Source organism: Caretta caretta, chromosome 1, assembly GCF_965140235.1.
Source record: "Caretta caretta isolate rCarCar2 chromosome 1, rCarCar1.hap1, whole genome shotgun sequence".
NCBI lineage: Eukaryota > Metazoa > Chordata > Testudines > Cheloniidae > Caretta > Caretta caretta.
This window is the reverse complement of record NC_134206.1, coordinates 259,314,229-259,438,769: the sequence shown is the minus strand read 5'-3', so window position 1 is coordinate 259,438,769 and position 124,541 is coordinate 259,314,229. Positions and strand designations below refer to the sequence as shown.

Below are 124,541 nucleotides of genomic sequence, written 5' to 3'. Positions count from 1 at the left end.
TATCATGCACTCTGCAGAGAGGAAAGCAATGCTGTTTGACCACGACTGGTCTGAGAGCAAGCATTGGTGTGCAGCAGGAGGGGAGAAAACTTGGTAAAATCATCAGTTTGCCAAATGAAAAATGCGACCATGGGCTGGGGCTCAGACTGGCATTGGCTAGATTCTAAAAATTACAGGGGAAAGAGCATCTCACAAGTGAGACAGAAGGGACCATTAAAATAGCTAAGGAAAGAGCAGCTAGGGTTGTCTAATGCCAGAGTTGCTGTCGGTGATGCTTGTATTGAAGCTAGAACAGACTGCGGTTTGCCTTTGTTGCAGTTTACATCTGAGATCAGAGCCCTTTTGACTAGGAGCAGGAGAAGTTGCTGCACGCAGCGTGTCATGGCCCCACTGTGTGAGGTTAGCTGCTGAGCTTCTACACCACCTCCTCCCTAAACAGGATTGGAGTCATAAAGGGTGTTGTCTGGGTGTGGGTGATGGTGGTTGCCTGCTCTGAGCCCTTGCAACCACTCACTAATGTCTGCCTCTCTTAGAGGGCAGCTTTTTATGTTTCTCCCTCAAGAACCCACTAGCTGGGCCATCAGCTGTATGTCATCTGAAGGATGATGGGTTTTTTGGGAAAATTGCCACTGCTGCTGGTTAGTAAGAGCACTTGGTTGCAGATAAAATGCCTTAGGGGGGTTAGATCCTTTTTAAATGGCGAGCAGACCCATCACATGGTACAAGTTGCCCTTTGCAGTTCTGCTTTTCTACTGCCAGTCTAATGGGATGAGACATACCCACAGACCAAGCTGGCACCAGGGCTCACTGTGACATTCTAAAGGGCTGTTTCCCTCTGGCCTGAGAGCAGCACTTATCACATTTCTGTCATCCAGTCATGCACAATCCTGGGCTGGAAACAGTCAAACCTACCATCCTGCTCAGTTTGGCAGTCCTCATCGGAAGCAGATCACTCTTCTAGTAAACTAGAGCAATTAGGAGAAGGGGTGGCTCTGAATGTAGAAATTGTATCTTCATCATGCTTCGCTGTGTCTGCAGTACCTGATTTCCTTTAGCTGTCCTGCCTACATTGCCTGTTACGCATCATCTAATAGGATCCCAGAGCTTTCCCTTGGTGGAAGGCCCCATGTGCTCTACAGCAGGGTCCCTGGCTTTTGTAGCACTCTTCAATAGCAGCTCCCGGTACATTTTACAAATGTAGGTTTTTACTGAATTAAAGATTAACATGAATAATCCAGTCAATACAATCTCCCCTGTGCTGTTTATTTTGATATTGAATGGAGCTTCATGTTGTTCTCACACAAATTGTCATCAGCAGGTTTCAGAATTAACTCATTAACGATTGGCACAGTTGACACCACTCAGAGCGATCGGACCAGGCTGGCTGCACACTCGGGCCAGCAGCATGTTACATACCATTCCCATTTTCAAGTTTTTCCTTGTAACCATGAGACCTAAGACATTTTTCAGATTCTGCAGTAAGGAGTGAATTCCACACTGACTGAACACGCAGCACCCAGCCTCGGGGACTGGCTTGGCCCTGAAGGCCATGCCAGTGTGCATGGGACACAAGCCATATGACCTCATGGATAGTGCCAGCCAGTTTGAGGGATGGGTTTGTCAAGGCACATCCAGTGTACAGGGCCAATATGTGGCTGCATTGCACTGAGGCACTGGAGCACATCCAGACCGTGTCTACCTATAAATACTATGGTATGTATAATGTATGGTATGGTATGGAGAAATTATATAGATGCCAAAGAACAAAAGGACTTACTCCAAAGCAGCTGCTCCCCATGTATGATTACAAATGAATGGAACACATACACTCCAGCATGTGCAGGCACATACCCACGCGGAAATACCTCTCACTCTTCAGCTGCTGAAGTAATTAAACTCTAGGGCATCAAGACAACTCACTCTTCAGGAAAGAAAACTCTATTACTCCCATCTCCCTTTACTAGCTTCCTAGTGATCTCCAAATCCTAGTAATTATTCTTGTTGCCAAAAAGCCCCATGAAACATCTCCAGCTGCCCCTACCCCTTCATTTAGCTCTGTCTGCTCATTCAGTATGTGCCTCTGATCTTTTATCCTCCTTGCTACCGAAAGATCCCTGCAGAACAAGCATCATTTTCCTTCATAGAGCCAGGCCAGCATGGGAGAGCAGCCCTGGCAGCTCTGAGCCCACTGGTGAATCAGTGAGGAGCCAGAGTTTGATTAGCATGCAGATAAAGGAGAACGGGCAGATAGAAGCTTTCAGACAAATCCAAATAAACTGAAAGTGTCCCTAACAGGAGGTTATTAAAAAATAAAGTAGGCAACTGAGATACAAAGCATGATCATGGATCAGGAACTGGTTAAGAGACGGAAAATAAAGGCTAGGAATTTAGGCCAATTTTCGTTGTGGCTTACGGTTAACAATAGGGTGTCCCAAAGCTTCAGTATTTAAATATGGTTGCCCTTTCAGCCCAAGCAGTTAACCAGTATTCAGGCCCTTGCAGAATTGTTTCTGTTAGGATGGGAAATTCATTATGAGTCAAGTATATTCTTGGTTACAAAAATATGTACACAAAGTCCTGTTTGCCGGAACATAGTAGAAGCAAACAACAACAGACAATTTCATTGTTCAGAAATCCCCAGATCTAACCCTCCAACAGGCTCTGTGCCCAAGAAGCCTGGTCTTCCTGCTTCCTCTCAGGATCATGCTCAAATCAGCTTCTCCCAGCATTTTGCCTCCAGCACATGCAGCCTGCAACCCATATTCTAGTCCCTGCGTTTGCAACCAGGGCCACCCCTCAGGCCACGCACTTAGCTCTGACTTGCCATGCAGTCTAGTTCCCTAGGTTGTAGCCCCAAAGCCTCCAGCTGTTTTTACTACATAAAAGGGCTTTGTTGCTGCTTCTGTTGAAAGAGTGCTTGACACTGGCTTAAGGAGGCCTATGAATGGGTCTTGGATCCCAGTACCCACCTGCTGGCAGCCATTAGCACCTTTCAGCAGTGATCCCAAAAGAGGTGAAGGGTGAGGAGGGGGCAACATTTGCAGAGGACACAAAATTAATTAGGTTAGGCCAGGCTAGAGAAGACAGAGGAACGCCACCACAAGGACTTGACAGAGCTAGGCGACAGCAGGTAATAACGTAGCCAAGTGCAAAGCCATGCAGACTGCGTAGAGCAATTGGGACTACTCGTACACATTGCCGGGGTCTAAAATAATTTGAACCAAGCAGGAAATAGAACTAGGGTTGGGAACAGCTATACAAAAACCTGGTGGGTGTGCGAGCACACATGTGCGCAGGGTGGTACAGAACTGAGGTGCATCAGCAGAGAGTAGCAGAGTTAAGCTTGCATTATTCCTGGTTCTAGTCCGTAGCTATTGGACTTTCCTTTCATGAACATTAAAATCCACCCCACACAAACCTTTGTGACTCCCCTGCCCTTGACGGAGCAGGCAGTGCAGCTATCCTTTCCCCTGCAGAGGCTGGGTTACTCTTGAACTTCTCCCAGAATAAATACAAGTCCCTCTCTTCCTTGGTGTGCTTGTTCTTTTTGACTAGATGCAGACATTTATGCCATCCCCCCACCAGACACTCTGCTGGCTCCCCCTTGGACATGTCCTGAGGCCTGAAATTTATTCAAATGACTGAGCACTTGTACAATAGCAAGGTGGGGCTGGCAAGGCATATTTCTGTACAATCACACTGTCCCTGGCAACAACCAGCATGATTCCTGTGATCAATTGGAGCGGAGATTGTTGTCTCCCTCCCACTGAGTGGGCAGCAGCTGTGGTGCTGTAGTCCATTTATTAATATGGCGGGTCCGCTTCATTACAGCCTGTCAGGGTTCCTTCCCCACTCTGAACTCTGGGGTACAGATGTGGGGACCCGCATGAAAGACCCCCTAAGCTTATTCTTACCAGCTTAGGTTAAAACTTCCCCATGGCACAGATTCCCTTCTTGCCTTGGGATCACTGCCACCACCAAGTGATTTAACAAACAATCAGGGAAAGGACCACTTGGAGTCCTAGTCCCTCAAGCCTATACACCCCCTCTCCTGGGGAGGCTTGCGAATAATATCCTAACCAATTGGTTACAAAATAATCAAAGACCCAAACCCCTGGGTCTTGGAACAATGGAAAAATCAGTCAAGTTCTTAAAAAGAAGGATTTTATTTAAAGAGAAAAAGGTAAAGGAATCACCTCTGTGAACGTAGGTTGGTAGTTAACCTTACAGAGTAGCAGAAAATTAAGAGAGCGCAGAGGAACCCCCTCTAGCCTTAGTTGTAACTTTGAAACAAATCAGGGACAAATCTCCCTCTAGCAAAGGGAAAATTCACAAGTTGAGAAAACAAAGGTAAACTAATAGGCTTTGCCTGGTTGTTACTTACAAGTTTGAAATATGAGAGACTTGTTCAGGAAGATTTGGAGAACATGGATTGATGTCTGGTCCCTCTTAGTCCCAAGAGCGAACGGCCACAGAAAAACAAAGAACCCAAAACAAAACCTCTCCCCACCCCCAGATTTGAAAGTATCTTTTGTCCCCATTGGTTCCTTTGGTCAGGTGCCAACCAGGTTACTTGAGCTTCTTAACCCCTTACAGGTAAGGAGGAATTTAGGCTACCCCTATGGTTATGACACAGCCCAACAAGAAATCCCAACTTTGCTCCGCCAAGAGGCTAGAGAAGGGGGAATCCCTAAGTTTTAGGCTGATAGTCAAAAAAGGCACTCATGTTGGACTGAGTGTTCCCATCAGGAGTGATACTGGTATAACGACCTAGGTTTATATCCACCCCTTCGCTTATGTGGTATAACTTTCTCATGTAGACAACGCTCAACCTCTGCGCAAACCAGTACTTTATAGTACTTTCCATCCAGGGACCTCAAAGCAAAGCACTTTACAGTCAGTGCCTCTCAAACACACATGGTAGGGCAATGCTACCCCCATTTATAGACAGTAAGCGGAGGCAGAGAGAGCGTGGCTTGCCCATGGTCACAGTACGTCAGTAGAAGAGAGGAAGCGATATTAGAAAGGTTGGTCTTGTGGTTACAATGCTGAACTAGGCCACAGAAGATCCGAGTTCAGCTCGCAGACTGCTGGTATAGCCCGGGGCAAGGCGCTGCCATTCTGTGTCCTGGCTCCCCAGCTGTAAAATGGGGATCTTTCTTCATCTTGTCTATTTCGATTGTAAGCAGTTTGGGGTCAGGGCTCTTACCAAGGGCCCTGCAGTACAAACTAGTGGGATGCGGCTCTCATCTGGGGCTCTAGGTCAGGAGCTTTCAACCTTTCCAGATGACTGTACCCCTTTAAGGAGTCTGATTTGTCTTGCATACCCCAAGTTTCACCTCACTTAAAATCTACTTGCTTACTAATATCAGACAAAAATACAAAAAAGTGTCACAGCCACTATTGCTGAAAAATTGCTCACTCTCTCATGTTTACCATATAATTATAAAATAAATCAACTGGAATATAAATATTGTACTTACATTCAGAGCTGTCCCTAGGGTATGGCAAATCAGAGCAACTGCCCTGGGTCCCACACTTTGGGGGGCCCCGCACTTCGTGAGGAGGCAGGTGGAGAGGTGAGGCAGGAGACAGGTGTGGGGGCAGAGGAGGAGCCCCCCTACCAACCTCCCCCACTCCTCAGTGCCTCCTGCCCACCAGCGGGCCCCACCGATCAGCACCTCTCCTTCCCTCCCAGCGCCTACCGCCAATCAGCTGTTTCGCGGTGTCTGGAGGCGCTGGGGGGAGGGAAGAGGAGTGAGGGCAGAGAGCACTCGGGGGGAGGGGGGCAGAACTGGGTGGGGGTGGGAAGAGGTGGGGTGGGGCCTTGGGGAAGGGGTGGAGTGAGGGCAGGGCCTGAGCAGAGCTGGTGGGGAGCAATCCCCCTATGTCCCAGGCCAGGCACCCCGCTAGGGACGGCCCTGCTTACATTTCAGTGTATAGCAGATAGAGAAGTATAAACAAGTCATTGTCTGTATGAAATTTTAGTTTGTACTGACTTTGCTAGTGCTTTTTATGTAGCCTGTTGTAAAAGTAGGCAACTATCTAGATGAGCTGATGTACCCCCTGGAAGACCTCTAATTACCCCCAGGGTACTCGTACTCCTGGGAGAGAACCACTGCTCTAGGTGTTACCATCATACAGATAATAAGATGGTAGAGCTGGGAATAAAACCTAGGAAACCACCTCCCAGTTGCCTGCCGTGATCACTAGCCTGTACTTCCACCAGCTAGGTGTCTGGTTTTAGACCGAACACTCAGTCAAAAAGGGACCCTGGTAGCTCCAGACAGCACCATTGACCGGGCACCTAAAAGTCTGGTCCGTGGCGCAGCAGGGCTAAGGCAGGCTCTCTGCCTGCCCTGGCTCTGCGTGGCTCCCAAAAGCGTCCGGCACATCCGGCTCCAAGGTGCAGGGGTGGCAATGGGGGCTCCACGTCCTGCCCCTGCCCCAAGCGCCAGCTCCACTGCAGCCAATGGGAGCTGCGGAGGTGGTGCCTGTGGGCGAGGGCAGCGCACAGAGTTCCCTGGCCTTTCAACCTATAAGGGGGACATGCTGGCCGCTTCCAGGAGCCATCTGAAATAAGCGCTGCCTGGAGCCCGCACCCCAAACTCCTCCTGCACACCAACCCCTTACCCCAACCCTGAGCCCCCTCCCACACCCAAACTCCCTCCTGCATCCCACCCCCCTGCCCCAGCTTGGAACCCCCTCCTGGAGCCCACACCCTTCATCCCCGGTCCCACACCAGAGCCCGGATCCCCAGCTGGATCCCTCACCCCAACCCCCTGCCTGGAGCCGCATCCCCCAGCCCCTTCCCTCACTCCAAAACCCTCATCCCTGACCCCACCCCAGAGCCTGCACCCTCACGTCCCCCCCCCCACTCCAACCACCAGCGCTGAACCCTTTCCCGCACTCCAAATCCCTCATCCCCAGCCCCACCCCAAAGCCTGTACCCCCAGCCAGAGCCCCTATCTCCTCCTGTACCCCAACCCCCTACCCCAGCCTGAAGCCCCCTCCTGCACTCCAAACACCTGCCAAGAGTCCCCTCCCAAACTCCAAACCCATTAGCCCCACCCCACAGCTCCCTCCCACACCCCCAACCTCTTATCCCTTGCCCCACCCCAGAGCCTGCACCCCCAGCTGGAGCCCTCACCCCCTACTGCACCCCAACCCACAGCCCCAGCCCAGAGCCCCCTCCTGCACCCCAAAACTCCTCTTCCCCAGCTCCACCCCAGGGCCCACACCCCCTCCGGTACCTCAACCCCAAGCCCTGCCCCAACACAGTGAAAATGAGCGAGTGTGGGGGAGAGCAAGCGATGGAGGGAGGGGGGATGGCGTGAGCAGGGGCGGGGCCTTGGAGAAGGAGCAGGGCAGGGGATGCAGCAAGGGTGTTTGGTTTTCTGCAATTAGAAAGTTGGTAGCCCTACCAGTTGTGGGGTGAGAGAGGTCCCAGTCTACTTCCTACATGACGTGCTCATCTAATACAAACTTTGTTACTGTGGTGCTAACACCCTTCTCCCCGCTTGATGGCAGTACCAGCAAAGGTGGCAAGGAAGAAGTGGGTCATGGAGGTTTAACTCCCCTCTTCCCACTCCCTGAGCTGGGCAGAGGCACCTTCTTGCAGGGTGTGAGAGAGCTTGTGAAGTTGCCACCTGTGCACGACCCCTTCTGGGAACACGCAGGGGACTTCGGCACCTTTCACCAACAGGAAGATTGGGGGTGGGTGGGGGGAGAGTTTCTCTCTCTGCCTGCCCACACAGACTCCAGACCATCAAATGATATTGGCTGAATTTTCAGGGCTTGTTCAAACTCTGCAAAACCAGCGACTGCCCCTTTAATTCTTGGAACATGCCAGCTGACTACATCGCCCTCCCCTTAAATGCACTGCAGCCAAGTCTATGTGAACTGTATCCACCCCTCACAGCGGCCTAACCCTCCTCCCCACCCAAACAAGTCAGCAGCTGCATAATTCCCCGGCCAAGTGTCCCATCCCCACTTCCTGTGTTAACCCACCTGTAACCACCTCCACCCCCTCTCAGAGCCAGCCCAGTCTGGATTCCTCAGCAACACAACCCTGACATGCCCTCCCCAGCCCAGCTTCTGATCTTGCCTGCAAAACCTATTCTAGCTCCCCTCTTAAAAAAAAGAGCAGGAGGACTTGTGGCACCTTAGAGACTAACACATTGAAGTGAGCATAAACTTTCGTGGACTACAGCTCACTTCATCGGCTGCAGGCAGTGGAAAATACAGAGCTCCCCTCTGTACCTGATGCCAAAGTCACCCAGTCAAGTCAGCTTTCCAAGGGGTAATCAGAACAAATGCAAGGGAGTGACCAAAGGGAAAGAGCAAGCTGATTTTTAATTACAATGAGCAGATGGGAGCAGAGATATAAGAACATTACACCTGTTTGTAGCGGAGGCTGGGCTTTGCAGAGAGACTGCACCAAATATATTGGAAAGTTGGTTTTGTGGCAATCAGTCTCACTCTACTCAAGTGAAACCCTGCTGTGTCTCAGTGACATGGTCTCCCCTGTCCAGCTCCAGTGTTTTCTTGTTTCACCAAGCTGATCTTTTATTATTGCTGTTCCTAGGAGTGTATGAATTTTCCATGCTGCTCAGAAACTAGTTGCAGATGCACAACCATTTTGTATCCCCCAGATTTGGGGCACCTGTTGCTTTCTACAGGGATGTAACATCCAACTTCCCTGCTTTTCTTAATCAAGTGTTCATGAAAGCAAGGAGCTGTTAGGGCAGAGTACAGCTGGCCAGAGCTAGAGGACAGGACCAGGGGTGGGTGGAACCTTCCAATCTTCAGCACCCCCTGCCACTCCAGTCCTGGTTTCTCCTTGTCCCCCACAGCTTTCCCTGTTGACCTGCAGCACTGCTTTGTAATCCAAACCTGGGGGTCTCCTAACACAAACAGCTCTGCCTGTGCATTTCACTTGTCTTTCCGTGAGGCTGCAAAGGACTGCTAGAAAACCCACCCCTGCACTCCAAGTTAAAAACAGGGATTTAGCCAAACAAGAATACAGTCACTTTACAAAAAGAAAAGGAGTACTTGTGGCACCTTAGAGACTAACCAATTTATTTGAGCATGAGCTTTCGTGAGCTACAGCTCACTTCATCGGATGCATACCGTGGAAACTGCAGCAGACTTTATATATACACAGAGAATATGAAACAATATCTCCTCCCACCCCACTGTCCTGCTGGTAATAGCTTATCTAAAGTGATCATCAGGTTGGGCCATTTCCAGCACAAATCCAGGTTTTCTCACCCTCCACCCCCCCACACAAATTCACTCTCCTGATGGTGATAGCCCATCCAAAGTGACAACTCTTTACACAATGTGCATGATAATCAAGTTGGGCCATTTCCTGCACAAATCCAGGTTCTCTCACCCCCCTCCCAAAAACCACACACACAAACTCACTGTCCTGCTGGTAATAGCTCATCCAAAGTGACCATTCTCCCTACAATGTGCATGATAATTAAGGTGGGCCATTTCCAGCACAAATCCAGGTTTTCTCACATCCCCCCCACCCCCATACACACACAAACTCACTCTCCTGCTGGTAATAGCTCATCCAAACTGACCACTCTCCAAGTTTAAATCCAAGTTAAACCAGAACATCTGGGGGGGGGGGGTGTAGGAAAAAACAAGAGGAAATAGGCTACCTTGCATAATGACGTAGCCACTCCCAGTCTCTATTTAAGCCTAAATTAATAGTATCCAATTTGCAAATGAATTCCAATTCAGCAGTTTCTCGCTGGAGTCTGGATTTGAAGTTTTTTTGTTTTAAGATAGCGACCTTCATGTCTGTGATTGCGTGACCAGAGAGATTGAAGTGTTCTCCGACTGGTTTATGAATGTTATAATTCTTGACATCTGATTTGTGTCCATTTATTCTTTTACGTAGAGACTGTCCAGTTTGACCAATGTACATGGCAGAGGGGCATTGTTGGCACATGATGGCATATATCACATTGGTGGATGTGCAGGTGAACGAGCCTCTGATAGTGTGGCTGATGTTATTAGGCCCTGTGATGGTGTCCCCTGAATAGATATGTGGGCACAATTGGCAACGGGCTTTGTTGCAAGGATAAGTTCCTGGGTTAGTGGTTCTGTTGTGTGGTATGTGGTTGCTGGTGAGTATTTGCTTCAGGTTGCGGGGCTGTCTGTAGGCAAGGACTGGCCTGTCTCCCAAGATTTGTGAGAGTGTTGGGTCATCCTTTAGGATAGGTTGTAGATCCTTAATAATGCGTTGGAGGGGTTCATAGAATCATAGAATATAAGGTTTGGAAGGGACCCCAGAAGGTCATCTAGTCCAACCCCCTGCTCGAAGCAGGACCAATTCCCAGTTAAATCATCCCAGCCAGGGCTTTGTCAAGCCTGACCTTAAAAACCTCTAAGGAAGGAGATTCTACCACCTCCCTAGGTAACACATTCCAGTGTTTCACCACCCTCTTAGTGAAAAAGTTTTTCCTAATATCCAATCTAAACCTCCCCCACTGCAGCTTGAGACCATTACTCCTCGTTCTGTCATCTGATACCATTGAGAACAGTCTAGAGCCATCCTCTTTGGAACCCCCTTTCAGGTAGTTGAAAGCAGCTATCAAATCCCCCCTCATTCTTCTCTTCTGCAGGCTAAACAATCCCAGCTCCCTCAGCCTCTCCTCATAACTCATGTGTTCCAGACCCCTAATCATTTTTGTTGCCCTTCGCTGGACTCTCTCCAATTTATCCACATCCTTCTTGAAGTGTGGGGCCCAAAACTGGACACAGTACTCCAGATGAGGCCTCACCAATGTCGAATAGAGGGGAACGATCACGTCCCTCGATCTGCTCGCTATGCCCCTACTTATACATCCCAAAATGCCATTGGCCTTCTTGGCAACAAGGGCACACTGCTGACTCATATCCAGCTTCTCGTCCACTGTCACCCCTAGGTCCTTTTCCGCAGAACTGCTGCCTAGCCATTCGGTCCCTAGTCTGTAGCTGTGCATTGGGTTCTTCCGTCCTAAGTGCAGGACCCTGCACTTATCCTTATTGAACCTCATCAGATTTCTTTTGGCTCAATCCTCCAATTTGTCTAGGTCCTTCTGTATCCTATCCCTCCCCTCCAGCGTATCTACCACTCCTCCCAGTTTAGTATCATCCGCAAATTTGCTGAGAGTGCAATCCACACCATCCTCCAGATCATTTATGAAGATATTGAACAAAACCGGCCCCAGGACCAACCCTTGGGGCACTCCACTTGATACTGGCTGCCAACTAGACATGGAGCCATTGATAACTACCCGTTGAGCCCGACAATCTAGCCAGCTTTCTACCCACCTTGTAGTGCATTCATCCAGCCCATACTTCCTTAACTTGCTGACAAGAATACTGTGGGAGACCGTGTCAAAAGCTTTGCTAAAGTCAAGAAACAATACATCCACTGCTTTCCCTTCATCCACAGAACCAGTAATCTCATCATAGAAGGCGATTAGATTAGTCAGGCATGACCTTCCCTTGGTGAATCCATGCTGGCTGTTCCTGATCACTTTCCTCTCATGCAAGTGCTTCAGGATTGATTCTTTGAGGACCTGCTCCATGATTTTTCCAGGGACTGAAGTGAGGCTGACTGGCCTGTAGTTCCCAGGATCCTCCTTCTTCCCTTTTTTAAAGATTGGCACTACATTAGCCTTTTTCCAGTCATCCGGGACTTCCCCGGTTCGCCACGAGTTTTCAAAGATAATGGCCAATGGCTCTGCAATCACAGCCGCCAGTTCCTTCAGCACTCTCGGATGCAACTCGTCCGGCCCCATGGACTTGTGCACGTCCAGCTTTTCTAAATAGTCCCTAACCACCTCTATCTCCACAGAGGGCTGTCCATCTCTTCCCCATTTTGTGATGCCCAGCGTAGCAGTCTGGGAGCTGACCTTGTTAGTGAAAACAGAGGCAAAAAAAGCATTGAGTACATTAGCTTTTTCCACATCCTCTGTCACTAGTTTGCCTCCCTCATTCAGTAAGGGGCCCACACATTCCTTGGCTTTCTTCTTGTTGCCAACATACCTGAAGAAACCCTTCTTGTTACTCTTGACATCTCTGGCTAGCTGCAGCTCCAGGTGCGATTTGGCCCTCCTGATAACATTCCTACATGCCCTAGCAATATTTTTATTGGGTTTTAGTTGGGGGCTGAAGGTGACGGCTGGTGGCGTTCTGTTATTTTCTTTGTTAGGCCTGTCCTGTAGAAGGTAACTTCTGGGAACTCTTCTGGCTCTATCAATCTGTTTCTTTACTTCTGCAGGTGGGTATTGTAGTTGTAAGAAAGCTTGACAGAGATCTTGTAGGTGTTTGTCTCTGTCTGAGGGGTTGGAGCAAATGCGGTTGTATCGCAGAGCTTGGCTGTAGACGATGGATCGTGTGGTGTGGTCACGGTGAAAGCTGGAGGCATGCAGGTAGGAATAGCGGTCAGTAGGTTTCCGGTATAGGGTGGTGTTTATGTGACCATTGTTTATTAGCACTGTAGTGTCCAGGAAGTGGATCTCTTGTGTGGACTGGACCAGGCTGAGGTTGGTGGTGGGATGGAAATTGTTGAAATCATGGTGGAATTCCTCAAGGGCTTCTTTTCCATGGGTCCAGATGATGAAGATGTCATCAATATAGCGCAAGTAGAGTAGGGGCTTTAGGGGACGAGAGCTGAGGAAGCGTTGTTCTAAATCAGCCATAAAAATGTTGGCATACTGTGGGGCCATGCGGGTACCCATAGCAGTGCCGCTGATCTGAAGGTATACATTGTATATTCTCTGTGTATATATAACGTCTGCTGCAGTTTCCACGGTATGCATCCGATGAAGTGAGCTGTAGCTCACGAAAGCTCATGCTCAAATAAATTGGTTAGTCTCTAAGGTGCCACAAGTCCTCCTTTTCTTTTTGCGAATACAGACTAACACGGCTGTTACTCTGAAACCAGTCACTTTACAGTAATCTTTGCAGGTTTGTATCACAGATCAGAAACATGGTTAAAACACAGGCTGGCCTTGTACACACAAGCAAGAATGAACAAGCCACTGGGCTGGAACTCAGGAGACCTGAGTTCTATTCCCAGCTCTGCCACTGACCTGCTGGGTCATGTTGGGAAAGTCACATTGCCTCTGTGCCTCAGTTTCCCTATTTGTAAAACGGGGATGATGATTCTGAACGCCTTTGTAAAATGCTGTGAGATCTAGGTGCTATATAAGTAGAGCCCTGAGCGGATACAAAGTTTGGATCCACATCCGATCCACAAAAATGGTTTTGAAGGGCTCTACGTATTAGAGCTAGGTATTATTATGCTATAATATAGTTAGGACATTATAACTTGATCCCACACATGGCCATCAGGTCCTTACTCAGAATTCATTCACATTACTTTGGAGATCACCGTGACTACATGCACTGATGACTGTTTAAGGAGCCCTGAACAAAGGATAATGGGAATAAATCGCAAACTGGATGGAGTTTGAGACTGCATCCCATCTCTGTTAGTGAGCAGAGGGAGGGTGTAAGCAGTGTGTTAATGACATTTACAGAGGTTACTCAATTCAGAAGAGCTGCAGACTTTAGTGAGGACAGAGGAATAATACCAAGATACCTCCAGAGATCAGAAACAGAGGCATAAGGTCAGGAGAAAAGTGCACGACAAAACATCCAAGTGAAAAAATAATCCCAAACACAGCCATTCGTTTGGTTGGCTGGAAATGAGGGGGAGAGCTTTCTAAGACAGTTCTACTAGGCTGTGGAAGAGCCCGCAAGGGGTTATGAACACCTCATCATTTGGGAGTTTTAAGATCAGGCAGGAAAAAGCATGAGCAAACATGCAGTCAGGACAACAATGCACAGGTCAGAGATGAGGGATGGACTGCATAGTTTCCTTTTTAGCTTTGTCCTGCCAGTTCTGTTAGTTGTTAATAGAGACTAGGCCAGTCCTTCTCTCCCGGGTAACTACTGGACTGACTATATGCTCTTCAGAGCCCCTTCATTAACTTACTTGTGAATAGCTGGAATGGCAGGCAGGCCACGAACTCTCCTTCTTTCTCCTGGAAAGTACCACAGCATATTTCAATCACCAAAGATAACTTCCCCCCACTTTTCTGAATTTAATGGGCAGTTTCACCTTGATAAGGGGGAACCATAGACCACCTCTGGTCCCTCAGCTCAGCTGGGATTGGAGAGGCAGCAGGAAAGTGTTCCCGGCCCTCTACTAGCTGTTGAGCTCTTCCCTGCATGTTAAGCTGTTTGTCCAGGAAGAGGACGGTGGGGGTGGTAGGGTGTCTTTAACTCTACACAGCTGGGTGGGTCTGGGATTTGGGAGGAGCAAGCCAGGCACTTTATCATAAGGAAGTCCCAGTCACAGCTCTAGTGGGAGAGGACAGAGGATTGGAGATCAGGACCATCAGTGCTCATGTGGTCTTTTCTACCCCAGCGTCATGATCTAGCATCACGGTTGTGTCTGTTGTAGCTTAGAAAAAATGGATGCTTCTTCAGAGTGAAGCCCAGCAGGAAAGGTCCAAGCTATTTTTGTGCCCTCCTCAAAGGGTAAGTCATGTGGTTCAATGGACTGACCACAGTGTTAGTAACCACGAGGACCCATGTTTTAGTCCCATTGCTGCCCTTCCTTCTTTCAGTGGGCTTGGATAAGGGCTTTGTGCCTTAGTCCCTATCTGTGCAATGGAGATAACAATCCTTACCCCATCCCAGAGAGGCACCCAAGAGGTTAATATTGCAGCACACTCTGAAGCTATTCTCATTTACTGTTGCAGAGATGGAGCCGGATCTCTGTGCCCCTATAAGGGAAGCTGGCTGCAACCTCTGGGAAGAGCCAGCCCTGGATTTCCATGACTACTGTGAACTGGCTCAGCCTGCAGCCCATCCTCACCAGAGCTAGCATCTAAACACACCCCATCTAGGATGTGGCTTGATGTTGGTAACTCAAAGCAACACAAACCTCAGCATAGCTACCCCCAGTGAGCCACTCCTATTTCCCATCCCCCTTAGATCCTGCATCTAGCACAGTGGGAGTGATTTGCTGGGACAACACAAGAGTTACACCCCTCTGTGACACCCAGACTGTGAGAGCTTATCCCAGACCCACCCTGGTTCCTTTTTGGCCAGCCGCTGATGATTCTCTTACAGATCCTTGTAGATGGCAATCTGCCTGGGGAGCTGCTCACTCCAGCTTCCCCAGGGAATCTCTTTCCAATTGCCCCTTTTGCTTGTTCACACGGACCCACGATGATGAGGTGAGGTGGAATGATCCCCAAACCGGTGGTGCCCATGCATCATTAACCAATTTCCCTCATTTGCTTTTCTCGCTCTAACGTTGTTCATCTCTGTGTCTGTCTGGCTCCTGCTCACTCCCAGCCACAATTGCTACTAATAATATTCAGCATTTGCAAATTGCTTCTCTTCCAAAGATCTTAAAGGGCTTTATGCAGGTGGGGAGGTATCAGTGTTTCCCTTTTATAGGCGGGGAATTCGAAGCACAGAAAGCTCAAGCGGATCAGTGCAGGGCTTGGAATAGAAGCGGTCTCCTGAGTGCCAGTCCAGTGCTCTGTTCCCCCGACGTCTGCTTCTGCAGGATCCAGTCCAGCATGCTTGATGCTAATGCTTTTTTCCTCTGAAAGGTGCTTATCAGAGTTAACTAACTAACCCATTAGTGTTTTGTTTAGGTGTTGTCTACATAGAGGGTTTCAACTGCGTTAATTTGAATTAGTATGTAGTCAAATGACCTCCATCCCCATGATGCATCATGCCATGCTTCAGAGTATACTAACTGGCCAGGTAACACCTATTCCATAATTACTTTGACAGCATATTAAGCTCATCACGTATTGAGTTTGTGTGGACTAATACTCATGTGAACACGCTGCCCCTTCCCACTAGATTGGCAGTCTGCCAGCTGCCATCCCACACTGCTTTGCATGACACCAGGACCAGCCTGTTTGTTTACCTGTGCTCCGGAGTCACGTTGACCAAATGAGACAAGACAGTCTATACTCTGCAATTCTGCAGCTGTGGAATTCACTGCAGAATCCACCGCTTGCTCCGGAATTTAAGCCTTTGTTTCAAATAGATTCAGTCTCCAGGCCTTATGGGAGGAAAGAAAACCAGCCAAATATGCACTGAGTGTAAAGCAGGGTAGTGCGTGCTGCGTACAGCCTGGAACAATAACAATCAATAGATCATTTTAGCAGAAACATCTAGCTGATATCTTTATCCCACAGTATCCAACTGCTCCCCATGACTTCCAGGGAGCCTACAGTCCTCCTAACTGCCCCCTGCCAAGCTGCCAAAACCTCCTGCTTCCAACCTGAGAACATCTAGAATTCATTTATGCATTGCCAGTGCAAAAAATCTGCAGCCTGCTAAAAAATTAAACATTTTAGGGCAGTGTAAAACTAATTAAGTTCAATAGCTAATTAAACAAGAGGGAGACTATCATGCTGAGTGCAATAACCATTTTCAGATTAACTTTAATGCAAACATGTATCTGAACCTGCAGCAGAATCAGCTGTGCTGGATTGCCACAGAATCCAGGGGTCTGGCTACAGAATATAGGAGAAGTTTGTCAGGGAGCATACGGAGTCTGTTCTGGATCAGACAAAGGGGTATGTCATAGGGGGGTTGCAGGACAAGTTGGAAGAGTTTGAAAAACAATTATGGGGCCTGATCACATCTCTGTGCACACAGCTCCCCCTTGATGCAGGTGCACATGAATCTCTGAGTGGACAACTGGGCCAGTTGGGTTTTTGTTTTAATTTTTATTATAATAATGCCCGGAGGCCCCAACTGAGATCAGGGCCCCATTGTACAAGGCTCTATCTACATCCATGAGTCCCAAAGAGTCCCAATCCTGAAAAATATGTGCTGATCTTTACACACATGAGTAATCACATTGATCTCCGTGAAATTGAGCACCTGCTTCGCAGGTCACAGGATTGGGGCCTAAACAGACAAGACAGAGAGTGGGAGAAAGGAAGTATTATCACCCCCCCACACACACACACACGGGGAACGGAGGCACATGGGGGAATGACGTGCCCTGCTCAAAGTCACTAGGAAGTGCGTGGGAGAGCTGGAACCAAACCCAGATTTTAAATTGATGATTTGTTAGAGTTCTGCACCTTTGCTCTTATACAAACTCACTTTCCCCTTCTTTCTACAATATCCTTTACTTCTTAGTGCTCTCTGCCTGGGACAAATTCAGCCCTGGTGCAGCTCCATTGAAGTCAAAGGGATTTCACACACTGCACAGAGCACTGAGTTTTCATTTTTTCTCTTGAGGGCTGTGTTTCCCTCTAAAGTAGCCACGGGATCCTTGCTTTTAAATGAGCTCTATAAAGCGTTTTTGGGGAAGACAGCAGTGTGGAGTGGGGCTGGGGGTGCAGGGCCAGCTCTCTGCTAAATCCCTGCAGCCTGATGCTTTGCAGCCCTTTTGCTGTGAGACTGCAACTGTTGCGGCCGTTTCCCTGTTGTTGGTTAGTTTAGCCCTCCAGCTAAACCAAAATGCACATACCCCCATGTGGACAAATGAAAGGCCAAACAAGAGGTCCAACCTAAAGCCAAAACCTTAACTTAGTCTTTTCCCTGGCTCAAAATGCTCCTGTGAGAGCCTGACAAACCGTGCCTGGCTACAGTACTAAGCCCTGCAATTAGGCACCTGCGCCTGGCCCGTGCCAGCTGACTCAAATTATGCTGCTGTTTAATTGCAGTGTAGACATTCCAGCTCAGACCGCAGTGTGAGCTCTGGGACCCTCCCACCTCACAGGGGCCTAGAACCCAGGCTGCAGGCCAAGCCCGGACATCTATGCTACAATTAAACAGCCCCCCATCCCCCGGCTGGACCAGGTCAGCCGCAGGTTTTTAATTGCAGTCAGAGGGAAGCTCAAAGGCACTAGCCCTGGGAAGGTGTCAAGCCTAGCCAAAGACTCTCCCAACTCCTCCTACCACAACGCTACCATCACTGCTTCCCCACGGGCCCTTAATTTCCCTCCTCAGGCCTTGCATCTCCAGGGAAAGCACAATCCCCTCCTTAGGGTTCGTTGGCTGGGTGGCTTTTTTTATGGTTTCTTCCTGGACCCAGTCCACTGTTTCTTCAAAAGCTCCCTCAGGGTCTCCCAGGGCCTTGCACTCTGAGAGTCAGACGCTTTCCATGTGTGTGTCTGTCTATCTGTCTGTTTTCATAGAGATGCCCAGCAAGTCTTGCCCCTTTCCCAGTTTTGAGGGCAGGGCTGCTCCCCTAGCATGTGTACCCTGCAGCCCTTGCTATCTCGGGGATTCCTAAACAAGTTTAAAACACCACCACTCTCTCCCCCTTCTTCTTGAGCTACCCATCTCTTTCCCTGGCTTTTTCAGCCGCTACCTGCTAGACTCCTTGCTAGGCCAACAGATCCTAAGCCTCCCTGCCCAGACCTTCTTTTTCTGGCCAAAGAAACCCGCCAGTTGCCCCTGCCTAGGAGCAGGAGAAAGTCACAACCATTTCCCCTCACTGGACTGGGGAAAGAGTGCTTCTATTCAGGTGGCCCACTTCCCAGCATGCCCCCATGTCCCTCTGGCCCACCAGGGAGTTAGCCCCAGTGTTCTCTAGCCTAATTTCAATTCTGCTCATTACATTCTGTCCATAACGTTTCATTTTCAATTGAGTATGGGATTCCCCTCTTCCTGCTCTGTTGTGTAATGTTCCTGTATACTCTGGAACAGCCTTCACCCCAGAAATGGCTGCATTTCTGAGTTACAAAGCGTTCGCTACAGATCAGTACTCTGTAAAGTCAGCAGGGTGCTTTGGGAGCCTCAGAGAGCAGGCATTGTAGAAATCACTCAGTATTGTGGAGTGAGTATTGTGTGTAACCTCTGTTAGAATTCCTTCGCTGTGCTCTCCTGCTGTGCCCCAGGGACAGGTGCTCTCTGCGGGAAAAGACCCCTGCTGTTAGCTGAGAGTGTTCACTGATCTCACTTGCAGGCCTTTGATCAAAGGCTCTCTCACTCTGGGAAATTTTCTGGCCTCAGAGATCTCTGCTGTGCTGATCAAAAATGCCAGTTCTGCTGATCTGGGGCTGAAACATCACAGAAAGCTGGCTTAGGGCAGGGTGCTCCTGGGGCCTTAGCCATTCAAAAGGCCTTTGCAAGAGCATGACCCCATGTGAAGGGGTGCGGGTGGGACTAAGACTCCTGTCAGATGTACAGCTTTCTGTGTGCAGGGTTTCTCCTAACTCTGATTTTCTCCTCCACTCCCTAGCCGGCTCTGCTTCCTCTCTCAGTGCATCCCGTCGCTTGTCAGTGTGAATTAAAGCAAACTCCCCCATCTTCTAGTCTCTTTGTTGATTTGCGTAGGAACTGCATCAAATGATTTATTTCACCTTCCCTCACCTCTCCTTTTCTCCTCTTGCATCTGGGCACAAGCAAACAAGAAGTATTTTAATATGGCTAAATGTATACAACTAGGAACAAAGAATGCAGGCCACACTTACAGGATGGGGGGTTCTAGCCTGGGAAGAAGTGACTGAAAAAGAGTTGGGGATTTTGCTGGATAAACAGCTGAACATGAGCTCCCCATGTGATGCTGTGGCCAAGAGGGCTAATGCGAACCTGGGATGTGTAAACAGTGGATTTTTGAGTTAGAGTAGAGAGGTTATTTTACCTCTGTATTTGACACATATGTGACTGCTGCTGGAATACTGCATCCAGTTCTGGTGCCCACAATTCAAGAAGGATGTTGATCATTGGAGAGGGTTCAGAAAAGAGCCACAAGAATAATGAAAAAAGAAAAGGAGTACTTGTGGCACCTTAGAGACTAACCAATTTATTTGAGCATGAGCTTTCGTGAGCTACAGCTCACTTCATCTGAAGTGAGCTGTAGCTCACGAAAGCTCATGCTCAAATAAATTGGTTAGTCTCTAAGGTGCCACAAGTACTCCTTTTCTTTTTGCGAATACAGACTAACACGGCTGTTCCTCTAAAGAATAATGAAAGGATTAGAAAACATGCCTTATAGTGATAGACTCAAGGAGCTCAATCTATTTAGCTTAACAAAGAGAAGGTTAAGGAAAAGGAGTACTTGTGGCACCTTAGAGACTAACCAATTTATTTGAGCATGAGCTTTCGTGAGCTACAGCTCACTTCATCGGATGCATACCGTGGAAACTGCAGCAGACTTTATATACACACAGAGAATATGAAACAATACCTCCTCCCACCCCACTGTCCTGCTGGTAATAGCTTATCTAAAGTGATCATCAAGTTGGGCCATTTCCAGCACAAATCCAGGTTTTCTCGCCCTCCACCCCCCCACAAAAATTCACTCTCCTGCTCGTGATAGCCCATCCAAAGTGATTTGATGTCAGTCTCTATATATCTACCTGGGGAATAAATATTTGATAATGGGCTCTTCAGTCAAGCAGAGAAAGGTGTAACATGATCCAATGGCTGGAGGTTGAAGCTAGCCAAATTCAGACTGGAAATAAGGTATAATTTTTTAATGGTGAGAGTAATTAATCATTGGCACAATTTACCTCATGGAGGATTCTCCATCAGTGACAATTTTTAAGTGGCTGTTTTTTCTAAAAGATCTGCTCTAGAGGAATTATTCTGGGGAAGTTCTGTGGACTGCATGATAGAGGAGATCAACTAGATGATTACAATGGTCCCCTCTGGCCTTGGAATCTATGACTCTATCTTTCCCATGACTCTCTATTGAATTCCAATGATGCTTTCAGCTCCTTCCTGAAATTTTCGGACCTGTCCCCTACATATAATTATGCAGGATGTGTTGGGTCAATTTTTTAGTAGTTAGTAATCAAGTCTCATCAGAAAGCAGGTCAGGGAGCTCACAGAATCCCTGATTGCTCCTTTCCCCAGTCCCAAATAGGGAAATAATCCCCACTGTGTTAAGTGAGTGTGGCTGGAGCACGGAGAGTAAAGAAGAACACAGACTAGGCAAAGAAATTCACCAAGGTTTATTAATCTCACACGGGAGAGAAATCCCAGCAGTTCCTCATAAGCAATAATCCCCTTTGCCCCAAACCCTGCAGGTTACATACCACCCCACTGTGTTCTCCCCCATTGGGTCAGCACTGGGGGATGTCAGCCACTCTCTTGTCAGGGGCTAGGCGGTGTTGTATAAATCTGAGTGGTCCAGCTGCCTTAACAATGAAACATTCCAGTGGGACTGCAGGGCCAGGTGGGAATGCAGGGGAACAGCTGCAGGAACAAGGGAGGGTTCCAATGTGACTGCACTGAGGCCAGGGGGCTCATCCAAAGGAACAGCTCTTTAACTTTGGATACAGTGTCAGTGGTTATCAAACAGAGGGGCCCATTTCTTAAGCCAGATCTTCCCCATGATTCCACTCCACTAACCAATCCTGTTCCCATACCTGCCTTGCAGCCATTCGAGATTTCCATGAAGACTGAGCCCTGGTCTACACTAGGAGTTTAGGTTGAATTTAGCAGCGTTAAATCGATGTAAACCTGTACCCCTCCACACGATGAAGCCCTTTTTTTCGACTTAAAGGGCTCTTAAAATCGATTTCCTTACTCCACCCCCGACAAGGGGATTACCACTTAAATCGGCCTTGCCGGGTCGAATTTGGGGTACTCTGGACGCAATTAGACGGTATTGGCCTCCGGGAGCTATCCCAGAGTGTTCTATTGTGACCGCTCTGGACAGCACTCTCAACTCAGATGCACTGGCCAGGTAGACAGGAAAAGGCCCGCAAACTTTTGAATTTAAATTTCCTGTTTGCATGGTCAACTGCAGCTTGCCACACTGGCCAGAGCTCATCAGCAGAGGTGACCATGATGGAGTCCCAGAATTGCAAAAGAGCTCCAGCATGGACCGAATGGGAGGTACGGGATCTGATCGCTGTATGGGGAGAGGAATCCGTGCTATCAGAACTCTGTTCCAGTTTTTGAAATGCCAAAACATTTGTCAAAATCTCCCAGGGCACGAAGGACAGAGGCCATAACAGGGACCCGAAGCAATGCCGTGTGAAACTTAAGGAGCTGAGGCAAGCCTACCAGAAAACCAGAGAGGCAAACGGCCGCTCTGGGTCAGAGCCCCAAACATGCCGCCTCTATGATGAGCTGCATGCCATTTTAGGGGGTTCAGCCACCACTACCCCAGCCGTGTTGTTTGACTCCTTCAATGGAGATGGAGGCAACATAGAAGCAGATTTTGGGGATGAGGAAGATGACGATGATGAAGTTGTAGATAGCTCACAGCAAGCAAGCAGAGAAACCGGTTTTCCCGACAGCCAGGAACTTTCTCTCACCCTGGACCTGGAGGCAGTCCCCCCCCCGAACCCACCCAAGGCTGCCTCCCAGACCCGCCAGGTGGAGAAGGGACCTCTGGTGAGTGTACCTTTTAAAATACTATACATGGTTTAAAAGCAAGCATGTTTAATGATTAATTTGCCCTGACATTTGCGGCTCTCCTGGATGTACTCCCAAAGCCTTTGCAAAAGGTTTCTGGGGAGGGCAGCCTTATTCCACCCGCCATGGTAGGACACTTTACCACACCAGGCCAGTAGCACGTACTCGGGAATCACTGTAGAACAAAACATTGCAGTGTATGTTTGCTGGCATTCAAACAACATCCGTTCTTTATCTCTCTGTGTTATCCTCAGGAGAGTGATATCATTCATGGTCACCTGGTTGAAATAGGGTGCTTTTCTTAAGGGGTCATTCAGAGGTGCCCATTCCTGCTGGGCTGTTTGCCTGTGGCTGAACAGAAATGTTCCCCGCTGTTAGCCATGGGGGAGGGGGGGTGAGGGGCTAGCCACGTGGTGGGGGGAGGCAAAATGCAACCTTGGAATGAAAGCACGTGCTGTGTATGTAATGTTAACAGCAAGGTTTACCGTGAAAGAGTGTAGCCATTGTTCTAGAAAATGTGTCTTTTTCAATACCACTGCCTCTTTTTTTTTTCTCTCCACCAGCTGCATGTGTTTCAAGGATCACAGGATCTTCTCCTTCCCAGAGGCTAGTGAACATTAGAAGGCGAAAAAAACACACTTGTGATGAAATGTTCTCTGAGCTCATGCTGTCCTCCCACACTGACATAGCACAGACGAATGCGTGGAGGCAGACAATGTCAGAGTGCAGGAAAGCACAATATGACCGGGAGGAGAGGTGGTGGGCTGAAGAGATTAAGTGGCAGGCTGAAGAGAGGCTGAAGCTGAAAGGTAGCGGCAGCGTGATGAGAGGAGGCAGGATTCAATGCTGAGGCTGCTGGAGGATCAAACCAACATGCTCCAGCGTATGGTTGAGCTGCAGGAAAGGCAGCAGGAGCACAGACCGCCGCTACAGCCCCTGTGTAACCAACCACCCTCCTCCCCAAGTTCCATAGCCTCCTCACCCAGACGCCCAAGAATGCGGTGGGAGGGCCTCTGGCCACCCGGCCACTCCACCCCAGAGGATTGCCCAAGCAACAGAAAGCTGGCATTCAATAAGTTTTAAAGTTTTAAACTTTTAAAGTGCTGTGTGGCCTTGTCCTTCCCTCCTCCACCACCCCTCCTGGTACTTCTCTCCTCCACCACCCCTCCTGGGCTACCTTGGTAGTTATCCCCCTATTTGTGTGATGAATTAATAAAGAATGCATGAATGTGAAGCAACAATGACTTTATTGCCTCTGCAAGCGGTGATCGAAGGGAGGAGGAGAGAGTGGTTAGCTTACAGGGAAGTAGAGTGAACCAAGGGGCGGCGGGTTTCATCAAGGAGAAACAAACAGAACTTTCACACCGTTGCCTGTCCAGTCATGAAACCGGTTTTCAAAGCTTCTCTGATGCGCACCGCGCTCTCCTGTGCTCTTCTAACCGCTCTGGTGTCTGGCTGTGCGAAACCAGCAGCCAGGTGATTTTCCTCAACCTCCCACCCTGCCATAAACGTCTCCCCCTTACTCTCACAGATATTGTGGAGCGTACAGCAAGCAGAAATAACAGTGGGAATATTGGTTTTGCTGAGGTCTAACTGAGTCAGTAAACTGCGCCAGCATGCTTTTAAACGTCAAAATGCGCATTCTATCACCATTCTGCACTTGCTCAGCCTGTAGTTGAACAGCTCCTGACTTCTGTCCAGGCTGCCTGTGTATGGCTTCATGAGCTATGGCATTAAGGGGTAGGCTGGGTCCCCAAGGATACATATAGGCATTTCAATGTCCCCAACGGTTATTTTCTGGTCTGGGAATAAAGTCCCTTCTTTCAGCTTTTGAAACAGACCAGAGTTCCTGAAGATGCGAGCGTCATGTACCTTTCCCGGCTATCTCACGTTGATGTTGGTGAAACATCCCTTGTGATCCACCAGTGCTTTCAGCACTATTGAAAAGTACCCCTTGCGGTTTATGTACTTGCCGTCTTGGTGCTCCGGTGCCAAGATAGGGATATGGGTTCCGTCTATGGCCCCACCACAGTTAGGGAATCCCATTGCAGCAAAGCCAACCACTATGACCAGCACATTTCCCAGGGTCACTACCCTTGATATCAGCAGATCTTTGATTGCATTGGCTACTTGCATCACAGCAGCCCCCACAGTAGATTTGCCCACTCCAAATTGATTCCCAACAGACTGGTAGTTGTCTGGCGTTGCAAGCTTCCACAGGGCTATTGCCACTCGCTTCTCAACTGTGAGGGCTGCTCTCATCTTGGTATTCTTGCGCCTCAGGGCAGGGAAAAGCAAGTCACAAAGTTCCATGAAAGTGTCCTTACACATGCAAAAGTTTCGCAACCACTGGGAATCGTCCCAGACCTGCAACACTATGCGGTCCCACCAGTCTGTGCTTGTTTCCCGAGCCCAGAATCAGCGTTCCACTGCATGAACCTGCCCCATTAGCACCATGATGCCCATATTGCCAGGGCCCCTGCTTTGAGAGAAGTCTGTGTCGATGTCCTCATTACTCACGTCACCGCGCTGACGTCACCTACTCGCCCGGTATCGCTGTGCCAGGTTCTGGTGCTGCATATACTGCTGGATAATGCGCGTGGTGTTTAACGTGCTCCTAATTGCCAAAGTGATCTGAGCGGGGTCCATGCTTGCTGTGGTATGGCGTCTGCACAGAAAAAAGGCGCGGAACGATTGTCTGCCGTTGCCCTGACGGAGGGAGGGGCGACTGACGACACGGCTTACAGGGTTGACTTACAGGGAATTAAACTCAACAAAGGGGGTGGCTTTGCGAGAAACTGAATGGCCCCCTCAAGGATAGAACTCAAAACTGGGTTTAGCAGGCCGTTGATTTCACAGAGGGAGGGAGGAGAAAATGAATACAAAACAAATCTGGTCTATTTCTTGTTTTGAGCCACTTCATCTATCTTTATACATCTTGCTGGCAGCAGACTGTGAAGTACGATCGCTAGCCATCATTATCTCCTGGGTGCTCGGCCGAAGATGGAGCAGTATGACGACTAGCCATCATCTTTTGCTGGCTGGAGGTTAAAAGGCAGCGCACTGCCGGTAGAACTGAATCGCCACGAGACGAAACAAGGGAAATGACCTGGCTGAGTCACTCCCATGTTTGCCCAGGCGCCCGATTAAAAGAGCACCCAGGACTACGTCGACGACAGCTACCAGTCATGCTGTACTGTCTGCTGCCAAAAGGCAATGGGTTGCTGCTGCTGTGTAGCAATGCAGTACCACGTCTGCCAGCACCCAGGAGACATACGGTGACGGTTAGCTGAGCAGGCTCCATGCTTGCCGTGGTATGGTGTCTGCACAGGTAACTCAAGAAAAAAGGCGCAAAACAATTGTCTGCCCTTGCTTTCACGGAGGGAGGGAGGGAACGGGGGCCTGACGATATGTACCCAGAACCACCCGCGACAATGTTTTAGCCCCATAAGGCACTGGGATTTCTATCCAGAATTCAAATGGGTGGCAGAGACTGCGGGAACTGTGGGATAGCCACCCACAGTGCAACGCTCCGGAAGCCGACGGTTGCCTCGGTACTGTGGACACACTCCGCCGACTACATGCACTTAGAGCATTTGTGTGGGGACACACACAATCGACTGTATAAAACCGCTTTCTACAAAACCGACTTCTATAAATTCGATCTAATTTCGTAGTGTAGACATACCCAAAGGAGCATTAGGACAGTAGTGAGGACATATAAAGCTAGAGTGGACAAAACACTAGGAAGTGTTCTGTAGGGAATCATCCTGCTTTGCCAGGGTGGAGGGAAGAGACCGACTTAATAAACTAACAGAGCTTTTCCATCTCAAGCTTCTATGAGTCTATCAGCATGCATGGGAGGGGACACTAAGATGTAATAATACCAGGTTTTCCATTTTTTACTTGCTATATAATAAATCATTTTAATAACAGTGATGGTGGTAGAATTAGTATAAGAAGATATTGATATGAGCTGCTGACTTCCTTGCAATTGGGGTTTTCAGCTAGAATTGCAAACAAGGCCCTCTGTGATACAGAGTGGAGTAGCTGGGGGAGGAGGATTCGCATTGGAGAACGGCCTAAACCTGCTGGGAATTACTAGAGAGGAGAAGACACCCAGTCAGGGAACAGAATTCCACTGCTTGGGATAAAGAAAAGGAGTACTTATGGCACCTTAGAGACTAACCAATTTATTTGAGCATGAGATGTTAGACACATTGCCCCAGTTTTTCCAGTGACAGAGGTTTTGAACTGCCCCGTTTTCACAGACACACATAGAGATCCTATTCCCATCCCTAGCCCAAACAAAATGACTAACTCTCTTCACACATAGCCACACACACACATTCTTCCAACCACGCCCCCCAGCATTCTGATACCCACACCACAGCATGTGGTTTCAAACAGGGTACGTTAATTTTGCTAGTCGCAATTTTCCAGTACCCAAGATGCCATGCAAAATTAGTGGGCACTGTTGAAAATGTGTAGGGGGAATACCCCCTGGGTGACTGTGAGCAACAGACACCCACACAGGGTTTATCGAGGGGCTAATTAATCTCAAGAGGGAAGTTCAAATCTTTGAACCCCAATATGTGGGCAGTGCCTTACACTGGATCACACCGTTAATTGTGTGGTGTCATATCGCACATGGTGGTAAAACTCCTTCCCCTTCTCCTCGCCACATATTTTCAATATCGTGCCTAGGGCAATGGGAGTCCAGTCCTTTCCCCAGGGATCATGCTGTGTCTAGTTCTCCATGTCTCTTGTTTTTATGTTAGCATGCTCCTGCTTTCTGAATTTCCATTGATGGATTCCACTGCTCCCACAAGAATGGTACAGGGAAGTGGATAAGAGTGGAACGATCATAAAAAAGCCACAGCTGACACTGTTAAGATTAGCCATCACTGCAGTGCAATTTCCCAATGGCTACATCCTTCAATCTGCTTGCATACACAGGGGTGGAAGGGTGACTCCCCCACTGGATTATGCATTTCTCCTCTTGGTTTATATTATCAGTGGAGGGTCAGCAGGCCCTGAGATCTTCCTGGTGAGGTCACAGCCAGTGGGTTGCCAGTTGTTACAGAACTTTCTTCAGCCAGCAGTCCTCTCTGAGCAGAGGCAGTGGTGTCCTGTAGCTGATGAGTCCATGCCTCAGGGAGATGGGTGTCTTCAGCATCTTTCCGCAGCAGGCCCTGGCAGCACCTGGCATTCTCCTCCTGGATCTGTGAGACCTCGGTGTTCCCTCCATACGCACCTACAGCATTGTTGGCCACATTGGTCACGTGGACTTTATTGCCAGCTCTCTTCTTCTTCCTGTTCTTGTTCTGGAAGAGGAGGCAAGTGAAGACCAGCTTGAACTTCTTGCGGAAATGCTTAGAGATGAGGGCATAGACAATGGGGTTGAGACAGGAGTTGGCATATGACAGGCAGTGAGAGGCCAGGCGGCAGGCATAAGTGACTCGGTTGAAGGGGAAGTAGCCAAACCAAAAGCATAGGATGACCAGGTGGTGGGGCAGCCAGCAGAGGCAGAAGAGTATGGCCACAGCCACAATCATCTTGGTGACCTTGCACTTGGCCTTACGGGACTCTGAGATTCTCTCGACAGGGTCTACTGAGGTCCACAGGAACTTGATGGTCCTGGCATAAGCCAAGCTCACGACAGCCACAGGCAGGAGGTACCCAAACACAAAGGTGAGGATGTCCAGGATCTTCCGGTGCTGGTCCTCCCAGATGGGGACACAGATGGGTACCCCGTGGTAGTGGACAATCTGGTAGTAGCTGAGGTAGGGCCCTGCGAAGAGCAGTGACAGGGTCCAGATCACTATGATGGCAACCACTGCATTCCGGGAGATCCGGAGATCCCGGGATTTCAGCGGGTAGCGAATGGCCAGGTACCTGCAGCGTGGGATGGGGTGAGGTGGGGTTTAAACAGCAAAACAAATGAGTCAGCAAAGGAACTTCACGGTCACTGTCCTGCTGTTCCATGCAGCCCCCTCCCAGGTGCTGTCTCCAGTGGGGCCTCTCATCTTCCCTCCTCCATCCCTTGGAAGGGAGGATTAAGCAGAACCCCCTGGTCAATTTGATCTTTCTTTCTTTCTTTCTTTCTTTCTTTCTTTCTTTCTTTCTTTCTTTCTTTCTTTCTTTCTTTCTTTCTTTCTTTCTTTCTTTCTTTCTTTCTTTCTTTCTTTCTTTCTTTCTTTCTTTCTTTCTTTCTTTCTTTCTTTCTTTCTTTCTTTCTTTCTTTCTTTCTTTCTTTCTTTCTTTCTTTCTTTCTTTCTTTCTTTCTTTCTTTCTTTCTTTCTTTCTTTCTTTCTTTCTTTCTTCCACCACCCAAGCATTCTTCCCCCAATCCCTCCTCCACTCAATGGACTCTTTGATCCTCCTCAGTCAGCCATGGGAGAGATTCTAGTTTCCTCACTAGCACCCTGCTGCATTGGGCCTGGGGGACTGATGGGTTTGGAGAGCAGAAATCCAGCCTCAGTCCACTCCTGTCTGGAAGAACAAACCAACCTCTCCCCAGCAAGGAAGAGAAAGGGCTGGGTAAGCAGACTGTGGGAGAGCTTGTTTTGGGTGCTGAGAGAGAGGAGGAGCAGGAGGTGAGGAGCGACAGAGAAGGCAGGAGAGAGGAAAGGGAAATGGGGGAGAGGGATAACGAGAGAGGTTTACGAGGGGAAGGGAGAATGGAGAGAGCTGGGAGGAGAAATCTGTGGGTTGGCAGAGAAGGGAGACTTGTGGAATGAGTCAAGGGAGGGGATGGAGGTGGAAGGTGAGGGAGCTCTGTGGAATGGGTCAGGGTAGATCTGCTAGGATTGTGGTTGAGGGTAAGAGCACATGCATGGCCCTGTGCAACGGCCTGCCACTGGGTCAGAAATGGACAGCAGTGACAAGTGGCCACTGGGGATCAAACCCCAGACACAGTGAGTGACCCTGTCCTGGGTGGGTTGTGCCCGCTCCTGACAGACGTGGGTGGGGTCTGCTTTTCTCCTACACTTACCTCGCCATGCCAATCCAGTCTCTTGAACTGAAGCAAGAGACCCAAAGCGTGACTGGGGAAGGGTGGAGGAGGCTCACCTGCACTGTACCCTCTAAGCTGTGCGGGCGCACACAGATCGTAAACCCCGCGCACACGGCAAAACACCGCGCGCACAAAAATTTGCACAGAAGCACAACAATTTGCACAGAAGAAATTTTTTGCGCACATGGCCTGTCAGAAATTAGAGGGAACATTGCTCACCTGTCGACAGAGACGGCTGCCAGGGTGAAGCTGCTGGCATACATGGTGAGGTAGATGAGGAAGTGCACAGCCTTGCAGGCGAAGGGGCCGAAGAGCCACCCGTCCAGTGTGTAGATGGTGGCTTGGAAGGGGACGCAGCAGATGATGAAGCAGAGGTCCGCCATGGCCAGGTTGAGGATGAACAGGTTGGTGGTGTTGTACTTCACCTGGCCATTACGCAGCAGCACAGCCAGCACCAGCCCATTCCCCACTGTGCCCAGGAGGAAGATGAGGGAGAAGGCCACTGGCACGATGATGCCTGCGGCTCGCACCTCCAGGCTGTTGGAGGAGGCATTCCAGCTCTCTGGCATCTCCCCATCAGACAGTGGGCCTGGCAAGGGAGGGAAGAGAGAAAAACAGCAGGTCCACTGTGCATCTCCAGCGTCCGCTGGGTACCAGCAGCACAAGAACACCTCTCAGTGGAGAACACAGCAGCTACTGTCAGCCCTGCTCCTATTGACTCCGCCTAGCTGGAGCGAACACCCCTCTGGGGTGTCTCAGCAAGGCGAACCCATGAGCCTCCCAGTGAGAGGCCCTAGTGTGCATTTTGGCTATGCTACTGTAAAGGAGCGGTGGTGCCTTTAGGCCCATGCAGCTGCATAGATCCCTGCCCTTCCAGGGTCTCACTTCACACTCCCACCGACCCATCATACTGGGCCCCATCCCTGGGCCCCTGTCCATGGTCCCGTTTGAGTCTGGCGCCCAAGGGCAGTGGCAGGGGGTGAATTTCATAACAGCTCTTCCTACCCCCGCTTAGAAAACTGCACTTTGGCGCCATCTCCTGGCCCGTATGAGGAAGGGTCCCCAGGAGCCACAGAGCCTCACTCAGAGCTGAGAGGGATTTGCTACAGCCTGAGGGGGTCACAGGCAGGGAGGAGGAGACTGGCAGAGTTGCGGATACAGGGAGGTGAGGCTTGAACCTGAGTGGGGCAGGAGTTGTCACTTCACACAGAGCTTCACAAAACCAAGGGCCAGTTCTGGCCAGAGCAAACACATGCACAGGGACACCCCAGTGAGGTGACTGAGGTGCAGTGGCGTTTGGGGTGAGACTGCAGTGTGTTTGCTGGTCACTATGAGTCGAACCCTGGCCTGCTGTCACATCAGAGCACAGCGGAGGGTCATAGCCTTTGACATCCTGCTAAACTAAGAACAAGGCCTTTCGCTCCCTTGTGGCCCCTGAGGTCCCATCTCCCATTAGACGTCAGCATCCAATAAGCTGATTTAATGATGACATCAAGAGATGCCAAGTCCTTTCATCCACTGTGACGTAATTGGCTGGACTTCTACTGGGATCAGCCAGTCAGGATTTGCTTGGCTTTAGGTCACCACAGGGACCCTAGCTGTGCTGAATCCAAGACCTCCTCCTGCACCAGCCAAAACTGCAAGGGTGCAAGTACCAACGGTGACACCGGCCGCTGGTGGGGGGAGCCTCTGCCAGGCACCACTTGACCCCCTTTACTCCATCACATTCCCAAAGCCGTTAAACCTCTTGGGATTTCTTGTTTTAGTGAGTTTTAATCTCAGCTTTCCTTTGACAGGGGCTCAGCAGAGGCCCCCAGGGAAGGAGGAGGCAGCCCTTGGGGGAGGGGAAAGGGACGCTGCACCTTCTATCCCCACAGCATCACCTAACCAGCTCTGATAGCAGGGAGGTCTCCTAGGCTGAGGGGTTCTACCATCTAAGTTAGGAGGGACACAATCAGCCCTTCCTTACCAGAGCAAACCACCATGCATGACCCCAGCACCCTCCAGCCCGGCTCCCTCTGCTCTGTCCCACACCAAAGAGGGCTTAGCGCTCTCTCTTTCAACCCAGCGTCCCCACTGTTCTATACAGGGGAGGGGCCAGCATCTAGAGATCACTCGGTGTCCCACACCAGGGGATGGCTGCCTCTTGCCATGTTTGAAGTAATCAGAGATCCAGGGATGAATTAGAAAAATGACCAGTTTTGTATGAGCAGAGGCAGTTTTGTTCAGTGGACACAGCCCAGGCCCGGGCATCAGGAGACCTGGGTTCTACTCCTGTCTCTGTGACCTCGAGCAAGTCACTGTCCCACTTTGTACCCATTTCCCTTCCTCCCACCCTTCATCTGGCCTGTCAATTTAGATTGTGAGCTCTCTGAGGCAGGGACTATCTCTCTCTATGTATTTATATAGCACCTAGCAGAATGGTCCCGGCTGGCTCCTCTAGGCACTACCGTAAGACAAAGTAATAATCATTAAGAAGCTAAGTTCAATTACATGAGCAGGAAACTGGAGTAGTCTGGTTAATTCCAGGACTTCGCGCACACAACGGCCTCAAGCAGAGCATTGCGTGACAGTGCACGTCACCAATGAGGCACAAGCATCGTACCCTATATCAGATGATCTTCTTCTTCTTCTTCTTCTTATTACCGCAGCAGAATAAATTGTCATTGGTTGATCAGTAATTATGAGGGAACGACACTGTTACCAAGCAACATCTGATCAACTTTTTATGGGTGCCACGAGTCCCCAGAGTTTCTTCTGTGTTACTCCAGCCAGGACCAGGGCTTTCCCTCTCATTTGTAAAACCCTTTCTATCACTCCAGTAGGTTGTCTCTGCGCTCCTGGCTCTCGAGGGGCTGACTCTGTACCTCTGGCCCACACTGGGGGAGACCCGTTCCCACAGCTCTCCCGCCCAGCGTCCTCTCTTCCCCCCACACCTCTCACCCCCCAGAATCCCCTCTGCTCCACACAGGGGGGAGGCCTGTCCCCAGAGCTCTCATCCCTGAGTAAACTTTGCACCACATGGAGAGACTTGTCCCCATACATCTCCCCCACCCCAGCATCTTCTCTCCCCCGCACAGAGAGATCTGTCCCCATAGCTTTTCAGAATCCCCTCTATCCCCTATGCCCATAGATCCCTGCCCCCGACCCCAGAGTCCCCTCTGCCCCACATGGAGTGAGCATCTCCCCAGAGGTCTTCCTCCCCGGAATCCCCTCTGCCCCAAACAGAGAGACCAGTCCCCCACAGCTCTCAGAATCCCCTCTGCCCCACATGCAGAAACCTGTCTCCACAGCTTTCCCTCCCAGAATCCCCTCTGCCCCACACAGAGAGACCTGTCCCTGTAGATCTTCCCCCCAGCATCCTCTCTGCCCCATAAGGAGAGACCTGTCCTCACAGATTCCCGGCCCACCCCGGGTCCCCTGTGCTCAACATTGAGAGACCCGTCCCCATAGCTCTCACTCCAGAGCCTGCTCTGCCTCACACAGCCATAGGTGCTGGAACTATGGGGGCTGCTGCACCCCCTGCTGTAAAGCAGTTTCCATCCTATCCAGGCTTTACAGTTTGGTTCAATGGCTCTCAGCAACCCCCCCCCCCCACAAATTGTTCCAGCACCCCTGCTCACAGAGACCTGTTTCCATAGCTCCCCCCCAGCATCCCCTCTGCCCCACACGGACACCTGTCCCCCCAGCTCTCCCCCAGCATCCCCTCTGCCCCACACGGACACCTGTCCCCCCAGCTCTCCCCCTCCCCCAGCATCCCCTCTGCCCCACACAGACTCCTGTCCCCCCAGCTCTCCCCCTCCCCCAGCATCCCCCCTGCCCCACACGGACCCCTGTCCCCCCAGCTCTCCCCCTCCCCCAGCATCCCCTCTGCCCCACACGGACTCCTGTCCCCCCAGCTCTCCCCCTCCCCCAGCATCCCCTCTGCCCCACACAGACTCCTGTCCCCCCAGCTCTCCCCCTCCCCCAGCATCCCCCCTGCCCCACATGGACCCCTGTCCCCCCAGCTCTCCCCCTCCCCCAGCATCCCCTCTGCCCCACACGGACTCCTGTCCCCCCAGCTCTCCCCCTCCCCCAGCATCCCCCCTGCCCCACACGGACCCCTGTCCCCCCAGCTCTCCCCCTCCCCCAACATCCCCTCTGCCCCACACGGACCCCTGTCCCCCCAGCTCTCCCCCTCCCCCAGCATCCCCTCTGCCCCACACGGACCCCTGTCCCCCCAGCTCTCCCCCTCCCCCAGCATCCCCCCTGCCCCACACAGACCCCTGTCCCCCCAGCTCTCCCCCTCCCCCAACATCCCCTCTGCCCCACACAGACCCCTGTCCCCCCCAGCTCTCTCCCTCCCCCAGCATCCCCTCTGCCCCACACGGACCCCTGTCCCCCCAGCTCTCCCCCTCCCCCAGCATCCCCTCTGCCCCACACGGACCCCTGTCCCCCCAGCTCTCCCCCTCCCCCAGCATCCCCTCTGCCCCACACGGACTCCTGTCCCCCCAGCTCTCCCCCTCCCCCAGCATCCCCCCTGCCCCACACGGACCCCTGTCCCCCCAGCTCTCCCCCTCCCCCAACATCCCCTCTGCCCCACACGGACCCCTGTCCCCCCAGCTCTCCCCCTCCCCCAGCATCCCCTCTGCCCCACACGGACCCCTGTCCCCCCAGCTCTCCCCCTCCCCCAGCATCCCCCCTGCCCCACACAGACCCCTGTCCCCCCAGCTCTCCCCCTCCCCCAACATCCCCTCTGCCCCACACAGACCCCTGTCCCCCCCAGCTCTCCCCCTCCCCCAGCATCCCCTCTGCCCCACACGGACCCCTGTCCCCCCAGCTCTCCCCCTCCCCCAGCATCCCCTCTGCCCCACACGGACCCCTGTCCCCCCAGCTCTCCCCCTCCCCCAGCATCCCCTCTGCCCCACACGGACTCCTGTCCCCCCAGCTCTCCCCCTCCCCCAGCATCCCCCCTGCCCCACACGGACCCCTGTCCCCCCAGCTCTCCCCCTCCCCCAACATCCCCTCTGCCCCACACGGACCCCTGTCCCCCCAGCTCTCCCCCTCCCCCAGCATCCCCTCTGCCCCACACAGACTCCTGTCCCCCCAGCTCTCCCCCTCCCCCAACATCCCCTCTGCCCCACACGGACCCCTGTCCCCCCAGCTCTCCCCCTCCCCCAACATCCCCCCTGCCCCACACGGACTCCTGTCCCCCCAGCTCTCCCCCTCCCCCAGCATCCCCTCTGCCCCACACGGACCCCTGTCCCCCCAGCTCTCCCCCTCCCCCAGCATCCCCTCTGCCCCACACGGACCCCTGTCCCCCCAGCTCTCCCCCTCCCCCAGCATCCCCTCTGCCCCACACAGACCCCTGTCCCCCCAGCTCTCCCCCTCCCCCAACATCCCCTCTGCCCCACACAGACCCCTGTCCCCCCCAGCTCTCTCCCTCCCCCAGCATCCCCTCTGCCCCACACGGACCCCTGTCCCCCCAGCTCTCCCCCTCCCCCAGCATCCCCTCTGCCCCACACGGACCCCTGTCCCCCCAGCTCTCCCCCTCCCCCAACATCCCCTCTGCCCCACACGGACCCCTGTCCCCCCAGCTCTCCCCCTCCCCCAGCATCCCCTCTGCCCCACACAGACTCCTGTCCCCCCAGCTCTCCCCCTCCCCCAACATCCCCTCTGCCCCACACGGACCCCTGTCCCCCCAGCTCTCCCCCTCCCCCAGCATCCCCTCTGCCCCACACGGACCCCTGTCCCCCCAGCTCTCCCCCTCCCCCAGCATCCCCTCTGCCCCACACGGACCCCTGTCCCCCCAGCTCTCCCCCTCCCCCAGCATCCCCCCTGCCCCACACGGACCCCTGTCCCCCCAGCTCTCCCCCTCCCCCAACATCCCCCCTGCCCCACACAGGCCCCTGTCCCCCCAGCTCTCCCCCTCCCCCAACATCCCCTCTGCCCCACACGGACCCCTGTCCCCCCAGCTCTCCCCCTCCCCCAGCATCCCCCCTGCCCCACACGGACCCCTGTCCCCCCAGCTCTCCCCCTCCCCCAACATCCCCCCTGCCCCACACAGGCCCCTGTCCCCCCAGCTCTCCCCCTCCCCCAACATCCCCTCTGCCCCACACGGACCCCTGTCCCCCCAGCTCTCCCCCTCCCCCAACATCCCCTCTGCCCCACACGGACCCCTGTCCCCCCAGCTCTCCCCCTCCCCCAACATCCCCTCTGCCCCACACGGACCCCTGCCCCCCCAGCCCGGAGCCGCACGGCAGCAGCGGGCGGGCTCTGTCGCTCTCCCCGTCGAGTGGCGGGCGCTGGCAGCGGGGCGCTCGCTCCCCCCGGGCCCCGGGGACGGGGCAGGACTCGGAGCAAGGGACGAGCGAACGCGCCGCCTCCGCCAGCCCGGCCCGGCCCCGCCCACTCACCTGCGCCTCGCGCCGGGGGAGCCCCGCGGGGCCGGGGCGCTGCGATCCCGCTCCCTCCGCACGGGCCAGCGGGGACCCGGAGTTTGCCTGAGCTGCGTCTCCCGCACGTGGCGCGGGCCCCCCCTGGCTCCCTCCTTCCCGGCGCCGCCCGCCGGCCGCGCTGCTCCCCGCTCCGGGAGGCCGGCGCCGGCGTTCACTCCCCCGCGCCCGGCGTCCAGCGCCCCCTTCCCCCGCGGCACAGCAGGCTGGTGGCTCACACGGGCAGAAACTCCCCCAGAGCCCGCAGCGACCCGCTGGCCTGGCCTGGCCCGGCCCAGCCGATCTGCCGCCGGGCCCTGCCCCCCGCCCGCTGGGGTACAGAGCCTCAGCGCCCCCAGGCTCGTCATGAGCCTGGCCGGCACCGAGGGGAGGACAGAGCTGCCGCACGTGTCCCCCCAGCGGCTCAGCTCCCGCAGCAGAGGGTGCCGGGGGTCCCCTGGGGGCATGGGGTAACGGGGCGGGGGGACACCCTGCAGGCAGCCAGACACACAGGGGCTAGAGTGGCTTGTTGGAGGAGGGGTGGCACCTTCCCCGGCAGGAGTTGCTGGGACGCCTGGGGAGGGGAGGTGTGTGGGGTGGGACTCGAGGGGTCGCAGGCAGAGCCGCTTGTGGGCCCTGCGGTGACACTAACACACAGGCCAGAGCGCCAAGGGCATCATGAGCCCAGCTCAGCCATGGCAGTAACCCCTCAGAGAGCATGGGGTGTGCAAGGACTCCAGCCCCCCTCCCGGGGCCCGTGGCTGGGTAGGCTAGTTAAACACACAGGGTTAAACTCTGAAGCAGCCAGGGAGGGCAATGAAGGGCCCCAGAGGCTGTGTGTCTGCCTGGCCCCAGTACTCGTGTGGCTATGAGAACAGGCGGCTTGGAGGCATGTGGCCTTGTCAAGGCGCAGGTCAAGAAGGGAGTTCCTGTCTCCTCTCATTCCCCTGCTCCCCAAGGGAGTTTAGATGAGACGGCTCCCAAGTCTCTCAATCGTGGCTTCTCCCCACTGCTCTGGGGAACACACAATCGCTGCTGGGAGAGGCACGCGCTGGGGAGGGTGAGCAACTAACCCTTCCGCCCCTGCCATCCACTTCTCTCCCTTCTCCAAGGGCCCAGTCCCATGTTGGGTTAATGGATGCAGCACCGCTTCATACAGGAGGGAGCTTTCCCAGGTGGCCGGGATGCAGTGCTTTATTTGGGCTTACCACGTCACTTATTAAAATTTAAAAAGTGCTTGATCCCCAGCACCTAATTGCTTAAGCCCCGGCACCTCTTTCATTACAAATTAAGCGCTGCTGGGATGCACCGAGGCAAGCAGCCATTCAAATTCACTCTGTATGGCGAGTGGTCTCACACTCACACTCCCCTGGGTGCTGCCTGCTCTGGCAACTCTGCTCAACAGGGCTTAGCTGTGAGATTTCCCCCAACACCCAGCAACGGATGGTGCTTCCAGCAGCACCTCCAGCATCAACTGCTGGACCTACAGCCTCAGCAGCACCCATCACACCTCGACAACCAGCAGCACATCTTCAACCTCAGCCATACCCTGCCATAGCCCCACTTCCCCAGCAACACCCACCGTCCCTCCTTGCCAAGCAGGACCTGTTGCACCCCAACACGCAGGAACATCTTTACATCCCCACTTACCCCCCCTCCACCAAGCAGCTTCCCTACACCGCCAGCAGCACCTGTGGGACCCAGCAGCACCCACAATACCCCAGCAGCACTTACTGTAGCTCTACAGTCAGCAAAACTCACTCTAATCCTACCACTCAGCACCACCCATACTCCTGTAGCTGCACCTGCTGCACTTGGCATCACCCACTGCCTCTACACCCAGCCAGCCGGGGGGTGGGGGGGAAGTGTCCCTGTGATTCGCTGGTTGTGTCTCTGTGAGCTGCAGCAGTGTCTGGTATCAGACTCTGTAATGAGGGGAAAGGGGACGGATTTCTCTCAGCCAAAGGGATCCACTGATAACCAGAGAGGTAGCGGGAGGGAACTCGGAGTGCCAGCCTGCAGCAAGACACACGCAAGGGGAGCCTCGAAAGAGCTGCACCCATCATGGAGGTGGCCAGAGCAGGTCTCATTTGCCTGCTGCTGCTGGGGAGCTGGGGCCAGGGGCCTCTTCCCTCTGGAGCCTCTCTCCTCTCCCAGGAGGGAGACCTTCCCCTAAGTGAGGACCTTCTGCAGCCTGAGAAGATCAGTGAGACCACCCCACCCAATCCTGATGTCCACCTCATCCGGAGCAAGTCATCTGCCCACGTGAGGCCGTATAGCCTGTCCCGCTCTCCCAATGACTACCACTACGCCCCCAAGCCCAAGCATCTCAGGGCCCCTCGGTTGTTGAAGCTGCTGGGCCCCTCATACGACCCCTTCTGGATGTCCTCGCAGGATCCACGAAGCCGCAACACCAGCCTGGAGCAGCTGGGCACCCTGAGCCAGGACCTGGCCGATGGCACCAGCCGTTACCGGAAGAAGCTGCTGCAAGAGGCTGAAAACGTGGAGCTTCCTATCCTGCTGCCCCCGGAGGAGAGGACGGCCAGCAACCTAAGCCAAGCTGTTGCCCACCGCCTCCGTCGGTGGCTGGTGGACAGCGCCACCTGCCACCTGACCTCATCCTGGGTGGATCTGGGGCCTGTCTTCTGGCCACGTTGGGTCCGCCACACAGAGTGTGACACCTCCCACACTGGCTGCTCCTGGCCTCCTGGCATGACCTGCCGTCCTGCCCAGTTCACCCACATCAAGCTCCTGGTCTGGCACTGCTGGATGAGCAAGGACCCAGCCATAGACACGGGCAGGACTCTCCAGCAATGCACCTGGAGGCAGATTCCCTACCCAGTAGTGTCTGCTTGCAAGTGCTCCTGTCGGTAATAGGACAGTGAGGGGCAGGGGGCTCTTACCCCACTGGAGGGGTGAGGTCATGGGTGCATTGGCACCTTGGTGCTCCTTCAGGGGCTTGCTATCATGTTGCAGCAGTTTGAAATCGCCTGCGGAGCCAGGGCGTGAGAGGCTGAGCGAAGGATGGCATAACCCCACCCACGTTCCTTACTGCAGATAGAGCTGGGAGTCCTCTCCAGATGTTCTCATCTCCACCTGGACCAGCAAGAAATCACAGAGAGATACTCCTCTAATCTCTCCATCCACTACAGCTGGGATCCAGCATCCTCCTGGAGGAAATTCTGAGGCTGTGGAAAGCTGGGGATCCCTAGAAATTTACAGAAGAGGGGGAAGCCAGAACTTGGGCTCCCCACCCATATCCAAGGGAGTGAAGCCAGGAACAGAGTACCATGGGAACTGGAGGCATCAATAGTCATCTCAGGTTTAGATTCATAATACTAAGGCTTTGGGATCCATGGGGGTAAGGTACTACAGAAATGCTGGCTACGATTACTACCAAAAGGAAGCCCTGCTGTGTGTGTGGAGCAATAAAGATACAGAATAAGAACTTGTAGGAGTCTGTGGCATTTAATACATAACTGGAGCCAAACTGATCCCTTTGCTATCCACAGCTGCTTGGCTAAGTGGCACAGCCTGCTAAGCCTTTGCTTATGGGTCATAAGCCTTTGCTTATGAATCCCCACTTCAGGACATCGGCTTGTCCCCAGTGCTACCACAGCAAGGCTAATCCCAAAGGGAAGTGGGTGCTGTGCTGCTCGGTTAAACTGGAGGGTTCCCTGTGGTGGCAGAGCAGGGCAGGGCTGCATTGGGAGGAGGTGGGTTCTGTACTATGGGCCTGAACCAGAGCCCACTGCACTCATGGGAACCAATCATGGGAGCCTTCCCATGAAGGTTACCGGGCACTGGCATGGACTCTCGGAAGTGGGGTCACTTCTGCTCCCTCTGTCCCCTATTCCTTACCTGGGAGCAAGAAGAGAGACAGCCAGAAGCAGGAAGGGCAGTGGTTAGCTGTTTACACAGGGAGTCCTTGTGCTTGCCTGTTGTTTGAGCGATTTATCTGCTGTGAAGGACTTGGGACAGGGTCGGCTCCGTTTCCCGCCACAGCCCAAACAAATGAACCCAAAGCAGCCCTGTGCCTCTCATCTCTGGGCCTGCAGCAGCCTCTGTGGCTACCTTGATTCAAGCCCTGCTCTCCCCATGGGCTTGGTCTGTGTCTCTGTCCTGACCTATACCAATTACAGTGAAATACTTGCCCGCAGCTGAGGTCTTCTCTGCGTAGAGCAGAGTTAATGGGGCTCTGGAGGACTGGGTTCAACTGCTGCCTTGGCATCAGTAATGAAATGAGCTCAGTGGATCTCAGCCCAGTGCAGAGCACCAACGCACTACTAACAGACGTCTTTTCCTCTGCGCAGAATTGGATGAGGGGGAGCTGCAGATTCGGCTTGAGATAGGGCTGTGCGCATTGCAACCAGTGGCAGGTCAGGCATACAGTCGCTGCAGGTCAGGCTCAAGATGTACCGGTGTCGCTGCGTGGGTTGCAAGGGGCTGGACTGCCTAGGAGGCAGAGAGCGGCAGATCAGGACTGAGGTGCATCAGCAGAGCTGGGGAGAGCCCTAGACTAGAATAGCAGGGGATGCATGGCCTTGGCCTTGTGTAGTCTGCCGAGCAGCAAGCACCCTCTGATTTCCGTGGGGCACACTGTGAGAAGCTGTGTCATCTGCAGCACTGTGACATACACCAGGAAATGGTGAGAACCAGAGAGCTTTGGAGTGAATTAAATGTTAACACAAACCCCACAATCGACGGGGCATTATTTGTTTGCAATATTTCATTTCTCCAAACCCTTGCTTGCTCAAGATCTCCCCATTTTGCTCACGCTGTTGCAGAAACTGCACAGCTGGGTCTTGAACCACAGCTGCTGTTGGGGGAAGACCTGGATGAAGACAAAGGGTTTGGCAGCTAAAGGGGAGCGGGAGGATGGAGGGGACAGAGGAGGCAGCTGTGGCAGAGGGAGTGGGGAGGTTTGGGCAGGTCTGGCAGCTGGGTGGTGTGGGGCTGGGGGAGCTGGCCCCTTGGGGAGGGATTTGGCAGTTGAGGGGGAAGAGGCTAAACTGGGCCACTTGAGGAAGGAGGCACAGGGATCTCGTTACTAGGGGAGAGTTTGGCAGCAGCAAAAGGGGCACTGCCTTTCTCCTCTCCCATCTGCTTCCTCTTTCTACCATCAACCTGTGTGCGCTGGCTCAGCAATACTCCTGGCTGACATGGGTGCTGGATTAGGATAGCAGGGACAGCTGCAGACCAGGACTGAGGGGCACTGGGAGAGCAGGTCTGGAGCAGCAGGGGGCTGCAAACCAAGAATGGGGCACATTAGCATTTGGTAGAGCTGTGTGGGAACCCAGGACTGGAACAGAAGAGTTGCTGCAGGTTCGCTACAGTGCGCCAGATGCAGGGGCAAGGCCAGGGCTAGGTGTACCTACCCCTACTGCGGAGAAAAGGGCACAAGTAAATACAGGCCGCGAGAAGATAAAAGTGGCTTAGATAACTAAAACGGTGGAAGCTTTGCTCGGGGGCTCAAAGCACCTCCCCCACCTTGAGGCTTAGCCCCTCCCTGCTGGTTTCATGGTACAATGGGGCCCCTGAGTGGCAGGCAGCTTCCCATAATTTTCTGTGGCCATGAGACAGAGCTGACTTGTTCTGCATATGCTGGCCCTGACACGGCTATCCCCCTCTCAGCTAGGGGTGCCCCTGGGCAGGGGTTTTGCTCTGAGTCGGTTAGCACCGGTGCCAGCAGGCTCTGATGACTGGAGAGTTTTCACAAGGCTGGAGCTTACCAGATGGGAAGCACGCACACAGGAGCCCTTTGGGAACCGGAGCAAACGTTCTCCTGATCCTTTAGCCCCCTGTCATTTTAAAACAGGGCAATTCCCATTTGTTTTCGTGGTGGAGACCAAGTCTGAACAGAGATTGCCTCCTGGTAGCTCCCTTCCCAGGCTCCCAATCACCTCTCATCCCACCACCACCCCCCCCCCCCCGAGTGCCCAGTGGCCATGTGGCAACTGCGGTGATTGCTTATGTGGAAAAGTAACAGGAAAGAAATGACTACCTGGCCCTGCGGTGGCTCTGCTGCCCAGGTGCTTTCTCCTGGTGCCTCTTGTGGGCCAGCAGCTACCAGGGGAGACCAACCAGGCTAGTTCTGCCTCCCTGTTCCAGCCGCTTTTTACAGGTGTCTTGGTGGCAGTTCGACAAGCAGAGCCAACTCATTTTCAAGCCGCATCACTGGATAAAGAACTACCAAGAGATGCCCGAGCTCTCACTTGTAAAAAAAGACCATCTAGAAGCTTCAGAGGGGACAAAATACAGCTGCTCATCTCCTAAGCGAGGTGGGCTGCCTTGAGCGTGCACCATCTGGCCTCAGATATCTCCGTTTGCTACTGGATACAGTTCAAGGGGCTGGGGCAAATCTTACAGGCCTTGTGTAGGCCAGCACCTCCTTAACTTGGGGGCTACCTCTTGCTCTCTAGAGGGGCAGTAACACTTCCCACCACTGCTCCCAGGGACGCAGGGAGGATTAGCTACCAGCTAACGTTAGTGCTGCCTTGCCCTGCAGAGCGGTGCCAACACAGGGCGCCCGCATGCATGCACACACGCGGGAGGTTTCTGATTTAGAGCAAAGACGATGCCAAAAATTCTCCTGCATGGTGTCTTGGCTTCACTTCTGGCTCCTGCAAAATGAATTGCTCACAAAGAGCTTGAACGAACAAGTCCCAGCGCCCGACGTCGCTCCATGTTTTCTGGCATGTTATAATTGCAACAAATGGATCCAAATTATAGGTTACTGTCATCAAATGCGATCATCTCCTCAACCCCTGGAGACAACACAGCCTCTGTGAACTCCCCTCCCTCCCCAGCCTTCTTCTATGAAGAGACGTTGGGCAGCAGCGCCCTCTACTGGATGGTGATTGTTGTTTGTAGACTGCGTAAGAACGGTACCGAGAACCAACCCAGCCCATTTTACCGGTGGCCTAGTCCTGACGAGACCCCAGAAGGCCACGGGGTACAATGCTGCTGGTCTACCTACTGAGCTGCATTTCCTCTGCCTCCTACAGACGGAGCAGGCGAGACAGACACGGGAGGTGAAGTGTTCTGAGACCAGGACAGCAACTTAAGCATAAGGGCTTGAAATGGCCAATGCGGCATGGAAACTATTACCAGAGAGGGGAGAGTGGCCCCAAGCCCCTAGCTACAGTGGCACCAACATCCCAGGCAGGGCTAATGGGCCCTTTACAGCAGTTAGTGAGGTGATGTGCCAACGGGCATGGCATAGCGCTGTTATGCCAGCTCCCCTCTGCACTGGGGGAATTCCCTGGGGGCCAGATCTGCCGGCTTTCCAGCCCCTTTATGCCACTGGAGCTGTTTAGAGGGGCTAAGATGAACCATGCCCTTTAAGTGTACAGCAGGCTCTAACCCCCCACAACTGTCCTCAGGGGACAACACCATTTCCCCCCCTCCAAGCTCCCCACCATGGCCCGCAGCAGCCGGAAGGAGGGGAAGAACAGACTGCAGGCCTGGGATGGGAGAATCACACCAAGATGCTTGATTGTGCGGATTTTATGTCTTGGTTGAATCTTTAATGTGTGTTGTAACATGAAGAGCCACCCCCAAACCATCGCCCCCCACCACTGTGAACGCTATGGTAGCTAATGCCTCCTAGAGGCCAGGATCCATTTATCTTCAACATTCTACTATCTTCTGGGCATCACTCTGGTTATGGTTCTTCCCCAGGTTAGGCATAGTCTTGCTTGTGGAAAGGCTGGAAAAGGCCTCATCACATCCCCTGTGCCTGCTGGCTATTCAGGGCAATGCTCCATGTTTACGCCCCACCTCTGTGAAAGCCTCCACGCAGCGGTCGATGTCGTCCTCGCTGTGGACGGCTGAGATCTGCACCCGGATCCGTGCCTTCCCCTTGGGGACCACAGGGTAGCTGAAGCCGATGACATAAATGCCTGGTGATGAGAGTCATGTACAAGGGGGAGGCAAACATTAATACTGGGGCTCCTTTACTGGTGGGAGGGGGTCTTCAGGGGTTTTAGCTCCTTTTCTCACTCCCCCCCGTCCCCCCGTAAGCAGGGATCAGATACTGCAGCACACAACTCCATGCTGGTACTGGAGAGGCACCCCCTACAGAGTTGCGAGGGAAGCAATGGGAAGGGCCAATGGTGTATGTGCTGCCCAGCAGAGTGGCAGGGTGGGGAAAATTTCTTCTCCAAAGCCCCATAGCAAAGCAGAGGCAATGTGGCAGGGAATAACTAGAGCGGGGCACTTCCCCATTGCTGGAGGGGCTGAGGAGGTACAGAAAATCCCATACGGCTACCAGACATGGAGTAAGATAGCTACAGGGAAAGAGGATCAGAGGCCATCCCTTCATCTGCACATGACGCCACCACCTGACAGCCCCAGCCCCCTCCAGGTTTACCTCTCTCCAGCATGTCATCAGCCATCACCGATGCTAGCCGGGCCTCGCCCAGCATCACAGGGCAGATGGGGTGATCATTCCCTGAGATGCTAAATCCAGCTGCAGCCATCTTGCTTCGGAACCTGCAGGGGGGGCAGGGGAGGGAAGAGGAGCACATCATCCCTGCTCGGGGAAGCCCTTCCCCTCAGCCATCAGCCCACTGCTCTGGCAGCTGTGTGGCTCTGCACCGTCCTGGCTCCTCCATGGCCAGGATCAAACGCCGCACCACCCAACCTGCGTGAGGAAGGGGCCGTTCCTCTGAGATCCCCTCCTATTTTCTGCCCACCTCAAAGGGCCCTGTGGCAGGCTCCGCTGTGCCACTCTGGCTATCATGGCGCCTTCTGCATCCAGACAGGCACCTGGCATGTGGGGTCATGCTGGAGCTCGCACTAGGTAATCCCACGGCTGTGATATCACAGCCATCTCCATGGAAACCACAGGTGGTGCTATCAGCAGAGGACGGATAAAGAACCAGAAACAACTCACTCCTGAGCAGAAAGGAGTCTACTGGCCAAGGGGGTGAGATGGGCAGGGAAGTGACTGCATGGAGAAGGGGCTTGTTGGGGCTCTCCCCCTGAGACAGGATCCCAGGTCCTCAGCCCTCACCGCCTGGTCTTGGCCACCATGGACTGCGCAATAGCATTGCTCTCCATGAGCAGGTCCAGGGCCTTGGAGGCGCAGCCCACGACGGCGGGAGGCAGGCTGTTGGAGAAGAGGTATGGGCGGGAGCGCTGGCGCAGCAGGTCGATAAGGGCCTTGGGACCAGTCGTGTAGCCACCTGCAGGGGGAGGAGACAGAAACAGAGCGTCATTAGGGACAGGGGGAGGAAGAGCCAACAACAGGACCCTGGGAAATTCCCGCCCCCCCCCAGTAACACAGGCAGCAGAGCCTAGGACCCCAGCTGGTTAGTTTCACTAATGGGTTCCCTCTTGGGTGCCCAGGTGTGATGTCTCCAAAGGAAGGTCAGAAGAGGGTGCACATGGCAGGGCTTGCTAGGCCCCCTTCACCCTTGCTGTAGTGACCCTCGTTGGGTCCAGGTCCTTCGGCTCCTGTCCACATCTTGGTGCTTTCCATCAGTTTTGTACTGTTAAAGGGAGGGGGGCAGAAGGGTTTCGGGGAGCTCCCGGGTACAGGGCCACGTAGAAAAGCCAAGGCCCCAGAAAGGGGAATATCTGAACCTGCTGCTCCTCCAAGTGCCTTCCCCAGCGTTGAGTTGACGATGTCCACTTGGTCCATTACTCCCAGCAGTTCATCAGTACCCCTGCAAGGAGAGAACACGACCCCATCAGCCCTGGCTGCTCCGACCCGGGGGACTGGGCCGTGGCGGCTGTGGCCTGGCACCAGTTCATTGCCATTTTCTCTCCAGCGTGGCTCTGGTGTTTCCTAGTCCTGATGGAGTAGCCACGCCACCAGTGGCAGGTTAACCCAATGGGCATCACTACCTATTTGGATCCCCACTGCCAGCTTTGTGCTAAAACAAAGGATACGCAGAACCAGGACGGTAGCTATGGGTGCAGGCTGTGAAATCCCAATGTGCTGTGCTGTGGGAGGCCTTGTCCATCCAGCAGTAGCATAAAGCAGCAGGGTGCAGGCCAGGGAAGCATGCTGAGCCAGCCTGGCTGGCCTCCTCAGGGGAGTTCTCTCTCCAGATGGGGTGAGGTCACCTCCTGCAGGAGGGAGCCAGCCCTGTTAGCAAAGGCAGCACTGGGGGCTTGGAGCGTAGGATCCTCATCTCTCCCCAGGGCAGGCTGCTCTTACTTCCTGCACCCGGCAAACCAGGGGTTTCATAAGTCAGAGCAGAGACGCGGCCCCTGAGTATGCTCCAAACAAATCCCCGCCCACCTACACCCCAAGACTGAGAACGCTACCCCCAAAATCTGAGCCCACCCTGGTTATGCCACTCCCTGACACAAAGACAGGTGGAGAAAGGAAGGTGCTACCATCTCATAAGGCTGGGGAGGGTCAGTGGCCAGGTGGGGATCCCTTCAAGGACTAGTGTCTCTAAGAATCCACAGCCCCACAAGGAAGAAACCCCATATTCACACCAGTGGCTGGTCTAGCCCCTGAGAGTAAGACATGGGACTAGCAGGAAGGCCTGGTCTCGTACCGCCCATTGGGCCCAAGGAAGCCAGTGGCATGGCATTCATCGATGAAGACGAGGGCCTGGTATTTCTGGGCCAGGCTGCAGATCTCCTTCAATGGAGCGATGTCACCATCCATGGAAAAGGCACCATCGGTAGCCACCAGCCTCAGGCGGTGTTTCTGTGGAAGAGTGTGTGGCAGGAGTGTGTTGCAAGGGATCGTGGGTAAAGACAACTGCTTGAGCAAATCTCTTTGGGAAGTGGGAGGAAATGGAGACTGGGGTCTAGTACTCCCGGTACATGAATATATGGCCCCCATCCACCATCTCCCCTCCATCCATTCTTGAGCTCACATTGTGGCAGGCTTCCTCCCGCCAATGAGCAAAGGATTGGATTCTTGCTAGAGTCTAGCAAGGCTGCTTCGAGTGCTGGCCAAAGGGGGTTACTTCTCTAGAAGATGCAAGGTTATTCTCTGGGGGATGGACACCTTGCTCCTAGACTGGAAGTGGGTCACAGACTGAGTGTACTCCCAGGGCAGAGCACGTCTTTGTACCTGTGCGGCCTGCAGCTTGGCCTCTAGGTCCTGCATGTCCATGTGCTTGTAGCGGTATTTATTGGCCTTGCACAGGCGGATCCCGTCAATTATGGAGGCGTGATTCAGCTCATCCGACAGCACCGCGTCTTCTGGGGTCAGCAGTGCCTGCGGACAGCAAAACAATGGGCTGCGGTGGGTTACGGGGGGAGCATCCTTGCTGGATACATGGGCAAAATTCTGTGTCATCACAGAACTCCTGGCTTGGCAGCATCACTAGCCGACCACCAGAATCCTCTGCACCCTATTGGTGGTCAGGCCACTCATGGAGTAGTGCCAGGGCACCATGTCTCTCCTCATGTCATGCGATACACCACTAAGACTTCTATCTCTCAGCTCCTTTTCCCTGCCATGGGGTTCCTCTCCCTTTGCATTCTTTGTGTGGTTTGTTCCATAAGCCACATCTCCACCAACCCTGCAGGATGTGCTGACTTCCTCTTCCAGGGCTGGGCCTAAGCTAGGGACAGTTGTCCCTTGCCCCACACTTTTGGGATCCTCGCCATCACCATACGTCCACAAGGGGCTACCCATCCTCCCCTGCAGGCCTCACCCACCCTTGCCAGTATGCATGAACTGCTTCCCCTACTTTTTAGGTGGAGTGGCTGCATCCGTTTTGAATTCTCATATGAGCGGGTGCAGAGAGCTCAGGTTGGGGATGTTGGGGTCTTGCAGAAGGTGACCAACAGTGATGGGTCCCTCTGAGGAGACAGCTGGATGGGTTCCACTGCAGAGGCCTACCCAAAACCTAGGATTTGTTGTGATGGTCACCCCTACTAGGAAGGAGGAGATGAAGACTGACTAGAAAGCTCCATGGCACCTCCATGCCACCCCTTCCCTATCTGAGAGCACTACCTCCATAATGCACTCAGCCCCCTGCCCCAGCAGCACACAGAGCCATTAGGCCTCCTCTCTGTCCCTGTCTCATCTCCCTTAACTTCAGCCTGCAACCCGCTGAGGGAAATTAGATCATCAGCAGAAGCAACCGCTTTGGGAGCTTGACTTGTTGCCTATGTGGTCCTTGCCCTTGCTGCCCCCTAAACAAAGCACAACACATGCGCTATGAACCTCAAAGATACCAGCATTGGCATCAAAGCAGCTGGCATAGAGGATGGCGTCTTCTCTCTGGTGGAAACGAGAGATCTTCTCCTCCAGGTTCTTGTGTATATTCTAGAGAGAGCCAAGACAGAGAGTGAGGGGTTTCAATTAACATGACCATTGCTCCAGCTAGAGTTCCCTGCTTGCCATGGTTTTCTGTCTGGGGTGCCTATTTTTCCCCAGATGAGTTTTCTCACCAAGGAACCTACATTGTGGTTATAATTTTTGGTCCCCCAAACCAATCACTGCAACCACAAGATTCCAAACCAACACGGACAGGTGACGTGCGCTGAGGCACTTCCCCATTTTTAACTGGGGCGTTGCCCCAAGATGTTTAAGTGCTACACAAAGGGCCCAGATCCTCAGCGGATGTAAACTGGGCTCGCTTCACTGATGCCATGGAAGCTACCTCAAGTTATTGTAGCTGCAGGTCTGGCCCTGGGAAATTTGGGGTGTTTATTTTAACACTAGAGATCCTCAGGGTTTGTTTTTTGTTTTTTTTGTTTGTTTGTTTGTTTTTTAAACACAACCTTGGGGGTTTTTACTGGTTTAACGCAAAAGCCTACTCTATACCCTTACACTGAGTGCATGTAGGGGCGTGTCTGTGTGACCATGTGTATGGATAAGCATGCAGAGCTGTGTCTGTGTGGACATGCACGTGCCGATAAGTGTTTAGAGAAAGGGAAGCACATGAGCACCTGCCTGCACTGTTGTTATAGGTAACTATGGAGGCAAAGCTAAAGGTTTCTTTCCTCAGTGGTGGATATAGGATTGGTTTGGGGGAAAATCAAGATCCTGGGAAGAGATCGTGGAGAATGGTAGCTAACTAATATGCAAGAGAGAGTGGGATGAGGGCTTTGCCTTCTCCCAGGAGCTCATGTGGAGACCTGGTTATTTGTGGAAGGGTCAGGCTCACACGACAGAGGCGGGGTGGGAGGGGCAGAGTGAGGAATAAAGGGAAGGGGGGGGGACAGTACATTCATGGGGAGTAGGACAGGAGGAGAGAGAGATCAGATGGAGGAGGAAAGGAGAAACAAGTAGGGGAGAAGGGAAGGAAGAGGAGAGAAAAAGAGGGGCTAGAACAGAGAAGCCAGCCACCCAGCCAGCCAGGAGAGGCCAGCCCACACGACAGACCTAAAGCACCCTACTTGGTTCCACCTGGGAGCAGAGCAACTTGGTGGCAGGCAGCACAACAGATGTTTGGGTTTTAGCCCAAGGAAAAGGTGACTACTCCACTCCGGATCACGGCCCCACCCATACCTGCGTCCCACAGATGAAACGGACAGAGCTGAGGCCAGCTCCAAACTTCTCCAGGGCCTCTAGTCCAGAGCGGATCACCTCAGGGTGGCTGGAGAGCCCTAGGTAGTTATTGGCACAGAAATTCAGGATCCCTGCAAAGAGGAGGAGGGCAGGAAGGAGTGAGCAATTCCTACCCACCCCCTGAAGCAGCAAGACAATAGGTTTCAGAGTAGCAGCCGTGTTAGTCTGTATCCGCAAAAAGAACAGGAGGACTTGTGGCACCTTAGAGACTACACAATTTATTTGAGCATAAGCTTTCATGAGCTACAGCTCACTTCATTGGATGCATGCAGTGGACTGAATAGACAATAGAGAAAACCTCAGCCAATAGCAGGAGTGAAGCGAACACACCAAAAGCAGCCAGGTATGTGCCCGGAACCATGGAAACATTCCTGTGTCACACATTCCCAGCCTGCCCCCCTAGGCCGATTACTGGGCAAAAGTAGATAAGTCCAATTGCTTCACAATGACCCATCACTAAGACAGCTTAGTCGGTTTCCCCTCTCTCTCTCCTCACATAAGCACAGGCATGGCAAGGAGGATCCTTCTATCTGGGATCTCCATCCAGTGGGAGACTGGATGCCTGTTGCTTCAGAAGATGTTCAGGTAAATAGGCAGGCCAAGTTTCCGGTTGTTAAATTCAGGTTCCCAAAAAGGGTGATTCAAGGACAGTGCTAAAACCCTGGCTTTTTCTGGTCACTTTGTTTTTTGAATATAGGATGAAAATCTGAAAATGCCGATAAAAATAGGCAAACCAATTCTCAGATGACAACGTGAGCAAGTATCACCTCTTCCAGGCCCTAAATAGAAAACCAATGTCACAACCGAGTCCTGCTCTCTGAACAGACTCCAGTCAGTTGTGACTGGCTCCCAACCACAAATCCCATGTGCTGCTAAGCTCCCTGGCCCTGGGGAGTGACCGGTCACTCAATATTCCTACCACTAGGTCTTTAAGACATACTCCCGGGTGCAGGCCCTACATCTGACACCCTTCGTGGGCACTGAGATTCCACAGTCCAGCTGCCTCAGAGCCGGGAACTAGTGCCCCAGCCCCAGAGCCCCCAGTAGCTTAGACACAGTCCCCAGAGTCCATCTGGCTGTGGGATCACTGGTTTTTTCTAGTTAACCCCTCCCGGGACAACAGGGCAGCAAAGCAAGGACACACAGGCTTAGCAAAGGAATTTCTCACACACACTTTATTCTTAAAAAGCTCAAGAGCGTTACAGATCTATGGAAAACAACAAACTTCGGACACAGCCTCCTCAGTGTCCTCTCCCCCTGGTGAGTCCTGGGTTTGGTTCAAGTCCTTTAGGGGAAGCCAAGCTCCTCCTGTCTCCACTCCTTCCCGCTGTTCCTGGCAATGACTCAGACGGCATGTCTTAAGACAACCTCTGACACCTTTTCTGTGCCTGCTCTTCCTCTGGGGACTTGTCCAACACCCACCACCAGCTTTCAGGCAGGGAGTCAGTCAACAGTATTGGACTTGCCAGTAGAACCCCTGTTGCTCCAGGAGTGCATTGCTGTGCTCTGTCCCAGCTTTTCAGACAGTTTCTGGACGGACATGGGGTCAAAGTCCTGCTAGAGGCTGACTGCTCCAAGCCATACTGAAGATTACATTTGAAATGAAGGTTGAAATACAACAGGTGTTCACAAAACCAAAATGGGATTCTGAAACCGACACTGACAACTCCCCTTCAACCGTCACCATCAGGGAGCTCCCAGCCACAAAGGACCGGGAACTGATAAGGACCAATGCTTATTATTTCCGTTTAACATTTATACCATGGTAGAAGCCAAGGGCCTCAGTCAGTATCAGAATCCTATCGTGCTGGGTAGGTGCTGTGTACACACACACACACAGAAACAGTCCTGGCCCAAAGAGCTTTCCATCCAAATAAACCATAATTATGGCCAGTCAATGCAGACGGGATCAAACCATCTTTAAAAAACAAAAACAAAAAACACCTTTCATGTTCATTAAATTACAAAAAAGGGTGTTTGTTTGTTTGAAATCTGTAGAAATCTAGCAAAATTAGGCCCTGACCACACTGGCTTGCCAAACCATGACCCCATATCCTGCAAATACTTATGCACATGCTTATCCTTACTCACATGAGTAATCCCATTGAACCCAATGAGATCACTCGCATGCTTAAATTAAAGCATCTGCATATGTTTGCAGGATCAGGGTCATCCTAGGCCCTTAAAAAACAGATTAGCAACAAGCATGTTTAAACACAGTTTCTTAATTCTGTTTGAAGAACAGAGTCACAGCCTAAGGGCCTAAAATACACTACAAGCGCCTCAGTGTCAGAGGACTGAGCTGCAATACGCTATCTCAAGACACAGTAAAAAGTTGGTTCTCTCTTGTAGACAGGTCCTTACCTATGCATTAACCATATCGGGGGCATCAGGAAGTCAGCTTCCCCAGTTCTGTTTGTTTGGTTTTTCTGTTGTGATTTAGTATAAATGGGCCGAAATATTGCCAGAGATCGGTACTTGTCTAGACAGTGATATGCAGTCACAGACACAAATCATCAACAGCCAGGTGTGGGTTAAGCTTTTTATAGAATAGGAATATTACATTTCTAGAATATATCTCAGAGTGATACAACCAAACAGCTCATGGAAGGTGGTGGTTGGCCATGTGAGTGGCTTAGGTTTTTTAAGTGGGTTTTGAAATTTATATATGGTGGGGTAGAAATTCTGTGTTTTCTCCATGGGTTTTGTCAAAAAACTAAAGCTCTTACTCTCAATGTACAGGGCCAATTTTTATTATTTGTATTACAATAGTGACCCAACTGTGACTGGGGCTCCATTGGGCTGGGCATCATAACAAAACATAGCAAGAGACAGAGAAAGCATGGGAGAAAGGCAACATTATTCCCATTTGACAGATGGGGAAACTGAGGTAGAGATTCACAATGCTGAGGCCAGAAGGGACCACTGTGATCGTCTATCTGACCTCCTGCATAACACAGGACTTCCCTAAATTAATTCCTATTTAGATTAGAGCATGTCTTATAGAAAAAAAAAATCCAATCTTGATTTTAAAGTTTCCTGTGATGAAGAATCCACCATTACCTTTGGTAATTTGTTCCCATTATTAATTACCCCCACTGTTAAAAAGGTGCACCACACACTGGAAGGAAAAAACAAACAAACAGAAAGTTACTTGGAAATGATGCAAGAAATCCAAAACAACTATCAAAAAAAAAAAACCCTGAGGACAGCCACCCAACACAAAAACAAAAAGTGGAACCAACTACAGCTACCCCACAACCCACAGAACAACAGTGACCCAGAACACCTCCGGGAGAAACCATGGCACCAGTACCTACCACATGGACATTACACGACACCCAAATGTCATCAATTTATCAAGACTACTCCTCACTGGAGATGAATTATCTGTACGCTCCAAGGAGCTAAGCTTCTGTCCCACCACAGAACCTGATGCCGTACTAACATGTGGAAAACTAGAACAATTCCTCCACTGCCTCCGCCCCAAAGAATTATTTCACAATGACACCACTCACAATTACCACGTCCCCACCAGCAATCATAAGAAAAAAGAATCCTCAGATTGGATACCACAGAGTGGATGAAACCACACCCATGATTACATTGATTGCTTCAGGGGAAAATATTGACTGAGAAATCCTTAACAAACATCACATCCACCATAATCTATCCACCACCGAGAGGACAGCCATAGAGTCCTGAAATCTAACCACCAGATAGTTATCAAACCAAAGTCAAAGGGAGTGCCACTGTAGTCCTCAACTATGATGACTATGTTAATGAGGCCAACTGACAACTCTCTGACACCACCTACTATAAAGAACTCAAAAAAGACCCCACACCACAATTTACCCAGCAATTTAGGAATATCATCAAATCCTTCTCCAAACAACTCCAAGAGAAACTCTATAAACTCATCCCCCATGAACCCATGCCAGGCACCTTCTACATGCTTCCCAAGCTACACAAACAAAGGAACCCAGGTCAACCCATCATATCTGACCACAGCACTCTTACTGAAGGAATATTGGGACTCATAGAAACCATCGTCAAACCACTCACCGCACAAAGGCCCAATTTCCTCCAGGACACAACCGATTTCCTCCACAAGCTCTGTAACATTAACAACCTCCCTTGGAACACCATCCTCACCACCATGCATGTCACTTCCCCATACAACAACATCCCTAACAATGACGACATGGCTGCCTGCCTCAAATATTTACAAGACAACGGACAAACCTCAGATATCCACCCCAAACGCTCTCCCAACTCATCCATTACATCCTCACCCAAAACAATTTTACATTCAACAAAAACCTTGTCTAAACCATGGGAACAGCCCTGGTTACTAGGATGGCTCCCCAATATGCCAAACTCTTTGTTGGCTACCTTGAAGAATTTCTGGACAAGTGCACCACAAAACCAATTATATATCTGAGATACATTGATATTTTCATCCTCTGGACAGAAGGCTTAAACTCCCTCACAGATTTCCACCACAACTTCAGAAACCACTATCTGTCCATTAAACTCTCTCTGGAACACTCCCACAGTAGCATCAACTTCCTGGACACCCAATCAGCTTCAGCAATGGAACCCTACAGACAACTATATACAAGAAACCGACGGATCGCCACACCTACCTTCACAGATCCAATAACCACCCCTAACACACCAAGAAATCTGTTATCTATAGGCAGGCACTCAGGTACCACAGAATATGGTCAGAGGAGAAAATCTGAGATATACACATTAACACACTCAAAACCAACTTCACCAAACAAGGACACTCCAGAGAAGTAGATCGCTTCATGGAACAGGCCACCGAAATACCCCAAGAGAACCTGCTTTGATACAGAAATAAATCCCCTTCACCCCACGCTGGAACCCATATGGGGTTTCATCAAACAACTACAATCCATACGGAGTGGAGACCTCATCCTGAAAAAAAAAAAATCTTTTCTGATGCCTCACTTCTGGCCTTCAAACAGCCTCCCCAAGCTCATCATCAGAAGCAAGCTTCCCACAAATCAAAACACACCAACTCAAAGCAGCACTGGACCGTGCCAGAACAACAAATGCAAACCTGCAGACATATCTCCACTACTATAATGATCAACATCCCCTACAACACACCTTTCGAAAACCATACATCCTACACATGCCTATCACATGTGGCGTACCGCAATCAGTGCACTAAATTCCCCAGTAACAACGATGTGTGTGAAACCAGACAACCATTACGATTTCAAATGAACTCACACAGGAAAATGATAAAAGACAAAAATAGCCTATCGCCTGTGGGTGAACACTTTTCACTCTCTCCCAGTGCCGCGCCACGACCACACAAGCGCTGCGTTGCCAGTGTAGACTAGCCCTTAGAGCGTCTTCACCCTACAGCAGGGCAGCTGCTTCTCTGCAGGTTTAGGCCTGCCCTTAGCTGTGACGCTCAGAGTACCTTTCCCAGCCCTGAAGAGCTCTGTGGGACTTGAAAGCTTGTCTCTCCCCAACAGAAGTTGGTCCAATAAAAGCTATGACCTCACCCACCTGGTCTCCACCTTATTTCAAGTCTGAAGAGACAGAGAGTCAGGCTATGTCTACACTAGTACTTTTGTTGGAAAAACTTTTGTCTGTCAGGGGTGTGAAAAAAAAACCCCAACGTCTTTGAGTGAGATAAGTTACACTGACAGAAGCGCGAGTGTAGACAGTCCTACGTCAGCAGAAGACATAGCTACTGCCGCTTGCGGGGAGGTGGTTTAATTATGCCGACAGGAGAGCTGTGCCACTGTAAGGTCTCTAGCGTAGACATAGCCTTAGGCTTTTAACGACATGGCTTTTAACAACATGGCTGTGTCGCTACAGCCATGCCACTAAAAGTCGCACAGCGTAGCCGCTGTTTGTTGTCTCTCCTGCCAACAAAAAACTTCCACCCCCAATGAGCGGCATTTGCGTTGTTGGCAGGAGCGCACTGTTCACACTGGCGCTTGTCGTTGGCAAAACTTTTGTCTTTTGGGGGGATTGAGGGGGTGTGGTAACACCTCTGAAAGACAAAAGTTTTGTCGTTCAATTGCCAGTGTAGACATAGCACAAGTGACTTGCCTGAGGTCATGCAAGAAATCTGCTGAAGAGTGAAGAACTCATCTTCCAAGTCCCAGTCCAGTGCTCATAAATACTACTGCCTTGCATTTGTCACCCAAAAAACCTTAAAAAGTGCCAGCAATGCCCCTCTGCCATGTACATTGGTCAAACTGGACAGTCTCTACGTAAAAGAATAAATGGACACAAATCAGATGTCAAGAATTATAACATTCATAAACCAGTCGGAGAACACTTCAATCTCTCTGGTCACGCAATCACAGACATGAAGGTCGCTATCTTAAAACAAAAAAACTTCAAATCCAGACTCCAGCGAGAAACTGCTGAATTGGAATTCATTTGCAAATTGGATACTATTAATTTAGGCTTAAATAGAGACTGGGAGTGGCTACGTCATTATGCAAGGTAGCCTATTTCCTCTTGTTTTTTCCTTACCCCCCCCCCCCCAGATGTTCTGGTTTAACTTGGATTTAAACTTGGAGAGTGGTCAGTTTGGATGAGCTATTACCAGCAGGAGAGTGAGTTTGTGTGTGTATGGGGGTGGGGGGGATGTGAGAAAACCTGGATCTATGCAGGAAATAGCCCGACTTGATTATGTAAAGAGTTGTCACTTTGGATGGGCTAGCACCAGCAGGAGAGTGAATTTGTGTGGGGGGGTGGAGGGTGAGAAAACCTGGATTTGTGCTGGAAATGGCCCACCTGTTGATCACTTTAGATAAGCTATTACCAGCAGGACAGTGGGGTGGGAGGAGGTATTGTTTCATATTCTCTGTGTGTATATAAAGTCTGCTGCAGTTTCCACGGTATACATCTGATGAAGTGAGCTGTAGCTCACGAAAGCTCATGCTCAAATAAATTGGTTAGTCTCTAAGGTGCCACAAGTACTCCTTTTCTTTTTTCTTAAAAAGAAGGAACAAATTCATTCCTAAGCGCTGCAGTGATCACTCTGCTTCTTGAAGTGAGAGTTTTGATTGCCTTATTTTAACTGGCATAAACACAAACATTATTATTGGTCATAAAATCATCCAGCTCTTTTTTAAATACTCCAGTTGCAGTATTTGACTCCGTGACTTCCTGTAGCAAGGATTCCACAGGCTGGATTACACACAGCAAGAAGCAGTATTTCCTTTGACTGGCTTTAAATTTACTTGCCATTAACTTAATCAAGTGATCCCTTGTTCTCATATTATGGGACTGCATAAGAGGGAAGGATCTGACCATCTTTCACTATAGTCCTCATAATAATAAATCTGTCCGTTATAGGCACCGAGGCAGGTCAAATTAGGCCCAAAATGTATTTTTTACGAACAAACAAAAATAAAATGATGTTTTAGAAAAACGGACACCCACAGAATTGGGTTTTGTTTTTTAATTAAAAGAGAAAGTTTTCAAATAAAAAGACAAAAACAAATGAAAAGCCCCATACTATCTTCACAAACTGCCTTGCCACATTGTGCTTGTACAGAACCCAAAAGATATATTGACTAGAAACAAAACTGAAATTGGCTAATATAACATCATTGTCCAAGGTGAGAGAAATACAAAAAATAAACAGTGTATAAACAATGTCCATTAAACTGGATGTTCAATAGTCTTTGTTTTACATTTTAAAAAAATATTAGTTTAGCCTGACAATGCTTAAATCTTCTCGAACACTTCTCCCACCTAAATTAAACAATCCTTCGTTCTGTAATCTTTTGGTGTATGCAATTTCTACCCAGGACCTATCGATCTTCTCAGCTACCCCTTTTGTAATCTGAAAACACATTGCTCTAAAGCGGGGGTTTCCTGAAATAATACTGTATTTTCCATGTCTTTTATAAAACACAATAATCATGTTCATGTTTTTACTGCGTGTGCGTACACGGTTCTCTCTCCAGTTCTCTCCCCCCTTCCCGATCATTAGCACATGGGTGAGTCAGGCTGTTTTGGTTTATATTCATTATCTGATGAATATCAAAGCTGAATTTCGTCGGCCACAGTGCTGCACTCTCCCCTATATAGTCTTAAATTCGTCTGGAGTTTCTTATAATCCTCTGCCCTGTGGGTCTCTCCTCTCCCACTGCCTAGCCAGCACCGGAGACGCGTGACATTTCGTTGATGCAATACCTACCTCCTCTGCTGCCTTCTACGTGGATATGTGGCCCTTGTTTTGATGTTATAACCCTCTCACTCTTCCAGGTACCAGCGCCTCGGATGCTCTCCAGCTCAGCCTCCAGGACGTGGCTGAGTTGGGCCAGGGCAGCCCTCGCCCTGTAGGCCCTGCACCGCCCCGGGGAGAGGGGGGAGCTGAGGAGACGGCGGCCCCACATTCCCCCAGCGCCGCGACACCGAGACAAGGCAAGCGGCAAAGAGCCTGGGGAGGAAACATACGGCGGAGGCGGAACCCGAACCAGCCAATCAGAAGGCGCACCAGCCAGCGACGGCGTTTATTTAAGGGGCCAGGGCTAACAGCCTAGACTAGGGGTGTGGGGGAAGCCGGAGCCAGCGCCTGAAACGTGCCCAGCTCTGGTCAGCGACCCCGGCCCTAGGGTTGAGGGGCACTGACCCAGCCCTGCCTGGGTCTCGTAAGTGTAAGAACAAGTGGGTACTACAGAGGAGGATTGAGGTACATGGGGGACCCCAGGACTGGAACAGGGCAGTTGGGACCACAGGCCAAGAGCAGAACGTAGGGACAGAGGGATGGGGTTGTCCAAGGGGAATGGGAAAGCCGGAGCTGCTCCAGGTCATGACTGAATCCAGGCAGGGGCAGGTTTAAGGGTCAGAGTTTGGTCAGCAAATCCGCTGCCTGGGGTTCAATGGTCACGTCGCCTTAAGCTTATTTAAACATGAAGAGGAAAAAAACAAAACACACACAAACACCCCAATCAAAAATCACAGGCCTAAACAAAAGTGGACTCTAACTGTGTTGGCTTGCATTTCCATGTATTGGAACCTCCCACCACAGCAACATGTTTCCTTGGCAAAGTGCTCTATGATTCTGTCCAGCTCCAACCTTGCGATCTCATCTTTCTCTGTTTTAAGGAGAGCAAGGTCACGCCACTGTGTCTGTAATAGTGTTGAACACATAGTTTTTGACACATCCTAATGTGCTTTTTGCACATTCATCACCAGCCACTTGGTAGGGTGAGAAAGATTCAACACATTTCCATTTCTGGTAAGGTAAAACATCATCAAGAGAACTTGACACTATGAAATTCAAGTAGCTCTGGACTCCAACTGACAAATTGAACACCTCTGTGTCTTTTGTAAAATAATACCTCTTGAAAGACATAATCTTGTGAATTCCTCTGAGTTTAAGAACTTCCTCCTTTGACTTTTCTAAAGTTATTCTGAAGTTGTCTGGGATGGAGGAAACCAGATAGAATAACGACCTCTTCATACCTCTCACACTGAGATTTTAGTTCCCCAATCATATTGTCTAAGATGTCAAATATTTCCTTTGATAGTTATCTTTTGCTTCTAACACAGAATCATGTGCAAATTCATCATCCCGGCGGTGTACATGTCTCTTCCTGTGACTTGAATAGTTTGCACTTTCAAAACCTATTGCTTCTTACCTGTTGTGAGATTCTTTTATAATTTCCTCACACTTTTCTTCAGATCTGAATTTGCATAGCTCATTCACTGTGCTCTCAAATATCCAGAGCACTTGAAACAGATCAATTTTCTTTGACCAAAGGACTCCAGAGACTGCAGCCACCGTGACTAAGATCCTAGGCCACTATAACAGGTTGAGGTAGAACATCCAACCCATCAAAGACAGGTTGCTTTTTGCTCAACATATGTCTCACAACTCTTGCATTCAATAACAATTCCATCTTCTAGGCATTCAATTATACTCTGAAAATTTACTATCATTGCCTCAGTGGCTTTCATTCACACTGCCCATCTAATCTTGCAGAATACCTTTAAATTTAAAGGACTCCTTTGTTCTTCAGAAGCCTGTCCAATTTCATCTGTTGCATCAATCCTTCCAACTTCTTCAGTGCACCATCAAGTTCCTCTTCTCTTTGCAAAACTGTACTCTCTCAAGTAAGATTTGAAGATACAGATTATTTTTAGACTTAATCTTTAGTTTTTCCAATTAATGATTAGAGTTCGCAAAACATTTATATATTTCCTGCAAAGTTGTGAAAACCTTCAGGGCCAGACAGGCCTTAACTTCAGCAGCATGCACCAAAACTAGGTTAATCTGATGTGCTGGACAATGGATGTATGGTGCATACACGTTGTCTCCCTTTCCTGAAAGCTATTCTCTCAATTTTGCTTGCAAACTTCCATGATCCCCAGCCATAACATTGGTCCCATCATATCACTATCCAGACATATATTTGGGTTGTAATCCATAACTGCAGAATAAAACATTAGTTAACTGGTCATACAAGGATGCAGCATCTGTCTCATTGCCACAAAACTAACAAAGTGATATTTTATAGCTACTTTTCCTTTGGTATGCTCAATACCAACACAACGAAGCAAAATGGCTATTTGATCAACATGGCTAATATCTGTGGTTGCATCTGCAGTGACAGTAACAAAAACTTAGCTTATTTGTAGCTATTAAACATGCACCTCCTGGTTTCTGATGCCAAAAGACTCATAAGTTCATCAGTAATTGTCTTGCTCAAGTACTGTATTTGGTTCTCTTGGTGTCACTGATATGTTGGGCAAAAGCTGTATTATGTCTGGCAAGTAGCTTGATTATGCTCAAGTACATATCACAACTGTTGCTCTCCAACACTTCACAGTGGCTGTGGAAGGAGAGATGTAAACTAGCTAAAATTTTGACCGTGTCAAGCAATATTTTTAGTATTTCTTGCCATTTCCTAATATTTTCAGCTGCTTGTTTATGAAAACAAGCATTGATACTATGACCCTTTGTGAACTGTAGAGCTGCTATATGACTGCTTATGTTGTTTGCTCCTCCCATTAAGAGACGTTGATGTTAACATATTCTTCCCGTCATTTGAAAATCTATTACCCACATTGATTTGTGAGTGTCTGTATCCCTGGACAACCAACAAATGTGACAGTATGCATAATCGGAAAGATATGGGTATGTTAGGCAGTTGGCATGCAAATCTACATGCAGTGCATTTTTCATTCTGTAAAATGAAAAGGAAAAATGGTAGTTCGTCGGGAAAAATGGAAACTGTCCAGTTGGTATATCACTTCCAGTGGACTGGCAAGAATCAATACATGAAGCATACGCAATAGGGCAGGTAATAATACTGAATCTGGAAAGTGACTTTTATCAGATGGGAACTTCAAACCTATTTCAGCAGGAAGACAGCTTTGACCTGCTTCATTGCTGACATGCTCATCTACATGATCTTTGGTTTGGTTTTTTTGTTTTAAGATAATCTGTGGTATCTTTGGCTTTATTGGTTTGTAGCTCATCGTACAGGATCTTCAGTTGCGCTGGTTCCAAGCAGAGTATCTCTGGAAATATCATCAGCTCCTTACCACTAGAGGTGCAGCTTCCGTGGTACCGCACTACTCGTTTTCCTGACTTAAACCTTGCCACAATGACAGGTTCATACTTGCTGAATTGATATGCAGTTCCTGACTTTCTACTTCAGACTGCGGGGGTTGATCAGGAAGCGTATAAAAACGCAGTTACCTGCCTTTCATATCCGTTGTTCTTCTAGATGTGCTGCTCATGTCCATTCCATGTTAGGTGTGCGTGTGCCGCATGCACCGCTGCCGGAGATTTTGCCCCTAGTGGTATTCGTAGGGCTGGTGCTAGTCTTCCCTAAAGCCCTGCGCTCATGCGCCTGTATAAGGGGCGCCGCTGGCCCCGCACCATAGGCGCCGACTCCGTGGGTGCTCCGGGGCTGGGTGCTCTGCACCCACCAGCAGCCAAGTTCCCCTCCCCGCCCCGCCTCACCTCCTCCTCCGCCTCCTCCTCTGAGCGCGCCGCGTCCCTGCTCCTCCACCTACCTCCCCGCGCTTGCCACCACCAAACAGCTGTAGCAAGCTCCGGGAGGGAGGGGGGAGGAGCAGGAATGTGGCCCGCTCAAGGGAGGAGGCGGGGAAGAGGTGGGGCCAGGGAGGGAATTTGGGAAAGGAGTCGGTATAGGGGCAAGGAGGGGGCGGAGTTGGGGCGGGGACTTTGGGGAAGGGGCTGGAATGGGGGCGGGAGGGGGCGGGGCAGGGTGGAGTCGGGGCGGGGCCAGGCAGAAGGGAGTCGAGCACCCACCGGCGCCAGTAGAAGTCAGCGCCTATGCCCCACACCCCTCCAGTTTCTTCTTGCTGTCCACTCAGACAGTGGGGAAGGAGAGTGGGTCATGGAATTGACATGAGCAACACATCTCGAAGAACAGTTACGAAAGATAGGTAGCCATTTTTTCTTCTTCAAGTGCTTGCTCATGTCAATTCCCTGTTAGGTGACTCACCAGCAGCATCTCTGGAGGTGGGCTAGGAGTCCAGGGACACAGCTCTTCTGAAACTTGCATTGTCTCTGGCCTGTTGGGTAGTGGCGTAGTGAGACGCAAATATGTGCACGGATGACCATGTCACGGCCCTGATAATGTCCTGTATTGGTATTTGTGGCAGGAAAGCCGCTGAAGATGCTTGTGCCCTTGTTGAGTGGGCCCTTATGATGGCCGGAGGCGGGGTTCCCACTTGCTCACAGCAGACCCAGGTACAGGCCGTGATCCAGGACAAGTTCCTCTGGGCTGACACCTGGAGCCCTTTCATTCTGTCTGCTACCACAACAAAAAGCTGCATCGATTTGCACAAGGGTCTTGTCCTATCAATATAAAAGGCTATGGCCCTTCTAATGTCCAGAGAATGCAGATGCTGTTCTTCTTCTGTCTTGTGAGGTTTGGGGAAGAAGACCAGCAGAAAGATGTCTTGACTGATGTGAAATTGCAACACTATGTTGGATAGAAAGGCTGGGTGGGGAAGCAGCCAGTCCTTATCTTTGAAGAAAACCATATTTTTGGGTATGTGGCCAGAAGCAAAAAGGGGAAGCAAAAGTGGATGGGAACCTGGGAGGCAGTGACCATGAAATGGTCGAGTTCAGGATCCTAACACAAGGAAGAAAGGACAGCAGCAGAATACAGATCCTGGACTTCAGAAAAGCAGACTTTGACTCCCTCAGGGAACTGATGGGCAAGATCCCCTGGGAGAATAACATGAGGGGGAAAGGAGTCCAGGAGAGCTGGCTGTATTTTAAAGAATCCTTCTTGAGGTTACAGGGACAAACCATCCCGATGTGTAGAAAGGATAGTAAATATGGCAGGCGACCAGCTTGGCTTAACAGTGAAATCCTTGCTGATCTTAAATACAAAAAAGAAGCTTACAAGAAGTGGAAGATTGGACAAATGACCAGTGATGAGTATAAAAATATTGCTCGGGCTTGCAGGAGTGAAATCAGGAAGGCCAAATCACACCTGGAGTTGCAGCTAGCAAGAGATGTTAAGAGTAACAAGAAGGGTTTCTTCAGGTATGTTAGCAACAAGAAGAAAGTCAAGGAAAGTGTGGGCCCCTTACTGAATGAGGGAGGCAACCTAGTGACAGAGGATGTGGAAAAAGCTAATGTACTCAATGCTTTTTTTGCCTCTGTCTTCACGAACAAGGTCAGCTCCCAGACTACTGCACTGGGCAGCACAGCATGGGGAGAAGGTGACCAGCCCTCTGTGGAGAAAGAAGTGACTATTAGGGACTATTTAGAAAAGCTGGACGAGCACAAGTCCATGGGGCCGGATGCGTTGCATCCGAGAGTGCTAAAGGAGTTGGCAGATGTGATTGCAGAGCCATTGGCCATTATCTTTGAAAACTCATGGCGATCGGGGGAGGTCCCGGATGACTGGAAAAAGGCTAATGTAGTGCCCATCTTTAAAAAAGGGAAGAAGGAGGATCCTGGGAACTACAGGCCAGTCAGCCTCTCCTCAGTCCCTGGACAAATCATGGAGCAGGTCCTCAAGGAATCAATTCTGAAGCACTTAGAGGAGAGGAAAGTGATCAGGAACAGTCAGCATGGATTCACCAAGGGTAAGTCATGCCTGACTAATCTAATTGCCTTCTATGATGAGATAACTGGCTCTGTGGATGAAGGGAAAGCAGTGGACGTATTGTTCCTTGACTTTAGCAAAGCTTTTGACACAGTCTCCCACAGTATTCTTGCCAGCAAGTTAAAGAAGTATGGGCTGGATGAATGGACTATAAGGTGGATAGAAAGCTGGCTAGATTGTCGGGCTCAACGGGTAGTGATCAATGGCTCCATGTCTAGTTGGCAGCCGGTATCAAGTGGAGTGCCCCAGGGGTCGGTCCTGGGGCCGGTTTTGTTCAATATCTTCATAAATGATCTGGAGGATGGTGTGGATTGCACCCTCAGCAAGTTTGCAGATGACACTCAACTGGTAGGAGTGGTAGATACCCTGGAGGGTAGGGATAGGATACAGAGGGACCTAGACAAATTGGAGGATTGGGCCAAAAGAAATCTGATGAGGTTCAACAAGGACAAGTGCAGAGTCCTGCACGTAGGACAGAAGAATCCAATGCACCGCTACAGACTAGGGACCGAATGGCTCGGCAGCTGTTCTGCAGAAAAGGACCTAGGGGTTACAGTGGACGAGAAGCTGGATATGAGTCAACAGTGTGCCCTTGTTGCCAAGAAGGCCAATGGCATTTTGGGATGTATAAGTAGGGGCATTGCCAGCAGATCAAGGGACGTGATTGTTCCCCTCTATTCGACATTGGTGAGGCCTCATCTGGAGTACTGTGTCCAGTTTTGGGCCCCACACTACAAGAAGGATGTGGAAAAATTGGAAAGAGACCAGCGGAGGGCAACAAAAATGATTAGGGGACTGGAACACATGACTTATGATGAGAGGCTGAGGGAACTGGGGATGTTTAGTCTTCAGAAGAGAAGAATGAGGGGTGATTTGGTAGCTGCTTTCAACTACCTGAAAGGGGGTTCCAAAGAGGATGGCTCTAGACTGTTCTCAGTGGTAGCAGATGACAGAACGAGGAGTAATGGTCTCAAGTTGCAGTGGGGGAGAGTAGGTTGGATATTAGGAAAAACTTTTTCACTAGGAGGGTGGTGAAACACTGGAATGCGTTACCTAGGGAGGTGGTGGAATCTCCTTCCCTAGAAGTTTTTAAGGTCAGGCTTGACAATTTAGTCGGGGATCGGTCCTGCTTTGAGCAGGGGGTTGGACTAGATGACCTCCTGAGGTCCCTTCCAACCCTGATATTCTATGATTCTAAGCCCCTGCAGATCCTGCACTTATCTTGGACTTGAGCCTCCCCCAAGCATTTTTGGCAGCTGGAATGGGGGTTGCTCACCGGCACTGGCATGGGTTTAGTATAGGGTGCACATGGTTTGAAGCCCAAGGCTCAGAGCATGCCCCGTCCCTGGAGCAACGTCCCTTAAGGGGACTAGCTAACTAACAAGAACTAGAACTGACAACTACTAACTATTTACAAGAAGAGATCTGTAAACCACTAGGGGAGGCTTGCCGAAGCAAGAGAAGAGGACTGTTCCAGCAGCCGTCATGGGCAGTAAGAAGGAACCGGAGGAGTGCGGGGCCGGCAGCACCCCTTATACTGGTGCATGAGTGCAGGCCACCAGGGGATACTAGAGTCAGCCCTATGGATACAACTAGCAGGGAAATCTTTGGCAGGAGGGCACGCGGCACACACACAGCTAACATGGAATCGACATGAGCAAGTACTTGAAGAAGAATGATAGTTTCTGCTGCTTAGGATCTCTGGAGGCAGTTTGTAATAAATGTCTTTTTGCTTTCTAAAACCAGACTTGTATGTGTATTTATGGTTTTTCATTTTCAGACATCTTCCAGTGTGAAAATAACTAAGTTGGAAGTCTAGGTCTAAATAGAATGTATTTTTGTGCTTCTTAATTTATCCTTCAGTTGTGAGGGTAGTCCTAAAAAAATGTTGATTGTCTCTGCAGAATTTAGCAGTGACAGGCAGAACCAGAGTGGGGAATGGGTGCAGAGAGTGCTGTGGGAGCGGCTGGAACGTATGGCGTATTCAAGTAGTCAGAATGCAGGGGTGCAGCCTTTAAGCCTGCTCACCCTGGATACGCCGGGCTAACTGGATGTCCTTAAGCATGATGGTGACTCTCTTGCCGTGAATAGCACAAAGGTTGGTGTCCTCAAAGAGCCCCACCAAGTAGGCTTTGCTCGCCTCCTGCAGGGCCACAACAGCCGAGCTCTGAAAGCACAAGTCAGTTTGGAAGTCCTGGGCGATTTCATGCACCAGGCGCTGGAAGGGCAGCTTGCGGATGAGCAAAGCTCAGTAGATTTCTGTGAGCAACAGATCTCTTGCAGGGCAACAGTGCCGCACACACCCCTCAGTGTCCCACAGCAAGAGGAGGTTATGGAAACAAACTACAGTTCCCAGGCTGCTGCTGAGAAACGTGGTTTGTTTCCATAACCTCCTCTTGCTGCATACTCCAGTACTGGAGCATGCCCAGTGGCTGCAACCCCTGCTGGATAGGTAAGAAATTCCTTCGACTCCCAGCCACTGGTGGGCATGCTCAAATGCTGTGGGAAGTTTGCAAAAGCAGAGCAGGACAGGTCGGTGGGTGGAACCCTGGGGCTGATGGCCAGGTGAGATGTTAGAGGGTAGACACATGCAACCCATTCAGTTGCCCTGAAGCAGCAAGATGAACCCTGCCCCCTTGCCATGGTGACTGACTCAGTTACTTGTGAGAGTGGGACCCTAGAATCGAGTGGGAGGGGGCAGATGGCAGAGGAACAGGTGGTGCAGCTGCTCAGGGGTCCATGTGTAACGACGACAGACCCCGGTCATCAGCGGGCGAGATCAAACCTGGGGCCTCTGGAGCTTAGTGCATGAGCCGCTACTGCATGAGCTAAAAGCCAGCTGGCTCTTAGCTAAGACTGTAGAGCAGACTCACGTTAACTCTGTAAGTGGTCTCAGTGCCACTAGATGGGACAGAACACCACACCCAGAAGGTGTACTGTATGGGTTACATATGCACTTGCAGGACCCCTGCAGGCTCAGCGCTGCTCAGCCACACAACATACACCTGGCCCAGGCTGCTGCCATTGTTCGCAGCCTGCTGGAACCTGTAGGAGGAGCAATGCGCTGGTCCCCACTGCTCACTTTTGAGTTTGCCTGGGGAGGGAGGCCTCCAAAATGGTGGCTCTGCCATGAATTCTGATTAGCGGGTACCACCAATGATCAGAGGCCCCTCCTCCCCTCCAGCTGACCAGGCAAATTCAAATGTGGGCAGCAGCAACCAGCAAGGCTGCTCTTCCTTGTGGCTCTGACTGCAACTCTGGTAGCAGCAGCAGCAGCGATTCAAGGCTCTGGCTCCGGCTCCTACGACAGCAGTTCTGTCTTTGGTGGGAGCAGTGGTCCTCGCCCTAGGAGGCAGCAGCAGCACTGGTACACAGCCCGGGCCAGAGGGAGCAGATGGCAGAGCCTGGAGCTGGGGAGGAGGGGAACGGGGGAGCAGAGGCAGAGATGACTGCAGGGGTGGGGGAAGGGAGTTTATTTTAATGAATGTGGGATATGTGATGGCATGTGGGGTACCACAATCTAAACCTGGACCGGGGGCCATCTTTTTGTTCCTCTGCCACTGGCAGATGGGAGAGGGAGATGGGGGACCCAGACTCGGAGGAGTGGGGAGGCAGTCAGCATTTGCTGACCCTTCTTACTGTTAAATCTGCCACTCTAGCCAGAATATGGCATAGCAAAGGCTAGCAGAGGTCAGGACAGAAAAGCATTGGCAAAATTGTACAAATGGTCCCCAGAAACAGAATGCCTGAGCAGCGGCCTCAGAGTCTGCTTTTCCACAGCCAGCTGGGATGCAGTAAAAGATTCTTTCAGTACACTGACAATATTTCAGTGGCAGAGTGCAATTGACAAATCAGAAAAGATGGAAGGTGATTTGGGCACTTTCTGTGCTCAGGGTATTCTGGCTTGGATACCCCAGTCTGTCAACCTAGAAGCCAAGTGGCATTATGCTGGTGAAATTCCCCTTGTCACCACTGCCTTTTCTTGGAGGATAATCTCTTTGGATAATCTCCCAATCTCTTTCAATTGTTCCGACGCTGTGCAATACCCCATGCTCTAGGTCTAGAGTTTTTCCATAGTTCAGGAACCAGCAAACTTTCCTTATTCCTTCAGCACCTTCTTACAAACCAGAGAGCTATCAGTGTCTTTTCAAGTTGGAAGAGGAATAACACCTTACCACCCAACCGTGTGTGCACACATGCATAACCCCTTCTCCCCATGTTCCCTTTCTTCCCATGTCCCCCTCCCCATCTTGTGTATTTTTAAATACTAAAGAATACAAAAGACAGTGAATGAGGGAAATTTCAACCTTCCTCTATTTGTTTATTTGCTGTTGTTGTTTTAAACTCTAAAATTACAAAGACAGCAAATTATTTCCTACACAAATTACATTTACAAAATAAAATGAACAAGCGTCAATCCTATGAGATTTTCACTTGGTTTTAAACAGCAAACCCACCAAATATACTTTTTTGTTTTTACTGGAATATTGGAAATATCCCCTCCACACTGCCCTCCCAACCACCCCTCCCCCCACCCCCACAACCTTAAGCAATAACAGTACACAGCTCCAGTTCCATAAAGCAACTTTTGACAGATTCAGTATCGGTTACATTTCTTTTTTCCCCACTCCCCCCCCCCCCAATCAAAAAAATCCACACCTAAAGAAACTGTTGGTCTTGTGCCCTTTCTATTGTAGATGTATGGCTACATACCAAAGCTATGGATCAGGAAGTGGGCGCTGCAGAGTTGGAAAGCACTCAGAGAACCCAGCATTACAGTCAGTGGTGAAGAGATGGTTTTCTTAACCCCTTCTCTTAACCCACAAGATATTACAGATTCTAGAGGGATTAGGATGATGCTTCTCATGCATTTGGAAGCAGAACCTCTTTTTTCTCTCATTTCTTTTGAGGGGGTGGGGGAATTAGACCTCACCCCCGTTTCCACTTCAATTCCATCAACCATGATTTTCTGCAAATCCAGCCTTTTTGAGGAAAAATCCACTTTGCAAATCCCACCAGGAAATCTCCACTGATCCCCGTTTTAAAGCCTCTCAGTTAAAAGGCAACCTCCTCCCACAAGAGCAAAGTAGGTGGACAGATTACCAACTCCAGCCCATTCCTCTCACTGGGGTGGGGAAGACACATCACATGCATCATGAGCTGGTCTCCCTGTCATTAGTGTGTGTGTGTGTGTGTATATATATATATATATATATATGGGAAATGCTGAACCATCAGACTGAGGTTAAAGAAAATGTAATTTATGCTACAGCAATTAATCCCATGTGATCAAGATCTTCCAGCACAGTTATTTTTCTCAGACCCCCTTCATTTAGAGGTCTTTGTCCCCACACTCTGGCATGGGCAAGTTCCATGCACAGCCAATTTACCTGTATGATACCCTAGAGCTGGTAGGAGACTGGGGAACTCAATTCCCTTTTATCCAACATGGATTCCCCCCTGCTCCCAAAACACAAATAAGTATTTCATACATTAAAAAAAATAGAGAGCTCTAAGATTACAACAGAAGAAAAAACAAACCAATAACACTTGTAAGACAAGTCTCAGCACTGCGTTGTTGTTTTTTTTAGTAATTGAATTATTTTAACTATTTCAGGGAAATAACAGTCCAGTCTTTTATAAAGTTGCAATAGAAAGAGAGAAGAGAATAAAGAAGAAAACTATTTACAGAAGTAGAGGTGAAGAAGAATGTCCAAGAAAGATCCCAGACTTGCACTTCACTTCTTCTTGGCTGATTTCTTCGCACTGGACTTTGCTTTGGGTTTTGATGGCTTTGCCTTTTTGGGCTTCAGTGCCTTCACTGGCTTGGCCTTGACAGTTTTTGGCTTCTTGGCTTTCTTTGGAGCAGCCGCTGGCTTCTTTTTGGCTTTCTTGGCGGCAGCTTTGGGCTTCTTGGCTGAGGACTTGGTGGCAGCTTTCTTGGGTTTAGCTGTTTTCCTGGGCGTCGTGGCCTTCTTGACTTCCTTCTTGGCTTTCTTGGCTGGAGGTGGCTTCTTGGGTTCATCGGCCTTGGCCAGGCGGAAAGAACCAGACGCGCCGACCCCTTTGGTCTGCTTGAGGACACCAGTGGTGACCAGCCTCCTGATGGCCAACTTGATTTGGAAGTCAGCGTTCTCCCCCACTTTGTAGTGGCTCTTAATGTATTTCTGGATGGACTGGCGAGAGGAGCCGGCCCGGCTCTTTTCAGCCTGGATGGCGGCCACTATCATGTCAGAGTACTTGGGGTGGTCTGTTGACTTCTTGGCCGCCTTGGCCCGTTTGGGCTTCGCCGCAGGAGCCGAGGCAGAATTCTCCGTCATCTTTTGCTTTCCCTTCGGGCCAAGGGAATCGGAAGAGCCCTGTGCACGGAGTCCTCAAGCCGCCTCGCTGCCCCCTGGCTCCCACGCACTCTCGCCACGTGCGATGCTTCGTCCCAGTGGCCACGCGGAAGGCCGGCCTGCAAGACGGGCGCTGGGCTTCTCCTGGCAACGGACAGACGAGTTGGCCCCCTCGTGACCGGCGTCCCCTCCTGGCGGTGGCAGGTGCCTCTCTGTGGCTCGGTCCCTTGTGGGCCTGGTCTGCGCCTCGGTGTCTGTCAGTCAAGGCCTGGGGTCCCCCTGTCAGGCTGTGAGTGGCCGCCCCTCCCCCCCGTCCGCGGGTCTCAGTCCCCCCCGGCAGGCTCGGCTCTGCCTCCCTCTCCGCCTCCCGCGCCTTGTCTGGCTCTCCAAGCAGCAGCCGGCGCATCCGGGTATTTAGCGCCGCGGCGCGGACCGCGGTGAGGACAGGGCTGCTGGCTGCCTGCTCAGGGCCCCGAATGGCGCCGCGCCGCCGACATCTGTGTTTCTTCCGCCGCCCCAAGCGGCCCTTTTCCCCCTCCCCGGGCGGCCCCGTGCCCCCCCGCCGCCGCTCCCGGCTGCCCGGGTCCCTGGACTCCCCGCCGCCGGGCCCCGCTCTCGCCGCCGCCGCCCCCCGCCCGCTCAGGCCGCCCCAAACGGCGCCGGGTGCCGCCGGGGCCCCGCCACATTTCCCCTTTGCGCCCCCCTAGCCGGGCGGCCGGGGGGGCCCCGGCCCGGGCCGAGCGACCGGGGGCAAGGGCCAGGTCTGGGCCGCCGGGGGACCCCGATCCCGGCCCGCTGCGGGCCCCGGGACCCCCTCGGGGGCCCCGGGAACAGACCCCAACTAACACAGGGAGCCCCGAGCCGGGCGAGGCGCAGCCCGACCTGGCTGAGGAGGGGGGGAGGGGTGGCTCCCCCAAGCCTGGGGAGGGTCCCCAGGGGGGAGCCTCCCGCCCCCAGCCCCGGGACCCCCACTCCTGCCCCCTCCCCAAACTCCTGCTCTGCAAAACTTTCTTTGGTATTAGATGGGAAGTTTGCAGCCGTCCCCTCCCCCAGAGTCCCCCTGGCTGCCCCCTGCCCGGGGCTGGGGGCACACGGGCAGGGGGCACGGCCCAGCCCTGCCTGAGCTGTAGGGGGGGCACCGGGGGCAGGGAGGGGGGTTCCCTCCATTACCCCTCTTCCCAAAAAAGTACCGCACTGGGCTGAGAGATTCCTAAACAATAACAAGCTCAACTGCCATGGAGAAGAAATTGGGGGACACAGACACCCCACCCGCCTCATACCTTACTCCAGCCCTCCGCACACACCCAGCCAGGTACCCCCGGGGCTGCACCTGCCCCCTCCCCATCCCGTTTGCCCCCCACAAACTGCTTTGGGGACTTGCACAGGGGCAATCCTGAGCTGTTTTATTTCCTCCTGCATTTTTTAGTGAGGAATCGATTTTAGCGTTTCAAAACAGATTTCCACCCTCTTTGAGGGGACATGGGGAGGGGGAGTTTGGGACTGGGAGAGGGGCAGATTATCACTAGTGTAACCGTAATTTACATACATATCCCGGGAAAGTGTTTAATTGCTATTAGGAGATTAAATGTACGTGCCATCGCCATTTTGCTGGAAGGATAGGTTGTTTTTCTTCCCCCTTTTCCATTTATTTTTTATAACAAATATGAATATAACAACATCGGGGATGCAAACATTGAGGTGCGGGGCTGAAATCTGAGATCTTATGGTACCGAGTCACTTCAGGTGGAGAAAGTTAAAATGCCTCTGAAACACTTTTTAATAGCCATAAAATAACCTGGAATCCTAACAACACGAAAACCACCACCAAACAAATATATCTACATACATGGACCCACAGATCGGTACCCACCCCCTCTTCCCAGCTCAATTGCAGGGTATGACATAGGGAACAAGCATACAAATAGTTTGTCAGTTTATAAACCATGCACGGGCAGAATTATTTTATTTAAATACAGGATTTAAATAATCAACCGTTTGTCCTTGAAATTTCCATATCTGTTTCTCTCCAGCCCTCTCTCTGTGTGCTTGTCCACCCCGTCTAATAGCTTTCTCCTTTTTGATTCAGATGGGTGTTTATTTTAACTGCGGGGAAAGGGGAGAAGTGAACACACGATTTAAAAATAAATAAATACACGAAGCAGAGAAAGAGACAATCTAAGAGGTGCAGCTCGATAGTTTGGGGGGGGGGGTTATTCAGTGAGCTCCGGGCAAAAGTGAGATTATTAGGTGAGGAGGGGGTAGGATCTGACCTCCTAACATATTTTGATCCAAATTGTGGATCAATTCCTTTACAATAGGCACGCAGGGATTAGACGCAGCACGCTGTTGCTTCATTCAACAGCTACATTTGCATCGAGTGCCTCGTGTACTTTAGTAGCAGTTTAACGTGTATGTGACAGCTTATTAAACACGAGGGGATTTTTTTTAAAGACGTGGATGCATAACGAAACCAGCAGGTTTAAAAAAAAATTAATACAAACAACAAAAAACCCCAGCATTCATCTTGGAGTGGCTCATGCAAATGAGTCTATTAACATGCTTTGCTAGAACGAAAATTTAGATAGAACCGCAGCAGCAAACAGCAAAGTAGTACGGGGTGAAAAAGTAATGCATTAAATTATTTGCAAAGTCCTGAAGCGCAACAGGGAAATAAACGGTGGAGAGGGATGGAAAAATCCCATTTTTATGCAAGAGCCATGCAAAAAGATATATCAAGTGCATTGCAAAACAACAACAAAAAAAGGGCATTTGCTAAACATTGAGGTGAGCAAACTTCTGGGAGGGGAGATCAATTTATACAGTATTGTCCCCATATATATTTATGTATTTAGTCGTGTTGGCTGTAGATACAACAGGAATGATTTCAGTGGGGGGGGGATTTTAAATAGATTTTTAAGGCTTAAATAAAAAACTAAACTTAAATATACTTTGATATCGTTCTGTGTTATGCACTCGGGGAACAATACTTTGCTCTCGCTAATCTTTTAAATTTAAAATCACCGACGCTAACCCATTAACAATCCTGGTGGAAGGTAGCCATAGCTGCTTTGAAGTATTTCAGTCAGCTGATTAACATTTAAAGAGGCGGCTAGATAAAGGATCCCTGAGTTTAACTACAGGCCACCGTAGGATGCCCCAGCAATGCACTATGGGAAATGTAGTATCCTCCTCAACGCGTTCTCTTGCTAAGCAACCAATCCTGTGGCTATGCTGCTGCTTAGGGTGACCTTTCAAGGCTGTTGAAGGCTACTGTATGAAAAATAGAAGCTAAGCGTTATTTCTGATTAATACCACGCCATAGTATCATGTTTAGGATACAGAGCTATATATCTGTATAAACCAGTCGGAGAACACTTCAATCTCTCTGGTCACTCGATTACAGACCTAAAAGTGGCAATTCTTCCAAAAAAACCCTTCAAAACCAGACTCCAAGGAGAGACGGCTGAATTCGAATTAATTTGCAAACTGGATACAATTAATTTAGGCTTGAATAGAGACTGGGAGTGGATGGGTCATTACACAAAGTAAAACTATTTCCCCTGGTTTATTCCTATCCCCCACTGTTTCTCAGATGTTCTTGTCAACTGCTGGAAATGGCCCACCTTGATTATCACTGCAAAAGGGCCCCCCCCCCCGGGACCTTTTCTCTAAGGGTATGTCTACACTACGAAATTAGGTCGAATTTATAGAAGTCGGTTTTTTAGAAATCGGTTTTATATATTCGAGTGTGTGTGTCCCCACAGAAAATGCTCTAAATGCATTAAGTGCATTAACTCGGCGGAGCGCTTCCACAGTACCGAGGCAACCGTCGACTTCCGGAGCGTTGCACTGTGGGTAGCTATCCCACAGTTCCCGCAGTCTCCGCTGCCCAATGGAATTCTGGGTTGAGATCCCAATGCCTGATGGGGCTAAAACATTGTCGCGGGTGGTTCTGGGTACATATCGTCAGCCCCCCGTTCCCTCCCTCCCCCCGTGAAAGCAAGGGCAGACAATCATTTCGCGCCTTTTTTCCTGAGTTACCTGTGCAGACGCCATACCACGGCAAGCATGGAGCCCGCTCAGGTAACCGTCACCCTATGTCTCCTGGGTGCTGGCAGACGTGGTACGGCATTGCTACACAGTAGCAGCAACCCCTTGCCTTGTGGCAGCAGACGGTACAGTACGACTGGTAGCCATCATCGTCATGTCTGAGGTGCTCCTGGTCGCCTCTGTGAGGTCGATCAGGAGCGCCTGGGCAGACATGGGCGCAGGGACTAAATTTGGAGTGACTTGAGCAGGTCATTCTCTTTAGTCCTGCAGTCAGTCCTATTGAACCGTCTTATGGTGAGCGGACAGGCAATACGGACTGCTAGCAGTCGTACTGTACTATCTTCTGCCGAGCAGCCATGAGATGTGGATGGCATGCAATCCTTCTGCACCGTCTGCTGCCAGCCAAAGATGTAAAAGAGAGATGGAGTGGATCAAAACAAGAAATAGACCAGATTTGTTTTGTCCTCATTTGCTTCCCCCCCTCCCCTGTCTAGGGGACTCATTCTTCTAGATCACACTGCAGTCACTTACAGAGAAGGTGCAGCGAGGTAAATCTAGCCATGTATCAATCAGAGGCCAGGCTAACCTTCTTGTTCCAATAAGGACAATAACTTAGGTGCACCATTTCTTATTGGAACCCTCCGTGAAGTCCTGCCTGAAATACTCCTTGATGTAAAGCCACCCCCTTTGTTGATTTTAGCTCCCTGAAGCCAACCCTGTAAGTGCCCCTCCCAGCGTCAGAGCAATGGCAAACAATCGGGCATCTGAGAGTGCTGTCCAGAGCAGTCACAATGGAGCACTCTGATGGGGCTAAAACATTGTCGCGGGTGGTTCTGGGTACGTGTCGTCAGGCCCCCGTTCCCTCCCTCCCTCCGTGAAAGCAAGGGCAGACAATCATTTCGCGCCTTTTTTCCTGAGTTACCTGTGCAGACGCCATACCATGGCAAGCATGGAGCCAGCTCAGGTAACCGTCACCCTATGTCTCCTGGGTGCTGGCAGACGCGGTACGGCTTTGCTGCACAGTAGCAGCAACCCATTGCCTTCTGGCAGCAGACGGTGCAATACGACTGGTAGTCGTCCTCGTCGTGTCCGAGGTGCTCCTGGCCACGTCGGCTGGGAGCGCCTGGGCAGACATGGGCGCAGGGACTAAATTTGGAGTGACTTGAGCAGGTCATTCTCTTTAGTCCTGCAGTCAGTCCTATTGAACCGTCTTATGGTGAGCGGGCAGGCGATACGGACTGCTAGCAGTCGTACTGTACCATCTTCTGCCAGGCAGGCAAGAGATGAGGATTGCTAGCAGTCGTATTGTACCATCTTATGCCAGGCAGGCAAGAGATGAAGATGGCTAGCAGTCGTACTGTACCATCTTCTGCCGAGCAGCCATGAGATGTGGATGGCATGCAGTCCTTCTGCACCGTCTGCTGCCAGCCAAAGATGTAAAAGAGAGATGGAGTGGGTCAGAACAAGAAATAGACCAGATTTGTTTTGTACTCATTTGCCTCCTCCCCTGTCTAGATCACACTGCAGTCACTCACAGAGAAGGTGCAGCGAGGTAAATCTAGCCATGTATCAATCAGAGGCCAGGCTAACCTCCTTGTTCCAATAACAATGATAACTTAGGTGCACCATTTCTTATTGGAACCCTCCGTGCAGTCCTGCCTGAAATACTCCTTGATGTACAGGCACACCCTTTGTTGATCTTAGCTCCCTGAAGCCAACCCTGTAAGCCGTGTCGTCAGTCGCCCCTCCCTCCGTCAGAGCAACGGCAGACAATCGTTCCGCGCCTTTTTTCTGTGCGGACGCCATACCAAGGCAAGCATGGAGGCCGCTCAGCTCACTTTAGCAATTAGGAGCACATTAACCACCACACGCATTATCCAGCAGTATATGCAGCACCAGAACATGGCAACGCGATACCGGGCGAGGAGGCGATGTCAGCGCGGTCCCGTGAGTGATCAGGACATGGACACAGATTTCTCTGAAAGCATGGGCCCTGACAATGCATGCATCATGGTGCTAATGGGGCAGGTTCATGCTGTGGAATGCCGATTCTGGGCTTGGGAAACAAGCACAGACTGGTGGGACCGCATAGTGTTGCAGGTCTGGGACGATTCCCAGTGGCTGCGAAACTTTCGCATGCGTAGGGGCACTTTCATGGAACTTTGTGACTTGCTTTCCCCTGCCCTGAAGCGCATGAATACCAAGATGAGAGCAGCCCTCACAGTTGAGAAGCGAGTGGCGATAGCCCTGTGGAAGCTTGCAACGCCAGACAGCTACCGGTCAGTTGGGAATCAATTTGGAGTGGGCAAATCTACTGTGGGGGCTGCTGTGATGCAAGTAGCCCATGCAATCAAAGATCTGCTGATATCAAGGGTAGTGACCCTGGGAAATGTGCAGGTCATAGTGGATGGCTTTGCTGCAATGGGATTCCCTAACTGTGGTGGGGCTATAGACGGAACCCATATCCCTATCTTGGCACCGGAGCACCAAGCCGCCGAGTACATAAACCGCAAGGGGTACTTTTCGATAGTGCTGCAAGCTCTGGTGGATCACAAGGGACGTTTCACCAACATCAACGTGGGATGGCCGGGAAAGGTGCATGATGCTCGCATCTTCAGGAACTCTGGTCTGTTTCAAAAGCTGCAGGAAGGGACTTTATTCCCAGACCAGAAAATAACTGTTGGGGATGTTGAAATGCCTGTATGTATCCTTGGGGACCCAGCCTACCCCTTAATGCCATGGCTCATGAAGCCGTACACAGGCAGCCTGGACAGTAGTCAGGAGCTGTTCAACTACAGGCTGAGCAAGTGCAGAATGGTGGTAGAATGTGCATTTGGACGTTTAAAGGCGCGCTGGCGCAGTTTACTGACTCGCTTAGACCTCAGCGAAACCAATATTCCCACTGTTATTACTGCTTGCTGTGTGCTCCACAATATCTGTGAGAGTAAGGGGGAGACGTTTATGGCGGGGTGGGAGGTTGAGGCAAATCGCCTAGCTGCTGGTTACGCGCAGCCAGACACTAGGGCGGTTAGAAGAGCACAGGAGGGCGCGGTACGCATCAGAGAAGCTTTGAAAACCAGTTTCATGACTGGCCAGGCTACGGTGTGAAAGTTCTGTTTGTTTCTCCTTGATGAAACCCCCCGCCCCTTGGTTCACTCTACTTCCCTGTAAGCTAACCACCCTCCCCTCCTCCCTTTAATCATTGCTTGCAGAGGCAATAAAGTCATTGCTGCTTCACATTCATGCATTCTTTATTCATTCATCACACAAATAGGGGGATGACTACCAAGGTATCCCAGGAGGGGTGGTGGAGGAGGGAAGAAAAATGCCACACAGCACTTTAAGCACAGCACTTTAAAAGTTTACAACTTTAAAATTTATTGAATGACCGCCTTCTTTTTTTTGGGCAATCCTCTGTGGTGGAGTGGCTGGTTGGCCGGAGGCCCCCCCACCGCGTTCTTGGGCGTCTAGGTGTGGAGACTATGGAACTTGGGGAGGAGGGCGGTTGGTTACAGAGGGGCAGCAGTGGCAGTCTGTGCTCCAGCTGCCTTTGCTGCAGCTCAACCATACACTGGAGCATACTGGTTTGGTCCTGCAGCAGCCTCAGCATTGAATCCTGCCTCCTCTCATCATGCTGCCACCACATTTGAGCTTCAGCCCTGTCTTCAGCCCGCCACTTACTCTCTTCAGCCCGCCACTTACTCTCTTCAGCCCTCCACCTCTCCTCCCGGTCATTTTGTGCTTTCCTGCACTCTGACATTATTTGCCTCCACGCATTCGTCTGTGCTTTGTCAGTGTGGGAGGACAGCATGAGCTCGGAGAACATTTCATCGCGAGTGCGTTTTTTTTTCTTTCTAAGCTTCACTAGCCTCTGGGAAGGAGAAGATCCTGTGATCATTGAAACACATGCAGCTGGTGGAGAAAAAAAAAGGGACAGCGGTATTTAAAAAGACACATTTTATAAAACAGTCGCTACACTCTTTCAGGGTAAACCTTGCTGTTAACATTACATACATAGCACATGTGCTTTCGTTACAAGGTCGCATTTTGCCTCCTCCCACCGCGTGACTACCCCCTCAACCTTCTCCCCTCCCTGTGGCTAACAGCGGGGAACATTTCTGTTTAGCCACAGGTAAACAGCCCAGCAGGAATGGGCTCCTCTGAGTGTCCCCTGAAGAAAAGCACTCTATTTCAACCAGGTGACCATGAATTATATCTCACTCTCCTGAGGGTAACACAGAGAGATAAAGAACGGATTTTGGTTGAATGCCAGCAAACATACACTGCAATGCTTTGTTCTACAGTGATTCCCGAGTACGTGTTACTGGCCTGGAGTGGTAAAGTGTCCTACCATGAAGGACGAAATAAGGCTGCCCTCCCCAGAAACCTTTTGCAAAGGCTTTAGGACTACATCTAGGAGAACCGCAAATGCCAGGGCAAAGTAATCCTTTCACATGCTTGCTTTTAAACCATGTATAGCATTTTAAAAGGTACACTCACCAGAGGTCCCTTCTCCGCCTGCTGGGTCCAGGAGGCAGCCTTGGGTGGGTTCGGGGGGTACTGGCTCCAGGTCTAGGGTGAGAAACAGTTCCTGGCTGTCGGGAAAACCGGTTTCTCCACTTGCTTGCTGTGAGCTATCTACAACCTCCTCCTCATCATCATCTTCTTCGTCCCCAAAACCTACTTCCGTATTGCCTCCATCTCCATTGAAGGAGTCAAACAACACGGCTGGGGTAGTGGTGTCTGAACCCCCTAAAATGGCATGCAGCTCATCATAGAAGCGGCATGTTTGGGGCTCTGACCCAGAGCGGCTGTTCGCCTCTCTGGTTTTCTGGTAGGCTTGCCTCAGCTCCTTCAGTTTCACGCGGCACTGCTTCGGGTCCCTGTTATGGCCTCTGTCCTTCATGCCCTGGGAGATTTTCAGAAAGGTTTTGGCATTTCGAAAACTGGAACGGAGTTCTGATAGCACGGATTCCTCTCCCCAAACAGCGATCAGATCCCGTACCTCCCGTTCGGTCCATGCTGGAGCTCTTTTGCGATTCTGGGACTCCATCATGGTCACCTGTGCTGATGAGCTCTGCATGGTCACCTGCAGCTTGCCACGCTGGCCAAACAGGAAATGAGATTCAAAAGTTCGTGGTTCTTTTCCTGTCTACCTGGCCAGTGCATCTGAGTTGAGAGCGCTGTCCAGAGTGGTCAGAATGGAGCACTCTGGGATAGCTCCCGGAGGCCAATACCATCGAATTGTGTCCACAGTACCCCAAATTCGAGCCGGCAACGTCGATTTAAGCGCTAATCCACTTGTCAGGGGTGGAGTAAGGAAATCGATTTTAAGAGCCCTTTAAGTCGAAATAAAGGGCTTCATTGTGTGGACGGGTGCAGGTTTAAATCGATTTAACGCTGCTAAATTCGACCTAAAGTCCTAGTGTAGACCAGGGCTAAGGTGCCACAAGTCCTCCTTTTCTTTTTGTATATACACACACAGTACCTACTGTCCTTGTGTGGTTTCAGGCAATACTTTTGTGATCAAATGCATGGCCATTTGTTGTAGCTTATGGAACAGAGTTATAGTACATAAGGCACCTGTGATGCAAAGCTGGCATGCCCATTATTTATGAAAAATGCAAGAACGCAATAAGTAATCCTACCTCCCTTTGACTGAGACTATGCCCCCATCACATTACCTGTGTTCGCAAAGCGGGGGTTGTATTGGATCCCAAGCTGTTGTCTTGTTGGATGATCACATAGCAGTAGATTTAGCTGGAAATTTAAGATGGTACAGAAATTAAGCAGCAGCCATCTATAAAAGCGGGGCTTCCTGTTGGCAGCATGTGTCACTGGTGATTTATGATCAGCCTTGCTAGCTGTTGTTTTTTAGACTGAATTTAAACTGCAGGTTTTGATCTATAAAGCCCTAAATGGGCTGGGATATTGCTGCTAGAGAGACTCTGCCACACTGCCACAACTGCAATCCGTGAAGGCATTTGTGTGGGATCCTCCTTGATTTAAAAGAGCAGTGGCTGGTGGTGGTGGTTTCTGTGAGCAGCCTCTGTGCTGACACAGGCTTCCTCTCCCATCTAAAATAGCCCAGAATTATTGAACTTCTGAATATACTGCAAGACATGACTATTTGTGTGAACTGCCATGGAGGTGGGCCTTTGAGATTCATCAGATGTGTGGGAGAGAGAAGAGTTGGGTGTTTTATACACAATCTAATTTTGTTTATGTAGTTCATGGCAGGGACAACACCTAGCATCTTGAATAGGATCCCCCCCCCCTTCTTTTTAAATAAATCTAATAATACTACTTCTCCCTTCCTACCATTGCACCCTCAGTTGTACTGAACTCTCTGTTCAAATCTTCTTTGCCTTAGAATCATGAATATTTCATTCAAGACAAAATTAACAATAGCAGGGAGTTCTCTACCCTACTGGAAGGGACAGTAGTAGGTGGTGCTCTTACAGATTTCTATTTTCTGTTTGAATGCATAGTCTTTTGATCTTGGAGGAATGCTTATTTTCAAGCCTTGGCTAAATGCAGAGCCTGCTTCATGTATTAACAGTCCACGTGGCATATTCAGATGATGTACAATCTGAGTTTTTCTACGTTTCTAGCTCTCAGGGTTGCAAAGAAAACATTTTAAAATGGGAGCCGAGTGTAACTTACACACTTGCTTTCCTCAGTCTGCAGGCAGCCTGAAATAACAGCCCAGCAGCCCCTTACTAATCTCCATGGACAGTCAATGCCAAAGGCTAATGAAAACACTTAATGTTGACATTACCTATGCCAATATTGATCAGTATAATGGATGGAACGTTGGCGGGGTTGGTACAGGGAAGCACCTGGGAGCTGCACAAACAGTCAGGGAGAGCCACAAAGACAAAAGGGCTTAAAACAGCAGTGCTCTTCAAAATGCCACTACTTTCCCACTGAGTGATGCTGAATGACAAGAAGGCATCAAATAAATAAAGTTTAGATACTAGCTAACAGCCATATCTAACCTTTGGTCTTTGTGTAAACCTCCCATTGCCAGCAGGGGGAGTTGTGGTACAGCTGGTGAACAGTGTGCAGTCTGAAATTCAGACCCCAGACCATAGTTAACAATGGAACTTTGCCATCTCCACTGAATGAGTTGAGACCATGGGGCTTGGCAGAACCTTACTGCAGGTCAAGTGCATCTAGCTGTGGCTTGCGGAGAGCAGCATCCATCAGGGCTAGCAAGCACTCAGCCCCTGAATCTTCATGCGCTCAACACCAGGCTGTATAAAGCCAGCAGGAAGGAGCAAGCAGCAGCTGAAAGGCATCAGGTGCTCCCTCCTCAGCCCCTTTCAGGGGTATTCAACATAAATAAGAAAAAATGCAGATACTAAAGTTTTAGGATAAGCAGCATTAGGAATCTGCCATGGAGATTTGGCCCCATGGAGTACTTCTGCCCTCCCTCTCAACCCCTCTTACTGTATTGAGCATCTTCTGCATCATGGTGTGTCTTTTGACCCATGACAAAGACCAGATCTACTAGCTCCCAACAGTGGCATCAGAAGAGAAGCAAGGTGACCAGATGTCCCTATTTTATAGGGACAGTCCTGATTTGTGTGTCTTTTTCTTAGATAGGCTCCTATTACCCCCCACCCCCGTCCCGATTTTTCACACTTGCTATCTGGTCACCCTAGGTCTGTAATAGATGAGCATGTTCATTAGGGGCACATTCCCAACTTGCCTTTCATCAATTGCCTACATAAAGGCAGTTCTATTGCCCCTTATTGGAGATATCGTGAGGGTACTGCCCCCAGTACTGACCATCCAGAGGAAGCAGCCTTCCAGTCTAACAAGTCAGGCATCAGCAGCCAGATGGGCTGCATGTCCAGCAGAAGGCCTATGCTTGGGAACTTTATCTCATCATCCCATACGGTAGGCTTAGATGCAGGGTCAAACTCAGCCAGCCCAAAGGAACTCTTTGACTTCTCAGCTGCAATTCTACCATGCAGCAGTATGTAATTACAGGGATCAGCTCAGTTGGTGGGATTGTGCTCATTCCTTGGAGCACAAGGAGGAAGAGAGGGAGGTATGTGTCTCATGCCACCACTCAACACTGATGGATCTGGTGCTTCAGTAATTCAATACCTGAAACTTCCTTGATGGCAAAAGCCTGGTCATATCAGGTGTTTTAGCATCAAGGAAATTTGCATCTACTGTTTCTGTGTGGGCTGCATTGGACTTTGGTCTCTTGGTGTCAGTGAACTGTCAGATCATAGTAGCACAGGACCTACGTGTGCAATGCCATCATCTCGGAGATGAGGAAGAATTATGTGATTTAAATGTGCGTCCCCACATGTGAGGATTTCAAGTGTTGCTGGTGCTAATCAGCAGTGGTTGAGAAGTCAGACATTCTTCAGCCAAAACCCTCTGGTAGACAGCTCTCTAATTAATCCAAGTGACATGAGTTACATTCCTCTCCTTCCCCACACCCATTTTGACTATACTGCCTCAGATTAAGTACTTCAGGTAAGGGACTTTGCATTCTTAAATAACTGCATACTAATCGTGCTACAAGAAGGCTGCAGAAGATGCGGCAGCTAGTAGCTGATGCCTTTTGAGATAAAGAAATTCAAAAGGTCACTTGTTAGTGTCTGTGAGTGGATTAAGGGGAGGAAAGGGCAGGCTCATTATTAACGTCCATTTCTTTGAGGGATGGGCTTTTTTCTTTTGCTAGGATTCTAACTCATTGAAGGAATTATTTCCCCAGAAGTAGTGAGTACGCATCTCCCTCTTACTTACGTGTGTGTGTGTGGGGGGGCGCGCCTAAGTGCTTTTTTCTACATTGTTTTACTTAAAAATTGAGTTTGGACAATGCCAACCAGGCCTTTTCAATGGAAGAATGCAACTGGCCAATGCCATTTGGGATCATGCAGCCAATTTGGCATAACTGTATAGTTGGTTAGTGCTGTGTTAATTTTGATGGAATAAGTGGACCTAGAGCAGTGGTTTTCAACCAGGGGTCTGTTTACCTCTGGGGATGCACAGAGGTCTTCCAGGGGGTACATCAACTCATCTAGATAGGTGCCTAGCTTTACAACAGGCTACATAACAAGCACTAGCGCCATCAGTATGAACTAAAATTTCATACAGACAATGACTTGTTTATACTGCTCTATCTACTATATACTGAAATATAAGTACAATATTCATATTCCAATTGATTTTATAATTATATGGTAAAAATGAGAACATAAGCAATTTGTCTGTAAAAGTGGTTGTGACGCTTTTGTATTTTTATATCTGATTTTGCAAGCAAGTAGTTTTAAGTGAGGTGAAACCTGTGGGTACGCAAGACAAATCAGACTCCTGAAAGGCGCACAGTCGTCTGGAAAGGCTGAGAGCTGGTGGCCTAGAGAATCAATTACGTTAACATGATCTGTCAATGTCCCACCCTAAACAGTTCAATGTGGTTCAGGGTTTTGAGTACAGAGAGATCAGGTTGTTTAGGCCCATGCCACCCACACTTGTCCCTTAATATAAAAAAAAACAAAAAACAAACCCCACAAACCTGCTCCTAAATAGGGAACAAGAGCTGCACCTTTAATAGTGGGTAGTGGTGGGATAGAGCAATTAGGACACATCATTTTTAGGACTTTTTTTTTTCTTTTCCTTTTTTGGGAAGAGGTGCATGATTCCTTAAATCAGGCTGAATTTTAACTTTTACAAGAACACCTTACTAAGAGATCTGGTGGATTCTTCCTCAGCTTGGTTCCCAGAGGTGATGCGTTTCTAGACGATATCATGGAGGTTCCATCACAAGTTATCGGGCTCACAGCAGGAACTGGGTGGTTCTAAGGCCTGTGTCAGACTAGATGATCAGAATGGTCTCCTCAAGGCTGAATCTACTGGACTTTGAGAAAATTCTCTGCTATCCCAACCACTCCAGGCCTCCCAGAGTTTCTCTGAACACAGCAGATAGCAGCAGAGAACATCATCAGTTACATTAAACACCCACTTAGGATCTCCTTATTTAACATGCCAACGTTCTTCAGGAATGACCACAGTCCCGCTTAGGATGTCAGTGCATGGCCTTGGGCCGATACGGTGTTTTGTTTGTTGACTTTGCTGTGGGAGCTCTAAGAGGGGGGAAGAGGAGTTGAGAGTCCCAATAGGATAGACCTTGGATCAGCCAGCTGTTTGTTTTTACTGCACTTAATAGGGCCAGCCCCCTCCAGCCAGGAAGATAAGGCACAAGCTCAAGGTACAAAAGTTCCCTGGCATCCGCTAGACCTAGCTCTGTCTGAAACAGATCTCCCCTGCTCTGTCCCACTCCTGCTATATAAAACCTAGTGGCAGGAAAAGAGAGCTGGGTGGGGGCAGTGGAAGGAGCTGGAGGGTTGGCTGCAGCTGGAGCGAGATGAGCCAAGGGTGATTTTGGACACTGCTTCTGTGACTAAAGAGCTTTCATTCTTCTCGAGGAGCCTGCAGCGAGCGCTGGCCAAAAACAGAGGGCTGCTGCTGTTAGAGAAGAAGGAGTCAGCCACAGGAGGCCAAGCTACAACAGGAGAGGAACTTCAGATGGCTGCTCCGAAGACCAGAGGCTGGTTTATGAGAGCAGTGCAGGGCTAATATATCAACAAGATCTAGTCCCGTATGCAAAGGTGTGAGAACAGGCAGAATCCAGACCTACCTTTAAGCCTCTCAAATGAGGAAGAGGATGCAGCTCAGCAGCCTTCCTCTTGCATCACTGGCTTCTATTGCATGGATGTCTTTACAGGCAAAAAAGGAAGTCTTTAGCTAACCCTGTTGTATTTGAGCTGGGGCCCACAAAAAGCTTATCACAATCTTTAGACACTGGTCAGTTTCCATAGTCCAAGAATCAATTAAGGTGCCACAGACTTTGACCAATTCAAGTAAACATGTGCATAACTTTCCCTTGCTGCTCCCTGCACACCTACCTGACACCCTTAGGGTGAATTCACCTATAATTAAATTAGCAGATGACACTTACATTAGTGGGATAAACACACAGACAACCAAGCTGCAAAAGGTATCTGGATTAGGGCAGCCCTGCACCCAGCGGGGGGAGGAAGCCTCGCACAGATACACCCCTACTCATTCTATAACAAAGCAACACATCCACCGAGTGAGAGCACTAGATTTTCATCTCATCCAGTCCATGCTACTCCACCCTACCCTTTTAGCAAGCTGAGCACTAGAGTTAGCTAAAAGGAATTGTGGCATCAGGTTTGTGCCCTGCTCCACCATGATATTTGAGCCCCACTGATTTCAATGGATGTCAGGAACAGAGATATCTGGGCCTGGATACCTATTTAGCTGGCTAGTGCCTCAACTCTTTCAGCATGGACTGATGTCCCCTCTACCTCCAATTGTTAATGCCTTATGTTCCATTCCGAAGCACAGTTCCAGCATGTGGCACCCCTCCCCTGCAATTGATATATGGAGTCTTACATGGGGTCCAAGCAGTGGTGAGCTGGAGCCGGTTTGCACCTGTTTGCTGGAATTGGTTGTTAAATTTAGAAGCCCTTTTAGAACCCACCAAATTTTCCCTGTGGGTGCTCCAGCTCCGGAGCACTCACGGAGTCGGTGCCTAAGGTGCCACTTTTGATGTGATCAGTGGGGGGAGTGGCCACTCCCCCTGCTTCCCTCCTAGCTACTCTACCCCACCCCTAGGAGCCAGAGGGACCTGCCAGATGCTTCCTGGGAGCTGCCCCAGGTAAGCACCATCAGGACTCCACACCTCGCCCCCCTGGCAGGTCCCTCTGGCTCTTAGGGGTGGGGTAGGCACCCACTACAGTGGCCCATGAGACCCTCCTGCTCAGTGCTGGGGGCAGTCAGGGGACGGGGAGGGGATGGATGGGGCAGGGGTCCCTGGGAGGAGGGGAGAGTCAAGGAACGCGGCGGGTTGGATGGGGCAAGAGTCCCGGGGGTGGGGGTGGGCCACGACCCCCTCGTGGGGTGAGGAGTGAACTGGTTGTTAAGATTTGGCAGCTCATTACTGGGTCCAAGTGCCAGGGCAGGCCTGGACACTGAGGTGCTGCTTTTCCACAGCTCCAGAGACTGTTTTCTGAACAAAAGCTCAAGTGGTCACCTGCTAGTCAACAGGGGGGTGGGCTGAAAGTGTGAGGAGCAGTTACCGGTAGGTTTCATCCATCTCCTTATCAGATCTACCCATCAGTTTTTCCACACCAATAAGTGATCTGTAGCATCCAAAGTAGTATGGGATGGGGAGAAGAGAGAGGAATTACATATTTCTCGTTTGCATCCTTCACTCCTCTACCCCTTCCCCATCACCAGTCCTTTGAACTGCCCATTCCCCGCTTTTTGTTATTGTGCCAATTGATTGTGACCAAAAATAAAAAAAATAAATCCAGCATCAGTTTAACTAAACAGGCAAAGTTTGGAGACACTTAATCTAGCCAAAATACTCTTACCTGTATGGGGGGGGAGGGAGAAAGTGGGCATGGGGTTTTCTGTTTTTAATGAATCAGTGGGGTAGATCTTCCCCTTGCCACACTTGTGTGGGGAAAGATATCTATCGTCTTCTCAGGCTGGACAGAGAGGGATCCTCACCTCCTTGGACAACCAGACTGGGGATTTTTCTGGGGTAGGAATATGAAATGATCTCCTTCACTCCATCCACAAGCTCAAGGCTAGTAGAGCAGAGCTGCTGTTCAGCATTCCCACTCTGCAGCCAAGTGTAGGAAAGCCCCGAGCAAGCAGAACCTCCTGCTCACACCAGCAGGGCTCAAGACTCCCAGGCCAGCTGTAAAATATCCCTCCCTCCCCCTGGAGACAAATGTAGGTTTAAAGGCAGATCTGACTGAACGAGAACTGTAAGGGCATGTTGGAGGTGACCGCCACTGAATGATGGAGAGTTGACAGCCCTGATTTTACTACACAGATGCCTGTCAGAGCGTCTCATGGGGCATGGGACAATGGCATTTCAGACAACTCAGGAAAGGGAGGGAGAACTGCACATTCTGTAACATTAGACCATTTCCACGCCTCTCTGTATTCAGAGCCCCCACAGCGGATCTCCAAGTTCAATTCTTACCTGGTTTTGTTCTTGCAACCAGCACAGGGGCTGTCATAGCAGGACTCAGGAGAAATGTCTGCAGGAAAGTGAAAACTGGTTCTTCCACCAGCTGGTCCTAGGGAGTCCAAATCCACCTGGCCCCCTGCCCTCCATCGCCTTCTGCCTGCAGCGTTTAACAAGGCAGGAAGGCAGAGCTGAATGGGTTAAACAGCAAGAAGCAGAGAAATACCTCTCACTCACAAAGGGCTTCCTCCATTGAGGCATGGCTGCCCCATGGGCCAACGGTAATGCCTGTTCCTGTGTAGCTGTGCTAAGACTTGGGACGCATGTAGGCATGTGTACAGCATGTTATAGCTTTGAAGAGGCTTTAGAGGATATTAAGTAGGTGCGGGGGCCTTCAGCGGAGGAGCAGAGTTGGGCAAGGAGTCAAGCCAACACACACACGCGCACCCTCCCCACCCCCAGCAGCTGGCTCACAATCTAGTCACCACCTGCCAGATCTAGGTATGCTAGAAGAGAGCCCCACTTGTCAGGCACGATCTGCAATCCAGCCTCCCACTTCACCTGGTAAGGATGGAGGCCCCCCGTGAAGGTTAAAGGGTGCTGCGGAGAGGGATAGTCCTGCTCCATGAAGACACAACCTCCAATCCAATAATTATAATAGATTCCCCTCTGATAGCTGAAGATTTTATTAAGTCAAACTATTAACGGTGTGGAAGGGCAGTTGCCGCCTTCATTGTTTGGCTCCGGCGAATGCAGCAGTGGCGCGTGTAGAGTCCCCCTGCTTCTACACCTCCAAAACCTCCAGGGGACTGACCTTGCCCTGGGACAGACACATGGCCCATGGGTACCGAAACCTGCCTTCGATACAGTCCACAGAGTGAGAGCACAGTCCCCAACAGCTTGAGCACGCTCTGTCCAACATCTCCTCGTCCAGGGGAACGTGTGCAGGACATTGGTTCTCTTGTATGGCTAGCCACAGTCTGTCTCATGGTGCATGGTCCTTCCAGCACATCCAAGTAGGCTGGAGGAGCAGGGAGATAAGAGGGGAGAAGGCCACTCGCGACCCCATAGATGCACCCCAAAAGGAGCACTTGAGGCAGGAGCAACAGCTGTGTTTCTTCTGTCTTCAGCTGCTGGTTAAAAAGATACTGTAGATTTAAAATGTTCCCCACCCACAAAACAAAAAAGTGAAGTATCTATAAAATATATCTTTTCACATATAAAATCCTGAAGAAGGTGCACGTAGGAGCCAGTCCAAACGATGTGCTCAGATACGCAGGCGCATGGGATGGGGATTGGTGAAAGACATGGGAGCTGGTTTCCTTGAGGGGGTGTTAATGGATGGGATGCAGCCACCCGCTCCCCACAAGTGAGGAATCGAGCAAAACAAACCTAAGGAGGAAATAAAGAGTCACGGCAAATGGAACTCTGGGGCTTCCCCAAATCCAGGAGAACGTCGTTTGTACCCGGAGATGCCAGCTAGTGACACTGCTTGTACTGCAGCTGTGCGGGCCCAGATCAATTCAGATCCCCTGTTGGGCACGGATAGGTCAGGGACTCCTCCCACATGTGCATTTGGTCCCTCTCTCTGTGCAGCGGCCATGCAGGCAACACTCCCCCAACCACAGGAGGGGTGACAACCACTCAGGGGTTACTGTATCCTCTCCTCACGCCCCACATCACCCATAAATAAGCGGGAGCAGGGCCTAGACAGCAGGGTTCCCCGGTGCTGAGAGGTCTCAGCCTCCACAAGGGAGGCATGAGCAGGAAGAGAAACCACAAAGAGGGAAAAATTTCCACTCGATTGGATCCAGCAAGCATCAAACAGGCGATCCTGACTCACAGCCGAGCCGACATGACCCAGCAAGCGGAGCAGGCCCCCACATCCACTCCCTCTCCTCTGCCTTCACCTGCCTCCCGCCCCCTTCTTTACAGTGCCCTTGTCAGGAGAGGCCCAGAGCATCTCAGTGCAGGGCGAGCATTTGGCTGAGTGGGAACAACTCTGGCCAGACTTAAAGGGCTCGAGCAACAACAGAGCCCATGCCTAGGGTCCCACTACAAGGCCAGTCCTTCCTCGCCCTAGAGTGCCCTGGAGGAACTGCAACTCCCTCTGTGCTCTGGCCCCATAAGCTGCCCTCATCCCTGCTGTGGGCAGGCTTGTGCCAACCCCACAGTGCAGCTCGCGGCCCTTGGCTGCTCACCTCTACTCGCTGATGCTATTGCGCAGCGTCTCCTTCTCCTGCAGCGCTGCCATGGCCAGGCGCAGGTGTTCCTTCAGCTGCTCCATTTCCCGTTCCGAGCGCAGCTTGACGTGGTTCAGCTCTGCATAGACGTCCTGGTACTTCCCTGAAGCAAATCTCCTATCCTGCAGCGGAAGGCGAGGAGTCACCACCCAGCTTCTGGTATTCATTCTGGGGCGGGCAGCCCCCACCAGGAGGAAAGCCAGGGAGAGCAAGACCTAGGTGTCAATCTGAGCCTCAGCCAGGAAAGCAGTGGGAGCCCAGTAGAGACTCGCACAAGAGGGGACATCCACAGAGTTCAATTCTGACTGGCTGTTCCAAGGCAGGCGGAGGGGAACAAGAGGCCGGGCGGCTATAGAGCAACAAGTCATTGCGGACCGGTAGGGCTGGTTTCTGGAAGCTATTCAGCGACAGGTGGATTAAGAGTTGGGGGCTAGGGGAGTAGACAGCTGTCTATGGCCACCAGGAAGAGGAGCCTCTGCAGGGGTGCGTGACTAAGAGCAACGGGAAATTTGCTGGATCTCTGGAAGGTTCCCCTAATGGCAAGAGCCAGTCAGTTGTGAAAGTCTCCTAAGGCAGGAAGTGGTGGAAGCCACCTCGTTTGGGCCATTTAGAACAGAAGCCAACAGAGCAATGGCGAATATACTGCATGTAGCAAGCCCACCCTGGCCAGGGGAAGGAGCATTAGGACCCTCAGTAGAGGTCGCCCTTCTCTAATGGGAACACTGTGTTGAGGGAGATGGGGAGAATACTGGTGAGGAGGCCTGGACGCGGGTGGGCCGACGTACAGTCAAGGAGGCGGAAGGAAGGCAAACAAATTGGAGTTCTATCCAGATTTCACTGTTTTTTTCCCCCACCTAGAAGGGCTCCCAACACTGGGTGCGTGCACCCCCAGCCCCTCCCACTGCTCTGAGGGTTAATGACCAAAAGCGGCAGGAAACCAAAGTGAATCCAACAGAAACAGGAGACCCAAACCACTCCTGCTCAGCATTCATCCTCTGTATGATTTCCCAGGTCCTTGCTTTCCCCCATCATTTTCCTGCCTCCAACTTAAGTGAGATCTTCACATCCCACCCCTTGATAAACGAGCCCCCGGGAAGGAGAGAATAGCTCCCAGGAAATGGTACCTTTTGCATCATCTGGAGCTCATCTTTAAGACACTGAACCTCTTTCTTCAGGTACCGGAGTTCATTCTCCTTCACTCGAAGCAGCACCTGTGAGGAGGAGGAGGAGGAGAAGAGAGACTCCAGGGATCAAGCTGAGAGATATGGCATCAGTGCAGGGCAGAAGGGTGTGTTGGAGGAGGTGGGGAAGGAAGAGCCAGGAGCACAAGGCCAGGAAGTGCTGCAGATCTAGAACGAGACGCAGTGGCAGAGCTGTGCAGGGGAAGTTTGTGTAGCAACTTCCTGCACTGCAGCTTGTGCCATCAGCTCCTCTGCTTCATGGGAGTTTGTGCCCCCTGAAGGTGTCAGACTGGCATGAGTCCACTGCACACCTTGCTGCTCTTCTCTCATAGTCCCACAGAGCCAGCACTGCAGGGTAGGCGGCGGGGTTGAACGTCAGGCGTCCAGTGCACCCCATTGACAGCCACGCCTGCTGCAGAAGTGGGTCAGCAGCACATAGCACCAGCAGGCCTCTTTACCTCGAGCTCACAGGAGCTCCTCTCGCCGTTGTGCAAGGCCCCGTCCCCTGTGCCCTGCGCGGTGATGAAGGTCCGTAACCTCTGGATCTCCTCCGACAGGCACGTCTGCAGCTCCTGCAGATCAGAGCAGATTCATCAGGGGAGTGCGCATGCACCCACAAACCAGAGTCCACAGGCAGGTGAGAGCCAGCCAGGCCCATACTGCTCCCTCCTCAGATACTCTCCCCCTCCCTCAACCCCAGCTTAAAGGGCCTCATCTCCTGATTCGCTTTGGACAGCACAGCTCATTTGTGAAGGGTTTTCTGGCTCTGGAGGGAACATGCCCCTGGGACCTTCCAGCATGCCATGCAGAAGGCTCAGCCTTCTGGGCAAGCGTCTTTCTTGCCTGGTTCTGCCGGAGCAGCTCCTTCCCCTCCTGCTGGCAGCGCTGCAGCATCTGCTCCCGCTCTTCTGCTTTCTCTGTGAGGTTGCCGATTTCCAGGCACTTCTGGGAGTATTGCTCGGAGAGAACCTGCAGCTCCCGCTTCAGAGAGTCCACATCCGACCTGCCACAGCCGCTCAGAACATTACTTCAGAGAAGCAGGGTGCCCCTGTCCCCCTCCCAGGGCCCACTTTTGCACAAACACTGCTCTCCACCCCGGCTGTGGACACCACTCTCTGCCCCTGCCCACACTCCCATGGCCATCACCGTTACTCAGAAGGGTCCCCTCCCCTGAGCAGCTGGTAATCAGAGCAGGGGAACCCACTGAAGCCGGGAGAGGAAAGAAGCGAAGAATCTAATGGGAGAAAGCAGGGAGCACGGTAGCCTTTTCAGGTCTAGTGGAGATGGGATATCCTGCTCTCACATACACGGTTAGCATCTCAGGCCATCGCATCCCCACTACCCTTCCCTGGAAGCAGTGCTAGGAGGCAGGCTGGAAGCTAATGCTGGCTCTCCGGAAGGCCAAGAGGGGTGGAATATAAAACTCCACCCTTCAGCCCAATTTTGAAGGAAACAGCACCCCTCCAACTCGCCCCACTGGGCGAGAGCTACCGAAAAGTGACCTAGCAAGCCCGGAGCCTGGCCTGGGCAGGGGACAGGGCGGAAGGGACTGTGCAGAGACTCCTTACTGGTGCTGTCTCCGGAGGGCCTCCGAGCCTGACCCGCTCTGCTGGAAACTGCGTGTCCTGCCCAGCTCCTCCTTGTGCACCTTCTTCAGCGCTTCAATTGCTTGGGAGGAGGAGACAAGGAGATGGGGAGTTAAGTGTCCCGGGAGACTTGGCCACTCGCCAGCTTGGCAGAGGGGGGCAGCGGGAACTGAACAAGGGGAGTTCCTGAGGACTCCCTCCCATCTACCACCAGAAACCCCAGCTCCAGGAATGGCTCAGAATTTCCCTCTGCCTCCACTCTGTCCCGGGCATCTTCCCCAGGGCTAACTCCTACCATGCCAAGCCACAGCAGGCAGCCCCAAGCACTGCTCATGGGCGATGCGACCGTCTGAAGCTTCCTGCTGCAGGGTCCGTGCAGAGACTCCCCTCTCTTAGCTGTAGTAAGGCCAATTCCCAACATGGACACACAGGGGGTGGGGAAGAAAGGAGCTTCCGGGTCAGGTCTTGCTTGTTAAAAAGGGAATCGCTCAGTGGGGGAGGGATAGCTCAGTGGTTTGAGCATTGGCCTGCTAAACCCAGGGTTGTGAGTTCAAACCTTGAGGGGGCAAGTTATGGATCTGCGGCAAAAACTGGGGATTGGTCCCCCTTTGAGCAGGGGGTTGGACTAGATGACCGAGGTCCCTTCCAACCCTGATATTCTATGAATCCCATCTCATACCCAGGGGACAGGGGTTAAGGGCACAGGGAGAGAAATCCAGTGTGCATGGGGCACTCAGCCACATGGGCATCTATTTGGCCAACAGTGGGGGGGGGGGGGGGGGGAAGAGGAGAGAAGGAGATGGACACAGTCTTGACAGCCTCAGCGAGTGGAGCTGCTCACTCGCCACCTCCCTTATCCAAGGAGGAGGGTATGGGGAGGGGGTTTTCCAGTCTTACTTCTGAGCCCATTAAAGGGAGGGCAGCCACTCATAATCCTGTTCATACAGAGATAGTTAGCAGCATGGGGCTACATACACAGCATAGGCTCCTTGGAGTTTCAGGGCCAAGGAGGCCACAGAGAACACGACAGACAAGGAGAGGGCAGTTAGTCCCAGTGTGTTTGACCCATCTGTCTTTTCATAGAAATCTCGTTAGCTCAGATTTGGATCTCAGCCAGCGACCATCCCACTGCACAGCCTAAAGGGGAACGGCTGCATCAAGAAGCAGAAATGACTGCTAAAGTAACGCAGAGGCCCCAGCCAAGATCAGGCCCTATTGTGCTAGGTGCTGTACATACACAGAGAGCGCCCCTGCATCAAAGAGGTTATAAAGGTCAGGGGAGGACCAAAACCTGGGAGGGGAAGTGACTTGCCCAAGGTCACCGGCAGAGCTGCGATTAGAACAAAAGTCTCTCAACTCTCAGAGCAACGTCTTAGCTCCTGGACTACACTGCTTCCCTGCAGCACCACCGCCCGACCTTGTGCTTTACAGACATGGCCTGGCCCAGACAGGCTGCCACCTATTGAGGCCAGCAGGAGCAGAGGGTGCTCAGCACCTTGGAGGCTCACCCTTCTGGGACACATCTTAGCTTAGAGAGACCCAAGAGACATTCCAGGGAAGGGAGCGATGAGGGATTCCAGGGGAGGTGGCAAGCGGACTCCAAGGAAAGTTTGAAAGAGGAGAAGGGGACAAGGGGCAGCAGGTAGCCATCTACCCAACGTCTAGAGGCACTCGGATTCTCGCTGCTACCTGCAGCTGTGGCCGCAGCCTCCTCAGCCAGGAGCCGCTCCTTCTCCAGCCGCAGCCGCTCCAGCTCCCGCTGATGGTGCCGCTGGAGCTCAGTCATGACCTGCTGGTGAAGAGATTCCATCTCTGCCAAGCTGCGCTCACATGCCTCCTGCCACGCAGAAGAGGGGAGAAAGAAAAACAGGTGAAGGGGAGTGGGACGGAGAGATTCAGTAAGATACCGTACGACTGGGCTGGCATTTGCTGTGCACTGTAGGTGTGAACTCCACTCAGGCCTACCACCAACACTGAATCAGAGAGGGGAGGTGAATACCTGCCAGGATAAAATACCCTCAAGAAGGAGGAAAGTGTCTTATTAAGAGGATAAAGATGTTAAATACAGCTTTTCATCCTTAGATCTCGAAGTGCTTGACTAAAGTATCATCATCCCCCATTTCTCATATGGGGAAACTGAGGCACAGGCAGGGGAAGTGACTTGCCCACAGTCACCCAGCAGATGAGTGGCAGAGCAAGGAATAAAGCCTAGGTCTCCCAAGTCTCAGTCCAGTGCTCTATGCAGTAGGCCACACTGCCTGATGCAGCAAAGTGCCTGGCTTTAGGGCAGGGATAAAGCTAACTATTGAAAGCTGAGCTGCCTCTTAAGGAAAATGAAACCAACCGCACCCCCGCTTCAACACGGCCATGTGCCGTTAAAGTCCCTCCCCAAAGAGAGTGGATCCTCAAAGCAGATGAGCAGACATTTACAATATGATCTTCTGCCTTTTACAAGTCTGATGTGCGGGGGGACTTAACACAGACTTTAAAATAGCCTCACTGGCACTGGAGTTGGCACTCACTGAAATTAAGTTCACGCCTTTGAGCTACTGTTGCAGGCTCTCTGCAAATTCAAGCAGAGTTGCTGCATCAGTGCAGAATAGTCATTTTTGAAGGTTTTCTTTTAAACCATAACTAGAGAATCTCTTTTAGAAGAGTCCTTCAGAGACTCAGCTGACAGTCAAGAGGCCAGCCTGCTTCTCCTCCATAGTCCTTCGCCCGCTGCCTCCTCCACTCCCTAAACCCAAAGCAGCACACATACCACACTTTGGGAAACGCTCCTCCCACCGAGATAGAGCGCTGCATCCTGGGACCTGTAGTCTGCAGCTGGCACTAGAACAAGGGCAGTAGCTCTTTGAGCCCCTTTGAGTTAATGCAACCCATTGACTCCAGGCAAATTATCAACATAATCCTCAGTGGGGTAAAATGTGGGTGCCCTGTGATTTGCCCAGAAATTGGCTATCAAACATTGACAGGTTAACGGGAAGGAGACAGAAAGCCATCCTGTAGGGAAGGGGCAGTTTGGACTCAGAAGTTACAAAATATCTCATCAAGGGCTGATGAGGGAAGTGGATTACTTGCTATATTTACCACGTGAACTGTGGCTCGCAATATTGACCAGGCTCACAGGGCTGCTTCTAACCTGCTGTATTAGTTGCCACACACAGTGTGGGCTTTTTCTGTGGCAAGTATAACAGATCATTTGCAATAATCCAGCAACATGGAGATCTTTATTAGCAGCCAAAAAGACAAGAAGGTACGTGACTGGGTCATTTCAATGGGATCTCCTCTTTTATTTTACATGAGTAACTGGCATTACATTAGCATGGTAAAATTAGGGCCAGATTCTGAGCAGCACTCAATGAGTTCTGGGTCTGGTTCTGTTCAATATCTTCATTAATGAATTAGATAATGGCATAGAGACAAAGAAAATAACAGAAAGGCACTAGCTGTCGCCTTCAGCCCCCAACTAAAACCTCTCCAGCGCATCATCAAAGATCTACAACCTATCCTGAAAGACAATCCCTCGCTCTCACAGATCTTGGGAGACAGACCAGTCCTCGCTTACAGACAGCACCAAAACCTGAAGCAAATACTCTCCAACAACGCCACACCACACAACAAAAACACTAACCCAAGAACCTATCCTTGCAACAAAGCCTGATACCAATTCTGTCCACATATTTATTCAAGTGACACAATCATAGGACCTAAGCACATCAGCCACGCAATCAGGGGCTCGTTCATCTGCACATCTACCAATGTGAGATATGTCATCATGTGCCAGCAATGCCCCTCTGCCATATATATTGGCCAAACCGGACAGTCTCTACGCAAAAGAATAAATGGACACAAATCTGACATCAGGAATCATAACATTCGAAAACCAGTAGAACACTTCAACCTCTCTAGTCACTCAGTAACAGACTTAAAGGTGGCAATTTTGCAACAGAAAAGCTTCAAGAACAGACTCCAACGAGAAACTGCTGAACTAGAATTAATTTGCAAACTAGATACTATTAACTTGGGCTTGAATAGAGACTGGGAGTGGCTGGGTCATTACACATATTGAATCTATTTCCCCATGTTAAGTATCCTCACACCTTCTTGTCAACTGTTTGAAATGGGCCATCTTGACTATCACTCCAAAAGTTTTTTTTTCTCCCGCTGATAATAGCTCATCTTAATTAATTAGCCTTAGAGTTGGTATGGCAACTTCCATCTTTTCCTGTTCTCTATATGTATATATATCTTCTTACTATATGTTCCATTCTATGCATCTGATGAAGTGGGCTGTAGCCCACGAAAGCTTATGCTCAATAAAATTTGTTAGTCTCTAAGGTGCCACAAGTACTCCTGTTCTTATAAAGTTCATGGATGATTCCAAGCTGGGAGGGGTTGCAAGTGTTTTGGAGGACAGGATTAAATTTCAAAATGATCTGGAGAAATGGTCTGAAGTAAATAGGATGAAATTCAATAAGGACAAATGCAAAGTACTCCACTTATGAAGGAACAGTGAGTTCCCCACATACAAAATGGGAAGGAGTACTGCGGAAAGGGATCTGGGAGGTCATAGTGGATCACAAGGAAAATATGAGTCAAGAGTGTAATGCTGTTGCAAAAAAAGCAAACATCATTCTCAGAAATATTAGTAGGAGAGTTGTAAGCAAGACACGAGACATTATCCTTCTGCTCTGCTCTGCGCTGATCAGGCCTCAGCTGGAGTATTGTGTCCAGTTCTGGGCACCACATTTCAGGAAAGATGTGGACAAATTGGAGAGAGTCCAGAGAAGAGCAACTAAAAGGATTAATGGTCTAGAAAACATGATTTATGAGGGAAGATTGAAAAAAATGGGTTTTTTTAGTCTGGAAAAGAGAAGACTGAGAGGGGCCATGATAACAGTTTTCAAGTACATAAAGGGCTGTTACAAGGAAGAGGAAGAAAAATTGTTCTCGTTAACCTCTAAGACCATTGCTGCTTGTCCTATCCTTAAATTGCAGCAAGGGCAGTTTAGGTTGGACACTAGGAAAAACTTCCTAACTGTCGGGGTAGTTAAGCACTGGAATAAATTGCCTAGGGAGGTTGTAGAATCTCCATCATTGGAGGTTTTTAAGAGCAGGTTAAACACACACCTGTCAGGGATGGGCTAGATAATACTTAGTTCTGACATGAGTGCAGGGGACTGGACTAGACCTCTTGAGGTCCCTTGCAGTCCTAGGATTCTATCCCCCTTAATACCCACTGAAACCAATGAGAGGTTCAGAGCCTTGCAGGATTAGGCCCTTACACCCTTTTCTTCCACTGAATGGGCTCTGCTCATAACCACAGAGATCAAAAAGTGGAGTGCAATCAACGCAGTGCCTCATTATTTTTTTGTGATTTGAGGCAACTCGATCGGTTGCATCATCAGGATTATCCCCAAGGACCTGTTATCCAACACGCTTCCCAACTGGAGTTAAGACTTGACTGCTTTACATAAGCAACCTCTGTTCCTGAGCTGGCTGACCTCAATTACAAGAGCCTGCTGATTGGCTCCTGGGGGCATATGGCTGATGAGTGGCACACCGGGTTTTAGTCTTGGCTATAGCCCGACATATCGGTTCATGCCCAAATAAAATCAAAGACAGTTACCGCTCAGAATGGAGAGAAATTCGTGTGTTTGAACCAAACCACGCTCTATTTAAAGAGACTGAAGAGCTGTTTACACTCAGAAAGCAGGAGCCTGCTACAACATGGTTCCTCCTGTCCCAGGTGAAATGCAGGATGGTCTCATAACTTAAAACGGGAATAACCTAGGTTTGAGCAGAGTCCTCAGCTTGTGTCCTCCAAGGCTTCCATGGTGTAACCATGCCCCAAACTACACATAAGAACAGCCATACTGGGTCAGACCAAAGGTCCATCTTGCCCAGTATCCTGTCTTCCGACAGTGGCCATTGCCAGGTGCCCCAGAGGGAGTGAACAGAACAGGCAAACATCAAGTGATTTATCTCCTGTCGCTCATTCCCAGGTTCTGGCAAACAGAGGCTAGGGACACCATCCCTGCCCAGCCTGGCTAAAGGCCATTGATGGCCCTATCCTCCATGAACTTATCTGTAATGTGCCTGGGACCCATCATCAGCTTGTTTCCACCTATGGAAAGCCTAATACACATTAACTTCCCTTCTCTCCAGCGAAGGGGCTCAGTCCCGAGGGGGCAGGTGGATGACTGAACCAAGCCTATCTCCCCAGCATTAACAGGAGTTCTGGTGGGCAAGTCCGAACCCTTCAAGCAACATAACCCTGCTTCAGTGGGAAGGGACAGCTCCATCAGATTCCACCCATCCTTTGCATGCATACTTGGGCACCCCCTTTAAGGACTGGCAGTGCCCATCAGCCACTATATAGTTAACACTGATTGCAGCTGGGCTCACTTTGGATTGCCATGGCAATGCTAGTCAATGCAATGCACACTCTGGCAATGCAGCCAGGGTAGGTGAATCTCCCACCTTCCCCCCAACCCTTGTCAGGACTGGAGTGGACTCAAAGGCAAAGTGGGGTTTCTGGCCCACTGCCACCACTGACCCTCACCTGGGAGATGAAGCCCTGGGGCATGTGGCGATCTCCATGGGATTTTCCTGTGTCACGAAGGCTCTCACCACGGGCACGCCAGGACTCCAGCTGTGCCCTCAGGGACTGGACCTGCACCAGGAAACCAGAACAACAGACTCAGCCATGAGAGGAAAAGCTCCGATTTGGAATGAAAAAGGTGTCTCTCAGCCAAACGAGTCTCAGCCAGGGGTTTGGGGGTGAGGGACAATCAAAGGAGACACTGGGCATCACAGCCAGTGTCCTTTATCCGGGGAAAGGGGTGGTCACCCAATGGGACAAACCCAGTGAAAGAGGCCCCAGCATATGAGCAGTGAGAAGAGGAGAGGAAGAGACTCCACCCCACCTCAAGACACACTAGGTGTAAGCCATGCTCGCCTCTAAAGGCGGAAAGGCTGGCAGTGCCTGGCGTAAAGGGTTCATTGCCATCCCCACGGAACTAGTGACACGCTCACTGCTGCCAGGGCTAAGTTGGTCGGGTTAAACCCCAGTTATGAAGGGCAGGGCAAGAGGTTTAGGTGTCCCTAGTGTAAACAGGCTCAACTCCATTTAAGTCAATGGCATTTCATCAATTTATACTAGGGCTGAATTTGGCCTGGGGGTCTCTGATATATGGACAAGCTGCTTCTCAAAGCAAGGGTCTATGAACCTGCTATGCAAGTTAGAAGTCTCCCGACCCAGAGGTGGCAAATGGTGCTGCTTTCCCTATCCATGGAGGGCCGGCAGCGGGAGCAGACGGTGTAACAAGGGCTTGCTGTGACCCCAGCACTTTGGCCTAGAGTCTTGCTGAGCCCCTGGCCCAAAGGGGCCTGGGAATAAGGAGAGTCCCTCTCCCAACCTGGGAAGGAGGAAATGGGGCCCCAAAGACAGACAGCTCCTACCTCTTTCTCCAGCGCCTCCCTCGTGTCTCCATGGCCCCCCTTGCTCTGGTTCAGCAGTGCTGTCAGGGGAAGGCGCTTAGGCTCCTTCAGGGGAAGCCGTTCCAGCTCCAGCCATTTCTTCTCAATCTCTTCACTCAGCCGACTACGCTGGTCCTCCGACAGGGAGGGCCCCAGAAGCTCCTGCTCACATGCCTTCCAGCAGAGGGCCCCTGCTGGGCCGTCGCCCTGCAGGACCCCGGTGTCGGGAGCCTCAAACCACTTCCGCCTCTCCGCAGAGCGGAGGGCCAGGTCCCGTTCCAGGTCCTCGTGCTTGGTGACTCGGTCAGAGATCCCCCTCAAACTGCCTCTCGTCCGCTGCAGGGACCCCTGATTCAAGGGGCCCTGCTGCAAGGGGGACAGCTCCACGTAGTCAAAGGTGTGGTGAGGCCCATCCACCTTCCGGTTACTGCCCTTGGAGATAACCTCCAACCCCAAGCCTGGCCACTGCTCCTCTGACCTGAGGGAGCCTTTCTGGGGGACGCAGCTGCGGAAGGAGTTTTCCTTATTGCAGTCAGATAGCCTGAAAATCAGAGCACAAAGGCATGAGAGAGAGAGAGAGAGAGACAGACAGACACACACACGAGGCTGCTGGAAGTCATGCAGGCAAGCATTGTGCAAACAGCCCATGCATACTCCTGCCGATGCACTGCAAGCCTAGCCTGCAGCCACACCCCTTGCAATTCCAGTCCTAGGAACCTCCAGAGCACAGCCAGCCTGTCACGCCAAACCTCCCAGTGGCTTTGCAATGGGAACAGACTTCCTGTAGAGTGGGGAGAACCAGACCCAGCTCCAGCGACACACATTTTGATCCGAGCTTGAGCTCCAGTCTCTAGAACAGAGCCCACCAGCTGTGCACTCTAGTGCCACCCCCTTACCCTAGTGGGACTCTTACATGCAAAAGGGGAGCAGGGAAAGAGAAAGGTAAATCCAGTCTTGGTGTTGTCGGTTTCCTTCAGACTCTCTGTTGCTGACCTGCAGTTGGTCAGGGGACTGGTGGTGAAATGATTGGAGGAAAAGAGTGGGTCACTGCAAAGCAGCCAGCCAGCCATCACTTCTCGACTCTTCAAAGGATCCTGGGAGACGTTTTCTGCCCTTGGGTCACCCAGCAGGACCCTGAGTACAAAGCCCCAGAGAGCTTCCTCCCACACTCACCCGCTGACATGGTAAGACTGGATACCCCCGTGATACCCTCACGAGTATTACTGCGGCAAGCAAGCATGACTGGCAAAGCATCTTCTCTCACGCCAAGGTGGGAGCGGAGGACGAGGAGACCTCTCCTGTCCCAGAAAGGATTGTCTGCTTGTGGCCAAGGTGCTGACACAGAGCCATGGATGGGGGTGTGTGGGGGGGAGGGCGGCGGCTTTCCCAGACAGACATACTTTGTGACATCCGGTGCACTGGCTGGGCGCACATTCTTCCTTAGTGCCTCGATCCAGTTCCGCCGGATCCCCGAGGTCATTGCTGACAGGGTGAAGGTGGCATCCTTTGTCTGAAAGAGAGAGACGCCAAAGGGGGCTCAGCCCACAACACGCAATGACACCCTCCCCACTGCCACAGTGCAGGATAATGGGCAACACCCACTCGCTCTCCAGACTGCAGGGCGCGCCATCAAGCAGAGCTGGGAGAAGCCTGTCTTTGATAGCCCAGAGTCAGAGGACAGCCACCAGTAGGGTCTTAACAGTCCTTCTCTGCTCTCCTGTCACACCAACAAAAGACAGGCCCTCAAAAGGCATAAGCGGAGGTTAATTCATCGCTTGGGCACTGCTAGACAGGTGCCAGTTAACAGGTCAGCTTCCAAGACATCCTCCGCCCCTGCAAAACCCCCCAGCTCCTCTGTCTCTGTTAAGGTTGTGTATGTCCATCTGCGCTCCCGGGGTGCTGGGGAGGTAGGTCCCCTGGGTGAAGTACAACGTAAGAACAGCCATACTAGGTCAGACCAAAGGTCCATCTAGCTCTGTATCCTGTCTTCTGACCGTGGCCAATGCCAGGTGCCCCTGAAGGAATGGGCAGAACAGGTAATCACTGAGTGATCCAGCCTGTCGCCCATTCCCAGCTTCCAGCAAACAGAGGCTAGGGACATAATCTGCCCATCCTGGCTAATAGCCAGTGATGGACCTATCCTCCATGAACTTATCTAGTTCTTTTTTGAACCCTGTTATAATCTTGGCCTTCACAACATCCTCTGGCAAGGAGTTCCACAGGTTGACTGTGTGTCGTGTGAAGAAATACTTTCTTTTGTTTTGTTTGTTCCCGCTATTAGGGTTTGCTCTCTCTTTTCTAAGACAGATTTCACAAGCAAGGTGAAATAACCTTTGGGGTTCGCCTGTCAGCAAAACAGTGAGCCTATGCTTAGGCTCCCTCCCTCTCCTTGCCCATGAGATACCATACCATCTGCTCCCTGCCATCCCTACAGAACACCGGGCAGAGTCTGCTGTTAAGCTAAGGTCCCTTGTAGTCATTTCATTACCAGGGAAGGTCAGCTAGAACTCCCAGCATGGCTCCATCCACCCCTACCCTGCAATATATCCCCCTCCTGCACTGATGTAGTGCCTTATAACCCCAAGCATCCTAGATCACATCAGAACCAAGCTACACACGCACAGCTCAATTTCTGCGCACAGAAATGAATTATTGGTATTACAGCAGCTCCTAGAGGCCCTGGCCTCATTGTGCCAGGTGCTGTACAGAGAACAAGATAGATTGTAAGATCTTCAGGGCAAGGACTAAGTACATTATGAGATACAACAGGTGGCTCAAACAGATAGATATGGGGATGGGGGAGAATACAAGGTAACAGAGCGGATTACAAATCAGTGGGATAAGCAGCTTGTGTGATGTGACATCAATCACAATAGAGGCAAGTTGATACTATTGATAGCAGGTGTACTGTTAACAATACATGGCAACAGTACCCAGCAGTTCTTCAGGACAGAAAGGGAATGAAGAAGAATCCCATCTCCAAGCAATTTCAGTGGGATAGCTGAAGGAAGCAAAAATCTAGTTATCCAAGCTGGAATTAGCCTAGGTCTCTTGGATTAACACTCCTGCTCTTGCCAGAATTGCCATGGAATCAGGGGCCACAAACCCTCAGGGTCCTGGCTGGCAATCTCATCTGAAAATGTCACACACAGTAGTAGCACAGCAGCTCTTTGCATTCTCCTGGAGGACTGCGTTCACTGAGAGGGGTGAGCGTTAGCCGCTTCCTGCAGACCTGGGTAACCTTGGAGGGCTCCCGTACAAGAACTGACCGGCCCTGACTCTGCTTAGCTCGCAAGCTCCAACAGGAGCCCAGTACAAGTTTGCATGGCTGCAGGTACTCACGTGTATCTGGAAGCCATAGTTGCGTTGCACGGCATATTCCGTCACTTCTGTGCAAGAGCGCAGGTCGATCTCACCATCCAGCTCATCGGCCTGAAACAAGCCCAAGACCACCAGTGGCTCCCCGAGCAAACCTCATGCCATCTCCCCAGTGCTGCCTGTATCCCAGCTGGAAGCATGAGATTCTCCTTACTTCCCATTCAGTCTATGCCCACTCAGAATATCTTTCCCATCCTTGCTGGAGCTGAGGTCCCATATTCTAGTCATTAATTTTTTTGATGCCTTTTCAGACCCAGGCACTGGAGAGGTTGCAGCTAAGCTATATAATAAGCTCTGCCACCTTTGCAGTCCCCTTCCACCAGGAGCAAAGCACGCTCCCCTCTGGGAAGGGCACAAGGCAGCTCCAGGATCACACCACCACCCTACCCCAAGGAAAGAACAAACAGGTCAAAGCGCATTCCCCATTCTTACCTCCTCAGCATTCGAGTCCCTATAATATCTCAGGCTCGAGTCTGTCAGCACAAACCAGTGTTTCTTCCACTGCCGACAGAACAGCGAAGGAGAGGGGAAGTAAACAGGAGAGACAGGGAGAAATGAACAGACTAGATTACCAACGAAATGTGTTGGAACAGGGGAGGGTATTCTGCTTACTGACTTTTCACCCCTCTTGCCCAGAAGGCAGCTTCCAAGTCCAACTGTCCCCTTCCTCCTCCAAAGATACCTCCCCCCACCCCCTTTCTATCAGTCAGCTGGGAGCGGACCAGCGAGAGGACGCTGATGGAACTGTATGATGGCGACTGGACTGCACACAGCAAATTAGGCACCTGAGCCAGGGAATTTCCTTGGCAGAGTTCAGCCACGATGGGGAGAGTCTAAGTCAGCAGCTCACCTCCACCTTCCCCAGCAAGGGATACAGTCACAATGGAGAAGGCAAGCCTCTGGGTACACAGGGGTCTTTGATAGGGACTGGGGAGGAGAGAGACCTCTGGGTGTCACACACCCACCATCCATCTTACCTCTCCCAGCTCATCCAGTATGGACATCCATCCCTTCTTGAAATTGAGGAGATCCGGCTGGAGACAGACAGAGAGCAGTGGGTTAACAACTGGGCTGGGACTGAGACTCGGCAGAGTTTGGTAGTCAGGAATGACACGGATTCCACAACTCCAGGTCGAGCAGTGACTGGAATGGAGCCCCGTGGTACAATGTGAGCAAGCAAGGACAGTCCAGCATCCCGTCCTCCAAACCCACATGGATTTAGGACCAAGTAGCAGAGGGGATGGCTCCTCATACAGTGACAGGCAGGTATTCCTGCCTGAGGAAGCCTGGGAAGGAGGGGTTAAAGAAGTAAAGGTAGGTATGCACCAGGGAAGTTTCCACAAGTTGCTTTGCTGACATTTATTCAGAGATTTTTTTTATATTCTCTCCCCCCGCCCCGCAAAAAACAGCTTGCATGGCCACTGAATCAGCTGAGTTTGGAAAGGAGTTGGTCACAAAACTACTGAAACCCATTCCAAATCCAGCGCTCCCCCAGAGCCTGGGGCCATGCTTTGACACCAACACCGAGCACTTAATAAAGGCAGGAACAGCTCCACATTATCAACCCTCATCCTGGCTGTGCATGAAGTAAATATCATTTCAGAGCAGATGGGGAAACACGCAATATTAAACGACTTGCCCAAGGCCACAGGACAAGTCAGAGCCAGTACTAGAATCCAGAAACTAATTTCTCTTTCTTAAATGCAGGAGTGTTTCTGTGCCATAAAACACCCCGACTGCTCCCCCAGCCTCCCTACTGCACGCAGCCATGTGTGAATACTATTCCAGCTCACCGACAGCCATGGGGGAGGTGCCGCCACCCTTTCCAAACCTCACCCTGCTGCTGCAGCATAACCAGTTCTTCCTCCCATTTCAGGGCTGGAACTGGGAACAGCTGATGCAGGGCAATTGCTCTTCCTTGCTCTACCAAACCCATCCCTCCTTGAACACCATGAACTTCAGGGGAGCTACATCAGAGATGAATTCGGCTCAGTTGCTGAGTTCTCAAGGCCAGTCTCTCTTACCGCCTCCCTCCACCACACACATGCTCCTCCTGCCCCATTCAAGCCCCAGCAACTAAACTTGGTCAGCCAGCAGTGGCGAGAGGGGGAAGAGGAAATATTAGAGCTGTACCTGAGTGTCAGCTGTACCACATTTGCCAGCCTGGGGCAGGCTGCTGCTGAGTATCCCTAACTGCCACATGCTCCACCCAGGAAGGGGCTGGTGCGGGGAGCAGCTCCGCCACGGGGTGGGTACTTAGCACTCCAAGAGCTTCTGATTAATCCAGGAAACATCCACCTGGTGCCAGCTGGCCACATAAGCCCAGATCTCTCGCGGCCCAACTGGGTGAAGCTTTCTCCCGTTTCATCTCCCAAGGCTGAGCTCTTAGGTTACACCCAAGGTTACAGCAGGCAGCAGCAGAGTGTCAGCCTGCCCCAAACCCAACCAGCCTATGGGTGAGGGGAAGGGGGGCGGGCCACCTGTTATTACAGCTGCAGGCCCATCCTATCCCTGTCTCCCGGGGCTGGGAGCGTCCAATTGCAGGGACAGGATATGCCACACGGAAGCAGAGACACCTGGAAACTGGAGCCTGGTGACCCAGGCTTCCACTCTTCACCTCCAGCACCAAGGCTGCAGGGTGGGCAGAGGCTGCTCAAAACATGCCACCTTAGGGAGTAGGTCAGTATGCTGCCCGCTCCCCTCCTACCACCAGCGTGTACCCTGCGCACATTAACAACTCCTTAACATGGTCGCCAGGTTTGAACAACGTGGGTGAAGCCCCCAGCAGGTAAGGGGCAGAGCCCTTATACTTGGGGATTTGTGGGGCGAAGCTTATTTCAAATAAGTATACAAGGGAAAATCTGGTCCATATGGACTGGATCAAACTATGATGCTAAACCCAGCTATAGACAGCTCTGGCCTGGATGGGTACATGACCTCCCCCTGTCATCATCTGGTATAAAGGTGCATGGGACCTAAGTGACTCCTTTTCAACAGTGCCCACATTTCAAAGGGGATGCCCCATGCAGACAGGAGTGACTCTGACATCCCCCTCCAGTCAGTTCCCCTTTCATTATGACAGAGTGGCAAATACAGCAGCTTACTCCTCCATAAACAGGCTTCCCGTGAAGGATCTCCACTGGGGTCCCCCACCCCAAGGAGCCAGCAGCCTTGCATTAGGGATCTATCCCCAAGTGTGCCATTTGCTGGGACTCACAGCATAGGACTGCAGCTGCCGCCCTGTCCAGATGGACTCTGGATCCCCATCCTGAGCAAACCCTTCGGTGTGAGACTCTGAAGGGCACCCAAGGGTACACCAGAAGCTGCAACAGGCCAGAAAGGGGTCCCTGACATGAGGAAGGAGAGAGGCCCCACAAAATAGATGGGTGGAACAATGGAGGGGATAATACAGGGGAACTGGAGTCAGGACCTGGGGTGGGGATGGGGGCTAGGACCAAGGGGAGACCAGGACACAAGGGTGGACCAATGGGATGGGGGGCTAGGAAAACGGGGCAGGGAGAAGATAATGGGACAGGTGGGGTGGGAAGATAAGACACAGGGGCAGGATGCTTGAAGAGGGAGCCAACAGCATAAGGAAAAGGACTCCAGACACAGCTGGGGGAGGGGGGGGGGCAGGGTACAGTGGAGCAGGATGACTGGGGAAGGAGGCAGACCCTGGGGGTCAGGGGCAGAGGCACCAGAAGGAGTGCATGCGTGCGTGCATTGCTCCCCCAACCCTCTCAAAGACGCTGCCTCCCCACACTCCTAACCTTCCCCTCCCTGCTGGTGAGCCAGAGGCCCTCAGGGGACAGACCCATCGGTCCCTGCAGCAGCCAGCAGATTGGGGGCTCAGCTGCCAGAACACCACAGAGTGGGACCTTGGAGCTGGTCAGCCAGGCCATGGCATGCTCTCTCCCAGCCAGGTTTTTGAGAGAGATGGGGTGGATGTGGGTAGACAATGGCCCTTTCACCCTCCTCCCCCCGACATCTCTGGTTGGTGGCAAATGAAGTGGGAGATAAGAGTGGGGGCAAGACCCTGGATGGCAGATGGGCTAAGACACAGAGGGAAGTGGGGGGGATGGAGAGGAGTGGGTATAGAACAGGGGTTCTCAAACTGGGGGTTGGGACCCCTCAGGGGGTCATGAGCTGTCAGCCTCCACCCCAAACCCTGATTTGCCTCCAGCATTTATAATACGTTAAATATGTAAAAAAGTGTTTTTCATTTATTAGGGAGTTGCACTCAGAGGCTTGCTGTGTGAAAGGGGTCACCAGAACAATAGTTTGAGAACCACTGGCATAGGATTTGGGAGGCAGAGGGGAGCAGGAATGCCACTTACCTGGTTGCCACCCACCTAGAGGGCCCCTCATCCTGAGGCAGCCCACCAGGGGCCAAACCAGGTGGCAGGCTCCTCCCAGGCAGCAGCTGCCTCCACCTCGACAGGCCCTCTAGCCACATAGCCCACGCTGAGGTTTCAGTGAGTGTTAATGCACACAGGGAGCACAGTTTGTTAATTCCCTTTGATCTAGGGCCCTGAAATAGCATTAAGAAACTGTTAACGTGCAGGGGGTCCACCCGGACAGTTAGCTGGCACCAGGGCAGGTTATTGTGGAGAGCTCACACCCTAGAGTTGCCAGAAATCTCCTGGGCTAGGCAGCTGCTGGCTTGCCTTCGCCTAGAGCAGCCTGAGGGTGGGGGACACGGAGGGAGATACACACCCTTCCCCCAATCTTTTACCATCCTGTTGATGTTGTCCACCCCACAGTCACTCCAGGCTTCCCCCACATGCCTCCCCCAACGCTCCTCACATTATGTGGTTGCATCTATGCAGCAGGTGCTCCCCACCTCCTGCTGCTCCCCCTTCCAATCCAGCGCCCCCACAGCTGGCTGTGAACTGGGGGCGGGGCAGGGAGGGAAATGGAACATAAAACCAACATGCTGCCAAACACATGTGCATCGCAAACGATACCCTCCCACATATTAAACCAAGGTACCCTGAGGTCACCGAGCAAAGCCAGCCCCACAGTTGCTAGCCAATCCCACCCTTTGTCCCCAGATGCAGTATGGCATCATTCTCTGTTCCACCAGATGTCCACATTGCAGCTTCCCAGAACTTCATGGTGAGTAATAGATAACCTAATAAGCCGCAGGGACTTATAAAAGTCAAGCCTAATTTTTGTAATGCGTAAAAAAAAAAAAAATCTAACAAACACAGGGACAGAGTACGTGTCAAACTTGGATTTTAGTAATGCATTTGATTCAGTCTCTTTACAAAATCTTAACCGATAAATCGGTTCCAATGGCCTTGGATAAATACCATGGTCAGGAAGATTAAAACCCGACTATTACCCCCAAAAAAAGGGGGAATGATAAAATAGCAGTATACTGAGCAAGAGGTCAGATGTCTAGTGAGGTTGCCACAAGGATCAGTGCAAAGTCTCAACTTATTTGTGATTTACACTCTCAGAGCATTAATCATCAAGTTAACGGATATTAGCAGAGAATATTACATTGGGAGGAGCTGCAAACCCCAGAAGGGACACAGCAATGCCAGAGGACTTCAACAACATATTAGCACCACTGGTCCAGATTCTGACACCCTACTCCAGCCCCCATGTCTAGTATAGGAACCATAAAGGATGGCTTCAGGAAGAATTCCCCCAACACAGGAAAAACATAAGGGCAGGATATGTGGCCTTGTATTGCTTCCCTTGCAGCCGCACACGTGGGGGTGCACCAGGGTTATGAGGGGTCTTCTTGACTGTGGCACTTTCTTTATAGCTATTCGGGGTTGCAGAGCAGCCTATAGGCAGCTGTGGGGAGGCTGCCATAAGTTTTAGGACAGCCCTGGGGCTGTGGTAACTTACACTAGGGCTGGTACTTCAAGAGGTGCAAGAGATGGCTTAAAGCCACCTTTGCCCCCTCTCCCACACAAGCTGCACCTTCTGTCCCAGGAAGCACAGCACGGAATCTAGCCAATGGGCAGCATGCTAAAAAGGAGATTCCATTTGGAACAGCATGGTATAATGTGTCTGGGGAAAAATATTCTGAAACATGGAGATTCAGCAGGAGGGAGAAGCTGGAAAGCAGGGATGTTGAGGGGCCTTGGGTGACAGCAGACAGCAAACTAGAGACAAGTTTGCAATCAGATGTGGCAGCAAAACAGAAAAAACAGCCATCCTTAAATGCTGTTTTAGGCTGCATGTCCAGAGGCCTTGTGCAAGGACTACTTAGCTTTGGTGTGCCCCACCCAGAGTGTTTCATTCACTTCTGTACACCACACTGCTAGAAAGAGATTGACAAGTTGGAAGGGCTCTGGAGAAGAAGTGCTCAGGGGGCTGGAGTGACTGGTTTACAATAAGAGCTGAATATGCTTAGCCTGGCTAAGTGATGACTGTGGGGGACATGATAACAGTCTGCAAATATCTGAAGAATGTAAACACCAAAGAAGGAAAGGAATTAGGGTGGTACCAGGGGGTATAGCTTAGAAATAAGGAATTAAGCAAAGAAAGGGAACATTCAGAAGACACTTCCCCACAGTTAGGTCTATTAGGCTATGGAGTAGTATGTCAAGGGTGGGTGGGGGGCGGTGGAGGCCCCATCCCTTAAACTTTTAAAACCAGACTGGCTAGAACCCTATGGAAGCATCCTTTAGGGGACAATCCTACCCTGGCTGCAGGGAGAGGGACTGGGTGATCTGATAGGTCTTTTCCAATTCTAACTTCTGGGGACCAGCACCACCTCCTGTGTTTCCCCAGATGTTCCCCAGGGCCACTGGCCAGAAACAGCTCCATTTTCTCTGTCATACACAGTGACTTTTGAAACATTTCAGCTCCAGGGAGACACCCTTCCCCCTCACCTTGTTAATACAAGGGTATTCACGTGACAGAGGACTCAGGACAGAAGCAGAGTTACTCCCCCACTGGATCAAGGGCCCACACAGCTCCCAATTTCATTCGTGCTATGAAAGCAAGTGGATGTTGTGCTCTGCCTATCCCTGTGAAAACTGCCTGCAGGCGCAAGGATGCACAGCCCAGCCTGTCACCTCCATTATTCTGCTGTGTGCAGCAACCTTCCCCCTCCAGGGCCTAGGAATGCTGGTCCCCTTCCCGTACCACCCTCAGCAGAGAGAGGCAACTGCTGCCTCTCCCCGAAACCACATCCTCTTTTACAGTGTGTGCTGGAGACAGCAGCACAGCAGGGTTCAGTGCAAGGGCCTCTCGCTTCTAAATAAAGGCCACGTTCAAATCCTGAACAAGGTCATCAGTGATGCAAGTTTGGCATCTTAGTTTCTGTTGGTGTGTTTCACACATCCACCCTCCCTGCCCAGGACTGAAATATCTGAGGTGGAGATCAACACACAGAGGTGCTGCAGCTGAGGACTGAGATGAAGTGAGTGGGGAAGAGCCTCCTGGGTTGAATTAGCAGGGGGTGCTTGGATCAGCAAATCTGGGCAGAACAGGGAAAAAAAAATAGAGCTTTAGGCAGTGCATTTGTTAAGTCGTGGGTATCTAATCGGCGGGAACCCAGCTCTCCTAGAGATAACAGCCATTCCACCACAGTCATGGGCACTGCTTGGCTGTTTCCCAAGGTAGATCTGCTCTCCCCAAATCAGGGAAAACACAGACAAATGAAGAGAAGGAGGGAGGGGTTAGTGACGGGGGAAGATTCATTGTATTATTTTGGGGGGTGGTGGGGAGGAGAAATACAACACGGTGTCTCACCAGGGAGCTCCACTCCTTCGCCCAGGCTGGGCAAAGTTCCCATGCCATGAGCCCCTCTCTGCCTGCCCCCACATGGGGGAGGGGGAGGAGGAAAAGGAGGGGGTGTCACCAGGAAGGACAGGAAAAGCTGCAGGATGTTGTGATGCTGCAAGGAAGCGTAGGCTGACAGCTCATGACAGCGCTCAGGGTCATCGCATCCCGGCCTCCCTTGGTGCCTCCCCATCCAGTTCCAGCAGGACTCCAGCCAGCCTGGCCACCAGCCCACCCGCTCACACGCCATGGGTCCCCATGCAGCCCAGGACCCAGCCTGACAATCTCTACTCCCTGCTCTCTGAGACCAGGGTCTCTCTCCCTTTTCAAGCTGGGCAGGAGGAAAAAACTCCTTGCCCTGCTCCCCCACTCACTCCTTCTCCCCTCCCTGCCCTCTGTATGCACAGCCAATGCCCCCCTGACAGTCGCCTCGGAGCAGACCCTCCTCTGTTACCAGTCTCGGAGAGCCCCGCCCCGCCCCCGTTCTGCGGTCCCACCTCTCACGTGCCGGCCCCTGCTGCCCCCAGAGATGGCATCATGCCTACAACCCCCTCTGCACGTGCCTCCGCTAGCCCCCACCCCAAAGCGGGCCGGCCCCTCGCACAGGCAGTCATGCCATCCCAAGAGACCCACCCGCCCCGGGGCCCCAGCAAACAGCTGCTGCTTAACTTCCTGTTAATAAGAAAAGGCAACGAAAACCACAAGAGCCGGGCAGTGCCAGGGGCGGTGGGGAGGCCAGGCTGGCGGCTGGGGGGGATCCATGCAAGGGGACCAGCAGCCCAGAGACTGCAGAAACGGGCGCCTCCCGAACGCGCACGGCAGGACCCCCCAGCCGAGCCGAAGAGCCAGAGGCTGGGTCCCCTCCACCCCCCGAGCTCGGCTCAGGACCGGGCGAGCCCCAGCCCCCGCGGGGGGCGCGGCACAGCAGACGTCGGCCCGCAGCTGCACGACACCGGCTCACGCAGGCACCGCGCAGCCCCCCCGACCGCGCCAGGAGAGAGGCGGCCCCGGTAAAACCCACCGGGCGCTGGCCGGACCCCGCGGCTCGTTCTCAGCGACTCACCGTCATGATGGCGGGCGGGCGGGCGGCCCTGGCTCAGCGCTGGCCGGGGGAGCCCAGCCCGTGCAGGGTCCCGGCCTCAGCGCTCCCACGGCGCCCGCCCCGCCGTCGGCTCCTTCCCTCCGCTCGCTCCCAGCCGCCCAGAAACTTTTCCGCCCCCTCCCCCCGTCGTCGTCGTCGTCTTCTTCTTTTTTTTTTTTTTTAAAAAAAAACTTCCTGGGAGGGTCCCTCCGGCCAATGGGAGGGCGCGGAGCCGGGACGTGCACACGGCCGGAGGGGCCGGTAGCCAATGGGGGAGCCGGGGGGAAGCTGGCCAGCCAATGAGGAAGGGAGCAGTGTTAGGAGGGGGCGAGGGAGAGCCTCAGGGATCAGCAGCACAGATGCAACAGTGTTACACCAGGTGACCCCTGGCAGGAAGAGCTGCAGGGGGGAGGGGGGTGCCCGCTGGAGGCAGGCCAGAACTTCAGCCGCCACCCCACGTTCACACTCGGCTCCTAACTGAAGGCACTGCCCATGGCGGAGCTCCTCTATCACAACTTGTGCGCCCACAGAGGGCATCCTCCACTTGGTAGCACCTAGGATCTTCTGACTGCTGCTTCCTGTCTTTCAGCAGGACGGTCAGACAGGAAAGGGCAGGAGAATGAAAATGCCCTCTTGCCTTCAGCCTCACAGAAAAGTGAGCAGAAGAGTGGCCTTATAACTCTCTACAGAGATCTCATGAGAAAAAAGAAAAGGAGTACTAGTGGCACCTTAGAGACTAACCAATTTATTATCATGAGATCTCTGTGCCCCCAGAAGTAGCTCGGGACTGAATGAACTGTAATTGCCAGAAGACCAGATTTGCCTCTTTCCTTGTTTGCTTCTGAACTACGCACCTTAACCCATTTAATGTAATTCCTTTAGAAACATCTTCCCTGTAACTGACTGGCAGTACAAGGGGAATAAGGTCAGAGAATGTGCTCCTCTAACCACAGCATGGCTGAAGCTGGCAAGCTGAATACAAACCTTGGCTGAGCCCTCCCCCCTCTGCCCACCTTCAGTGTCCCCCATCTTCTCCCAGGGCAGAGCCCCTCTCCCTCTGCACCATCCCCAGCATCTCCCATTACACTGGCTGATCTTTTCCCCCTGCACCTGGCTCCATGAACCTCAGTGATACCAGGAAATTGGCACATGGTTACAGATATCTGAGAAAGGCTCATATGCCTAGCAGAGCCTCTGACTGGGCCAAAGCTCTGGATATTGCCTATAGCCAGACAAGGTGGGTGAGGTACTATCTTTTATTGGACCAACTTCTGTTGGTGAGAGACCAGGGCCGGCTCTAGGTTTTTTGCCGCCCCAAGCTCAGAGCACAACTGCCCAAGCAAAAAAAAAAAGGGATGGCCGGAATGCTGACCCTGGAATTATGCCGCCTCAAGCATGTGCTTGCTTTGCTGGTGCCTAGAGCCAGTCCTGTGAGAGAGACAAGCTTTCAAGCCACATCTGAAGAAAAGCTCTCTCAAAAGCTTGTCTCTCTCACCAGCAGAAGTTGGTCCAATAAAAGCCATTACCTCACCCACCTTATCTCTCTCTTATTCTGGGATTGACACAGTTACAACTACATGATATTGCCTATGACCATTTGCAACCAGACTGTGCGTCTTTAAGGGACCAGGCAATTGGAGAGGTGTATGTTGGGGTCAGGGTGAAGTGTAAGAAGGAAGGGTAGTCCTGTGGTTAAAGCAAGCATTGGACTGAGCCTCAGGAGGTCTGAGTCAAATTCTCATCTCTATCACAGGCTTCCTACTGGACTTTCTGTAGGTCATTCAATCTCTCTGTACCACAGCTGCCATATCTGTAGAATGGAGCTAATAACCTTTCCCCAGCTCACAGAGGTGTTGTGAGGCTAAATGCATTAATGGGGGTGCAGCACACAGATACTATGGTGACAGGTACTATAGAAAACACTTAGAGATGTGTAACCCTTGTGGCCCTCCACTTCCCTCTTTCTGTGTTCAACAGCCTGGCCAAGAGAGGAGGGCACTAAGAAAGAACAAATGCCAAGGAGAAAAGGGCACCTTCCCTCAGGGCCCAGTTTGCTTTCAGCTGCACAGAAGTGAGGAAAGTAAGCAATAGGAGCTCCAGGAAGGGGAGGAGAGAGTGCTGGGCCTCCCACCAAGTGACAGCCTGATACTCAAGAGTATTTGCATTTTAATAGCCCCTGTGGGGGAGGTGAAGGGCAGGATGGGGGAAGGAAGGAGGAAAGATTTGAACCCTTGCTGCTGTTTAGCTGGAGCCAGTTCTCTCATATGGCCAGGGCTCCAAGACACCTCAGCACTGAGAAGATGCCCCCTACAAAGGAGGGGAAAACAAGCCAGAAGCAACTTCAGTGTTGTTAGCACAAACAATACAAACTTCAGAAGAGGGACACACACAACCTCCCTGTACAGGGTGGCTGGTTCAGAGATGGGGGGTGGGATACAGAGTCTTTCAATTCTAGATCAAGAGTTTCATGGCTCAGGGGATTGGGAATGGCATGCGGGTCACCCATTCAAATCCAACCTTGGGGGACACTGAGTGCAAGGCATTCCCATCTGACAGCTGTCTGATGCTTCACGGGAAATGAGTTGATAAGTCACAGTTCAGAGCGATGCCCACATCCCCCAACAAATGTACCCTCATGATGCTCCTGCATTGGCCCCCTCCTTGGCATTCTCAGCAGAAGTGTGAATGGGGCATGGAGACAACTCCCCTCTCTATGAGGAGATCTTTCCAGGGGAGGGCTAAGGCACACTGCGGGTGGGGAGGCCGGGAAGACAGCACATGACCTGGGTTCAACAGAAGATTCAGGCTCCAGAATTATCAGATAGGCTGGTACCTTTCATCAGCATCAAATTCACTTGAGAGATCATTTCTAAATCACAAGAGCACCGGCACAATCACTCACTTTTGATTCTATTTGTAAAATAAGCCCCTCCTCTTATCCATATGCAATAGTCACTACATCTTATCATAGGATATGACAAAGAGAGAGAGAGGTTGGGCTGAGCTCAACATTGGGAGCCAGAAACTCTCGCATTTTAAACCCAGTTATGCCACCAACTCTCACTGTGGCCTTGGGCACATCGCTTTGCCTCTCTGGGCCTCAGTTTCCCCACCTGTGAAATAGGGGGAGTAATGTTTTCCTGCCTAATGGAGTGGTATTGGAAGAATTAGTGTGTATAATGTGCTAACAAGCATGGGAAATGGATTGGGAGGGGGAGGTGCAATTGCAAATACATTTACCCACCTCTCACAAAAAACAGCAATTCAGTGCCTCACAGCTGCCTTTCAAGCAGAGACTCGCTCAGACATGGTGTCAGAGAGAGAGAGAGAGAGAGAGGTGCTGCATGCTGAGACAGCACCTGCATGAGAGGCCAACAGCCTTTGTCACAGAGAATGACCCAGCCAATTCCCTGTCATCCTACTCCCTCTGGGAGCTTCTGACAGGTTCCCTCATGCACACACACATACACCACGCTCTCCCCCGCCCCAGTGCCCCCTTCCTCCCCAGTTTCTGGAGTACCTTTTTGCGTTGCCCGTTAGTGTTCAAATAAAGATCTTGGCTTCCCATGGAGCTGGCATTGTTGAGGGGTTGGGGTGTGCCTCGATCTAGCTGGGACTACAGGGAGAGAAATCAGGATCTAAGCCCTAGGATTCTGCCCTCTCCCACGCTCTCCATAAGCATGTGCCCATCTCCCAGCATACTCCTGCAGAAATTCATCCCCAGAGTGCTGAGGACAAAGCACTCTTCATTCAGGCCAATAGGGGACACCAGGAGAAAGGGTAAAATGCAGGGGCAGAGCTCTATTTCTGTCCTGGCCAGCAGGAGGCATCACAAGGAATGGGCCAGAGCTGAACACCAGAGGAGAAGCCAACCTCTGTGCTATTCATTGGGTGGGGCTGCAAAGAATGGGATTCTCCAGCTCTGTGGAAACTGAGGATTGATTGCCAGGGTTTGGATCTGCTGGGGGAGGGATTCCCATCAGCCACGGGTTCCCTCAGGACTCTCACTCCTCCATAGATCTACTCACTTGATGCAAGAGGGTCTCCTCTTTGCCCCTGTCATTCTCCAATTGCTTCTCTGAGCTTAAGTCTAGGGACCGCTCATGGCTCTTCCAGTCACTCTCTGACCTTTGACTTGGACTCACAGGGCTTTTCCTCATGGTCTCTGGTTGGTGCCCTGAGCTCACTGAGTACAGACATTCTCCTTGGCTTCTCCAGTCCCTTTCTAGCTGTTGCATTGGATTCATGTGGCACAAACACTCCTCTTGGGTCTTCCAGTTGTTTTCTGATCTTTGAGTTTGACTCCTGGGGGGCAGGGTCTCTGCCCGGCTCCTCCAGTCCCTCTCCGGCTGCCTAGTTGGACTCCTGGGACGCAGGGTCTCTGCCCGGCTCCTCCAGTCCCTCTCCAGCTTCCTGGCTGGACTCATGGTCTCTGCCTGGCTCCTCCAGTCCCTCTCCGGCTGCCTAGTTGGACTCCTGGGGCGCAGGGTCTCTGCCTGGCTCCTCCAGTCCCTCTTTGGCTTCCCGGCTGGACTCATGGTCTCTGCCTGGCTCCTCCAGTCCCTCTCCGGCTGCCTAGTTGGACTCCTGGGGCGCAGGGTCTCTGCCTGGCTACTCCAGTCCCTCTCTGGCTTCCCGGCTGGACTCACGGGGCGCAGTGATTTGCCGTGGCCCTTCTGATCACGCTCTGTGCATTTCCCCAGACTCACAGGGTGGCGTTTCTTCTCTAGGCTCTGTCGTTCACTCATGTGTTTTCCAGCACTCACAGGGTGCAGGGGCTCTTTTGCACCTTTCCCCTTTCTCTCAGTCCTCGTCACTGGACTCAGAGGGTGGGTCTCCCTTGGGCTCTTCCAGTTGCTCTCTGTCTGCTTCCCAGGACTCACGAAGCACAGGTGCCCCCCTCGGCCAGTCCAACTGTAATCTGAACTCTTCCCGGAGTTTGTGGGGTGCAGGGAATCCCTCTGGCTTTTCCAGTTACTATCTGTGTGTTTTTCAGGATTTGAGGGCTGAAGAGGCACCCTTTCTCTATCCAGGCACTTATCTGTACTCACGTGGCACATGGACTCCACTCGGCTCCTCCAGTCTCTCTCTGATCGCCAAGCCAGGCTCACTGAGCGCAGGGCTTCTCCTCTGCCTCTGTCATGCTGCTCCAGCTGCTGTGGGAGCCTCTTGTTCCCCTAGGGATGAGATCAGAGGAAGGATAAAGGAATGAGTTCTCTAACGAGCTTGTCCACATCCCTCATGCACATTCGGAGAAAGAGGCAATTAGCACATGGAGACCATTCGGTTCATAGATTCCAAGGCTAGAAGGAACCACTATATAATAACCTAGTCTGACCTCCTGCATAACATGGGCCATAGATCTTCCCCAAAGGATTCGTTTATGAACTAGAGCAGATCTTGTAAAAAAACATCCAATCTTGATTTTAAAATTGCCAGTGATGGAGAATCCACCACAGCCCATGGCAAATTGTCCCAGTGGTTAATTACCTTCACTGTTAAAAATTTACATGCTATTTCCAGTCTGAATTTGTCTACCTTCAACTTCCAGCCCTTGGATCTTGTTACTGATGGCCTACAAAGGAAGGGGCACTACTGTATGTCAGCAGGGCCACTGTATTACAGTACATTGTATTACAGTATTGTATTATACTTTTTGCTACGTAAAAGGATACATGGACACAAATCAGACATCAGGAATGGTAACATACAAAAGCCAGTAGGAGAAAACTTCAATCTCCCTGGACATTCAATACCAGATTTAAAAGTAGCCATTCTTCAAGAAAAAAAAAAACTTCAAAAAACAGACTTCAAAGAGAAACTGCAGAGCTACAATTCATTTGCAAACTTCAATCAAACACCATCAATTTGGGCTTGAATAGGGACTGGGAGTGGCTGGCTCACTACAAGAGCAATTTTCCCTCTATTGGTATTGATACCTCCTCCTCAATTACTGGGAGTGGACTACATCCACCCTGACTGAATTGGGCTTCATTATTGGTTCTCCACTTGTAAGGTAACTCCCTTCTCTTCATGTGCCAATATATATTTATGCCTTGTATCTGTAATTGTCACTCCATGCATCTGAAGAAGTCGGTTTTTTACACATGAAAGCTTATGCCCAAATAAATCTGTTAGTCTTTAAGGTGCCACCGGACTCCTCGTTGTTTTTGTATTACAGTAGGGGGCAGTAATGCACAGACCTACCTGCAGCACTTAGCTCCGCCCCCAGAGAGAATTTTCAAACATCAACATGTCTTAAGCTCCAATAGGGGGCAGTGGAGTGCACATGCAACTGCACACAAGCAGAGCAGCCTCTCCCATGCGTAAAGAAGTGGCCCCTCTCACCCAACCAGTGAAGGAGCAGTGGTCTAATTTTGCAATAGGGACAGAAGTGGGGCACACACAGAGAAAGGGGATGGGGACAGAGAAGGATCTGGGAATCAAGTGGAAAGGGAGGAGTGGAGGTGATAATAAGAGAAGAAGACAGAGTTGTGTGGCACAGAGAGAGAACAGAAAAGGTGATGGGGACAAGACACAGCTTGAGAAGATGTTTGCTGAAAGGAAGCCAGGGCTGGGCTGTGTCTACTGCTATCTGGCTAAGGAAGGGGCTGGTGATGAGTCCAGCAACTCACCTCTCTGTACAGGCTGGGGCTGGACTGCCTCCTGCCTAATCGACCTTCTTTGGCCAGCAGTGGGGTCTTGCCATCTAGCCGGTCCAGGAGGCCCTCCTCCAGGGCCTGGAACGCCTCCAGCGTCTCAGACTTCCTAACAACCACACACAAAGACAATCACAGGTGCTCTTCTGTCTGGGCTTCAAGAGTCCTCACCAGCCCTAGCCTTCACAAGCCACAGTAGGACAGAGAGTGTGATACCATATTTCTGAGTTTGGGTTCCCAGCTTCATCAGAGTCTAACATGAACTGCTCTGTCTGTGCCCATATCTGCCTCCCATTCTGAGCTCTCTTCTACATCAACCATCCCCCACATGCTCTACACTCCTCAATTACCTGCATCTCCTCAGACCCAATACACTCCCTATCTTCCCCATGATCCCTAGGCATGCTCTCCACTCACCCTCATGGCTCCTTTCCCCCTCATGTTCTGCACCCCAATAATGCTTTCCACACCCCATCTACCCCTCCTATTTCCCACCCCAACCACGAGACTGTCCACTCTGTTTTTACTTCCACTCGTGCTCTGTATCCACCGTCATCTCTCCTCCCCATCTAAACTCTCACACCTTAGACTTGCTCTTCCCTCCATTTCCTCTCCCCACATCCTCACCCTGCCAGCTATGGACACTATAACTTTAACACTCAGATTTGGAAGTTCCCAGGAGGCCCCACACAGAGGGATGGAGGCCCTGCCTCCAGCCCCGTCTACACTAGTCTTTAAACTGAGTTAGAGAGCCATATTTAAACTCAATGTGAGCACCAATGGGAGGGGCTGACTTGCAGGCACTCAGCAGAGCAGTGGGCGCTCACGTACCTCCAAAAATCAGGCGTTCGGTGATATCAACCCTGGGACAGCTCACCTGTTAAAAACACACACAACACACACACACCCCCGCTCCATGTTTCACCTGCGCTCGTATCCAAAGATCCGCTCCACCTCTGCCCGGCCTGGGCTCCGAGTGCGGGAGCTGCTGCGTTCCTGGTCAAATGCCTCCCTGTGACTGATCCGCTTGGGCTTGGGCAGATCAGCCAACACCATGTATTCCTGCCGCACCAGGCCATGTCGCTCCTCGCCACCGCCCCTCGTGTACCCAGGTAGGTCAGAGTCCAATGAGCTGACGGAGGAAGTGAGACGCCTGCCAGCCCTTATCGGGTCACTGAGCATGGGCAAAGCACCATGGCTGGCTCGTGGCGGGGAGGAGACCCAGGTGGGGTCAGATTTCCGGCGTTCCAGAGAGAAATAACCGCTCTCCATCTGATGCTTTCCCCAGCCATCTCCAGCGCTCTGCCTCCCAGGACTGGATTCTGGGAGGGAAACAGAAGATTGAGGTTAGGGAATCTCCAAGAGGCAGATACATCCCCTCCCTCACACAGGAGCAGCGTGGCCAAAACCAGCAGTGGGTCAGATCTGATACAAAGTGGATATTGGGATAAGAGCCAGAGACAATCCAGAACAACATGGACAAGACCTAGTACCCTGCAGACACTGCGTTCAGAACTGCAGCTGCTAGGCTAGGAGCACTTGGACACCAAGAACCACAAAGACTTCAAAACCAGAACTGCACAGACATTGGGTTGAGAACTGCAGGCGAGGCTGAGAAGCATAGGGACACTGGAGCAAAACTGCACAGACCCTGGGCTCTATTGTTACTATTTATCACGTTTAATACAGTAGTGCCTAAGGACCAGCTGAGACTGGACCCCATTCTGCCAGGCACTGTACAGAGTAAGAGACAATCCCTGCCCCAAAGAGGTTACAATCTAAATAGAGCCTTGATCCAGAGACTCCAAGACTAACCCCACATGGAGAATGAGCCACCTATATCCTGAACTATGGTCTACGGCAGGAGAAAACCAAACCTGCTTTCCGAGGGGAGATTTCTTTCATGAAGCTCTGGGACTCTGTTCTCCCCCAGGATCCACAGGATATGGTCTGACCCCACCTGAGTCTGTCTGACTGCAGGGCTCCAATCTGCACCTCTTTCCTCTGGCCAGTGTAGTTCATCATGTCTTGTTTGCCCAATCCCAAAATGCTGTCCAGCAGCCTGGTCATTTCACAGTCCTGAGGAATGAAACAGACCACGTCGGTACAAAGGATGCAGAAAGCTACTGTCCCAGACTCTTCTGGCTGGAGGTGCTATGGGGAATGATGCAGCTACACGTGCTGTGTGGAGCTCACAGCCACTTCAATCCCAGACTCTTCCAGTAGGAGGCACTGCAGGGAGTAGTACAGACATGCTAGCTATTGCGAGTGCATCGTTACTCCACGGCCAACCTCTATCTTCAGCAAGCATGATAGGGAATGGTGTAGGAATACTGGCTTGGGGGAACAATCAGTTATTCCTGTCTCAGCCTTAGCCAATAGGGGGTGCTGTGGGGAATGGTCTGAGCCCTGAGAATAAATGTGGACTCCCAGCATTAGCTGATGTGCTCTTTAGGGGAGTTTACTTTGTGGGTATTAAAGGTCCCTTGGGATTGTGCCTATGACATCAACATCTATCCTCCCCACACCCAATTACCCAGCACTCTGCAGTTCCCCAGAATATCTCAATACGGGCCTATTTACCCTTTATCTTTTGGGTTCTGCTCATCTCAGGAGCCCAGGGAAAGTGGTCTGAGGGGTTAAGGCATAGGGGGAATCAAACAGCCCAATCCAAAAGACAAGACGACCCCATCTCACCCCAGAGAGCGTGGCGCTGGTTCCGGGGTCGGTGCAGATATCAGTACTGGGGCTGGTTTCTCCGTGCTTGTCCTGGGCTCGGCTGCTGAGCTGGGTGTACACCAAGCTCTCCTGCCAGCTGTGAGGCAGGGAAACACAAACAGCTGGTGGTGATTGTTCAGCTGAACGTGTTACCGCGGGCAGGCATGGAAAGCTGCGTGAGCGCGGCTCTGCTGGAACGGCCCAGATTAAACAGCCCTAGAGACCCAACTCCTCAATCCCCAGAGCGGGCCAGGCTGGACAGTGTCAGCGAGGGCTCCCCACATGTCGCACTCTGCCAGTGGGCCACAGACCGGCTCTGGAGAGGCTGAGGAAGAGGGGAGTCCAGTCTCCATGGCCCATTCAGCCCTTGGCCTCTACTGAGTCTGCCAGTGAGGAGCCTGGCTAGTGCCACTGGTGATGGTGGGTTTTCAGAGTTTGCCCCATCTGCCCCTTGCACAACAAGCAGGGATCAACGGTAAGACACCCACCTACCTTCTCCTATCATGGGATAACATCTACCCCTCCCCTCCCCATATTATTTACCTAGCAGGGATCCCTGTCAGCGAAGTGCTTCCCCTCCCACAGTTCAATACTCACCCCTCAGTCCCCTCGTCGAAGCCCGCACACACATACAACTCACACTGGGGAGCTAAGATGCACACGGGGTCCCAAAGTCCACCTGGGTCTGGCCCACAGGTGGCACCACTGTGTGGGGCCTCCACAGTATGTTCCTCTGGCACCTGCAGGGAGGAAGGGGAGGTACTGGTGACTCCACCGTTCCAAGGGCTAGTGGGGAGGTTGCCTTTCTTATCAGTCTCATCCTCCTTCCTTTCATTCCTACCCTGTCTCTCAGGGCATCTCCCTAACACCAGCCTGCTTCCAGGAGTGCTGGATCCCCTCACTGTTCCGTGATCTCTCACATTCAAGCTATTCTTCTCATTCCTCAGCAGTCCAGAGAGAGGCCTAGCAAGGCCCTGTTGGATGCTGGAGCAGTTACCTTCCATCTCCTAGGGATCCAGTCACCCCAAGACAGAGATCGAGTGAGGGAAAAGAGGGATGGGGCACTGAATCCAAGCGAACACTTGAAGGACATGGTGGAGGAGAGGGATATCTGGGGTGTCAGGCCAGGAGGAGGAAGGGGAAACCTTCCCAGGAGAGCCCCAGGACTTAACTTGATCAGATAAGTGCCCTCTGTTACAGCTGTCACCTGCCAGGCTCACCAAACAAGTGGGAAATGCCAGAGTCTGGCTTTGCTCAGGAGGTCAGACACTGCCCATCACACGAGAACTGATGCCCCGACCGGGGGGAGGAGGGTGTAGTCCGAAGGGAGGACTGGAGCCAACGCCCCTCCCTCTCCCGCTCTATAAGGGCTCTGGCATTTCCCCAGGGTGCTGGCCTCCCCCTTCTCCCAAGCCCAGTTACCTTCCCAGCATAGGAGCAGCGAGGGGGAAGGTTCCAAGCAGCCTGGCTGTCAGCGCAGCTTTCCCTCCATTGTGTCGCCCTCGCTGGGATTCGCTCAGAGGAGACAGCTCTGAGCAGATCGCAGGCAAGGGAGCGGTAACTCTAGAGGCCCAGAGCCAGAGAGAGTAGGAGCCTCATTACTATTTCATAATCCTGGGCTGATCACTCCCAGAGAACAATGAACAACACGAAGCCCTCTGTGAACATGAAACCAGCTGGCACCCCATGCTGGGATGGGGCATCACGCTCTCCCACTAGCAGCAGGGCAGGGAGCAGACAGGTGACACACCTGGCCCACAGTGCATTTCTAAAGTGAGTTTGGCACTGATGAAATGTGTCTGATCAACAGCCTGGGAGACCAAAGTCTTCTGTCCCTCAGACATGTACAGCAGGGACAGCTGCAGTGTGAGCCTCACTGGCACCAGTCCTCACTAATGCACCTCGCCCTGCCCTGGGGATGAAGGAGAGTTTGGTCTCCATGGTCTGTTCAGACCTTGGCTTCTCTGCTGAGACTATCAGCAAGGGGACCAATCAGGGTCAGTTGTGATGTGGGTGCCAGAGGCCATCAGACCTTCAGTCTCTACTAACTCGGGCTGCTTCAAGCAGTGACAAGGTGAAAGGCTCTGTATCCTTTCCCCATCCTGCACCAATGGCTTTCCTCAAAAGGAAAATTTTAAACATACGGTAGCACCCCCCACTATTACACATGCATAGCTTTAAGCCTACATCTCCATCCTGATCTGTATTGGCTCTGCTATTCCAGTCCCACCTTTCCCCCATACTCACTATTCACCGATGCCTCTCAATCCTGACCTGCCACCCCCCACTTGCTATTCCAGCCCTGAGACTTCCCACGCAGAACAGCCAATGAATGCACCTCAATCCTAACTTCCAGACCTCCCTTCCTGGTAGTACAGCACTAGTCCCCTCTTTGATCAGGGCTCAGAATTCATCAGAGCACTAGGGAGTAATTAAATGATGGATTCTGTGCACAGAGGAAATTTCAGCCCCCCCAGTGAAATCCAAAAAGCCTCATTGGGCGGCAGTGTTGAGAATTTGCATCCACTGAACTCAGGCAGTCACAGCCCAAAACAATGGAGCCTCTCATGAAATATTCATAGCCCTCCAGGTCACATGAAAAGCTCACCTGGTTGCTGGGCTGGTGGTGAGCACCAACTGCCCGAAAACAATTCTGGCATCGGCTCTTGGCAAACACATTGGCCTCAAAGTTCTCACAAGGGGCATGCTCTACAAAGTCTGACATAGCCCATGCCAGGGGAAAGACGTTTCCTCAGGTGTGCTGCCTTAGGGAGGGAACTGCAAAGAAAAGAAGCAATAAAGGCTCAAGAGACAAGACACTTCAATACTTAAGTATTCAGGTCTGGGGCTCATTTAGAAGGAGGAACTTTATTAACAGCCTGGTGTTCACGGCCCCAGTAGGAAATGTTTTGATCTTGGGTTCCTTAGAAGGAGAAATACCATCAATATGCCAGTGTTGGCAGGCAGGGAATGTTCTTATCTGGAGCTTTTTTAGGAGGGGAAACTACATCACCACCTCAGTGATTCCTGGCAGACTGGCCTGATTTGAGTCTTCTTTAAAAGGGATGGAATATCTCAATACCTTCCAGCAGATGTCCTGATCTGGGGCTCCTGCAGAAGACAAAAGAGGGATCTTAGTGATCATGTGCTCGTAAGGACTATTTGCAAGTGCTTTAGGAGCTTTAGAAACCTGCTTAGCCTTTCCCTGAGCTAATCTATTCAGATCAGTGGGATATTTACTAGCTACAATGCACCAAAAGTGCAATTCCAAAGCTGATCCTCGGAGCCTTACTCCCAAAGGCCGCCTAGCTCAGCATGGGCTGGGATACTAGAGCTGCCATATATCCTCCCCTTCAGGGGTACTCTCTCTTCCTGTGGAGCAGCTTACCCAGTTGCTACTCTGCAAAAACTGCATCCGATGAAGTGAGCTGTAGCTCATGAAAGCTTATGCTCAAATAAATTGGTTAGTCTCTAAGGTGCCACAAGTACTCCTTTTCTTTTTGCGACTACAGACTAACAGGGCTGTTACTCTGAAATCTGCAAAAACTGTCTGTCAAAGACAGCCAGCTGAGGAAGATCCCTGG

The 124,541-nt window shown here is 51.3% G+C and overlaps 6 protein-coding genes and 1 long non-coding RNA gene across 11 annotated transcripts; 2 read left to right on the top strand and 5 right to left on the bottom strand.

The window, feature by feature from the left end:
• Positions 1 to 23,654: 23,654 nt before the first annotated feature.
• On the bottom strand, positions 23,655 to 35,935 carry GALR3 (galanin receptor 3). Its single transcript, XM_048833695.2, has 3 exons — positions 35,803 to 35,935; positions 29,627 to 29,996; positions 23,655 to 28,287 (listed from the first exon to the last, which is right to left on the bottom strand). The coding sequence occupies exons 2-3, from the start codon at positions 29,974 to 29,976 to the stop codon at positions 27,405 to 27,407; spliced, it is 1,233 nt and encodes a 410-aa protein (XP_048689652.1). The 5' UTR covers positions 29,977 to 29,996; positions 35,803 to 35,935; the 3' UTR covers positions 23,655 to 27,404.
• A 1,949-nt stretch (positions 35,936 to 37,884) lies between these two features.
• On the top strand, positions 37,885 to 38,694 carry LOC125630517 (noggin-like). The gene has a single exon (XM_048836590.2). It carries the CDS (start codon positions 37,885 to 37,887, stop codon positions 38,692 to 38,694), a length of 810 nt encoding a protein of 269 aa, XP_048692547.2.
• A 4,624-nt stretch (positions 38,695 to 43,318) lies between these two features.
• GCAT (glycine C-acetyltransferase) lies at positions 43,319 to 57,783 on the bottom strand. The gene is made up of 9 exons (XM_048833681.2): positions 57,537 to 57,783; positions 49,262 to 49,392; positions 47,972 to 48,073; positions 46,868 to 47,014; positions 46,341 to 46,495; positions 45,412 to 45,494; positions 44,840 to 45,011; positions 44,195 to 44,316; positions 43,319 to 43,724 (listed from the first exon to the last, which is right to left on the bottom strand). The coding sequence occupies exons 1-9, from the start codon at positions 57,733 to 57,735 to the stop codon at positions 43,573 to 43,575; spliced, it is 1,263 nt and encodes a 420-aa protein (XP_048689638.1). The 5' UTR covers positions 57,736 to 57,783; the 3' UTR covers positions 43,319 to 43,572.
• Positions 57,784 to 67,738: 9,955 nt separating this feature from the next.
• H1-0 (H1.0 linker histone) lies at positions 67,739 to 70,157 on the bottom strand. Its single transcript, XM_048833666.2, has one exon. It carries the CDS (start codon positions 69,765 to 69,767, stop codon positions 69,186 to 69,188), a length of 582 nt encoding a protein of 193 aa, XP_048689623.1. The 5' UTR covers positions 69,768 to 70,157; the 3' UTR covers positions 67,739 to 69,185.
• Positions 70,158 to 77,174: 7,017 nt separating this feature from the next.
• LOC125628578 (uncharacterized) lies at positions 77,175 to 87,442 on the bottom strand. Its single transcript, XM_075123828.1, has 3 exons — positions 84,502 to 87,442; positions 78,336 to 79,595; positions 77,175 to 77,747 (listed from the first exon to the last, which is right to left on the bottom strand). The coding sequence occupies exons 2-3, from the start codon at positions 78,916 to 78,918 to the stop codon at positions 77,206 to 77,208; spliced, it is 1,125 nt and encodes a 374-aa protein (XP_074979929.1). The 5' UTR covers positions 78,919 to 79,595; positions 84,502 to 87,442; the 3' UTR covers positions 77,175 to 77,205.
• Positions 87,443 to 87,544: 102 nt separating this feature from the next.
• On the bottom strand, positions 87,545 to 123,697 carry TRIOBP (TRIO and F-actin binding protein). Of its 5 annotated transcripts, none has more exons than XM_075123810.1 (21): positions 123,566 to 123,697; positions 121,555 to 121,697; positions 120,937 to 121,054; positions 120,117 to 120,318; positions 119,165 to 119,561; positions 118,216 to 118,348; positions 115,609 to 116,757; positions 115,101 to 115,196; positions 103,725 to 103,781; positions 103,180 to 103,248; positions 102,712 to 102,801; positions 100,770 to 100,879; positions 99,352 to 99,910; positions 98,453 to 98,563; positions 93,574 to 93,721; positions 91,867 to 91,966; positions 91,142 to 91,301; positions 90,757 to 90,870; positions 90,242 to 90,328; positions 89,076 to 89,239; positions 87,545 to 88,266 (listed from the first exon to the last, which is right to left on the bottom strand). In XM_075123810.1, exons 1-20 carry the CDS (start codon positions 123,680 to 123,682, stop codon positions 89,078 to 89,080), a joined length of 4,122 nt encoding a protein of 1,373 aa, XP_074979911.1. In that variant the 5' UTR covers positions 123,683 to 123,697; the 3' UTR covers positions 87,545 to 88,266; positions 89,076 to 89,077. The 5 variants fall into 5 exon arrangements, with proteins under 5 accessions (XP_074979911.1, XP_074979917.1, XP_048689601.2 ...); XM_075123816.1 differs by having other exon boundaries at positions 116,632 to 116,757; XM_075123814.1 differs by lacking the exons at positions 87,545 to 88,266; positions 89,076 to 89,239; positions 90,242 to 90,328; positions 90,757 to 90,870; positions 91,867 to 91,966 and having other exon boundaries at positions 91,148 to 91,301.
• On the top strand, positions 105,188 to 117,732 carry LOC142070261 (uncharacterized). Its single transcript, XR_012666238.1, has 2 exons — positions 105,188 to 105,535; positions 116,577 to 117,732. It is a non-coding gene; the product is annotated as an uncharacterized LOC142070261 (long non-coding RNA).
• Positions 123,698 to 124,541: the final 844 nt, after the last annotated feature.

Excerpts from the sequence above, each read along its gene's own strand:
- GALR3 (XM_048833695.2), bottom strand. The coding sequence starts at position 29,976 with ATGCCAGAGAGCTGGAATGCCTCCTCCAACAGCCTGGAGGTGCGAGCC. Across the intron at positions 28,288-29,626 it reads GCAGCCGTCTCTGTCGACAG|GTACCTGGCCATTCGCTACC; the intron begins GTGAGCAATGTT and ends CCCACGCTGCAG.
- LOC125630517 (XM_048836590.2), top strand. The coding sequence starts at position 37,885 with ATGGAGGTGGCCAGAGCAGGTCTCATTTGCCTGCTGCTGCTGGGGAGC.
- GCAT (XM_048833681.2), bottom strand. The coding sequence starts at position 57,735 with ATGTGGGGCCGCCGTCTCCTCAGCTCCCCCCTCTCCCCGGGGCGGTGC. Across the intron at positions 49,393-57,536 it reads CGTAGAAGGCAGCAGAGGAG|GGATCCTGAATTTCTGTGCC; the intron begins GTAGGTATTGCA and ends TCCTCTTTGCAG. Across the intron at positions 45,495-46,340 it reads TTCCTTGGGCCCAATGGGCG|GGGTACTGATGAACTGCTGG; the intron begins GTACGAGACCAG and ends CTCTCCTTGCAG.
- H1-0 (XM_048833666.2), bottom strand. The coding sequence starts at position 69,767 with ATGACGGAGAATTCTGCCTCGGCTCCTGCGGCGAAGCCCAAACGGGCC.
- LOC125628578 (XM_075123828.1), bottom strand. The coding sequence starts at position 78,918 with ATGCAGAGCTCATCAGCACAGGTGACCATGATGGAGTCCCAGAATCGC. Across the intron at positions 77,748-78,335 it reads AGGCGGAGAAGGGACCTCTG|CTGCATGTGTTTCAATGATC; the intron begins GTGAGTGTACCT and ends TTTCTCCACCAG.
- TRIOBP (XM_075123810.1), bottom strand. The coding sequence starts at position 123,682 with ATGTCAGACTTTGTAGAGCATGCCCCTTGTGAGAACTTTGAGGCCAAT. Across the intron at positions 121,055-121,554 it reads TTCGACGAGGGGACTGAGGG|CTGGCAGGAGAGCTTGGTGT; the intron begins GTGAGTATTGAA and ends CCTGCCTCACAG. Across the intron at positions 91,967-93,573 it reads GGCTGCGGCCACAGCTGCAG|CAATTGAAGCGCTGAAGAAG; the intron begins GTAGCAGCGAGA and ends CCTCCTCCCAAG.